A 144,179-nucleotide genomic window follows, 5' to 3' on the forward strand; every position below is an offset into this window, starting at 1 on the left:
AAGGGCTATCTGCGCTAGCCGTCACTTATTTTACAGTGTAAGACTAGAGGAAAGACAGCTAGTCATCACCACCCACCGCCAACTCTTGGGCTACTCTTTTGCTGACGAATAGTGGGATTGACTTTTACATTATAACGCACACACAGTTGGAAGGGCGAACTTGTTTGGTGTGACAGGGATTTGATATAAACCGAAGGAACAGAAATATAAACGACAATAAAACAAGATAAAGTAATTTCAGAAACAAAAGACTAAACTACATTAAGCAGATATTCAAATTTACCGATGAAAACCAATTTATACGTTTCCATGAGAACGTATACCAAAATATCGTAGAAAGAAGGTTCAGTAGTAGAATATTTGAAAAAAGGTGAAACAAGGCTTAGAAATGGAGCGTTTGAAAATATCAGAAGAAGAGGTTTAGTCGCGAAATATTTAAAAAACGGGAAGGAAAATTTCTTATGGGAACGATTATTTAGAAACTGAGACTCTTAACTGTAATTTATTTTCAAGACAGCATGAAATAAACGACTACCTGATACACAACAGTGTTTTTAAACGACAGAAGTGACATGAATGACAAAATTAAACCCTACACAAAATGTTTCGTTAAAACAAAACTGATAAGCAAATACAAAAGTAAAGAGCTTGTACTGTTGTAACACAGATATTAAATAACTTGTATTGTTGTAACACAGAAAGTAAAGAGTCTGTACTTGTTGTGATCCAGATAGTAGAGAGTCTATATTGTAACACAGATAATAAAGAACTTGTATTGTTGTAAAATATACAGTAAAGAGTCTGTATTGTTGTAACACAGGTGGTAAAATGTCTGTATTGTTATAACAGATATTAAAGAGTCTGTATTGTTGTAACACTGATAGTAGAGAGTCTATATTGTAACACAGATATTAAAAGTCTGTGTTATTGTAACACAGATAGTAAAGAGCTTGTATTGTTTCACCACAGATATTAAATAACACTTTGCTGTAACACAGATATAAAGATCATATTTTGCTGTCACACAGAATGTAGAGAGTCTGGTTTGTTGTAACACAGACAGTAATGAGCTTGTATTGTTGTAACACAGATAATATAGAGTGTATCATTGTGCTGAATGGTTCCCACAGAAAAACGACTACCAAGCAGGCCAGTAGGAAACACACAAATAACAGATATAACAACAGGTTTAATATTTTTGATAAATATCACATTAGGCTTCATGTGATTTGTTTGTTTACATACCTCATCTGTTTAGGGTTCCAAGTCAAGAGGTTCAGTACAAACAGTGATTCAGAGTTATTTTTGTCTTTAAGTGTATGTAAGGGTTTCTTGGTCAAGGCTTGTGGAAAGCTAAGGGTAGATTAAAGCAATATTTTCACAAACCTTTGATAACTGTAATACAATAAAGGACGGAATATAAAAAGTAAACTTCTAGATTTAATAAAAAGGACTTCATGATAAAACAAATATTGTGTGTATCTTTGTAACTATTATAAGATTTACAATGTCAGTGAGAGGGAACGACTCCAACTTATGGTGTTTACCACATCAAGATGATGACTAGATGCATACTGTACTCCCATGCTTCTGTTTATAGCTTTAGTACTCAAATTGAAAACATTAAAAATTAAACACATGTACAGCAGATGAAGCTGGAAATAGTTTCAAAGAAGGTTTAGCAGAAATGTTAAAAGAGTTAAAATGAAGATGAGCATATGAGAGAAGATAACTTCAAAACAGATGGTATTATTCCATGGACAACCACCATGCTGGAAAATAATTTACATGTCATGTACAAATGAACACAACTGATTGAATGAGATCATAAAAATCCCAGTAACCCAGTGATGGTAAGAGTTGATACAATAGGCACATTAGTTAGAAACTGGTTTGTGGTCCTGGAAATAGAATTTCTGATGGCAGAAATGAAATGTAGCAAGTGAAAATTATAGATTCTTCAAGGAAGCAGTCTCTCGTGTAGATGGTATGGGTAATTTCTTGTTTAAATTAATTTTTCTGAACACTCTGATACCACAACAGATATAAATTCAGTTCTTAAGCAATGTGAGACATTTCGGAGTAGGTTATAAATGGTATGAATATCTGGTCACTAAATTATTGTTAGAATTTCTTTTTGAGATTATATTTATAGAATTTTGACATATCTTCACCTGTATGACATCACAAAATTTAAATTACCCCTGATGATGTGATACCCACTTGAAATAAAAATGTATCTCAGAATGGCTGGTATTAACACTTTTATTGATAAGGAGAGAACAACGTTTTGACCTTTCTAGATTTAGATTACTCTTTATAAAATAAAATCATATAAATATATTATGTAATAAAATAATATACACTGGAATAACTACAAACACTGATTTGGTATATATTAATGTTATATGGTGACAGTTCTTTTCACATTCTCCAATCCTGATGTAACTTTAACCAATGAATGGTAAAACAGCTTGATGAAAACAGTACTGATACAGACGTTATTAAACTATATGTCCTCAAAGAAAAATTAAAACTACAACAAGTACATAAATAAACCACTACGAAAGACAGAACCAGAAAATGTCTAACATTACAATAATGAAGTTATTATCTATTCTATCAATATACAAGTATATATTAAAAACTGTAAGTTTTAGCTCTTATTTCTGTCACTCGTAACCTGTTGCTAAGTTTCTAGTAAAGAGGAATTTTCAAACTTTTCTTTGAGTAAACAATTTGAAAACAGTATTTTCTTTGTAGCACAGCAAACAAAAAAGCAGTGAAAAGTTCACAATTATTAAAAAACAGATAAATATCCTAAAAACAGAACTCTAGTGGTAAACCACTGTTAAATAGATAAATATCCTAAAAACAGAACTCTAGTGGTAAACCACATTTAAATAGATAAATATCCTAAAAACAGAACTCTAGTGGTAAACCACATTTAAATAGATAAATATCCTAAAAACAGAACTCTAGTGGTAAACCACTGTTAAATAGATAAATATCCTAAAAACAGAACTCTAGTGGTAAACCACATTTAAATAGATAAATATCCTAAAAACAGAACTCTAGTGGTAAACCACTGTTAAATAGATAAATATCCTAAAAACAGAACTCTAGTGGTAAACCACTGTTAAATAGATAAATATCCTAAAAACAGAACTCTAGTGGTAAACCACTGTAAAATAGATAAATATCCTAAAAACAGAACTCTAGTGGTAAACCACTGTTAAATAGATAAATATCCTAAAAAACAGAACTCTAGTGGTAAACCACTGTTAAATAGATAAATATCCTAAAAACAGAACTCTAGTGGTAAACCACTGTAAAATAGATAAATATCCTAAAAACAGAACTCTAGTGGTAAACCACTGTTAAATAGATAAATATCCTAAAAAACAGAACTCTAGTGGTAAACCACTGTTAAATAGATAAATATCCTAAAAACAGAACTCTAGTGGTAAACCACTGTTAAATAGATAAATATCCTAAAACAGAACTCTAGTGGTAAACCACTTTAAATAGATAAATATCCTAAAAACAGAACTCTAGTGGTAAACCACTGTTAAATAGATAAATATCCTAAAAACAGAACTCTAGTGGTAAACCACTGTTAAATAGATAAATATCCTAAAAACAGAACTCTAGTGGTAAACCACTGTAAAATAGATAAATATCCTAAAAACAGAACTCTAGTGGTAAACCACTGTTAAATAGATAAATATCCTAAAAACAGAACTCTAGTGGTAAACCACTGTTAAATAGATAAATATCCTAAAAACAGAACTCTAGTGGTAAACCACTGTTAAATAGATAAATATCCTAAAAACAGAACTCTAGTGGTAAACCACTGTAAAATAGATAAATATCCTAAAAACAGAACTCTTGTGGTAAACCACTGTTAAAAAGGATAAATATCCTAAAAACAGAACTCTTGTGGTAAACCACTGTAAAATAGATAAATATCCTAAAAACAGAACTCTAGTGGTAAACCACTGTTAAATAGATAAATATCCTAAAAACAGAACTCTAGTGGTAAACCACTGTAAAATAGATAAATATCCTAAAAACAGAACTCTAGTGGTAAACCACTGTAAAATAGATAAATATCCTAAAAACAGAACTCTTGTGGTAAACCACTGTTAAAAAGGATAAATATCCTAAAAACAGAACTCTTGTGGTAAACCACTGTAAAATAGATAAATATCCTAAAAACAGAACTCTAGTGGTAAACCACTGTTAAATAGATAAATATCCCTAAAAAACAGAACTCTTGTGGTAAACCACTGTTAAAAAAGGATAAATATCCTAAAAAACAGAACTCTTGTGGTAAACCACTGTAAAAAATAGATAAATATCCTAAAAACAGAACTCTTGTGGTAAACCACTGTAAAATAGATAAATATCCTAAAAAACAGAACTCTAGTGGTAAACCACTGTTAAATAGATAAATATCCTAAAAAACAGAACTCTTGTGGTAAACCACTGTAAAATAGATAAATATCCTAAAAACAGAACTCTAGTGGTAAACCACTGTTAAATAGATAAATATCCTAAAACAGAACTCTAGTGGTAAACCACTGTTAAATAGATAAATATCCTAAAAAACAGAACTCTTGTGGTAAACCACTGTAAAATAGATAAATATCCTAAAAACAGAACTCTAGTGGTAAACCACTGTTAAATAGATAAATATCCTAAAAACAGAACTCTAGTGGTAAACCACTGTTAAATAGGATAAATATCCTAAAAAACAGAACTCTAGTGGTAAACCACTGTTAAATAGATAAATATCCTAAAAACAGAACTCTTGTGGTAAACCACTGTAAAATAGATAAATATCCTAAAAACAGAACTCTAGTGGTAAACCACTGTTAAATAGATAAATATCCTAAAAACAGAACTCTAGTGGTAAACCACTGTAAAATAGATAAATATCCTAAAAACAGAACTCTAGTGGTAAACCACTGTAAAATAGATAAATATCCTAAAAACAGAACTCTTGTGGTAAACCACTGTTAAAAAGGATAAATATCCTAAAAACAGAACTCTTGTGGTAAACCACTGTAAAATAGATAAATATCCTAAAAACAGAACTCTAGTGGTAAACCACTGTTAAATAGATAAATATCCTAAAAACAGAACTCTAGTGGTAAACCACTGTTAAATAGATAAATATCCTAAAAACAGAACTCTAGTGGTAAACCACTGTTAAATAGATAAATATCCTAAAAACAGAACTCTTGTGGTAAACCACTGTAAAATAGATAAATATCCTAAAAACAGAACTCTAGTGGTAAACCACTGTAAAATAGATAAATATCCTAAAAACAGAACTCTAGTGGTAAACCACTGTTAAATAGATAAATATCCTAAAAACAGAACTCTTGTGGTAAACCACTGTAAAATAGATAAATATCCTAAAAACAGAACTCTAGTGGTAAACCACTGTTAAATAGATAAATATCCTAAAAACAGAACTCTAGTGGTAAACCACTGTTAAATAGATAAATATCCTAAAAACAGAACTCTAGTGGTAAACCACTGTTAAATAGATAAATATCCTAAAAACAGAACTCTAGTGGTAAACCACTGTAAAATAGATAAATATCCTAAAACAGAACTCTTGTGGTAAACCACTGTTAAAAAGGATAAATATCCTAAAAACAGAACTCTTGTGGTAAACCACTGTTAAAATAGATAAATATCCTAAAAACAGAACTCTAGTGGTAAACCACTGTTAAATAGATAAATATCCTAAAAACAGAACTCTAGTGGTAAACCACTGTAAAATAGATAAATATCCTAAAAACAGAACTCTAGTGGTAAACCACTGTAAAATAGATAAATATCCTAAAAAAACAGAACTCTTGTGGTAAACCACTGTTAAAAAAGGATAAATATCCTAAAAAACAGAACTCTTGTGGTAAACCACTGTAAAATAGATAAATATCCTAAAAACAGAACTCTAGTGGTAAACCACTGTTAAATAGATAAATATCCTAAAAACAGAACTCTTGTGGTAAACCACTGTAAAATAGATAAATATCCTAAAAACAGAACTCTAGTGGTAAACCACTGTTAAATAGATAAATATCCTAAAAACAGAACTCTAGTGGTAAACCACTGTTAAATAGATAAATATCCTAAAAACAGAACTCTAGTGGTAAACCACTGTTAAATAGATAAATATCCTAAAAACAGAACTCTAGTGGTAAACCACTGTAAAATAGATAAATATCCTAAAAACAGAACTCTTGTGGTAAACCACTGTTAAAAAGGATAAATATCCTAAAAACAGAACTCTTGTGGTAAACCACTGTAAAATAGATAAATATCCTAAAAACAGAACTCTAGTGGTAAACCACTGTTAAATAGATAAATATCCTAAAAAAAACAGAACTCTAGTGGTAAACCACTGTAAAATAGATAAATATCCTAAAAAACAGAACTCTAGTGGTAAACCACTGTAAAATAGATAAATATCCTAAAAAACAGAACTCTTGTGGTAAACCACTGTAAAAAGGATAAATATCCTAAAAACAGAACTCTTGTGGTAAACCACTGTAAAATAGATAAATATCCTAAAAACAGAACTCTAGTGGTAAACCACTGTTAAATAGATAAATATCCTAAAAACAGAACTCTTGTGGTAAACCACTGTTAAAAAGGATAAATATCCTAAAAACAGAACTCTTGTGGTAAACCACTGTAAAATAGATAAATATCCTAAAAACAGAACTCTTGTGGTAAACCACTGTAAAATAGATAAATATCCTAAAAACAGAACTCTAGTGGTAAACCACTGTTAAATAGATAAATATCCTAAAAACAGAACTCTTGTGGTAAACCACTGTAAAATAGATAAATATCCTAAAAACAGAACTCTAGTGGTAAACCACTGTTAAATAGATAAATATCCTAAAAACAGAACTCTAGTGGTAAACCACTGTTAAATAGATAAATATCCTAAAAACAGAACTCTTGTGGTAAACCACTGTAAAATAGATAAATATCCTAAAAACAGAACTCTAGTGGTAAACCACTGTTAAATAGATAAATATCCTAAAAACAGAACTCTAGTGGTAAACCACTGTTAAATAGATAAATATCCTAAAAACAGAACTCTAGTGGTAAACCACTGTTAAATAGATAAATATCCTAAAAACAGAACTCTTGTGGTAAACCACTGTAAAATAGATAAATATCCTAAAAAAACAGAACTCTAGTGGTAAACCACTGTTAAATAGATAAATATCCTAAAAACAGAACTCTAGTGGTAAACCACTGTAAAATAGATAAATATCCTAAAAACAGAACTCTAGTGGTAAACCACTGTAAAATAGATAAATATCCTAAAAACAGAACTCTTGTGGTAAACCACTGTTAAAAAGGATAAATATCCTAAAAACAGAACTCTTGTGGTAAACCACTGGTAAAATAGATAAATATCCTAAAAACAGAACTCTAGTGGTAAACCACTGTTAAATAGATAAATATCCTAAAAACAGAACTCTAGTGGTAAACCACTGTTAAATAGATAAATATCCTAAAAACAGAACTCTAGTGGTAAACCACTGTTAAATAGATAAATATCCTAAAAACAGAACTCTTGTGGTAAACCACTGTAAAATAGATAAATATCCTAAAAACAGAACTCTAGTGGTAAACCACTGTAAAATAGATAAATATCCTAAAAACAGAACTCTAGTGGTAAACCACTGTTAAAAAGGATAAATATCCTAAAAACAGAACTCTTGTGGTAAACCACTGTTAAATAGATAAATATCCTAAAAACAGAACTCTAGTGGTAAACCACTGTTAAATAGATAAATATCCTAAAAACAGAACTCTAGTGGTAAACCACTGTTAAATAGATAAATATCCTAAAAACAGAACTCTAGTGGTAAACCACTGTTAAATAGATAAATATCCTAAAAACAGAACTCTTGTGGTAAACCACTGTAAAATAGATAAATATCCTAAAAACAGAACTCTAGTGGTAAACCACTGTTAAAAAGGATAAATATCCTAAAAACAGAACTCTAGTGGTAAACCACTGTTAAATAGATAAATATCCTAAAAACAGAACTCTAGTGGTAAACCACATTTAAATAGATAAATATCCTAAAAACAGAACTCCAGTGGTAAACCACTGTTAAAAAGGATAAATATCCTAAAAACAGAACTCTTGTGGTAAACCACTGTTAAAAAGGATAAATATCCTAAAAACAGAACTCTAGTGGTAAACCACTGTTAAAAAGGATAAATATCCTAAAAACAGAACTCTAGTGGTAAACCACTGTTAAATAGATAAATATCCTAAAAACAGAACTCTAGTGGTAAACCACTGTTAAAAAGGATAAATATCCTAAAAACAGAACTCTAGTGGTAAACCACTGTTAAAAGGATAAATATCCTAAAACAGAGAATCTTGTGGTAAACCACTGTTAAAAAGGATAAATATCCTAAAAACAGAACTCTAGTGGTAAACCACTGTTAAAAAGGATAAATATCCTAAAAACAGAACTCTTGTGGTAAACCACTGTAAAATAGATAAATATCCTAAAAACAGAACTCTTGTGGTAAACCACTGTTAAAAAGGATAAATATCCTAAAAACAGAACTCTTGTGGTAAACCACTGTTAAAAGGATAAATATCCTAAAAACAGAACTCTAGTGGTAAACCACTGTTAAATAGATAAATATCCGAAAAACAGAACTCTAGTGGTAAACCACTGTTAAAAAGGATAAATATCCTAAAAACAGAACTCTAGTGGTAAACCACTGTTAAAAGGATAAATATCCTAAAACAGAACTCTAGTGGTAAACCACTGTTAAAAAGGATAAATATCCTAAAAACAGAACTCTAGTGGTAAACCACTGTTAAAAAGGATAAATATCCTAAAAACAGAACTCTAGTGGTAAACCACTGTTAAATAGATAAATATCCTAAAAACAGAACTCTAGTGGTAAACCACTGTTAAAAAGGATAAATATCCGAAAAACAGAACTCTAGTGGTAAACCACTGTTAAAAAGGATAAATATCCTAAAAACAGAACTCCAGTGGTAAACCACTGTTAAAAAGGATAAATATCCTAAAACAGAACTCTAGTGGTAAACCACTGTTAAAAAGGATAAATATCCTAAAACAGAACTCTAGTGGTAAACCACTGTTAAAAAGGATAAATATCCGAAAAACAGAACTCCAGTGGTAAACCACTGTTAAATAGATAAATATCCTAAAAACAGAACTCTAGTGGTAAACCACTGTTAAAAAGGATAAATATCCTAAAAACAGAACTCTTGTGGTAAACCACTGTTAAAAAGGATAAATATCCTAAAAACAGAACTCTAGTGGTAAACCACTGTTAAAAGGATAAATATCCTAAAAACAGAACTCTAGTGGTAAACCACTGTTAAAAGGATAAATATCCTAAAAACAGAACTCCAGTGGTAAACCACTGTTAAAAAGGATAAATATCCTAAAAACAGAACTCTTGTGGTAAACCACTGTTAAAAAGGATAAATATCCTAAAAACAGAACTCTAGTGGTAAACCACTGTTAAAAAGGATAAATATCCTAAAAACAGAACTCCAGTGGTAAACCACTGTTAAAAAGGATAAATATCCTAAAAACAGAACTCTTGTGGTAAACCACTGTTAAAAAGGATAAATATCCTAAAAACAGAACTCTAGTGGTAAACCACTGTTAAATATATAAATATCCGAAAAACAGAACTCTAGTGGTAAACCACTGTTAAAAGGATAAATATCCTAAAAACAGAACTCTAGTGGTAAACCACTGTTAAAAAGGATAAATATCCTAAAAACAGAACTCTAGTGGTAAACCACTGTTAAAAGGATAAATATCCGAAAAACAGAACTCTAGTGGTAAACCACTGTTAAAAAGGATAAATATCCTAAAACAGAACTCCAGTGGTAAACCACTGTTAAAAAGGATAAATATCCTAAAAACAGAACTCTTGTGGTAAACCACTGTTAAAAAGGATAAATATCCTAAAAACAGAACTCTAGTGGTAAACCACTGTTAAATAGATAAATATCCTAAAAACAGAACTCTAGTGGTAAACCACTGTTAAAAAGGATAAATATCCTAAAAACAGAACTCTAGTGGTAAACCACTGTTAAAAAGGATAAATATCCTAAAAACAGAACTCTAGTGGTAAACCACTGTTAAAAAGGATAAATATCCTAAAACAGAACTCTAGTGGTAAACCACTGTAAAAAAAGGATAAATATCCTAAAACAGAACTCTTGTGGTAAACCACTGTTAAAAAGGATAAATATCCTAAAAAACAGAACTCTAGTGGTAAACCACTGTAAAAAAGGATAAATATCCTAAAAACAGAACTCTAGTGGTAAACCACTGTTAAAAGGATAAATATCCTAAAAACAGAACTCTAGTGGTAAACCACTGTTAAAAAGGATAAATATCCTAAAAACAGAACTCTAGTGGTAAACCACTGTTAAAAAGGATAAATATCCTAAAAACAGAACTCCAGTGGTAAACCACTGTTAAAAAGGATAAATATCCTAAAAACAGAACTCTAGTGGTAAACCACTGTTAAAAAGGATAAATATCCTAAAAACAGAACTCTAGTGGTAAACCACTGTTAAATAGATAAATATCCGAAAAACAGAACTCTAGTGGTAAACCACTGTTAAAAAGGATAAATATCCTAAAAACAGAACTCTAGTGGTAAACCACTGTTAAAAAGGATAAATATCCTAAAAAACAGAACTCTAGTGGTAAACCACTGTTAAAAAGGATAAATATCCTAAAAACAGAACTCTTGTGGTAAACCACTGTTAAAAAGGATAAATATCCTAAAAACAGAACTCTAGTGGTAAACCACTGTTAAAAAGGATAAATATCCTAAAAACAGAACTCTAGTGGTAAACCACTGTTAAAAAGGATAAATATCCTAAAAACAGAACTCCAGTGGTAAACCACTGTTAAAAAGGATAAATATCCTAAAACAGAACTCTAGTGGTAAACCACTGTTAAAAGGATAAATATCCTAAAAACAGAACTCTAGTGGTAAACCACTGTTAAATAGATAAATATCCGAAAAACAGAACTCTAGTGGTAAACCACTGTTAAAAAGGATAAATATCCTAAAAACAGAACTCTAGTGGTAAACCACTGTTAAAAAGGATAAATATCCTAAAAACAGAACTCTAGTGGTAAACCACTGTTAAAAAGGATAAATATCCTAAAAAACAGAACTCTAGTGGTAAACCACTGTTAAAAAGGATAAATATCCTAAAAACAGAACTCTAGTGGTAAACCACTGTTAAATAGATAAATATCCTAAAAACAGAACTCTAGTGGTAAACCACTGTTAAAAAGGATAAATATCCTAAAAACAGAACTCTAGTGGTAAACCACTGTTAAAAGGATAAATATCCGAAAAACAGAACTCTAGTGGTAAACCACTGTTAAAAAGGATAAATATCCTAAAAACAGAACTCCAGTGGTAAACCACTGTTAAAAAGGATAAATATCCTAAAAACAGAACTCTTGTGGTAAACCACTGTTAAAAAGGATAAATATCCTAAAAACAGAACTCTTGTGGTAAACCACTGTTAAATAGATAAATATTCTAAAAACAGAACTCTTGTGGTAAACCACTGTTAAATAGATAAATATCCTAAAAACAGAACTCTAGTGGTAAACCACTGTTAAAAAGGATAAATATCCTAAAAACAGAACTCAGTGGTAAACCACTGTTAAATAGATAAATATCCTAAAAACAGAACTCTTGTGGTAAACCACTGTTAAATAGATAAATATCCTAAAAACAGAACTCTAGTGGTAAACCACTGTTAAAAAGGATAAATATCCTAAAAACAGAACTCCAGTGGTAAACCACTGTTAAATAGATAAATATCCTATTAACAGAACTCTTGTGGTAAACCACTGTTAAATAAATAAATATCCTAAAAACAGAACTCTAGTGGTAAACCACTGTTAAAAAACACACAGGTAACCTATTTTAATTTAAATAAAACTTGATACATATACTACCAAAGCAAGTTGTTTGTACAGACAACTTTCAACCAAATAAAACAAACAACAAACTAGTGACTGGGCTGTAAATTATTAAACACTTACAATAAAGATGAGATTATGTTGACTTCTGTAATTTATTACAAACTTACAATAAAGATGGTGCCATGTTAACTACTGATGAGAATTATTAAACACTTACAGTGAAGATGGTATTAAGTTAACTACTGATGTAAATTATTAAACACTTACAGTGAAGATGGTATCAAGTTAAATACTGATGTAAATTAATAAACACCTACAGTAAAGATGGTATCAAGTTAACTACTGATGTAATTTATTAAACACTTACAGAGAAGATGGTATTAAGTTAACTACTGATGTAAATTATTAAACACTTACAGTGAAGATGGTATCAAGTTAACTACTGATGTAAATTATTAAACACTTACAGTAAAGATGGTATCAAGTTAACTACTGATGTAATTTATTAAACACTTACAGTGAAGATGGTATTAAGTTAACTACTGATGTAAATTATTAAACACTAACAGTAAAGATGGTATCAAGTTAACTACTGATGTAAATTATTTAACACTTACAGTAAAGATGGTATTATGTTAACTACTGATGTAAATTATTAAACACTAACAGTGAAGATGGTATCAAGTTAACTACTGATGTAAATTATTAAACACTACCTGTGAATATGGTATCAAGTTAACTACTGATGTAAATTATTAAACACTTAGAGTAAAAATGGTATCAAGTTAACTACTGATGTAAATTATTAAACACTTACAATAAAGATGGTATCAAGTTAACTGATGATGTAAATTATTAAACACTCACAATAAAGATGGTATGAAGTAAACTGCTGATGTAAATTATTTAACACTAAGAATAAAGATGGTATCAAGTTAATTATTGTAACTTATTAAACAGTTACAATAAGATACTCTGACCTACAACAACTGTTTGTGTTAGTAAGTAGTAATGTTTAAATATATTCATGTCACTAACAGGTATACTACTGATTACATTAAAATGATTCAATATAACCAACTCAAACCTTTCATGAGATTGATTGATATAAACGGTAAAACTTTCATAAAATAAAAGTTCTACTCTATGTTAAAAAAGTACCAGTTTGTTAAGAACTGGTCTAAATTTAAAATTACTTTAGGATCAATGTAACCAGATTCTTGTGTATAGCCATGGTGAAGGATCTTTTATTTAAAACTGAATTATATTATAGAGTAATGGTTGTTGTATATATATATCATAACTGTTTTTCTAACTGTGAGAGTATAAATGCTTATTATTTTTCTATTCATTATATGGAGCAAATGTTTTGGTTAGATAAATAGATAACGACTTGTACTCTACATCCATCATAGTAAATAAATTAGAAATGAAGTTATGAGGAAAAACACCTGTCTTAACTAGTAGTGTAAGCTGTCCAAACAACAGCGACATGCGTTATATAAACAATTATTTACAGTGTATATACAGTTTAATAACTAATATATAAATTATTAGATGATTGATCGAAATGGTCTAATATACTTCATTTTATCCACGTGTTTATACTTTCATTAAAACATGAAACATAGCTATTAGAATAATAATAAGAGTGGGAAACATCAATGTAATAATTCCTACATCATGACCACTAGATGGCAGCACATTTTAGTCACATCATATCAATACTTATCAGTTCAACTCTGTTTTGGTAATTAACAATAGCTAAGATAAATATTGTTAACACTAAATATTATGAGAAAATGTTCTGAGGTGTTTCCCAGTTACATCAACTTTTTACTTTGCTGATTCAAGTATTTATGTCACGAAAATCACAAATAAAAACAAAACAATATCATTCTTTAAAATCGTAGAAATCTTCGACATCAGACTGGTACATGTCTTAGTTGAATTTGATCTTGGCTTTTGATTGGTGGTGATTCAATCATTATATTTCTGAATTACCTAATGGTACAGTAGTAATGGTAAAGATTGTGTTTGAATAAGAAACTAAACATTTGTTTTTATCTGTTGTTCTCGTGCTAATATTGTTTATGTCTTATTGTAATTCTGGATTACAAGACCACAACTCAAAGTAAATGTTAGTTACATTACAGTCGTATTTACCAGGTCCAAACCGTGGTATGTTTAGTGACTTTTCTTAATGTTGAATTAGAAGTGAATGATGCTAAATGTTTTATACTTAATGTATTGGAAGTCCACAATTACGGTTCCCGATGACAGATTTTCTAATTCTATTGTACAGAGTGAGAAAAGATATAAAGTTGGACGTAAAAACTTTATATAACTTAATAATTAGGGTTAGTCATAATAAACAAAAAATTCAATACATCTACATTTTAACGTGGTAAATAAGCTTAAAATTTTGTAAGTTGTATAGAAAGAAGTTAACTTTTTACTGGTACAACTACAAAGTTCAAAAGAAGTTGTTTTTTTTTTAGTTTTATTTTACAGACAACACAAAAAGATAGCCAAAATTCAAGTCATAATGAGACTTTACCATTTCATTTATTTATCGAACCGGGCCCGGCATGGCCTAGCGCGTAATGCGTGCGACTCGTAATCCGACGGTCGCGGGTTCGTGCCTGCGTCGCGCTAAACATGCTCGCCCTCCCAGCCGTGGGGGCGTATAATGTGACGGTCAATTCCACTATTCGTTGGAAGAGTAGCCCAAGAGTTGGCGGTGGGTGGTGATGACTAGTTGCCTTCCCTCTAGTCTTACACTGCTAAATTAGGGACGGCTAGCACATATAGCCCTCGAGTAGCTTTGTGCGAAATTTCCAAACAAACAAACAAACAAACAAAATTTATCGAACCATGGCTCAAAATGTCACGCTTACCGGAAGTATTCCTTTGTTGACGTCATCCCCAGAGACCTGTAAGTGTATTCTTACAAATACAAGCTATAACTCATGATGTTATATTAACACAAAGTAATGCTTGTTAGTGGCTAGTTAAAAAGGAAGACATAGAAAAGCTTACAGTTATCACATAAGCACTCTCTTTTTTTGTTTACTAGTAAAACATAAGTAAATTCAATTCTGAAAAGCCCGAACGGTACAGCTTGATATTTTCTCCCGCATATATAAGTACGATCAATGACCGTTAACAGAAATACTTTTGTGTTGACAGATTCTTAAACAAACACCTTAACACACACACAGAATCGAATAAAATAGACATCGCCATTTGAACATAGAAATAATGTTCAGAAAAATTAAAAATTCATTATCTTCGATCATCGTTTTGAGTGCTCTAGTAACACTAAAAATGGCTATATCTGGAAAAATTTAAATATTTTCCAAAACCTGATTGAACGCTCACATAACAAAAGTGCCGGCATTTTCAATTTTGTTTGAATATTTGAAAACGTCAGAAATTGATTGTTTTTATGGATATTTGTGAGAGTTCAAAATAATAACAAAATGTTTGTGTTCAGAAGCACTTTTGTTTCCCATAATTTTAATTAAACACCTTGTCCAGTAAAATTATTTAAAATAATAATTTGTTAATATTTAAGTTATATGAAATAGATTAATTTAGTGTTTATTACGTGAATTATTTCTAATTTATTTCATTTCTTTTATAAACAAAAAGTTGTTTTTTATTTACAGCTCAACGTTAGGTGTATGATTAAATTTGTTATGAAATCCTTGGATCTGAGATATTTCGGTTGTTTGTTGATCATTTACACCGGGCTATCTGTGCTTTTCTTATCTTAAGTTTCTAAACCTGATTTTTTGCATTGTAATCCTGTATACTTACCGCTGAGCCAATAGGGGTGAGCGTTAGAGATCATGGAAGTTTGAAAATCGACAGAACCCTAACTAAAACTGGATTTGGTACAAAAGTAAATTTGGAGCCATGGAGCGTTATAGAAGTAGTGAAAAAATAACACTATCTCAAGAGATGACGAGAAATATTGTTGATTACTTACTTTTCGTTTAAATTACAAGATCCAAAATTCAACAAAAGATATATATAAATTTTCTCTTACTATCTTGTCACGAATAAACAATACTGTAATTGATCACTTACCGTCATGAATAAACAATACTGTAGCTTCATCACTTAACGTCACGAATAAACAATACTGCAAATTCATCACTTGACGTCACGAAAGAACAATACTGTAACTTCATCACTTGACGTCACGAATAAACAATACTGCAAATTCATCACTTGACGTCACGAATAAACTATACTGTACCTTCATCACTTAACGTCACGAATAAACAATACTGTAACTTCATCACTTAACGTCACGAATAAACAATACTGTAACTTCATCACTTAATTTTCGTTAATTAATAATGCGAAAAGTAGATCGTTTCGGAAATATTTTGTTTTGTTCTGTTTTGAAAGTTCCCCTCTGGTATAGCAGTAAGTCTAAACATTTACGACGCGAAAGTCAGGGTTCGGTATCTGGACACATCATATAGCCCGATGTGGCTTTGTTATATGAAGAATAACAAAACACACGCTTTTGAAAACCAATTTAATGTTAACTTTGTTTCTTGCATTCCAACATTTAGAACTGACACATTTCGTGAATATACTTTTCGTGTATAATGTTATGTTTTCTGATCCCTTATACATCATAGAGCAATTCATTTATGTTGAGTTGTATCACATAATACATGCTATTAGTTGAATGTGTTAAAAATATTGTATACCTTTCAAGAAATTGTTTCTCACTAATTTCTTCATATTTTTACCTTTAGGGTTAACTGGACTCTAGAAGTTTGCAGTCAAGAAAGCTGGAACAAAGTTTTCATAAAAATAACAAAACAATGTACTTTTCCAAGGAAACCCACCAGGATTTCCCAGATATTTCGTTAGTCCAGTCCACACCTGTTTACTTCTGCTCAAGAGCTTGTACTTACTTGACTTTAGTATATTTTAGTTTCTGTTTTATGTAAAATGCATTAAAAATTAGCGAAACAGGTTTACGAATTTCTTCAAAATAAATTCCTGAATACTCTAAACTGCGCACACTCGTGGTATGTAAATTCATAACTGTTATTTCTCACTTTCTTTTGTTAGTAAGTTTAGCATTTCAAGTTATTTTAGAAACGTGATCACACGTGGAAGTTTCTAGTCGATTGTGAAGTTCTTAACGTGAAAACGTTGGTTTAGAAATAATATTGGTAATTTTCTTTCACTCTAGTTAATTATTTCATAAGTCATTTCTCTACAATATTACAGAAGCTTTCTCTTAAGAATGGCTATTGTAAAAAATAATTCCTTTATAAAGGTTGGTAGCGATATTTTCACTGACAGGTTAGTGATGTTTGTAGTGCATGTGTTTTGAAAGGATAGCATTATACATTCGCGTGTATAATACTAACTTCTCTTAGCTTGGAACACAGTTTAGGAGTTTGATATATAAATAATTTAAAGACAGGTTTCACACACATCTAGACTCATCTAAAGATAGGCCTAATAAAAGTGCTATGTTTTTCCTATCTGGTCGTCTGTTGATTAAATCAAATAAATGCAAAATGCTTTTTTACTTTCCTTGCATTATGTTTTTACTTAGTCGTTTGTTTCCTCTTTGGGCCGCCTGTTACTTATGGGTCATTACCAGAAAGGTAAGATAGTGCAACATAGAATACCACAAGTGCTCTGTAAGGCTCTCCTTCTCCTATTCTGCCGTCACTTCTACTCCGTGCTGAGCGTTAAAGGCGAGAGCTGTCATACCTAAACTCTAACATGAAGACAGGTACGTTTTTATTTTACATGTTTCATTAATTTTGAAGAACACAGGACCGTGTCGGTAAAACAACTGACCACTTTCAACACACGCTGTCGCATTTAGAAGAAATGTGTTATCCTTTTAGGAGTGTAAGAACATGCGCACTTTTATCCTGACCTAAAATAGGTCCCAATAGATTCTAGCACCTCTGGCAGCGTATATCCTCAGCTGAATTATACCGCACATGACTCACTGTTGTTGAATTATTTCAGTCTCTGACACGTGGCAGTCTATGCATGTTTAGAAGTAAAGTTACTTAACAACAAAATATATATTTCGTTCAACTGTTCCAGTCGAAATTAAGTTGGATGAATCGTGGAAAGTTACCTAGTTTGATGTGTGATGAAATCTGAATATTTGTTGTTATAAACAATACGGTTTATAATCAGTGATGACGAGAAAAATATATATGTAAAAAATGGTTCGTTTGCTGGGGGTTGTTGTATTAGTAAGGGTTCTTTAATTTGTTTGTTTCTTTATTTAAAGTTTGGGTGTTTTCTATGGTTATGTTGTGTTTATTTGATTTTCAGTGTTCGAAAACGTGTGAAGGTGAATACGAAGAAAGCAATCACATGTCATTTCTTAACCTTAAAATTACAAGAACCGATACACAATTTATAACAGAAATCCACCGGAAAATCACCCATACTGGACTATACATTCCTTGGGACTCAGCACATGAAACAAAACAAAAACTCAACATACTTAGAAATCAGATAAACACAGCCATAAAACTATGCTCGCCAGATAAAATTAACGATGAATTAGACAAAATAAAACAATACTTCATCAACATCAATAAGTTTCCTCCACAAACCGTTGAAAACATTATACGCACACACCTAGACAGAAAGCAAAATCAACCAACAGAAGTAAATATATCTCACGAATCAAAAAATCACGAAACCATATACTGCTGTATACCATATATTCCTGACATCAGCAAACAAATAACAAACATTTGGCAAAAACTAGTAACAAAATATGACATTCCAGTTAATACCAAATTTATTCAAAACCAGGCACAAAACTGAGGTCTATACTATGTAAAACTACACTGACAAACACCACACCAACATTATTTATAAAATACAATGCGATAACTGCCACGACTTCTATATTGGAGAAACAAGTAGAAAAATGGAAACCAGATTTAAAGAACATAAAAAGTCACCTTCACACGTTTTCGAACACTGCAAATCAAACAAACACAACATAACAATAGAAAACACTCAAATACTAAATAAACAAACAAACATAAACATATGCAAAATTAAAGAAGCCTTACTTATACAACAACGTAAACCCAAAATAAACCAATATAAAGGAACGCCTTTATACCTCTATTAATAAATATAATCTAACATCTAAGAACGCGCTCTATCTTCCTACACTCAATTACACAACCGCCTTCAAACATGTGGTCAGCTATCGGTCAGTTACCTCTTTCGTTCTTTGAGAACATGACGATGACCGAAGAAGGTCGAAACGTTGTTCGCTCCTCTACATAAAAATTTTCTGAACCCAAACCAGCTGTTTTATAAAACACGGTGTATACGATATTGTGTATTTCAAGTTTTTATTTATTAAAATACATATTTCTTTACTTGTCATCTCTTACTATTTGATCATTTTAATGGTTATTTTTACGTTCATAATTTGCACCACCTCTTGTTCGTACTGTGACAACTAAACAAAAACTAAGATGGTTAATTTGATATCTGACATAATTACTATTGGATTTGGCTATCTTATAACATGTAGTGTTTGAACACGTAATGTAATGTATTGTATTATTCGGTGGTTACAATTATTTCAAACTTCTCTCTCACCTCGTGTTTGTTTGAAGCTGAGTGAGGGTGCTCAACTCAGAATCTGAGAGTCGTCCGATTGAATTCGTCTTCCGTTTAACACTTTAAGAGGTTGGGTCGTTATAATGTGGGCGAAAGAGTAGCCCACGAGATGTCTGTGGGTGAGGATGACTACCGGTCTTTCAACTGTTAACTTAGGGACGGCCAGCGCAGATAGCCTCATGTAGCTTTGTTCGACATTCAAAAACAAAACAAAAACGTGACAACCTATCTTCAGGTAAAGTAGTAAAGACACAGTGATCACTTTACGTCTGTGACTTTGTTCAGTCTAACCTGCTGACTATCTGATGTTAGTAGCACAACTGTCACTTATGTTGGTTTGTTTGTACTTCACAAAGCTACACAATGGATTATTTGTTCTTATTTCATGATAGGTATCGAAATCCGGATTTTAGAGTTATAAGTCATCAGTATGTCTACTGAAACCCTGGGACAGAATGTAATAAAGGTGAAGGAACACAACTTGTCTGTGTGTTTGTCTCAAGTTACTTGAGTCGTTGTTCCAGACCACACTTAAGTGTGAAATCAATATAGCGTGTGAGAAACACCAACAAACATAATAGAAATAACAGATACTTCTAGTTCCAAACGGAGGTACAGAAATCTGAAGAAACGCTTTCGAAATAATATACAACAGTGGATCACAGTCATTTGGGACTCACAATCTCAGGGTGAGGGTTCGAACCCCCATCCCACCAAGCATGACCGTCCTTTCAACCATTAGGACGTTATAACGTTTGAGAATAACTGAAACAGAAACACCACTATAAAAACATAGTCGTTTGAGAAACACTGACAGAGAAACACCACTATAATAACACAGTCGTTTGAGAATAACTGATACAGAAACACCACTATAAAAACACAGTCGTTTGAGAAACACTGATACAGAAACACCACTATAAAAACACAGTCGTTTGAGAATAACTGATACAGAAACACCACTATAAAAACACAGTCGTTTGAGAAACACTGATACAGAAAAACCACTATAAAAACACAGTCGTTTGAGAAACACTGACACAGAAACACCACTATAATAACACAGTCGTTTGAGAATAACTAATACAGAAACACCACTATAAAAACACAGTCGTTTGAGAATAACTGATACAGAAACACCACTATAAAAACACAGTCGTTTGAGAAACACTGATACAGAAACACCACTATAAAAACACAGTCGTTTGAGAATTACTGATACAGAAACACCACTATAAAAACACAGTCGTTTGAGAAACACTGATACAGAAACACCACTATAAAAACACAGTCGTTTGAGAATAACTGATACAGAAACACCACTATAAAAACACAGTCGTTTGAGAAACACTGATACAGAAACACCACTATAAAAACACAGTCGTTTGAGAAACACTGACACAGAAACACCACTATAATAACACAGTCGTTTGAGAATAACTAATACAGAAACACCACTATAAAAACACAGTCGTTTGAGAATAACTGATACAGAAACACCACTATAAAAACACAGTCGTTTGAGAAACACTGATACAGAAACACCACTATAAAAACACAGTCGTTTGAGAATCACTGATACAGAAACACCACTATAAAAACACAGTCGTTTGAGAATAACTGATGCAGAAACACAACTATAAAAGCACAATCGTTTGAGAATCACTGATACAGAAACACATTTTGTTCTAATTGTGTTACCGAACATAGTCTCTACTATTCGTCATATCAAAATTATAATGTTACGGCCATTTCGACTGAAAGTAGGGACTGTTTTGGATAACCTATGAATGAGTTTACTCGAAATTTAATAAACGTTTATAAACACAAGTCATATGGTAATCCAACGTATCCACCGAAGGGTTTGAACCTTGAATTTTAGCTTTATAAGCCTTAAAGTTTAATTCTGTGCGACCATAAAAGGTATTAAATACCCTTTAAAAAAGTTAATATTAACGTACGTTTATATTTGGCTTCTTCATATTGTATGTTTGTTTGTAACGTAAAGTGTCGTCTCATGAAATGAACAACTCTCACGACAAACATATTATAATAGACAAATATTTTTGTCTAGTTTTCTACATCTAACGATTGGGTGAAGACAGTTGTTTTTTACGTAACAATTCGACTCTGAGAGAGACAAAGAGCTCCTTTTTAACAAATTTGTACCTTATTTGGTTAGTTTGTTTGTTGTCAGATCTGTGTATTGGTTGAACTCTGCTTTGCCAAGGACAAGTATCGAAACCCGATTTTTAGCGTGTCACTGGTCATGATCATGAGGAATATTTACCTGTAACTGGAATAAAAATATTGAACCAATTAACAATGAGAAAATAAACCCTTCTAAGAAAGCTACGGGATATTACGAAACAACTAGTAAAGTGTTGGATAATACAAGTTTTTATATTCAGATCAAGGTGGAGTTAGATATGGTGAAACAGTTTCTGACAAATCTCATTTCGTATTTTTCGTGAACATTTTACAATAAAAGGCATGGACAGCTCGGTATTTCTAGTACTGTCTGAAACAATAGACAAAACTTGCAAGTGAAGTTAACTGAAAATCATCGGAAGGTAGGATATCTTTATGTTGATACATTATGTGTGAAGTATCTGTTTTATAACTTTAGAAGTAATAACTTTCTTAGCATCTTTAAAATAAAACATTTTTCTCTGAATAACAAGTGAAGTAAGATACTGTTTTTTAACGTGTTAAAATTATCATTCGTGATATTTGTAAGAAATGACAGTTTAACAAGAACACAGAATTACATGTTTGTAATTTTTCAAAACAAAATTGTTCGTTTTTCGGAATTCCGTTGTAAGTTTTGTTCCTGTTTTATTAAATTGTTTTGATTTATTTTGAATCTCTTCAGTGTCTTGTGATTCGTATACTGTGGACATGAAGACCGCATTCCTGCTTCTGTTCTCTCTTGTCGTCCTAGCGGGAGACGCTTATGGTAAGTTTGTGAAAGAATTTTGATTTACACATCAGTTTGTCTTTATTATGTATTTAATCACGTGATCTGATTCTGCAAAGGAATTGTTGGAATCTGTGGAATGAACGACTTCCTACTAAATCATCAACCTGAACGTAAGTTATATAACACGATAAAACTAAAATCTACTAAACTGTTTAACACGGTAAAACTTTCATAAAATAAACAGTTAATTTTGTTGAACCAGTCTCTCCATGTTTCTATTGTCATCTACAGCGCCATCGTCCGGAGAAACAAGAAGTAAAATAAGAAACAGATCACATACATTAACAGATGGGCGTGCACATAATATATAATTAATTCAGCTAATTCGCCAAGTTATATTTTTATACTGTTTACAATTTATTTTTAAAATAGTTGAATTGAAAAATTTTTATCACAGACATGTTATTATACATCTTATAATATTTAAATTGAGGGTTAAACGGTTATAGAAGTTGTGCTCTTTCTTAGGTTTCTTATTAATTTTAGATATAAAACACTTGTTTACACAGTAATTAAAATACTTGGTCTTCGTTCACGACAGCAGCTAAAAGTTATGTTTTCCTTAACTTAGTCTCTTGATAGTGTGAAGTAAAATAAAGGTTATGATGATATTACTTGGGAGAGTCGAAACGATCAGTGATAAACATTCTATTGTTAACACATAATGTAATATGAACGATTTATTTTATCCGTAGCTGTTGTTTACTGTGGAAATGGATGGACCTGCCCTGACGGGTATACTTGTTGCTTGCGTCCTAATGGCAGTTTCGGTTGTTGCCCATATCGCAATGCCGTCTGTTGCTGTAGTGGCAAAACATGTTGCCAGTCTCTACATTATTGTTCAGCAGATTCTACCAGATGTCATCAATGTTTATCCTTTGCTGGTGCATTAGTGGGTGATGCGCCGACAGCGACATCTCTCGTCGAAGCTGGAAAATCTTGAGTTGAGCACGGAAATTAAAAACAAACAAAAACCTTTAAAATTTTTGTTTTAAAATTAAAGTCTATATTTTTAACTGACATGCTTTCCATGTCACTAAAAAATTGACGAGAAAAATAAAAGTTATAAATAAAAGTATATGTGATAAAGACTGTTTTATTATAATGTATCGAACCTCAAATCATCAAAAACAGTTTGACAAAACAGTGATAAAACAAACATATCTCAACCATGAGTCTGACATTAATGTGGGTAAGTTTGTTTATAAAGTAAAATATATTCAACATGCATTGTTTTACATACAGTAATTGTAGACTGTTATTATTTTAAACACAATAAATATAAAATTAAAATTAGGTTTGTGAGAAACTCAGAAGAAATGTCATACCTTACAAACTTACAATACTTACAAACAGAATAATGCGTCACGTTCGTTAGAATTTATGGTGTAAGCGACCTTTTGAACATAGAATTCTGCATCTAGTTTGTTTATTTGTTATTAAACAAAGTTACACGAAGGACAATCTGCTTAACACGGGTAACGAAGCCCGGTTTTTAGGAGAACAGTCTGTAGACATACCATTATACCACTAAAGGACACTAGATCTACTGCTTAAGGATATTCAAACATTAGAAAGTGTAAAAAATTATTCCAATCGCACTACGTTCGCTGTATCTATTGTTAAACAATACGTTTCGCTGAGTCCAGAGATTTTCAGAGCTGATGGGACACAACAAACAAATCATTGTCATTATAAAGATCTACAAAGTTATTGTGATGTGTGGATAGAAATACGAATGACGTACAATATTCTTAAGTTTTACGTGTGACAGTTACTGGCAATACATGTACAAAACATGGACATGAGGTTGAACTTTTTATTACAAAACGATTACTAATTTTTTTAGAGAAAGGAATTTGTGTCTGTGTTGATAAAAACCTGTCGTCTCTAACTCCTGACGAGCCCCGGCATGGCCAGGTGGTTAGGGCACTCGACTTATAATCTGTGTTTCGCGGGTTCGAATCCACATCACACTGAACATACTTCTTCTGCCGGGATGTCGTTATAACGTGACGGTGAATCCCACTATTCTTTGTTAAATGATTACCTCAATAATAGACAGTAGGTAGTGATGATTAGCTGCCTTCCCTCTAGTGTTACACTGTTAAATTACGGACGGCTAGCGCAGATAACCTAAAGCAGTTTTTCACTAAAATTAAAAAACGAACAAACAGTTCAAATAAAATTTTAAATATGGACACAGTAAAAGATTCAGTGCCTAATAAACACTGAACAAACGTAAATGAAATGTTTTTCGTCTGGAGAATATTATGTTTGTACAAAATGGTGTTTGTACCTCAGTTTTGAAAATAAAATGTGGTAGAACATTTTATAACCAGTTTTTAACCTCGTTTTATGTGGTTAAATGAATGTTATTACAAATACTGAAGATTACGAAATGTGTAACTTACTGCACAATGTGTAAGTTCTTGTGTTTCCAGATTATGTACGTTTTATTATAAGATACGTGGACTTACTTATCAGTATCTTATATTTATACAATTTATAATTAAGATTGAGACAACATGCAGACTTACAACATGATTTAATGAATATCATGTGTCATGTTATTACTTTGATTTCCACATGATTTTTATGACACGAAGCAAAAACTCATCAAAAATATATTTTGTGTTTTAGAAATATTTATTTATTGATTTCTATTAATTAAATGTTTTGAGCTGTATGGACTGAAACATTTATGGTTTTGTCACCAGGAGTCGTGATATATTGTGTGAAAGTACGAACGAAATTTTCGAAAGGACAACAAAACCATAGAAATGTTTCATCTTCATAGCACGTTAATAAGATATGTATTAATCAGTTTGAGATAACACATAGAGTTTAGTAATTTCTTACCAGCAGGTTACATTTTCTTTACTTTAAAGTTTTTTTATCATCAAACAAAAATGTACAACTGTAAATTTACCACTTGTACTTCATTTATTAACATTTTGAAACGAGTATAATCTGTCCACGTTGTTACAAACACTTAGCTGTATTGTGGGACGTATTGTTTCTCTAAATCTCACTTGTTCCTGAGGTTGACTGGTTTCTCATTAAATGTTTCTAAACCGTTAATTATTAGTGTTGTACAGTAACGGTTTTACATGGAAGATTTGGGATAACACTTTCTTGTTATAATTCTTGGAAGCTTAGTTATAAGTTAATTCAATGGTTCAGTCAAGACTAAACCCAAGGATAACAATCTTTGCATGCTATGTTTGTTGATATTCCAAACTTGAGGCTAAAGTCATCAGATGTGAAATTTTATTTGATCTTTAGTCTCCACCTTAAAATTAAAAGTCTCGATATGAGACATATACTAAACCAATGTGGAGAATACTTGTCGGTCATTAAAGTTTCACTTTAAGATATTGTTCCCCCCTTCAAGTTAAAATTACATTTGTCTGACAAAACCTTATTTGAACATCTGTTCATTTCTGTGTTTAACTGTGGTCACTGTCACGTATAAAACCTCTATAACAAAGTTGATAGTCAAGTAAATTGCCCGGCATGGCCAGGTGGGTTAAGACACTCGACTCGTAATCTGAGGGTCGTGGGTTCGAATCTTCGTCGCACCAAACATGCTCGCCCTTTCAGCCGTAAAAGCGTTATATGTGACAATCAATCTTACTATTAGTTGGTAAAAGAATAGCCCAAGTGTTGGTGGTGTGTAGTAATGAATAGCTGCCTTCCATCTAGTATTACACTGCTGAATAATAGACGACTATCGTAGATAGCCCTCACGTAGTTTTATCAAAAAGTGATAAACTTAAGCAAATGTTTTATAACAAATACCATGTGAATTAATACTATTTGTTTCGCTAACCGAGCTGTCTAATTTACTTTATAGAAAATCGCATGTTTCGTCATTGCATAGTGTCAATTTAGTTTGACACTTGGATTTTGTCAATGTTTCAACAGTTTGGTCCGATCGGTTCCCAACCGGTGGGTCGCGATTCCCCAAGGGGTCGCGAAGCCTTGGTAGGGGAGTCACGTAGCCTTGTTAGAAGTAGCTTGGGATAACATTAATTTTATTTCATCAATTACATTTTTTTTTTTTTGTTTCGGTGCAAAGCAAAACGTGTGCAACGTTAGTTCAATGTCATTAGGTGATATTATGGGTGTATGTATGCGTGCCTATGTGAAAGTGTATGTGTCTGCAACTGTATGTATGTGTGTACTAGTGAGTAGCAAGTATGTGAGTGCACGCGCATGTACGTATGCTTGTGTGTCTGTTTAGCTGTGATTAAGTGTGTGTGTGTGCTCGCTGTCGACACGTGAGTCACATGTCCGTTGCTGATTGGTGGATGACGCGACTGGCCACGCTCCCTTCCCTCCCAATACTTACCCCATCATTACTCTACCTGCACCCCCCACAAGTAGTCAGTGTAAGATCTACAATTGCCAAAGTGTTCATTATTCAACATTTTTATTTTATTTTAACAAGGAGATAAGTAAGCAGAAGTAAGCCATGAGTTGCTACCACTGTGCTCGCCAACGACGGCATCGAGAAACTGGTGCAGAATCAATGAAACCATCAAAACTCAAGCGTCATCTCGAGACGAAACATCCAGAACACTCAAAGAAGGGTTTGGATTTCTTCAAACGGCATGAACGGTGTCTTAAAAGCCAAAGAATCGATAGAAGTGGGTCGTTTCAGCAGCAGAGTACAGCCGTAGTGGAAGCTTCATATGAGATTGCATTCAAAATTGCTAAACAAAAAAAAGCCTCACACGATTGGAGAAACACTTCTTAAACCCTGCATAGTGAAATCAGTAAATCTTATTCTTGGAGAAGCCAGTGCAAAGAAGATGCAGCAAGTATCCCTGTCAAATAATACTATACAGAGGCGCATTTCTAAAATGTCTATGGATGTGAAGGAACAGGTTTTGACTGAAATCAAGGGTTCCTCTTTGTTCTCCTTTCAGCTCGACGAGTCAACAGATGTAAATTCATGTTCTCAGTTGCTTGTCTTCGTGAGATACATCAATTCAGGTGACATCAAAGACGAATTCTTATTCTGCAGTGCACTTGAAACCACAACAAAAGCTGATGGTGTCATGGAAAAAGTTTAAACTTTTTTCAAGACGAAGATCTTCAATGGGAAAACGTGTGTGGGGTTTGTACGGATGGAGCACCGGCTATGCTGGGATCGAAATCAGGATTCCAGTCGAGAGTAAAGAAGCTAGCACCTCAAGCAAAGGGCATCCACTGCATGATTCACCGATATGCTCTCGGCAGTAAGATTCTCCCTGCCTCTCTGCAGGAAGTACTCGAATCTGTAATAAAAATTGTAAATTATGTGAAGACTCAAGCACTCAAGACTCGCCTATTCAAAGAACTATGCAAAAACATGAATGCTGACCACGAAGTCCTTCTCTTCTACACAGCAGTACGTTGGTTGTCGAAAGGAAACGTTATTAATCGTGTCTTTGAAATGAAAGATGAAATAAAGCTATTCCTGGAGACTCAAGAAAGGAAAGATCTTTTAGCTCACTTCGAAGATGAAGCATGGAATAAAAGGGTTGCGTACCTAGCCGACATTTTTGACCAGCTGAACAAGCTCAATTTGAAGCTTCAAGGAAGGGAAACACATGTTCTCCTTTTTCAAGATAGTCTTCAGGCCTTTGTTTCCAAACTGCAGAACTGGCGTCGGAAAACCAATCTTGGAAACATCACTATGTTTGAAAAACTTTGTGGAGTGACGGATGAGTCTCAGATCCAACTGGATCAGTTCCTCAAGAATGAGATTACCGAACATCTTCAGTCTCTAGAAAAGGAAGTCGAGCGTTACTTCCCCTGAGCTATCACAGAAACAGGAGGCCCTGGTAAGGAACCCATTTTGTACTGAACTTGATGTATCCAGTATCCCATATGATATCCAAGATGAATTTCTGGATCTAAGGAACGACTCTTCAGCTCGTGATCTCTTCAAGGTGAAATCCGTGACTCAGTTCTGGTGCGCTATGTATCAGTCATACTCCAAAGTCAGCATGATAGCTTTACGTGTCCTTGTTCCATTTGCTTCTACCTACTTGTGTGAGGCAGGTTTTTCCACTCTTGTCAATATAAAAACAAAGAATAGGAACAGATTGGATGTTGGAGATGACATGAGACTGGATCTAACAAACGCTCGGCCACGAATTTCAAAGCTTGCTGCTGAAATGCAACATCAGGCATCTCACTAGCTGGGTTGGATAGCTGTTCAAACCTATGTTAATATTATTTTAGGAAATATATGTTCTTTTTGTGAATTCAGGTTGGACCAGTGTGATTTAATTTGCTAATAAATAATTACAGAATTTTAAAATATTTTTTTAGATGTTTCTTTCCCTCTCCTTCACAGAAAATAAAAGAAAAATTAAGCTGCTGATAGTAAGCCCAAAGTAGGGGGGCCACATGGGTTTCAAACTTTTAGGTAAGGGGTCGCAAGTGCCAAAAGGTTGGGAACCCCTGGGTTATAGCATTAGTTTCGTAAGTTACTTTAATCTTTGGACATGTGTTAATCTCCGTCTTCTAAATAGTGCTTGGAACAAACACACACTTTCTTCTGTAATGTTCTTTTGGTTAATGAGTTTAATCTATTCAAGCTTTGTTGGCTTATCAGATGGCATAGAACGAATATAAACAAGATTAAACACATGCTGACTTCATGCAATTTTCCGTTTGTTTCACACATAAATTCATTTCATGTATTCAGTTTTCAGCAATTATGTGAACAACCATTAACTGCACAAGAATTACCTCTGTCATATTTTACAGCAACAATTATGACGAAAAAAACAACAGAATAAAAACAAAAGATCGGTGTTGTTTTGATTACGGCACGTGCTTTATCTTTCGTTCTTGCTATGGCTGATACAAGATGTGACACATTACTGTTGACGCTCATGAAAACTGGCGAGATATGATTACAATATACGTCATTAAACGTTAGTATAAGGCCTATTATATTTTTTGAAACTGTATTATATATCTAGTCCGTTAGTGATTAGCTAAGCATGTAGTCGTCAATGGATACGTGAAATATAGTGCGGTTGGAATACTACTGTTATACGCTTTTTTAATTTTTAAAAATTAAATCCCCATAAAATACAGTGTTAGAATGCTAATAGGCCTTACACTAATCAAAATAAATCATCATCAGTAACAGTAGCTCACATACGTTTGTCGACTTCAGGTTAGTTAGTTTTTTATGAATAAATGAAATTACTCATAAGTTCTAAAACTAGATGAATAGACTGAAATATATATCCTCATGTTAACAAAGTTTGTAGATATACTGAGATTAAAACTATTTTATTATGAACTAATTGAAAAATGGCGCATCGTTTCATGATGTTTCTCTACAAACTCAAATCTACGTTCCAATAACAACACAGCTTTCATTTTTTATCTTTGTTTCTAGTTAATATGGTGTAGTGTTTCAACATACATTACAGCACCTTTTCAACAAAACGTTTGGACGAAACTTGTTACAATAACTATCACGTAGAATAATCAGTGATGACGAGAAACCCACTTGTTGAGAAATTTATATGCAAAAACGGCTCGTTTGGGCTGAGAAAACACTTTACATAGAAGAGCGAACAACGTTTCGACCTTCTTCGGTCATCGTCAGGTTCACAAAGAAAGAGGTAACTGACCGGAAGCTGACCACATGTTTGAAAGGGGTTGTGTAACTGTGTGTCGAAATGTAGAGGGCATAGTCCAGTATGGGTGATTTTCCGGTGGATTTCTGTTTTAAATTGTGTATCGGTTCTTGTAATTTTAAGGTTAAGAAATGATATGTGATTGCTTTCTTCGTGTTCACCTTCACACGTTTTCGAACACTGAAAATCAAATAAACACAACATAACCATAGAAAACACCCAAACTTTAAATAAAGAAACAACCAAAACTATATACAAACAAACGGCCTAAGCATGGGCAACCCAGTATCACCAGTTCTAGCCAATATTTTTATGACACAAGTTGAAACACAAGCAATTAACACAGCATTACATCCACCACTATACTGGTATAGATATGTAGATGACACGGTTGCGGGATTCAAATCTACAGAACACATACTTAATTTTTTCAATCACATTAACTCTATACATCCCAACATCAACTTCACATGTGAACAGGAAGAAAACAATCAAATATCATTTCTTAACCTCAAAATTACAAGAACTGATACACAATTTCAAACAGAAATCCACCAAAAATCACCCATACTGGACTATACATTCCTTGGGACTCAGCACATGAAACAAAACAAAAACTCAACATACTAAGAAACCAAATAAACACAGCCATAAAACTATGCTCACCAGATAAAATTAACGATGAATTAGACAAAATAAAACAATACTTCACCAACATCAATAAGTTTCCTCCACAAACCATAGAAAACATTATACGCACACACCTAGACAGAAAGCAAAATCAACCAACTAAAGTAAATACAGCTCACGAATCAAAAAACCACGAAACCATATACTGCTGTATACCATATATTCCCGACATCAGCAAACAAATAACCAACATTTGGCAAAATTAGTAACAAAATATGACATTCCAATTAATACCAAATTTATTCAAAACCCGGCACAAAACTGAGGTCTATACTATGTAAAAAACTACACTGACAAACACCACACCAACATTATTTATAAAATACAATGTGATAACTGCCACGACTTCTATATTGGAGAAACAAGTAGAAAAATGGAAACCAGATTCAAAGAACATAAAAAGTCACCTTCACACGTTTTCGAACACTGCAAGTCAAATAAACACAACATAACCATAGAAAACACTCAAATACTAAATAAAGAAACAAACATAAACAAACGTAAAATTAAAGAAGCCTTACTTATACAACAACTTAAACCCAAAATAAACCAATATAAAGGAACGCCTTTATACCTATATTAATATAATAAATAAAATTATATATTCAAACATCTAATACCGCCCTCTACATTTCGACACACAGTTACACAACCCCTTTCAAACATGTGGTCAGCTTCCGGTCAGTTACCTCTTTCTTTGTGAACCTGACGATGACCGAAGAAGGTCGAAACGTTGTTCGCTCTTCTATGTAAAGTGTTTTCTCAGCCCAAACGAGCCGTTTTTGCATATAAATATCACGTAGAATATTTAAACTTACGTAAAATATTGATTTATATTTGTAATATTTAAAACCATCGTCTGTCTGTAACCAGTACTGATGGTTCGAAATACTTGGTAAAATATCTTTACTATAGCTCACTTGTTGTTCGTTATGTAATTTGGAAACCTCAAAATAATTAATTACTTGGTATTTTAACAGGATTTTAAAAACAAGTTAAAATCATGTAGTACTGAAAACAATTTTCAATGTGAACTGAATCAACAAATACTTATTTTTAAATTACTAGCTTGAAAGTTGAAAAACAAATACTGACCAAGGCAAAAACAAAGGACATAATTTCCAAATACAATAAGTTTATTTGATTCGGTTATTTTAAAGTGAATTTAACCTATAGTTATACTGTAGTTATAAAAGTGATTAAAATTGGAGTTTAAGATACCAAGAAATTAGCGAGTTAAGCCTACTTACATTAAAGTATGCTAAGTTTATACATATAAAGCAAATTGAATTTCGCTAAAATTTGGATTAATAAAAAATGAAATACAAAAAATAGCACTCTTCATTCATTTCAAAAAACAAATTTGTTTTTACTTTTACTGAAGTTCACAGACAATAAAAATCATACACATAAAACCTTGCTGTTTCTTTTCGAACAGAAAAAGTGAGATAAGCCTATCTAGACTTAGCCGCGACAGCCAATCAGAGTTCAGTATCAGGAAAATATAATACGTCCTTACGTCTAGAATAGTTTAAGGTTGTTGAATAACAACACCGAAGGAATTATTTTAAAAACAACATGATTTGCGAAATTCTGGCCGAAACACGTTTTCCCTAAATAACAAGTAACTCAGTTAGATTAATACCTCCAAGTTTTTATAGAATGGACATGTCAACTTTATGTCTAAACGAGGGTTAGGAAAACAACAAAAAATGATAACATTTTTCCTATAAATTAATGTGCTATCATGTAGATACCTACATAAACAAGAATCACATTCAAGAGATAGTTTCATTTTTCCTAATACTGTTATATATTTGAATAAATCACAACTTGTAAGTCGTATGTGTTCTAAAACTGCAAAGATAAATTAGAGTTAACACATGGTGTGTGTTTTTCTTATAGTAAAGCCACACTAGGCTATCTGCTGAGTTTCATGGTGGACTGGTATTATAACTGGATAAACTACCTCTACCTCGAATGTTAGCCATGAAGAAAACTGACACAGAATAAAGAGAATAATTCTCACACGAAACTTGCTTGTTTACGATTTTAGATCTAACGAAACCTTTCCAAACTTCGCATAATTATTAAGTCCATTTTTTGTTGTCAATGTCATTATTAGAGGGACCACAACCTCATAATTACCTATATAATTTTTAGTTGTCCCCCCGCAGTATCAATACAATTTAACATCAAGCTAAAAGTACGACTTATTTATTTTTTTTTAACCCTGTATAATGAAAACGCAGCTCACAAACATTGCCACTACTGTATTACAAACAACTCGTGTGATAGGCTTAACCGATACTGCTACAAGAAAACGTGATTTTCATTTTATCACAGATGAATATTTGGCAGTGTCCGGAAATACTGAGAGCCACCTTTATAATTAGTGTCTCAACGAATTAAACGTTTTATTATTACGACTGGGTAACAGTAACACACAAAGAAGCAAACATAACTTTTAAGTGTTAAAATTATATCATTGGTAGTACACAAAATAAACTTAACATTCATTAAAATTGTGCCTTTATAAACGCACATAAAAATTAATAATCTAATATTAAGAATTATGATTAGTTTAAGCTACTAAATAAAAGACAGCAAGTTTTAAATTACAAAGAGACTTGAATACAACAACTGTTTTTTATTTCAATGATGTAAAAATAAACTTTTAATAAATCCTCGTTCTGTAGACATAAATCATAATTCTAATACGTCATCATGTCTATGTGATTTTAAGAAATTAACTTCTGACTGTTATTAAATTTCATTACATATCATAGAGAGATGGTTAGACATTTATTTAACTTTCAATACACTTTAAGAGAGAGTAAATACGTTGAACTTCTCATGACAACTCAGTGTTAACGTATCACATAATCATCTATCAGTGAATTGTTTGAACATGTAAAGTTTTTATTAAGAAGTAAAACATAAGGTGTTGTTAAATAAAATGTGGAAAAAGTTGACCATTTATTTAGGGTAGGACAAAAATAACATTTTCAATTAGACTGCTAGGTTATCTTGATATTAAATATAAGAAAACAGCTATTAACTAGACTATGAGCCCACCATCAGCTGGTAAAGTCTAAATAAAATGAATTTTGATCATTTTAGTGGGATAGCATATGAAAGCGACATCTGTATTATACTTTTAACATTACTTTTATTTAAAAAAACAACAACTAAGCAAGTGTAAAAATTAAAAACCATTTAACTTCCTTTTACTGTCAGAAATATTCACCTAAGACTGCTACTCCCTTAGTAAATTAGTTTGATTTTATGTAGGTTTATTGAGGGAGGAAAGCTGTTTTATTAACCGGCATTAGTTCTTCTCAGGCTGTTTCTTTTCGCCCACACTCCAACAACGAAGGTCTCTATGTCACATTCGTTCTGACCTCTGATGATTCGAAAGTAGCCATCTTCGCCCCATCCGGATCCCCAGGAGTTAGCGCAGATCTGTAAAACCAGAACAAAACCCAAAATAATGAAATAAACTGTGAAATGTAATACTGTTTGTTTGTTTAGAACAGAGACACATTGCGCCCTCTGCTATGTCTACTGCGACGAATCGAACACAGAATTTTACCGTTGTAAGTCTATTCAATATCCACTGTTCTACTGTGAGAAGAAATACAACCTATGTAAGAAATTCACTGTTCCTACGTAAGTAGAGAGACAGAGAATCGCATAATTACAATATTATTTACCTCTAGAGATATACGTGTCACACCGTGAGTTGGTAAAAATATTGTTTTTGAATTTCGAGCTAGTCATCACCACCTACCGCTAACTCTGGGGTTACTCTTTTACCAACGACTAGTAGGATTGACCGTTACATTATAACGCACCCACGGCTGAAATGGCGAGCATGTCTAGTGTGACGGGGATTCGAACCCGCGGCCCTCAGATTATGAGTCGAGTGCCTTAACCATCTGGCCATGCTGTGCCCGGTAAAATATTAAAAACAAACAAGTGCTGTATTAAAGTTACGATCCCTACAACATCATGTGATTAGACGCTCATTTAAAGAAAATACAATAATTATAGGTTGCTTACGAATTAGGTTATACTAGACTAGGTAATGAATTCCATCTAAACCTACCAATTAGACTGTTGGACTTTGTCGTAACACACAGAAGTATCATAGATACAACTGATATAAATATTTCACAGTTTAATATACACTTTATTTACGTCCAAATCACGTTTGTACAGTTTTATTTTTAACTGTCTTTTCTGTCCTTGAAGACATAGGTTAACCACAAACCACACCTAAACTCATGGGAAACATGAATCCAGCACACTAGTGTGTGAATATATTAAATAATCTCTGATACACACACTTATGTTTATTAATTACAAACTATGTGTTATATATTAATGTTCACGTTTATTAAAAGTCGTAAAGATACATTTGTGGCAAAGTCTTGTCACTCACAAATCAAACTATAGAGCACATAACATGACTACACCAGTTACTGTAATGCTACATAACATGACTACACCATAAATCTACATAACATCACTACACCAGTTACTGTATAGCTACATAACATGACTACACCAGTTACTGTAAAGCTACATAACATGACTACACCAGTTACTGTAAAGCTATATAACATGACTAAACCAGTTACTGTAAAGCTACATAACATGACCACACCAGTTACTGTAAAGCTACACAACATGACCACACCAGTTACTGTAAAGCTACATAACATGACCACACCAGTTACTGTAAAGCTACATAACATGACCACCTGGTTACTGTAAAGCTACATAACATGACCACACCAGTTACTGTATAGCTACATAACATAACCACACAAGTTACTGTAAAGCTACATAACATGACTACACCAGTTACTGTAAAGCTACATAACATGACCACACCAGTTACTGTAAAGCTACATAACATGAACACACCAGTTACTGTAAAGCTACATAACATGACAACAACAGTTACTGTAAAGCTACATAACATGACAACAACAGTTGCTGTAAAGCTACATAACATGACTACAACAGTTACTGTAAAGCTACATAACATGACTACACCAGTTACTGTAAAGCTACATAACATGACCACACCAGTTACTGTAGAGCTACATAACATGACTACAACAGTTACTGTAAAGCTACATAACATGACCACACCAGGTACTGTAAAGCTACATAACATGACCACACCAGTTACTGTAAAGCTACATAACATGACTACAACAGTTACTGTAAAGCTACATAACATGACTACACCAGTTACTGTAAAGCTACATAACATGACTACACCAGTTACTGTAAAGCTACATAACATGACTACAACAGTTACTGTAATGCTACATAACATGACTACACTAGTTACTGTAAAGCTACATAACATGACTACAACAGTTACTGTAAAGCTACATAACATGACTACACCAGTTACTGTAATGCTACATAACATGACCACACCAGTTACTGTAAAGCTACATAACATGACTACACCAGTTACTGTAATGCTACATAACATGACTACAACAGTTACTGTAAAGCTACATAACATGACCACACCAGTTACTGTAAAGCTACATAACATGACTACACCAGTTACTGTAAAGCTACATAACATGACCACACCAGTTACTGTAAAGCTACATAACATGACTACACCAGTTACTGTAAAGCTATATAACATGACCACACCAGTTACTGTAAAGCTACATAACATGACCACACCAGTTACTGTAAAGCTACATAACATGACTACACCAGTTACTGTAAAGCTACATAACATGACTACACCAGTTACTGTAATGCTACATAACATGACTACACCAGTTACTGTAAAGCTACATAACATGACTACAACAGTTACTGTAAAGCTACATAACATGACTACACCAGTTACTGTAATGCTACATAACATGACCACACCAGTTACTGTAAAGCTACATAACATGAATACACCAGTTACTGTAATGCTACATAACATGACTACAACAGTTACTGTAAAGCTACATAACATGACCACACCAGTTACTGTAAAGCTACATAACATGACTACACCAGTTACTGTAAAGCTACATAACATGACCACACCAGTTACTGTAAAGCTACATCACATGACTACAACAGTTACTGTAAAGCTACATAACATGACTACACCAGTTACTGTAAAGCTACATAACATGACCACACCAGTTACTGAAAGCTACATAACATGACTACACCAGTTACTGTAAAGCTACATAACATGACTACACTAGTTACTGTAAAGCTACATAACATGACTACACCAGTTACTGTAAAGCTACATAACATGACCACACCAGTTACTGTAAAGCTACATAACATGACTACAACCAGTTACTGTAAAGCTACATAACATGACTACACCAGTTACTGTAAAGCTACATAACATGACACACCAGTTACTGTAAAGCTACATAACATGACTACACCAGTTACTGTAAAGCTACATAACATGACCACACCAGTTACTGTAAAGCTACATAACATGACTACACCAGTTACTGTAAAGCTACATAACATGACTACAACAGTTACTGTAATGCTACATAACATGACTACACCAGTTACTGTAAAGCTACATAACATGACTACACTAGTTACTGTAAAGCTACATAACATGACTACACCAGTTACTGTAATGCTACATAACATGACCACACCAGTTACTGTAAAGCTACATAACATGACCACACCAGTTACTGTAAAGCTACATAACATGACCACACCAGTTACTGTAAAGCTACATAACATGACCACACCAGTTACTGTAAAGCTACATAACATGACTACACCAGTTACTGTAAAGCTACATAACATGACTACACCAGTTACTGTAAAGCTACATAACATGACTACACCAGTTACTGTAAAGCTACATAACATGACTACAAAAGTTACTGTAATGCTACATAACATGACTACACCAGTTACTGTAAAGCTACATAACATGACTACAACAGTTACTGTAAAGCTACATAACATGACTACCAGTTACTGTAATGCTACATAACATGACACACCAGTTACTGTAAGGCTACATAACATGACTACACCAGTTACTGTGATGCTACATAACATGACTACAACAGTTACTGTAAAGCTACATAACATGACCACACCAGTTACAATAAAGCTACATAACATGACCACACCAGTTACTGTAAAGCTACATAACATTACCACACCAGTTACTGTAAAGCTACATAACATGACCACACCAGTTACAATAAAGCTACATAACATGACTACACCAGTTACTGTAAAGCTACATAACATGACTACACCAGTTACTGTAAAGCTACATAACATGACCACACCAGTTACAATAAAGCTACATAACATGACTACAACAGTTACTGTAAAGCTACATAACATGACCACACCAGTTGCTGTAAAGCTACATAACATGACTACACCAGTTACTGTAAAGCTACATAACATGACCACACCAGTTACTGTAAAGGCTACATAACATGACTACACCAGTTACAATAAAGCTACATAACATGACCACACCAGTTACTGTGAAGCTACATAACATGACCACACCAGTTACTGTAAAGCTACATAACATGACTACACCAGTTACTGTAAAGCTACATAACATGACTACACCAGTTACTGTAAAGCTACATAACATGACTACACCAGTTACTGTAAAGCTACATAACATGTATTACACCAGTTACTGTAAAGCTACATAACATGACTACACTAGTTACTGTAAAGCTACATAACATGACTACACCAGTTACTGTAAAGCTACATAACATGACCACACCAGTTACTGTAAAGCTACATAACATGACTACAACAGTTACTGTAAAGCTACATAACATGACTACACCAGTTACTGTAAAGCTACATAACATGACTACACCATAAATCTACATAACATCACTACACCAGTTACTGTAAAGCTACATAACATGACTACACCAGTTACTGTAAAGCTACATAACATGACTACACCAGTTACTGTAAAGCTATATAACATGATTCAAACCAGTTACTGTAAAGCTACATAACATGACCACACCAGTTACTGTAAAGCTACACAACATGACCACACCAGTTACTGTAAAGCTACATAACATGACCACACCAGTTACTATAAAGCTACATAACATGACCACACAAGTTACTGTAAAGCTACATAACATGACCACACCAGTTACTGTATAGCTACATAACATAACCACACAAGTTACTGTAAAGCTACATAACATGACTACACCAGTTACTGTAAAGCTACATAACATGACTACACCAGTTACTGTAAAGCTACATAACATGAACACACCAGTTACTGTAAAGCTACATAACATGACAACAACAGTTACTGTAAAGCTACATAACATGACAACAACAGTTAACAATAAAGCTACATAACATGACTACAACAGTTACTGTAAAGCTACATAACATGACTACACCAGTTACTGTAAAGCTACATAACATGACCACACCAGTTACTGTGGAGCTACATAACATGATTCTAACAGTTACTGTAAAGCTACATAACATGACCACACCAGATTGCTAATAAAGCTACATAACATGACCACACCAGTTACTGTAAAGCTACATAACATGACTACAACAGTTAACAATAAAGCTACATAACATGACTACACCAGTTACTGTAAAGCTACATAACATGATACACCAGTTACTAATGAAGCTACATAACATGACTACAACCAGTTACTGTAATGCTACATAACATGACTACACCAGTTACTGTAAAGCTACATAACATGACTACAACCAGTTACTGTAAAGCTACATAACATGACTACACCAGTTACTGTGATGCTACATAACATGACCACACCAGTTACTGTAAAGCTACATAACATGACTACACCAGTTACTGTAATGCTACATAACATGACTACAACAGTTACTGTAAAGCTACATAACATGACCACACCAGTTACTGTAAAGCTACATAACATGACTACACCAGTTACTGTAAAGCTACATAACATGACTACACCAGTTACAATAAAGCTACATAACATGACTACACCAGTTAACTAATAAAGCTATATAACATGACTAAACCAGTTACTGTAAAGCTACATAACATGACCACACCAGTTGCTGTAAAGCTACACAACATGACCACACCAGTTACTGTAAAGCTACATAACATGACCACACCAGTTACTGTAAAGCTACATAACATGACCACCTGGTTACTGTAAAGCTACATAACATGACACACCAGTTACTGTATGGCTACATAACATAACCACCTGGGTTACTGTAAAGCTACATAACATGATTACACCAGTTACTGTAAGCTACATAACATGACTACACCAGTTACTGTAAAGCTACATAACATGAACACACCAGTTACTGTAAAGCTACATAACATGACAACAACAGTTACTGTAAAGCTACATAACATGACAACAACCAGTTACTGTAAAGCTACATAACATGACAACAACAGTTAACAATAAAGCTACATAACATGACTACAACAGTTACTGTAAAGCTACATAACATGACTCACACCAGTTACTGTAAAGCTACATAACATGACCACACCAGTTACTGTAGAGCTACATAACATGACTACAACAGTTACTGTAAAGCTACATAACATGACCACACCAGTTACTGTAAAGCTACATAACATGACCACACCAGTTACTGTAAAGCTACATAACATGACTATTACACCAGTTACTGTAAAGCTACATAACATGACTACACCAGTTACTGTAAAGCTACATAACATGATTCTAACAGTTACTGTAATGCTACATAACATGACTACACCAGTTACTGTAAAGCTACATAACATGACTACAACAGTTACTGTAAAGCTACATAACATGACTACACCAGTTACTGTAATGCTACATAACATGACCACACCAGTTACTGTAAAGCTACATAACATGACTACACCAGTTACTGTAATGCTACATAACATGACTACAACAGTTACTGTAAAGCTACATAACATGACCACACCAGTTACTGTAAAGGCTACATAACATGATTCACACCAGTTACTGTAAAAGCTACATAACATGACCACACCAGTTACTGTAAAGCTAAATAACATGACTACACCAGTTACTGTAAAGCTACATAACATGACCACACCAGTTACTGTAAAGCTACATAACATGACCACACCAGTTACTGTAAAGCTACATAACATGACTACACCAGTTACTGTAAAGCTACATAACATGACTACACCAGTTACTGTAAAGCTACATAACATGACTACAACAGTTACTGTAATGCTACATAACATGACTACACCAGTTACTGTAAAGCTACATAACATGACTACAACAGTTACTGTAAAGCTACATAACATGACTACACCAGTTACTGTAATGCTACATAACATGACCACACCAGTTACTGTAAAGCTACATAACATGAATACACCAGTTACTGTAATGCTACATAACATGACTACAACAGTTACTGTAAAGCTACATAACATGACCACACTAGTTACTGTAAAGCTACATAACATGACTACACCAGTTACTGTAAAGCTACATAACATGACCACACCAGTTACTGTAAAGCTACATAACATGACTGCACCAGTTACTGTAAAGCTACATAACATGACTACAAAAGTTACTGTAATGCTACATAACATGACTACACCAGTTACTGTAAAGCTACATAACATGACTACAACAGTTACTGTAAAGCTACATAACATGACTACACCAGTTACTGTAATGCTACATAACATGATACACCAGTTACTGTAAAGCTACATAACATGACTACACCAGTTACTGTAATGCTACATAACATGACTACAACAGTTACTGTAAAGCTACATAACATGACCACACCAGTTACTGTAAAGCTACATAACATGACTACACCAGTTACTGTAAAGCTACATAACATATTACAACAGTTACTGTAAAGCTACATAACATGACTACACCAGTTACTGTAAAGCTACATAACATGACCACACCAGTTACTGTAAAGCTACATAACATGACTACACCAGTTACTGTAAAGCTACATAACATGACTACACCAGTTACTGTAAAGCTACATAACATGACTACACCAGTTACTGTAAAGCTACATAACATGACCACACCAGTTACTGTAAAGCTACATAACATGACTTACAACAGTTACTGTAAAGCTACATAACATGACTACACCAGTTACTGTAAAGGCTACATAACATGACTACACCAGTTACTGTAAAGCTACATAACATGATCACACCAGTTACTGTAAAGCTACATAACATGACTACACCAGTTACTGTAAAGGCTACATAACATGACCACCTGGGTTACAATGAAGCTACATAACATGACTACACCAGTTACTGTGATGCTACATAACATGACCACACCAGTTACTGTGAAGCTACATAACATGACTACACCAGTTACTGTAATGCTACATAACATGACTACAACCAGTTACTGTAAAGCTACATAACATGACCACACCAGTTACTGTAAAGGCTACATAACATGACTACACCAGTTACTGTGAAGCTACATAACATGACACACCGGTTACTGTAAAGCTACATAACATGACTACACCAGTTACTGTAAAGCTATATAACATGACCACACCAGTTACTGTAAAGCTACATAACATGACCACACCAGTTACTGTGAAGCTACATAACATGACTACACCAGTTACTGTAAAGCTACATAACATGACTACACCAGTTACTGTAAAGCTACATAACATGACTACAACAGTTACTGTAATGCTACATAACATGACTACACCAGTTACTGTAAAGCTACATAACATGACTACAACCAGTTACAATAAAGCTACATAACATGACTACACCAGTTACTGTAAAGCTACATAACATGACCACACCAGTTACTGTAAAGCTACATAACATGACTACAACAGTTACTGTAAAGCTACATAACATGACTACACCAGTTACTGTAAAGCTACATAACATGACTACACCAGTTACTGAAAAGCTACATAACATGACTACACCAGTTACTGTAAAAGCTACATAACATGACTACACTAGTTACTGTGAAGCTACATAACATGACTACACCAGTTACTGTAAAGCTACATAACATGACCACACCAGTTACTGTAAAGGCTACATAACATGACTACAACAGTTACTGTGAAGCTACATAACATGACTACACCAGTTACTGTAAAGCTACATAACATGACCACACCAGTTACTGTAAAGCTACATAACATGACTACACCAGTTAACAATAAAGCTACATAACATGACCACACCAGTTACTGTAAAGCTACATAACATGACTACACCAGTTACTGTAATGCTACATAACATGACTACACCAGTTACTGTAAAGCTACATAACAAGGACTACACTAGTTACTGTAAAGCTACATAACATGACTACACCAGTTACTGTAATGCTACATAACATGACCACACCAGTTACTGTAAAGCTACATAACATGACTACACCAGTTAACAATAGGCTACATAACATGACCACACCAGTTAACAATGAAGCTACATAACATGACCACACCAGTTACTGTAAAGCTACATAACATGACTACTGCAGTTACTGTAAAGCTACATAACATGACTACACCAGTTACTGTAAAGCTACATAACATGACTACAAAAGTTACTGTAATGCTACATAACATGATTCACACCAGTTACAATAAAGCTACATAACATGACTACAACAGTTGCTGTAAAGCTACATAACATGACTACACCAGTTACTGTAATGCTACATAACATGACCACACCAGTTACTGTAAAGCTACATAACATGACTACACCAGTTACTGTAATGCTACATAACATGACTACAACAGTTACTGTAAAGCTACATAACATGACCACACCAGTTACTGTAAAGCTACATAACATGACTACACCAGTTACTGTAAAGCTACATAACATGACTACAACAGTTACTGTAAAGCTACATAACATGATTCACACCAGTTACTGTAAAGCTACATAACATGACCACACCAGTTACTGTAAAGCTACATAACATGACTACACCAGTTACTGTAAAGCTACATAACATGACTACACCAGTTACTGTAAAGCTACATAACATGACCACACCAGTTACTGTAAAGCTACATAACATGACTACAACAGTTACTGTAAAGCTACATAACATGACTACACCAGTTACTGTAAAGCTACATAACATGACCACACCAGTTACTGAAAAGCTACATAACATGACTACACCAGTTACTGTAAAGCTACATAACATGACTACACTAGTTACTGTAAAGCTACATAACATGACTACACCAGTTACTGTAAAGCTACATAACATGACCACACCAGTTACTGTAAAGCTACATAACATGACCACACCAGTTACTGTAAAGCTACATAACATGACTACACCAGTTACTGTAAAGCTACATAACATGACCACACCAGTTACTGTAAAGCTAAATAACATGACTACACCAGTTACTGTAAAGCTACATAACATGACCACACCAGTTACTGTAAAGCTACATAACATGACCACACAGTTACTGTAAAGCTACATAACATGACTACACCAGTTACTGTAAAGCTACATAACATGACTACACCAGTTACTGTAAAGCTACATAACATGACTACAACAGTTACTGTAATGCTACATAACATGACTACACCAGTTACTGTAAAGCTACATAACATGACTACAACAGTTACTGTAAAGCTACATAACATGACTACACCAGTTACTGTAAAGCTACATAACATGACCACACCAGTTACTGTAAAGCTACATAACATGAATACACCAGTTACTGTAATGCTACATAACATGACTACAACAGTTACTGTAAAGCTACATAACATGACCACACTAGTTACTGTAAAGCTACATAACATGACTACACCAGTTACTGTAAAGCTACATAACATGACCACACCAGTTACTGTAAAGCTACATAACATGACTACAACAGTTACTGTAAAGCTACATAACATGACTACACCAGTTACTGTAAAGCTACATAACATGACCACACCAGTTACTGAAAAGCTACATAACATGACTACACCAGTTACTGTAAAGCTACATAACATGACTACACTAGTTACTGTAAAGCTACATAACATGACTACACCAGTTACTGTAAAGCTACATAACATGACCACACCAGTTACTGTAAAGCTACATAACATGACTACAACAGTTACTGTAAAGCTACATAACATGACTACACCAGTTACTGTAAAGCTACATAACATGACCACACCAGTTACTGTAAAGCTACATAACATGACTACACCAGTTACTGTAAAGCTACATAACATGACCACACCAGTTACTGTAAAGCTACATAACATGACTACACCAGTTACTGTAATGCTACATAACATGACTACACCAGTTGCTGTAAAGCTACATAACAGGACTACACCAGTTACTGTAAAGCTACATAACATGACTACACCAGTTACTGTAATGCTACATAACATGACCACACCGGTTACTGTAAAGCTACATAACATGATTACACCAGTTACTGTAAAGCTACATAACATGACCACACCAGTTGCTGTAAAGCTACATAACATGACCACACCAGTTACTGTAAAGCTACATAACATGACTACACCAGTTACTGTAAAGCTACATAACATGACTACACCAGTTACTGTAAAGCTACATAACATGACTACAAAAGTTACTGTAATGCTACATAACATGACTACACCAGTTACTGTAAAGCTACATAACATGACTACAACAGTTACTGTAAAGCTACATAACATGACTACACCAGTTACTGTAATGCTACATAACATGACCACACCAGTTACTGTAAAGCTACATAACATGATACACCAGTTACTGTAATGCTACATAACATGACTACAACGGTTACTGTAAAGCTACATAACATGACCACACCAGTTACTGTAAAGCTACATAACATGACTACACCAGTTACTGTAAAGCTACATAACATGACTACAACAGTTACTGTAAAGCTACATAACATGACTACACCAGTTACTGTAAAGCTACATAACATGACCACACCAGTTACTGTAAAGCTACATAACATGACTACACCAGTTACTGTAAAGCTACATAACATGACTACACCAGTTACTGTAAAGCTACATAACATGACTACACCAGTTACTGTAAAGCTACATAACATGACCACACCAGTTACTGTAAAGCTACATAACATGACTACAACAGTTACTGTAAAGCTACATAACATGACTACACCAGTTACTGTAAAGCTACATAACATGACTACACCAGTTACTGTAAAGCTACATAACATGACCACACCAGTTACTGTAAAGCTACATAACATGACTACACCAGTTACTGTAAAGCTACATAACATGACCACACAAGTTACTGTAAAGCTACATAACATGACTACACCAGTTACTGTAATGCTACATAACATGACCACACCAGTTACTGTAAAGCTACATAACATGACTACACCAGTTACTGTAATGCTACATAACATGACTACAACAGTTACTGTAAAGCTACATAACATGACCACACCAGTTACTGTAAAGCTACATAACATGACTACACCAGTTACTGTAAAGCTACATAACATGACCACACCAGTTACTGTAAAGCTACATAACATGACTACACCAGTTACTGTAAAGCTATATAACATGACCACACCAGTTACTGTAAAGCTACATAACATGACCACACCAGTTACTGTAAAGCTACATAACATGACTACACCAGTTACTGTAAGGCTACATAACATGACTACACCAGTTACTGTAAAGCTACATAACATGACTACAACAGTTACTGTAATGCTACATAACATGACTACACCAGTTACTGTAAAGCTACATAACATGACTACAACAGTTACTGTAAAGCTACATAACATGACTACACCAGTTACTGTAAAGCTACATAACATGACCACACCAGTTACTGTAAAGCTACATAACATGACTACACCAGTTACTGTAAAGCTACATAACATGACTACACCAGTTACTGTAAAGCTACATAACATGACCACACCAGTTACTGAAAAGCTACATAACATGACTACACCAGTTACTGTAAAGCTACATAACATGACTACACTAGTTACTGTAAAGCTACATAACATGACTACACCAGTTACTGTAAAGCTACATAACATGACCACACCAGTTACTGTAAAGCTACATAACATGACTACAACAGTTACTGTAAAGCTACATAACATGACTACACCAGTTACTGTAAAGCTACATAACATGACCACACCAGTTACTGTAAAGCTACATAACATGACTACACCAGTTACTGTAAAGCTACATAACATGAACACACCAGTTACTGTAAAGCAACATAACATGACTACACCAGTTACTGTAATGCTACATAACATGACTACACCAGTTACTGTAAAGCTACATAACAAGACTACACTAGTTACTGTAAAGCTACATAACATGACTACACCAGTTACTGTAATGCTACATAACATGACCACACCAGTTACTGTAAAGCTACATAACATGACTACACCAGTTACTGTAAAGCTACATAACATGACCACACCAGTTACTGTAAAGCTACATAACATGACCACACCAGTTACTGTAAAGCTACATAACATGACTACTGCAGTTACTGTAAAGCTACATAACATGACTACACCAGTTACTGTAAAGCTACATAACATGACTACAAAAGTTACTGTAATGCTACATAACATGACTACACCAGTTACTGTAAAGCTACATAACATGACTACAACAGTTACTGTAAAGCTACATAACATGACTACACCAGTTACTGTAATGCTACATAACATGACCACACCAGTTACTGTAAAGCTACATAACATGACTACACCAGTTACTGTAATGCTACATAACATGACTACAACAGTTACTGTAAAGCTACATAACATGACCACACCAGTTACTGTAAAGCTACATAACATGACTACACCAGTTACTGTAAAGCTACATAACATGACTACAACAGTTACTGTCAATAAAGCTACATAACATGACTACACCAGTTACTGTAAAGCTACATAACATGACCACACCAGTTACTGTAAAGCTACATAACATGACTACACCAGTTACTGTAAAGCTACATAACATGACTACACCAGTTACTGTAAAGCTACATAACATGACCACACCAGTTACTGTAAAGCTACATAACATGACTACAACAGTTACTGTAAAGCTACATAACATGACTACACCAGTTACTGTAAAGCTACATAACATGACTACACCAGTTACTGTAAAGCTACATAACATGACCACACCAGTTACAATAAAGCTACATAACATGACTACACCAGTTACTGTAAAGCTACATAACATGACCACACAAGTTACTGTAAAGCTACATAACATGACTACACCAGTTACTGTGATGCTACATAACATGACCACCGGTTACTGTAAAGCTACATAACATGACTACACCAGTTACTGTAAATGCTACATAACATGACTACACCAGTTACTGTAAAGCTACATAACATGACCACACCAGTTACTGTAAAGCTACATAACATGACTACACCAGTTACTGTAAAGCTACATAACATGACCACACCAGTTACTGTAAAGCTACATAACATGACTACACCAGTTACTGTAAAGCTATATAACATGACCACACCAGTTACTGTAAAGCTACATAACATGACCACACCAGTTACTGTAAAGCTACATAACATGACTACACCAGTTACTGTAAAGCTACATAACATGACTACAACAGTTACTGTAAATGCTACATAACATGACTACACCAGTTACTGTAAAGCTACATAACATGACTACAACAGTTACTGTAAAGCTACATAACATGACTACACCAGTTACTGTAATGCTACATAACATGACCACACCAGTTACTGTAAAGCTACATAACATGAATACACCAGTTACTGTAATGCTACATAACATGACTACAACAGTTACTGTAAAGCTACATAACATGACCACACCAGTTACTGTAAAGCTACATAACATGACTACACCAGTTACTGTAAAGCTACATAACATGACCACACCAGTTACTGTAAAGCTACATAACATGACTACAACAGTTACTGTAAAGCTACATAACATGACTACACCAGTTACTGTAAAGCTACATAACATGACCACACCAGTTACTGAAAAGCTACATAACATGACTACACCAGTTACTGTAAAGCTACATAACATGACTACACTAGTTACTGTAAAGCTACATAACATGACTACACCAGTTACTGTAAAGCTACATAACATGACCACACCAGTTACTGTAAAGCTACATAACATGACTACAACAGTTACTGTAAAGCTACATAACATGACTACACCAGTTACTGTAAAGCTACATAACATGACCACACCAGTTACTGTAAAGCTACATAACATGACTACACCAGTTACTGTAAAGCTACATAACATGACCACACCAGTTACTGTAAAGCTACATAACATGACTCACACCAGTTACTGTAAAGCTACATAACATGACTACAACCAGTTACTGTAATGCTACATAACATGACTACACCAGTTACTGTAAAGCTACATAACATGACTACACTAGTTATAATGAAGCTACATAACATGACTACACCAGTTACTGTAATGCTACATAACATGACCACACCAGTTACTGTAAAGCTACATAACATGACTACACCAGTTACTGTAAAGCTACATAACATGACCACACCAGTTACTGTAAAGCTACATAACATGACCACACCAGTTACTGTAAAGCTACATAACATGACTACACACCAGTTACTGTAAAGCTACATAACATGACCCACACCAGTTACTGTAAAGCTACATAACATGACCACACCAGTTACTGTAAAGCTACATAACATGACCACACTGGGTTACTGTAAAGCTACATAACATGACCACACCAGTTACTGTATGGCTACATAACATGACCACCTGGGATTACTGTAAAGCTACATAACATGACTACACCAGTTACTGTAAAGCTACATAACATGACTACACCAGTTACTGTAAAGCTACATAACATGAACACACCAGTTACTGTAAAGCTACATAACATGACAACAACAGTTACTGTAAAGCTACATAACATGACAACAACAGTTAACAATAAAGCTACATAACATGACTACTAACAGGTTACTGTAAAGCTACATAACATGATTCACACCAGTTACTGTAAAGCTACATAACATGACCACACCAGTTACTGTAAAGCTACATAACATGACTACAACAGTTACTGTAAAGCTACATAACATGACCACACCAGGTACTGTAAAGCTACATAACATGACCACACCAGTTACTGTAAAGCTACATAACATGACTACAACAGTTACTGTAAAGCTACATAACATGACTACACCAGTTACTGTAAAGCTACATAACATGACTACACCAGTTACTGTAAAGCTACATAACATGACTACAACAGTTACTGTAATGCTACATAACATGACTACACCAGTTACTGTAAAGCTACATAACATGACTACACCAGTTACTGTAAAGCTACATAACATGACTACACCAGTTACTGTAATGCTACATAACATGACTACACCAGTTACTGTAATGCTACATAACATGACCACACCAGTTACTGTAAAGCTACATAACATGACTACACCAGTTACTGTAATGCTACATAACATGACTACAACAGTTACTGTAAAGCTACATAACATGACCACACCAGTTACTGTAAAGCTACATAACATGACTACACCAGTTACTGTAAAGCTACATAACATGACCACACCAGTTACTGTAAAGCTACATAACATGACTACACCAGTTACTGTAAAGCTACATAACATGACCACACCAGTTACTGTAAAGCTACATAACATGACCACACCAGTTACTGTAAAGCTACATAACATGACTACACCAGTTACTGTAAAGCTACATAACATGGCTACACCAGTTACTGTAAAGCTACATAACATGACTACAACAGTTACTGTAATGCTACATAACATGACTACACCAGTTACTGTAAAGCTACATAACATGACTACAACAGTTACTGTAAAGCTACATAACATGACTCCACCAGTTACTGTAATGCTACATAACATGACCACACCAGTTACTGTAAAGCTACATAACATGGATACACCAGTTACTGTGATGCTACATAACATGACTACAACAGTTACTGTAAAGCTACATAACATGACCACACTAGTTACTGTAAAGCTACATAACATGACTACACCAGTTACTGTAAAGCTACATAACATGACCACACCAGTTACTGTAAAGCTACATAACATGACTACAACAGTTACTGTAAAGCTACATAACATGACTACACCAGTTACTGTAAAGCTACATAACATGACCACACCAGTTACTGAAAAGCTACATAACATGACTACACCAGTTACTGTAAAGCTACATAACATGACTACACTAGTTACTGTAAAGCTACATAACATGACTACACCAGTTACTGTAAAGCTACATAACATGACCACACCAGTTACTGTAAAGCTACATAACATGACTACACCAGTTACTGTAAAGCTACATAACATGACTACACCAGTTACTGTAAAGCTACATAACATGACCACACCAGTTACTGTAAAGCTACATAACATGACTACACCAGTTACTGTAAAGCTACATAACATGACTACACCAGTTACTGTAATGCTACATAACATGACTACACCAGTTACTGTAAAGCTACATAACATGACTACACTAGTTACTGTAAAGCTACATAACATGACTACACCAGTTACTGTAATGCTACATAACATGACCACACCAGTTACTGTAAAGCTACATAACATGACTACACCAGTTACTGTAAAGCTACATAACATGACCACACCAGTTACTGTAAAGCTACATAACATGACCACACCGGTTAACAATAAAGCTACATAACATGACTACACAGTTACTGTAAAGCTACATAACATGACTACACCAGTTACTGTAAAGGCTACATAACATGACTACAAAGTTACTGTAAATGCTACATAACATGACTACACCAGTTACTGTAAAGCTACATAACATGACTACAACAGTTACTGTAAAGCTACATAACATGATTACACCAGTTACTGTAATGCTACATAACATGACCACACCAGTTACAATAAAGGCTACATAACATGACTACACCAGTTACTGTAAATGCTACATAACATGACTACAACAGTTACTGCAATAAAGCTACATAACATGACCACACCAGTTGCTGTAAAGCTACATAACATGACTACACCAGTTACTGTAAAGCTACATAACATGACCACACCAGTTACTTTAAAGCTACATAACATGACTACAACCAGTTACTGTAAAGCTACATAACATGACTACACCAGTTACTGTAAAGCTACATAACATGACCACACCAGTTACTGTAAAGCTACATAACATGATACACCAGTTACTGTAAAGCTACATAACATGACTACACCAGTTACTGTAAAGCTACATAACATGACTACACCAGTTACTGTAAAGCTACATAACATGACCACACCAGTTACTGTAAAGCTACATAACATGACTACAACAGTTACTGTAAAGCTACATAACATGACTACACCAGTTACTGTAAAGCTACATAACATGACTACACCAGTTACTGTAAAGCTACATAACATGACCACACCAGTTGCTGTAAAAGCTACATAACATGACTACACCAGTTACTGTAAAGCTACATAACATGACCACACCAGTTACTGTAAAGCTACATAACATGACTACACCAGTTACTGTAAAGCTACATAACATGACTACACCGGTTACTGTAAAGCTACATAACATGACTACACCAGTTACTGTAAAGCTACATAACATGACACACCAGTTACTGTAAAGCTACATAACATGACTACACCAGTTACTGTAAAGCTACATAACATGACTACACCAGTTACTGTAAAGCTACATAACATGACCACACCAGTTACTGTAAAGCTACATAACATGACTACTACAGTTACTGTAAAGCTATATAACATGATACACCAGTTACTGTAAAGCTACATAACATATGACTACACCAGTTACTGTAAAGCTACATAACATGACTACACCAGTTACTGTAAAGCTACATAACATGACTACACACCAGTTACTGTAAAGCTACATAACATGACCACACCAGTTACTGTAAAGCTACATAACATGACTACACCAGTTACTGTAAAGCTACATAACATGACTACACCAGTTACTGTAAAGCTTCATAACATGACTACACTAGTTACTGTAAAGCTACATAACATGACTACACCAGTTACTGTAAAGCTACATAACATGACCACACCAGTTACTGTAAAGCTACATAACATGACTACACCAGTTACTGTAAAGCTACATAACATGACTACAACAGTTACTGTAAAGCTACATAACATGACTACACCAGTTACTGTAAAGCTACATAACATGACCACACCAGTTACTGAAAAGCTACATAACATGACTACACCAGTTACTGTAAAGCTACATAACATGACTACACCAGTTACTGTAAAGCTACATAACATGACCACACCAGTTACTGTAAAGCTACATAACATGACCACACCAGTTACTGTAAAGCTACATAACATGACCACACCAGTTACTGTAAAGCTACATAACATGACTACACCAGTTACTGTAAAGCTACATAACATGACCACACCAGTTACTGTAAAGCTACATAACATGACTACACCAGTTACTGTAAAGCTACATAACATGACCACACCAGTTACTGTAAAGCTACATAACATGACTACACCAGTTACTGTAAAGCTACATAACATGATACACCAGTTACTGTAAAGCTACATAACATGACTACACCAGTTACTGTAAAGCTATATAACATGACTACAACAGTTACTGTAAAGCTACAAGACTACACCAGTTACTGTAAAGCTACATAACATGACTACACCAGTTACTGTAATGCTACATAACATGACTACACCAGTTACTGTAAAGCTACATAACATGACAACACCAGTTACTGTAAAGCTACAAGACATGACTACAACAGTTACTGTAAAGCTACAAGACTATAACAGTTACTGTAAAGCTACATAACATGACTACAACAGTTACTGTAAAGCTACAAGACTATAACAGTTACTGTAAAGCTACATAACATGACTACACCAGTTGCTGTAAAGCTACATAACATGACTACACCAGTTACTGTAAAGCTACATAACATGACTACACCAGTTACTGTAAAGCTACATAACATGACTACACCAGTTACTGTAAAGCTACAAGACATGACTACAACAGTTACTGTAAAGCTACATAACATGACTACAACAGTTACTGTAAAGCTACAAGACTATAACAGTTACTGTAAAGCTACATAACATGACTACACCAGTTACTGTAAAGCTACAAGACTATAACAGTTACTGTAAAGCTACATAACATGACTACACCAGTTACTGTAAAGCTACATAACATGACTACAACAGTTACTGTAAAGCTACAAGACATGACTACAACAGTTACTGTAAAGCTACATAACATGACTACAACAGTTACTGTAAAGCTACAAGACTATAATAGTTACTGTAAAGCTACATAACATGACTACAACAGTTACTGTAAAGCTACAAGACTATAACAGTTACTGTAAAGCTACATAACATGAACACACCAGTTACTGTAAAGCTACATAACATGAACACACCAGTTACTGTAAAGCTACAAGACTATAACAGTTACTGTAAAGCTACATAACATGACTACAACAGTTACTGTAAAGCTACATAACATGACTACACCAGTTACTGTAAAGCTACATAACATGACTACACCAGTTACTGTAAAGCTACATAACATGACTACAACAGTTACTGTAAAGCTACATAACATGACTACACCAGTTACTGTAAAGCTACATAACATGACCACACCAGTTACTGTAAAGCTACATAACATGACTACAAGAGTTACTGTAAAGCTACAAGACTACAACAGTTACTGTAAAGCTACATAACATGACTACACCAGTTACTGTAAAGCTACATAACATGACTACACCAGTTACTGTAAAGCTACAAGACGTGACTACAACAGTTACTGTAAAGCTACAAGACATGACTACAACAGTTACTGTAAAGCTACATAACATGACTACAACAGTTACTGTAATGCTACATAACATGACTACAACAGTTACTGTAAAGCTACATAACATGACTACAACAGTTACTGTAAAGCTACAAGACTACAACAGTTACTGTAAAGCTACATAACATGACTACACCAGTTACTGTAAAGCTACATAACATGACTACAACAGTTACTGTAAAGCTACAAGACGTGACTACAACAGTTACTGTAAAGCTACAAGACATGACTACAACAGTTACTATAAAGCTACAAGACATGACTACAACAGTTACTGTAAAGCTACATAACATGACTACACCAGTTACTGTAAAGCTACATAACATGACTACAACAGTTACTGTAAAGCTACATAACATGACTACAACAGTTACTGTAAAGCTACAAGACTACAACAGTTACTGTAAAGCTACATAACATGACTACACCAGTTACTGTAAAGCTACATAACATGACTACAACAGTTACTGTAAAGCTACAAGACGTGACTACAACAGTTACTGTAAAGCTACAAGACATGACTACAACAGTTACTATAAAGCTACAAGACATGACTACAACAGTTACTGTAAAGCTACATAACATGACTACACCAGTTACTGTAAAGCTACATAACATGACTACAACAGTTACTGTAAAGCTACATAACATGACTACAACAGTTACTGTAAAGCTACAAAGACTACAACAGTTACTGTAAAGCTACATAACATGACTACACCAGTTACTGTAAAGCTACATAACATGACTACAACAGTTACTGTAAAGCTACATAACATGACTACAACAGTTACTGTAAAGCTACAAGACTACAACAGTTACTGTAAAGCTACATAACATGACTACACCAGTTACTGTAAAGCTACATAACATGACTACAACAGTTACTGTAAAGCTACAAGACTACAACAGTTACTGTAAAGCTACATAACATGACTACACCAGTTACTGTAAAGCTACATAACATGACTACAACAGTTACTGTAAAGCTACAAGACTATACACCTTTCTTAACTTATTTAAACAGATAGATTACGTACCCAGTACTTCTTGTGTTTATCCCCTCTTTTCTCCACGCCCCACCTGTAAAAAGGAGCTATATTGAACATGGCACTTTAAGATTATATATAATAATAATGGTCATGTTATATGTTAAAAACTAAACGTCATACGTTTGTACCGTTAACAAAAAATATAAAATTAATACTGTAGCTTTCTGCCCAAGAAATGATCCTTTAATATGTGAAATTGTTTATTTGTTACATTCAATAATATTTATTTAAAGATAATGCGGGTAATGATAATTTGTGTTATAAGAATATTATAAAATTGTTAATAGTAATTTCTTTCTCAATATATCATGTATAATTTCATTGTTAGAACTGTTTCTTTGTTGTTAGATTAAAATAAAACAAAACGTTTTTGTACCCTATGATTCGAACGGAGTGCCATCCTTGATTGGAAGGATTTGTATTAGTTAGTGGTAACTTTCGGTAGATGCCGCTAGCATAGCTGAAGAAATCTTGCATCACACGGAAGGTTGCTGACAAATAAAAATAACACAATGGATTCAGGATAATCAAATAATATTAACTACAGATCAAGGAAAACTGTTTATATAGATCAAACTGGTAACGAGTACGTGTAATTAAACATATAGTTTTTTATTATAAATACCAGAATGTATTATTTCATCAGTTGAGTTGCTTTGATTTTAAGGATGGTTTCGGTCATAATCCCAATAAAACATCACAAGATTCGACGATCATAGACTAGTTCTAAATCTATATAGTATGTTAATATTATAATAATGAAGAAATAAACAATAATGAACATAATCATATTAACACACATTTAACGAATACTATTAATAGAAATAGTGTGGAGGAAAAAGAGAAGATACAATAGTTTTACCTAAACTTTATTATTCATTTTTACAAAAACTGTTAGGCCTACTACTTTTTATAATTATTCATGAAAATCACACTGTCATCTAATGAAAATATTAACTATAACATGATAACAGGTAAGTTGGAATATATACAAGCTAGCACGTATATTTAATTTCATGTATTAGAAATCTGATAAGATAGTCTTACCTTGGACTGGTCCGTTCTTATAAATTTCATGCATGATGTCACTCTCCTATCGTAAAAAAAATGTATTAATTTTTATTCTTTAAAGATACTTTAATAAAATTAGTTGATTGTTTCTTTTCCCTCGATATTAAGAAATTTTACCCTAGCATATTTCTGAAACATTTCTACAATTTTAACGTAGAAAAATCTGCCTTATACTTAAAATTTTGGTTAGATTCGAAGTTCAATCGATCGATAAAATATTAGGTCTCTCAAAAGTGGTTCCAAATATTTGGCTTTTAAATTTGTGGAACACCAAAATACTGATTTGTGTTTCCCAAATGTGTTCACCATCCACCCTACAAAGTACGTTTAGGAAAACGAAATCACTGATGCTGACGAAAGAAACCTGAAAAATTATGGTTTGAAATATAACATGATCCTTAGCTATGGGTTCACGTTTATTAAACTAACTGCGTGACGTCACTCTTACGTAATTAGTTAGAACATCAACCACAAGATAGGAATGGGTCGGACGTATGTTCAGTTTAATGAGCCTTTGAACATTTCAAGATACAAATCGTAAGAATGGAATATTAGTTAGTAACTGATGTTGGTAAGGCTACAGTTCTTCATTTTTTAAGCCATGCTACAAAAGCTTGGTCACTGGTCAAGATTTTGGTTCAGTGAGTTCAGTGCGTTGGACTTATACTGCTAAAATTTGAATTTCGATACCCGAAGTGGCCAGATCACAAAGTTACAGTGAAATTGTCTTTCAAACAGCATAAACCGAATAAGGCTAGGTGGTTTAGGGAACTCGACTCGTAATCTGAAGGTCACGGGTTCGAATCCCCGTCACACCAAACATGCTTGCCCTTTCAGCTGTGGGGCGTTATAATGTCAATCTTACTATTCGTCGGTAAAGAGTAGCCTAACAGTTGGCGGTGGGTGGTGATGACCAGCTGTCTTCCCTCTAGCCTTACAAAGATACATAAGGGACGGCTAGCGCAGATACCCCTCGTAACTTTGCGCGAAATTCAAAACAAATCAATCTGTATTTAAAACACAGAAAATCTCTTTAACTGTTAACTGCTAAACATCTGTATATTATTACTAGTGATATAATTTAACAGTTTCTCACCGACGGACCAACCCGATAAGGAGGAGTTGACCTATTCTTTACACCCCGTATACCAGATGGACATCGGAAACGTTTGTGTCGTCCACGAGGAATTCTGCAAAGTCCTTTTTTACCTGAGTGTCCACTTGTGTAAGGATAGCACTGTTCTGACGTGAGCCTAAAATGTTAGAAACATTTTAGAATAAAATGTGTTAAACAATGAGAAAGCCAGCGATCAAGACGAAACACTGTTTGGATAAAAATGAGTCCTCTTTGAAACTACCCCACTGTCCACCCCCAAAAAGTATAATTTCTTAAGAATACCAACGTTATCCATCAATCAATACGTTACGTATTCTCATCTGATAGATAGTAATTTATATACAGTCATGTGAAAAAGTTAGGACACCCTATGAAAACCTGTGTATTTGTGTAACATTTTTGGATATATAGATATTTAATCTCAATTTTTACAATACTGAGAGATTATAGGAATATAAGTAAACAATTAAAACTGAAGAAAAGACTTTTCATGATCTTCTGTAAATGTAATTCTACACAAATGAATATTTTAACTGAGAAAAAAGTTAGGACACCCCCACATTTATTCCCACTTAAAATGGCTCAACTCACACACAGGTGTATCACACCAGGTGTACATGATTAGAAGATCGTTACTCAGCATTTTGAATGAGGCTTGTCCTATTTAAACCTCAGACATTTAGTTTGGTGTGCTTCTGACTGTTGAAGTGAGAGTGAGCACCATGGTGAGAGCAAAAGAGCTGTCTGAGGCCTTCCGAAAGAAAATTGTAGCAGCTTATGAGTCTGGTAAGGGATTTTAAAAAATCCCAAAAGATTTTGAAATCAGCCATTCCACTGTCTGGAAAATAGTCAAGAAGTGGAGGACTTTCAAAACAACTGTCAACAGGTCTGGTCGTCCAAGCAAGTTCACCCCGAGAGCAGACCGCAAGATGCTAAAAGAGGTCTCCAAAAACCCTAACATATCATCACGGGACCTACAGCAGGCTCTGGCTACTGTTGATGTGAAAGTACATGTTTCTACAATCAGAAAGAGACTGCACAAGTTTAACTTGCGTGGGAAGTGTGCAAGGAGGAAACCTTTGCTCTCTAAGAGAAACATCAAGACCAGATTGAAGTGTGCCAGAGAGAATGTAGACAAAGACCAGGTCTTCTGAAATAATGTTCTTTGGACAGATGAGTCCAAAATTGAATTATTTGGACACCAGAACAGAAGACATGTTTAGCGTAAACCAAATACAGTATTCCAGAAAAGAACCTCATACCAACTGTGAAGCATGTAGGTGGAAGTTTGGGGCTGCTTTTCTGTAGCAGGACCTGGACAGCTCACAATCATAGAATCCACCATGAATTCTACTGTGTATCAGAGGGTGCTTGAGGATCATGTGAAACCATCTGAAAGAAAAGTAAAGCTCAAGCGGAACTGGACCATGCAACACGACAATGACCCAAAACATACCAGTAAATCCACCAAGGACTGGCTGAAAACTAAGAAATGGAGAGTCCTGGAACGGCTAAATCTAAGCCCAGATCTTAATCCCATTGAGATGCTGTGGGGTGACTTAAAATGGGCTGTACATGCAAGAAACCCCTCAAACATCTCACAGAATTCTGCATTGAGGAGTGGGGCAAACTTTCTTCAGACCGATGTCAGAGACTGGTAGATGGCTACAAGAAGTGTCTCGCTGCAGTTATTTCAGCCAAAGGGGGTAACACTAGCTATTAGGGGGTAGGATGTCCTAACTTTTACCTCAGTTAGAATATGCATTTGTGTAGAATTACATTTACAGAAGATCTTGTATAGTCTTTTCTTCAGTTTTAATTATTTAGTTATATTCCTATAATCTCTCAGTATTGTTAAGATTGAGATTAAATATCTATATATCCAAACATGTTACAAAAATACACAGGCTTCCATAGAGTGTCCTAACTTTTTCACATGACTGTAACTGTAATGTTTCTCTTACCCAAACAAGAGGATTTTTATAAGAATGTATTTAGTGGAAGATATACATATTACTTTTAAATTTTAAACTCTTAATGTTACCAATAATCATTAATAAACGTATTAGTTACCCCTGGTTTCGTAAAAACCACCAAGCTCTGTCTATATGGCCTCCTTCACAACCCTGCTGCCCTCTGGTGTTGCAAGAAACAAGATGCTGAGGAGACAATGTTAATCTTTCTCGGCCTCTCGACTGGATGGCTCTCCGATCAGAAGCTAATGCTGTAGAAACCAGATGTTAGAGATAAAACAACGTTATGGTGTGAGGATCTTTCCCTATCTGGCCAAGAATCACCCTAATTAGTTTACTTCCTATTATACACCAGTATTAGATCTGGTATACTTTTAAAAGTGTATTTTATATCCAGTATCTCGGGGATTTTAAGAATGAGATGAATGTATAATAATAGTATATCAAACACACACACTTTCTTTAGGTACCATATCCAAACAGAACATTGGTGACCAAGGTCTTCCACAGATCTCTTCCTCTCTACGTACCGTATCCAAACATGACATTGGTGACCAAGGTCTTCAACAGATCTCGTCCTCTCTACATACCATATCCAAACAGAACATTGGTGACCAAGGTCTTCCACAGATCTCGTCCTCTCTACGTACCATATCCAAATAGGACATTCGTGGCCAAGGGCTTCCACAGATCTCTCCCTCTCTACGTACCGTATCCAAACATAATATTGGTGACCAAGGTCTTCCACAGATCTCTTCCTCTCTACGTACCGTATCCAAACATGACATTGGTGACCAAGGTCTTCAACAGATCTCTTCCTCTCTACGTACCATATCCAAACAGGACATTGGTGACCAAGGGCTTCCACAGATCTCTCCCTCTCTACGTACCGTATCCAAACATAATATTGGTGACCAAGGTCTTCCACAGATCTCTTCCTCTCTACGTACCGTATCCAAACATGACATTGGTGACCAAGGGCTTCCACAGATCTCTCCCTCTCTACTTACCATATCCAAACAGAACATTGGTGACCAAGGTCTTCCACAGATCTCTTCCTCTCTACGTACCGTATCCAAACATGACATTGGTGACCAAGGTCTTCAACAGATCTATCCCTCTCTACGTACCATATCCAAACAGAACATTGGTGACCAAGGTCTTCCACAGATCTCGTCCTCTCTACGTACCATATCCAAATAGGACATTCGTGGCCAAGGGCTTCCACAGATCTCTCCCTCTCTACGTACCGTATCCAAACATAATATTGGTGACCAAGGTCTTCCACAGATCTCTCCCTCTCTACGTACCGTATCCAAATATAATATTGGTGACCAAGGTCTTCCACAGATCTCGTCCTCTCTACGTACCATATCCAAACAGGACATTGGTGGCCAAGGTCTTCCACAGATCTCGTCCTCTCTATGTACCATATACAAGCAGGACATTGGTGGCCAAGGTCTTCCACAGATCTCGTCCTCTCTATGAACCATATCCAAACTGGATATTGGTGGTCAAGGAATTTCACATATCTATCCTTCTATATTATCTGTTAATGTCTTTTCCACTTTCAGAAATGCATATTTTGCTATTCATATTCTACATTTACCATCTGGTGTTATGTAGTTTTAAAGTAGTTAAATTCATTGACCTATCTTGTTCCTTATCTACTTTGACAGACAGAAATAGTCTTATTTGCAATTAACACACATTCTGTTTTCCCACAGTTAACACTTAAACTAATCTTCCCACTTTCGATAAAATAATTTGTAACTTATCTTCTGAACCAGCCATTAAAACTGTGTCATCAGTAAAGTACAAGTTGTTCAAATTCTTTCCACCAATGATCAGTTTTGGCAACTCCTCAATGTCCCTCAGGAATTTCTCATTTTACAAATCAAACAAGTCATATTAAAACAAACAGTTTTGCTCAATGCTTTACTTACTTGTTTTCTATTTTTCACCACTGCAGTTTAGTCCAACAAAGGTTTCTTAAAATTCCCAATTCTTTACCACAAGTGTCCACCTTCTCCATAATGTTTATTACCTCCACATGTATCAAGAGCTTTAGAATAATCACTAGAGCACAATAAAAGGTCCTTCATGTCTATTATCCACTACAAAAACATTTTTACCAAGATGATGGCATTTCTTCTTCCACGATCATCAATAAAAAACATATTGAACTTTTGCAATCTCTGGTTTCATTCTACTTCATTATTAACACATTTAACGGGATCTCTATCACATAGCTCATAAAACTGATGGTTCGATAATGTTCACAATAAATTGGTCTTTTAGGGATTACAATGAACATTGAGTTATCACAGATCATTTTACTACTTTTATAAACTTCATTGATAACAGTTCTTAACTTATTCATACCAAGTTATTCCAAACATCTGATCTACAATAATTTCATGTTGTCTTGCAGTTTTCTTGGTTTCCACTCTGTTGACAAGTGTTCGTTTTTACGATTGTTCTTCATAATTATCGTCGAATACACTCTGTCCATCTTTTCAACAGTTGTTCCTTTTCCATAATTACATCATCATTCTCAGCTTTTATACAGTCACCAGCAGTACACCCTTCTTTATCCTTAATGTTTCCCATTTTCCTACACATTGATTTAACATCTTTAAGTTTTTCTGTACATCTTGCATTAAGCCAGTTTTCATTTCTTCATTACACATTGAACAAATTCTTTTCTCCAGTTTCTTATAGGCTTCCACACTACGGGTTTTTATATTCCTTCCACGAGTCCAAGGTTTTCTGCTTCTTTTACCATAATTTTAGAATAATAACCCCATTCAACTGGTGCTTCTTTAGAATAATAACCACATTCAACTACTGCTTCTTTAGAATAAAACCACATTCAACTAGCGCTTCTTTAGAATAATAACCCCATTCAACTGGTGCTTCTTTAGAATAATAACCCCATTCAACTGGTGCTTCTTTAGAATAATAACCCCATTCAACTGGTGCTTCTTTAGAATAATAACCACATTCAACTAGTGCTTCTTTAGAATAATAACCCCATTCAACTAGTGTTTCTTTAGAATAAAACCCCATTGAACAAGTGCTTCTTTAGAATAATAACCACATTCAACTAGTGCTTCTTTAGAATAAAACCACATTCAACTAGTGTTTCTTTAGAATAATAACCCCATTCAACTGGTGTTTCTTTAGAATAATAACCCCATTCAACTAGTGCTTCTTTAGAATAATAACCACATTCAACTAGTGCTTCTTTAGAATAAAACCACATTCAACTAGTGCTTCTTTAGAATAAAACCACATTCAACTAGTGTTTCTTTAGAATAATAACCCCATTCAACTGGTGTTTCTTTAGAATAATAACCCCATTCAACTAGTGTTTCTTTAGAATAATAACCCCATTCAACTAGTGTTTCTTTAGAATAATAACCCCATTCCACTAGTGCTTCTTTAGAATAATAACCCCATTCAACTGGTGTTTCTTTAGAATAATAACCCCATTCAACTAGTGTTTCTTTAGAATAATAACCCCATTCAACTAGTGTTTCTTTAGAATAATAACCCCATTCAACTGGTGCTTCTTTAGAATAATAACCACATTCAACTAGTGCTTCTTTAGAATAATAACCCCATTCAACTGGTGTTTCTTTAGAATAATAACCCCATTTGGACATATTTCCTTTATTTTTAATTCGTTGAAAATAATTTTAACCACAACTATATGCATTTATGTAATCGGGCCGTTTACCATTAGAATTATATAATCGAGGTTTTATGTCGCTTCTGGCTTCTAAGTTTGCTCAACCTTATCTTGATGGTTCACCCTCCAGAGACATGGTCGCCCCTGGGAAATTTTTGGATTATCATATTACATTGCTTAACCTTCTATTGGTAGTAACATAATCAAATTGGGTTCCAACAATATCTTCAAGACGTTTCTTCTCGGGTGGTGCTCGAACCACGTGTCCCTAATCACTCACAATCAAACTACTTCCCTACTGGTCAGTTCCACGCAGTCCAATAGCAACTTGACCACTTCCTGAGGTTTGCATTGTTTCTTGTTTATCAAGCATCACTCTATCCGATATTGTACAAAATTATGTAAACACTCTGAAGTGTCCAAAATCAACCAACTACACTAATTTCGCTCTATTCGGCCCGGCATGGCCAGGTGGTTACATCTCTTAATGGCATTCACACATAAGACTGTAGGTAACATAGATATACAACAAGCTATCCCTGGTGGGAAGCATTAAAACAAATCTATACCTGAAGTTGAAAATGCCCACGATGACCCACACTCTCCCTGATCCCTAATGTCTTGGATCATTCTCGGCCACCGTCGACGGGAATCGAAGCTTTCTGGCAAGGGTCGACGATCCAACGTTCGAATCTCGTTCATGTGCATCGTCTGTAGTGTGAACCAAACATTAATTAAGATATATGTTTATCTTACTTGCATAAACTATAAGGTGGTACAATTTTTTTCTGTTTTATAACTACAAATAAGACTGTTACCCATACAGTTTGAATAAACCAAAGATAATCCTTAGTCAAAGATGTCATTGATTTCAACAAGATTTCAACAGCATTAAACAAAAATATGCAATTTATTTTGTAGAAATTATTAAACGAGATGGGAACGGATAATGTGTTTTGAATCCGTTATGTGAGGTGTGCTTGATAAAGAACGGTGTTTTTGAACAGAATATACGATTATTTGTTTCTTATTATGTCGCCGTAGGACGTCTTTAATTTCAATAATTTAGTGTGACCGTTGTGTAATATTACATAATATTACACAATATTACGAGCAAACAAATAAAAATATATATTTATCAGTTCTTGTGCACGTACACATTATGTGAGTTTCCGGATGAAACAATATATCGATGGTAAAAGGGTTAACACTTATCCAACCGTGTAAGTAATCCCGGTGATACTAAACAATAAAGAACCCTAACCTGCATCACGACATGGTTTAGGTGATTCTAAACAACAAAGAACCCTAACATGCATCACGACATGGTTTAGGTGATACTAAACAATAAAGAACCATAACCTGCATCACGACATGGTTTAGGTGATTATAAACAATAAAGAACCATAACCTGCATCACGACATGGTTTAGGTGATTCTAAACAACAAAGAACCCTAACCTACGTGACGACATGGTTTAGGTGATTCTACACAATAAAGAACCCTAACCTGCATCGCGACATGGTTTAGGTGATTCTAAACAATAAAGAACCCTAACATGCATCGCGACATGGTTTAGGTGATTCTAAACAATAAAGAACCCTAACATGCATCACGACATGGTTTAGGTGATTCTAAACAATAAAGAACCCCAACCTACATAACAATATGGTTTAGCTGATTCTAAGCAATAAAGAACTCTAATACACATCACGACATAGATTAACTGTTTCTAAACAATAAAGAACCCTAACCTGCATCACGACATGGTTTAGCTGATTCTAAACGATAAAGAACCCTAACCTGCATCACGACATGGTTTAGGTGATACTAAACAATAAAGAACCCCAACCTACATAACAATATGGTTTAGCTGATTCTAAACAATAAAGAACCCTGATCTGCATCACGACATAGATTAGCTGTTTCTAAACAATAAAGGACCCTAACCTACATCTCAATATGATTTAGTTGATTCTAAACAATAAAAAACCCTAACTTACATCACAATATCAGTTAGCTGATACTAAACAATAAAGAACTCTAACCAACATCACAATATGATTTAGTTGATTCTAAACAATAAAGAACCCTAACCTACATCACGACATTGATTTATTCTTACTTCACGGGAGAACATCCCAACTTTCCTCATAATAACAGAACTCAACTTACCTCACGGTATGGTTTAAATGTTCCTAAACGATAACGGATCCCATATTCGAGTGTCCGGCCCCAGAAGAAGGAATAGTTAGAGGCCCGCCATCTGTGGGCGAAAAAGTTTACTTTAAATTATCTTCTGTTTTTTTCCAAAACATTTCTTCACTTCATCCCTTAAAACTTATCCTTAAAGTAGGCTGTTCTACTTGATGTTTTAAACTATTTCAAAAGAATTTCGCCATATACTAAATTATTACGTTTAGTCTTAGCATACATATCACCCGCCAGACAGTTGAACCCATTCAATGAAAGACATAAAAACGTTTTTCCACGTGCAATCAAATTTCGGCAGCATTGCTTTGCTGTCATAATACTTTATATGCGCAAGAATAATTTTCTCTTTGTAGAAATTGCTGGATATTGTGTAAAAAGTCAATTCTAACAACGTTAATGAAATACTAGTGAAATATGCGTAGCTGGGAAAAAATTTGATTGTTTACGAAAGAAATCCCCCCCCAACAGTGGCACAGTCCTGAATTTATAATGCTAAAACCGACTTTCGATACCCGCAATTTGCACAACAAAGGTAGACCAATGTTTAATTACAAGTCAACATTATAATAAAAGTCCGAAAAAATTATTTTACGTGTTTTATTGGACGGTTTTAGCCGTCTGCCATGTTCTATATATCTTAATAAACTAAAACTATTCCTACTCATGAACAAATAGACAAGTTTGCCACTAAATAAATTTAAACTTTACAATAGTATTGTAATTATATACAAAAACTCTTAAGCGCAATTCATGTGACTTTGAAATAATAGGAGAGTTTGGTCAAAGTGAAATATTCTGTTCAGGGCGACGTAAATAATTAGAAATTTTAACATCATGGTAAACACGACTTTAAATTAGAATTTATTTAGTGTATCAGAAAAGTGGTGATTTATCGCTTTCTGTCTTTTTAACTTTAAATATAAGGAAAGTACATCTACAAAGACCTAAGATAAGAAAACATAAAACTTACCCATAATTCCCTCGATTAATTACATCATTGAGTTTCGGCTGAACGAGACACGGTTTATTTTCACACACGAATTCAAACTTGTTGGGGGCCGTCTTACGACATTCACTATAAAGATATTTCTAGATGATTTTTCTAAACTAGAATGTCTAATTCTGCACAACTACATCAATCTTAACTTGAGGTTCAGGAAACTGCTCGCTGACTATCTCCCACACACAATTGTTATTAATAAAAAGAGACATAAATTATTTTTTCTTATATATATATATCAAATAAACTTTATTATGGAGTCAGCGTAGCTGAACATAGAAAGATAGTGAGAACTATGATCCAGTTCGTGGTTCTTTGTTTTAACCAATATTAGAAGGTATTATTCAATGAAGAGCGACAGATCCGATCAGAGGGGGATCAGCCATCGGGAAGTTACTCCTGTGTACACTTCCTTATTAAACATTATGTTACGGATACTCGTTACCCTAAATCTCAGCTGGGTTGTAACTACAGGGTAGAACAGGGTGATTCACGGATTACGTGGGTTTACTGTAATTATCAACCTAAAGATTTAAACACTGTCTATTTGCTTGAAAGATGTGTTAGCTAGAAGCACATTTTGTTTCTGTGTTTCACCTTATGAGAATCACGTTTCTAGTGTTAACGACAGATAGTTTAATAAAACACTAGAATAAAGTCGTCACGTTACAAAATGTCCATGTGCCTGTATATCTTCCAGGCGGATACGTATTACATAGATATGATGCATGGGTTAAACGGGCGGATTGAAATAACCCTCTAGAATTTAGGTACAGTTATCCCTAACTTAAAAGTGCTGAGTCAACCAGTCAGAGTATCTGTCGCCTGTTGATCACTTTTGCTAACGGACAAAAAACTGATTGTCATGGCGACAACGTGTTCGCTGGCATACCGCGGCGGCTCAAACCTTGAGCTTTAATATCCGCGGATCGACACATAAAATTATAGTTAAGTCCAAATGAGAGCACAACACTTAAAAACTATTTGTTTGTAACAACATAAAGTCACCTTGGGCTATTCGCTGTATCCACGGCGGGTATCCAACTCAGGATTTTAGCATTGTGAGTCCGTAGACTTACAAGGGGGGTTACACAGAAACTGAAACTCAAATAATCCATCATTAATGTTTCTACATATTATCTATCCGTCAATGAGTTCCAGACCCTGTCGAGTGTTTTATAAACTATTTATGTGTTAAATTCCTTATTAATTTAACTTTATTAATTGTGTGTTTTATTAAAGAAGATGAAACATAGCAACATAACATTACTCAATATGTGAACACTAGGGTTAGCGAACAGTACCAAAACAAGTTGGTAATTTGAGAGTTGATCTCGCCATTTAGTCTTTCAAATGACATTTATTTATTCTTAAGCACAAAACAGCACAATGAACTATTTGTGACTTGCCTAATACAGAGATAGAATCCAGAATCTTAGTACAAAAAACTCCAAAGTATCCCGCTAAACTTCCGAGAAGCAAACACTTAAGAGAGATCTGTAATTATATTTAACGAAACATAAGATAGAAGGTCTAATTATAAAAAACAACATATGATAAACATTTACTTTAACTAACCCTAACTCCAATTATCGACCAACTGGAGATCCAGAGCTCGTTTCTGTGAGGGGAAGTGAACAAATAAATGGTGAATACCTTTATTATCATGGCACGTTCAGTGAGGGAAGTGAACAAATACATGATGAATACCTTTATTATCATGGCACGTTCTGTGAGGGAAGTGAACAAACAAATGAATAATGAAAGGATTATAAATAACTTGTTCCCAATGAAATGTTCATGATTATATAAATGAAATGTTTCCCATGTCAATATAAAACTAACTTTGATTTTAGACAAGTAGCTTCAAACTTACAATGGGAGAGCAGAATAACTCCAAACTCAGACAAAACATGATAAGCGTCTACAAGAAGTGAGACGCTTCTCTCAAACACATCAATTTATAAAAATATTTTATATTTCCTGAATAAAATTTACATCTTGTGGATTGTGATTTGCTTGCTTTAAAGTTATAAAATATTTTAATTTTAAAGAATAAAGGAATCGAGACCTATCAAACGACAATAACTAGCGTAATCTTGCTAAACTGGGTTTCTTGTTTATCTTTACTAACAACTTGTGACCAAACAAACTACCTTTATAAAACAAAACGAACAAATAATCCAGTAATTAACGTAGCTAATTTGAGTACCGTCGTTGTTAGCTATGTTTTCGGCCATAATCCTAACAACGTTTTACAAGGTTTGTCTAGCGTAGGAGAATTGTGGTTAGTCCTAAATCCATGTGCTATGCTAAAACTACAAAATAATCCTCATAAGTGTAAAAGAATAAAGTGATAAAACGTAATAAATAAATAATATAAAAATAAGCAAAAAATGAATATATAAATTTAATATATTAACCAATAATATTAAAGAAACTAACTTTAAATATAGAATGGAAATATGACGTTACTAATAAGGCACGTAAAAACTATTAGTTTGCTTCGTATATTTTTCCTAATTCCACGTCCATATAAATCAGTAAGACAAGAAATACGCTATGTAATATTTCTTAGAAATTAGAATAATTGTAAACTTTAACTGTCAATAAAACGATGTGTTATCCTGTTCACTTTACTCTTTCATTAAAAACTTTAAAATCATGAAATTTACGTATAGTTGGTGTTAATAAAGAAAATGTATCCGTTTCAGTTCTTATCAAACATAAAATATACTCTATTTGTTTGCTTTGGTTGTAAATAATACATCAGTTTATCAGTTTCATACTCTGTATACTCGTATATGCATATCTTTCATATTCGTTCAAGGTGTAAAAATATTTACTTTGTTTTGACTTTTTTGTTCAAGAAGTCTCGAAATTTAAAGTTTTGTCATTTTAGGGTTCGACTCAAGCATCGCAATCTTCATATCAAATAACATTAGACTCAGCCACTTGGTTTCTCTTTCAATGTAACAGTGCAATAAACTAATTTATTTTAATTTGTACTAGAAAGTGAAACATCTTTATTCTGCTTTAGTATATAATAATTATACTTATGCCATTTGTTTATAGTTCTAGTTAACAGATATTCACATATATCATCTAACTACATCAGGTTTTCACAGTTTGGGTGTAGAAAGATTCAGTGTAAATACAACACAAATTGAATACGACAATTCATAAGCTAAGCTTAACTCACTTTAGGCCTACTTTGCACTCGCTAATGTCTTGTCACGTTTTCACGAGAATTTGTTTTGAATTTCGCGCAAAGCTACTCGAGGGCTATCTGCACTAGCTGTCCCTAATTTAGCAGTGTAAGACTAGAGGGAAGACTGCTAGTCATCACCATCCACCGCCAACTCTTAGGCTACTCTTTTACCAACGAATAGTGGGATTGACCGTCACATTATAACGCCCCCACGGCTGAAAGGGCGAGCATGTTTGGTGCGACAGAGAAGCCCACATAGAAGTGTTTCTGTGTGATTGTATGCATTGACATATTGATGTAAATTTATTTCGAGACATATAAATTCGACAAGTTAGGTGAATATGTTATTATACATTAAAACAAGGAGTGGACAAAGCGTAATGACCAACATAATATGTCATTTACTAATTTTCTGCTTTTAACTTTCTAGGAATTAATAAATGAGTTAATCGCATCTCAAAATTTGAAACACAGAAATAACTGATAATACTTACATTATAACTAAGACTTATGACATAGCTGGTTTGTACTGAGCTAACTTTAACAATACATGTATAACACAGTTGAAATGTTATTATTCACATTTTATAATGTAGACCCGTAATGGGCCAGTATAGAATAATGTGATTTGAATTGTGTGTAGTCTTCTAGTGATGTACGCGCATTAGAACAAAACGTAAAGGTCCGTCCATTAATGGGTTGTAAACTTAGACAAGTTGCACACAAAGTTCGTCTTATATTTTGATTTCCTCTACTTGGTAGGAGTTAAATGAACTGAAAGCTCAATCAATCACTGGTTGACCAAAGTTCTTAAAATTCTTGTTCGGATCTTGCATTATGTTTAATACTACGGAAAGCTAGACACGCGTGCAAACTACAGATCTTGGGTAAGCTATACATAAATACTTGGTTTCTATGATATATTGTAGTTCTATGAAAATAAGAATATGTCTCCGCGAGTCTTTGTTTCACACTACAATGAACAAGCAAAAAACAGACAAAATAAGATTTGTTTGTTTCTCAATGTTTAAGCAAAATCACGTAAACAGCTGTCTGCGCGTAACTGTTCCTAATTTCCAACTGATGGAGTCAAGAACACCCACCCTCAACTCATGGTTTCCTCTCATCTGACCAATTAGTAAGATTTGACGGTAACTCTTATAACACACATGACTCCAAAATACAGCTTACTCAGCAAGGTATCGTACAAATTCACATTAATGTTTTCTCGGATCTAGCGGAACATACTGACAATCAGTTTTTGATCTAGTGAAACATACTGACAATCAGTTTTGGATCCAGTGGAACATACTGACAATCAGTTTTGTATCCAGTGGAACATACTGACAATCAGTTTTGGATCTAGTGGAACATACAGAAATACTGTATAAATAAACATATAATTTTTAATCCAGTAGTAAACAGTACTAGTTACAACAAACGTAAAATAAAGTTGATTTATTTAATGTGTATTAGGATTGTGGAAAAATACATGAAATCCACCAGCTTACTAAAATCGTCCCTAACTTGAAACAGACAGTCAAGATGGGAGAATGTCGGTAAACAACACCCTTACCGTGCACCCACACAAAGTACAAAGAGTGGTGTGTTTTGACAACGAGTCGCAAACCATGAACCATCGGATTCATAGTCCAGGCATGCTAACCATTAGGCTACCTTTGGCCACATACAAATAAGGAAAAAAATCCAAAAATATTCACAGCAAGCTGTCAAAAAATTGTGAAAGAATGTAACAGATTAAAACAAAAGTTAAAGGTATCTGATTTTGAAAAAAAAATGTAACAACAGTTCTCTACTAAAATTTGTCCAAAACCGTCGAACATATTGCAGTTAAATGTCATATATAAGAAATTATTTTCACAAATATAGACGTATATCACAGGTACTAAATACCAGCTGAAGTACCGCCCCTTGGAGTGAAGTTACGTAACTCCATCATTAACGAAAGGTTATTTTAGGATATTAAAATTTGCTTTCGTTTTTTGTAATTAAAAAAAAAACAACAAAAAATGCACGCAAGAAAACCCATACAAACTGTGAGACACAAAATTTGAAACCTCAAAATTGCATATATCTCCTCATGAACCCTCCAAACCTTCATGACAGATTTGATGAAGATCCATCAATAGGACCGCAGATAGCCCATAGTCTTATGATTAACTTCAAAGAAACAATCGACATACTACTAATGTTTGTAATAAACAGAACATTATAAGTAAAATACAAAATAGGGTTTTTTATGTTCTTTACGTTGACAAATGAGATGCGTAAGTTTCACTGGATACGTAAAGTAACGAGCCTGGTGTGGCTTGGTGGTTAGGGCACTCGACTCGCAATCTTAGGGTCACGGGTTCGAATACCCTTTCCACCAAACATGTCTGTCCTTTTAGCTGTGGAGCCGTTATAACATCATAGCCAGTCCCACTACTCGTTGGTAAAGAGTAGCCCAAAAGTTGGCGGTTAGTGGTGTTGTCTAGCTGCCTTCCAATTGGTTTACTGTTTAACCAAACATTTCGTTCCATTCCGGAAACTTATGACAAGCCTACTATAGATATAGGTGTCCTTCCAACAGACAATTATATTATCAAAAACTATCTTCTCTTACTGCGACAAATCGAGAGATCTTATTAATTGAAGTAAGTTGGGAGAAAACAAAGAGAATATGTTTTTTAATCCACATTTTGACGTCGACAGAATAATGCCAGACATCGGCCTCAGTTTTTTATTGCAATTACTTGAAAGCGGCGAAAGTCGTGTTTCTCCACTTGTTCTTAATACGAAAGCTTGAAGACAGACTATTACAGCACCCTTGGGTGTTATGAGGTGCCTCTAAGTGGGATGTAATACACTTTTCGTCATATATCACAGGCTTCTTTAAATGTATTACTCATTTTCCACTTCTACTGCATGTGGACGACACGTTTTTTTATTGTTACCAGGTCATAAGGGTGTGGTTTTATCTGACCTTTTCGAACATTTAGGTCGTTATTTTTGATAAACCGAGCCATGTTCGATCAAAAACCTTGAATAACGTTAAAGAAAAGCCTCTCTAGGCCTTGAGGTTTTGGTTTTTATAAAGTCTGTCGGAAATAACTTTGTGTGTCGTACAGTTTCAACTGTTATGTCCTCAATATATACTTTCAACAAACAGATAATTAGGTTTCAACTGTTGGAAAGTACTGGCAACCAGCTTTGGATCTAGTGGAACATACTGACAATCAGTTTTTGATCTAGTGAAACATACTGACAATCAGTTTTTGATCTAGTAAAACATACTGATAATCAGTTTTTGATCTAGTGGATCATACTGATAATCAGCTTTTGATCTAGTGAAACATACTGATAATCAGCTTTTGATCTATTGAAATATACTGACAATCAGTTTTTGATCTAGTGAAACATACTGACAATCAGTTTTTGATCTAGTGGAACATACTGACAATCAGTTTTTGATCTAGTGGAACATACTGATAATCAGTTTTTGATCTAGTGAAACATACTGATAATCAGCTTTTGATCTATTGAAATATACTGACAATCAGTTTGGGATCTAGTGGATTATACTGATAATCAGCTTTTGATCTAGTGAAACATACTGACAATCAGTTTTTTATCTAGTGAAACATACTGACAATCAGTTTTGGATCTAGTGGATCATACTGACAATCAGTTTTGGATCTATTGGAACATACTGACAATCAGTTTTGGATCTAGTGGATCATACTGATAATCAGTTTTTGATCTGGTGAAACATACTGACAATCAGTTTTTGATTTAGTGAAACATACTGATAAACAGTTTTGGTTCTAGTGAATCATACTGATAATCAGCTTTCGATCTAGTGGAACATAATGACAATCAGTTTTTGATCTATTGGAACATACTGACGTTCAGTTTTTGATCCAGTGAGACATACTGATAATCAGGTTTTGGTCTAGTGAAACAAACTGACAATCAGTTTTTGATCTATTGGAACATACTGACGTTCAGTTTTGGATCTAGTAAAACATACTGACAATCAGTTTTTGATTTAGTGAAACATACTGATAAACAGTTTTGGTTCTAGTGAATCATACTGATAATCAGCTTTCGATCTAGTGAAACATACTGACAATCAGTTTTGGATCTATTAGAACATACTCACAATCACTTTTGGATTATGTGGATAATACTGATAATCAGCTTTTGATCTAGTGAAACATACTGACAATCAATTTTTGATCTAGTGAAACACACTGATAATCAGCTTTTGATCTGGTAAAACATATTGACAATCAGTTTTTGATCCAGTGAAACATACTGACATTCAGCTTTTGATCTAGTGAAACATACTGACAATCGGTTTTTGATCTAGTGAAACATACTGACAATCAGTTTTGGATCTATTAGAACATACTCACAATCAGTTTTGGATCTAGTGGGTGATACTGATAATCAGCTTTTGATCTAGTGAAACATACTGACAATCAGTTTTGGATCTATTAGAACATACTCACAATCAATTTTGGATCTAGTGGATGATACTGATAATCAGCTTTTGATCTAGTGAAACATACTGACAATCAGTTTTTGATCTAGTGAAACATATCGACAATCAGCTTTGGATCTAGTGGATCATACTGACAATCAGTTTTGGATCTAGTGAAACATACTGATAATCAGCTTTTGATCTAGTTAAAAATACTGACAATCAGTTTTTGATATAGTGAAACATACTGACAATCAGTTTTTGATCTAGTGAAACATACTGACAATCAGTTTTTGATCTAGTAAAACATACTGATAATCAGTTTTTGATGTAGTGGATCATACTGATAATCAGCTTTTGATCTAGTGGATCATACTGACAATCAGTTTTGGATCTAGTGGAACACACTGACAATCAGTTTTTGATCTAGTGAAACATACTGACAATCAGTTTTTGATCTAGTGGAACGTACTGACAATCAGTTTTGGATCTAGTGGATCAAACTGATAATCAGCTTTTGATTTAGTAAAACATACTGACAATCAGTTTTTGATCTAGTGAAACATACTGACAATCAGTTTTGGATCTAGTGGATCATACTGATAATCAGCTTTTGATCTAGTGAAACATACTGACAATCAGTTTTGGATCTATTAGAACATACTCACAATCAGTTTTGGATCTAGTGGATCATACTGATAATCAGCTTTTGATTTAGTAAAACATACTGACAATCAGTTTTTGATCTAGTGAAACATACTGACAATCAGTTTTGGATCTAGTGGATCATACTGATAATCAGCTTTTGATCTAGTGAAACATACTGACAATCAGTTTTGGATCTATTAGAACATACTCACAATCAGTTTTGGATCTAGTGGGTGATACTGATAATCAGCTTTTGATCTAGTGAAACATACTGACAATCAGTTTTGGATCTATTAGAACATACTCACAATCAGTTTTGGATCTAGTGGGTGATACTGATAATCAGCTTTTGATCTAGTGAAACATACTGACAATCAGTTTTGGATCTATTAGAACATACTCACAATCAATTTTGGATCTAGTGGATGATACTGATAATCAGCTTTTGATCTAGTGAAACATATCGACAATCAGCTTTGGATCTAGTGGATCATACTGACAATCAGTTTTGGATCTAGTGAAACATACTGATAATCAGCTTTTGATCTAGTTAAAAATACTGACAATCAGTTTTTGATATAGTGAAACATACTGACGATCAATTTTTTATCTAGTGGAACATACTGACAATCAGTTTTTGATCTAGTGGAACGTACTGACAATCAGTTTTGGATCTAGTGGATCATACTGATAATCAGCTTTTGATTTAGTAAAACATACTGACAATCAGTTTTTGATCTAGTGAAACATACTGACAATCAGTTTTGGATCTAGTGAAACATACTGACAATCAGTTTTGGATCTAGTGGATCATACTGATAATCAGCTTTTGATCTAGTGAAACATACTGACAATCAGTTTTGGATCTATTAGAACATACTCACAATCAGTTTTGGATCTAGTGGATGATACTGATAATCAGCTTTTGATCTAGTGAAACATACTGACAATCAGTTTTGGATCTATTAGAACATACTCACAATCGGTTTTGGATCTAGTGGATGATACTGATAATCAGCTTTTGATCTAGTGAAACATACTGACAATCAGTTTTTGATCTAGTGAAACATATCGACAATCAGCTTTGGATCTAGTGGATCATACTGACAATCAGTTTTGGATCTAGTGAAACATACTGATAATCAGCTTTTGATCTAGTTAAAATACTGACAATCAGTTTTGATATAGTGAAACATACTGACGATCAGTTTTTTATCTAGTGGAACATACTGACAATCAGTTTTTGATCTAGTGGAACGTACTGACAATCAGTTTTGGATCTAGTGGATCATACTGATAATCAGCTTTTGATTTAGTAAAACATACTGACAATCAGTTTTTGATCTAGTGAAACATACTGACAATCAGTTTTGGATCTAGTGGATCATATTGATAATCAGCTTTTGATCTAGTGAAACATACTGACAATCAGTTTTGGATCTATTAGAACATACTCACAATCAGTTTTGGATCTAGTGGATCATACTGATAATCAGCTTTTGATTTAGTAAAACATACTGACAATCAGTTTTTGATCTAGTGAAACATACTGATAATCAGTTTTGGATCTAGTGGATCATACTGATAATCAGCTTTTGATCTAGTGAAACATATTGACAATCAGTTTTGGATCTATTAGAACATACTCACAATCAGTTTTGGATCTAGTGGATCATACTGATAATCAGCTTTTGATCTAGTGAAACATACTGACAATCAGTTTTTGATCTAGTGAAACATATCGACAATCAGCTTTGGATCTAGTGGATCATACTGACAATCAGTTTTGGATCTAGTGGATCATACTGACAATCAGTTTTGGATCTAGTGAAACATACTGATAATCAGCTTTTGATCTAGTTAAAAATACTGACAATCAGTTTTTGATATAGTAAAACATACTGACAATCAGTTTTTGATCTAGTGAAACATACTGACAATCAGCTTTGGATCTAGTGGATCATACTGACAATCAATTTTGGATCTAGTGGAACACACTGACAATCAGTTTTTGATCTAGTGAAACATAGTGACAACCAGTTTTTGATCTAGTGAAACATAGTGACAACCAGTTTTGGATCTAGTGAAACATACTGACAATCAGTTTTGGATCCAGTGGAACGTACTGACAATCAGTTTTGGATCTATTAGAACATACAATCAGTTTTGGATATAGTGGATCATAATAATAATCAGCTTTTGATCTAGTGAAACATACTGACAATCAGTTTTTGATCTAGTGAAACATACTGACAATCAGTTTTGGATCTAGTGGATCATACTGACTATCAGTTTTAGGTATATCTTTCACTCGTACATCCACCTTTACTTGTGTATAGTTTTCAGTCATACACCCAACTTCACCTAGGTGTAGGTTTTAATCACACACCCAACTTTACCTAGTTGTAGGTTTTAATCACACACCCAACTTTACCTAGTTGTAGGTTTTAATCACACACCCAACTTTACCTCGGTGTAGGTTTTAATCACACACCCAACTTTACCTAGTTGTAGGTTTTAATCACACACCCAACTTTACCTAGTTGTAGGTTTTAATCACACACCCAACTCTATTTAGGTGTCAGTTTTAAGCACATCATATTCACACGTTGTGGAATGAAATAGCCACTAAATATGTTTAAATTACTAAACTATCTACACATTATCCGTAAGTGAACAGTTTATTAGGTGGACACACGGTAAGTACAGAACTAAACCACTTTCAGTTTTGTCGTAAGTCCGACTACTTACCACGTGTTACAGTTTCTTTTTACTTTGTGTCCCACGGTGTAGCCTGCGTTCCCTTCATAACAGTCTGAAACGAAACCAAAACCATGTGTGTTATCAAATAATTTACAACAATACTTTCAACCAAAACAACGTATATTCATCTTTAAAACTGATTATAAAAATGTTTGTTTCGTTAAGCATAAGGCTAATAAATCGACCTACTGAGATATCCTCACCAAAGGTATCGAAACCCGAATTTTAGCATCATAAACTCTCGGACATGCCGGCGAGGCATGGTTTATTGGTTAGGGTGTCAACTAGTAATCCACGCATCCTTTCTGTTGCGGGGGCGTTATAACGTGACAGTCAATGCTACTATTCGTTGGTAAAAGAGCAGCTTAAGAGTTGGCGATGGGTGGTAATGACTACCGTATCACTTCTAAATTAGGGATGCAGACAGCCTTCGAGTATTTTTGAGCGAAATTCAGAACCACTGCTTAACAGTCAAATGTTAGAGAAAAATATAATGCTATCTGATTATTTAAGGAACTAATCAATCCACACAAAAGTATTTAGTAAAACAAATTATGTATACATATTTTAATGTCGTTAGAAACTGTTAGATAGCTTCAAACCTTTAACTGTTTGCTCCACACGTGAGAAACAAAACTAAATAAACTCAAAACTCAGTTTAATGAGTCATCTCAAAAACTAATTACAACAGAATAATAACAGCATAAACATGTCAGTTAAACGTTTTACACGTTTCCAGTAGTTAACTGTAGAATTTTGAATGTTTTTTGTACGATTCTAGAAAAGTAAACTGTTTATACACATTTCATCTAGATAATATAATTTTGGCCAAATATTATCAACAAACGCCTCAGTATTTGACTATAAATGGCCAAAGAACAATTAAATACTGTACAATAAATTACCACCAGATATATAAATAACAAATAGAATACAAAATACTGTAGATTAAATAACAAATAGAATACTAAATATTGTAGATTAATAATCAATAAATACTAAATATTGTAGGTTAATAATCAATAAATACTAAATATTGTAGGTTAAATAACAAATAGAATACTAAATATTGTAGGTTTAATAATCAATAAATACTAAATATTGTTGGTTTAATAACAAATAGAATACTAAATATTGTTGGTTAAATAACAAATAGAATACTAAATATTGTTGGTTAAATAACAAATAGAATACTAAATATTGTTGGTTAAATAACAAATAGAATACTAAATATTGTAGATTTAATAATCATTAAATACTAAATGTTATAGGCTAAATAACAAATAAAATAAAAAATATTGTTGGTTAAATAACAAATAGAATACTAAATATTGTAAGTTTAGTAATCAATAAATACTAAATATTGTAGATTTAATAACAAATAGAATACTAAATATTGTAGGTTAAATAATCAATAAATACTAAATATTGTAGGTCAAATAACAAATAGAATACAAAATACTGTAGGTTAAATAACAAATAGAATACTAAATATTGTAGGTTTAATAATCAATAAATACTAAATATTGTAGGTTTAATAACAAATAAAATACAAAATATTGTTGGTTAAATAACAAATAGAATACTAAATATTGTAAATTAAATAACAAATAGAATACTAAACATTGTAGGTTAAATAACAAATAGAATACAAAATATTGTAGCATAAATAACAAATAGAATACTAAATATTGTGGGTTAAATATTCAATAAATACTAAATACTGTAGGTTAAATAACAAACAGAATACTCAATATTGTGGATTAAATTACCAATAAATACTAAATATTGTAGGTTAAATAACAAATAGAATACTAAATATTGTATGTTAAATATTCAATAAATACTAAATATTGTGGGTTAAATAATCAATAAATACTAAATATTGTAGGTTAAATAACAAATAGAATACTAAATATGGTATGTTAAATAATCAATAAATACTAAATATTGCACGTTAAATAACAAATATAAAACTAAATAATTTATTACACTCATTAAACATAACCATTTATTATCCTGAAGAAGAATAGTTTTGGATTTCGTTTAAAAGCCATCACAAGTGTTGTATGTTATCCTGTGTTCTAACATCTTAATCGGGATAAACACAATACTAAATATGATAGGGAAAAAAACGTTATGGGAATGCTAAATATCGTGGGGTAAAAATTACAAAGGATGACTGAATTCTATATTAAAAATGGAATAGATAACCAACACGAAAAATGATAACAACAGCATATGTAGATTAAGGAGAGCACAGCCTAACAACCATAACACAGCAGTTGCTAGACAACGTAAAAAATGTAGTCGTTACCACGGAGATCATTAAACAATTTCTTTGAGATAAATCGACAACGAGGTATCTTATCCTTCATGACTTATATCCTACTAAGTACACCATTTACATTTATTATTTTTCTGTCTTGCTCTGTGTGGTCGCTCTTCGCCCACGTACCAATTGTAATGTTATCTTTTCGTTGAATCGCTATGTATTTGATTAAGCCTATTTGTACCCACCCCCGCTATAAATGGACATAACACATTTATTGTGAACTTACTGAGTTAGATGTAACTATGGTGAAAGTTAATGGAGTCTTCATACGAAAAACTAGTTCAAACAAAATTGTCTCCGAATTGTAACAGATATTTTTTAATTACTAAAATTCTAAACAGAAATAAAGTGCTGTTTATTGTACGAAATGTATCAAATGAAAAAAAACAAGTAACTTACTCTGTAAACAGTGCAGGATTACACTGAATAAAGAAACAAGTAACTCATTCTGTAAACCGTGCAGCATTACACTGAATAAAGAAACAAGTAACTCATTCTGTAAACCGTGCAGCATTACACTGAATAAAGAAACAAGTAACTCATTCTGTAAACCATGCAGGATTACACGGAATAAAGAAATAAGTAACTCACTCTGTAAACCGTGCAGGATTACACTGAATTAAGAAACAAGTAACGTACTCTGTAAACCGTGCAGGATTACACTGAATAAAGAAACAAGTAACTTACTCTGTAAACAGTGCAGGATTACACTGAATAAAGAAACAAGTAACTTACTCTGTAAACCGTGCAGGATTACACTGAATAAAGAAACAGGTAACTTACTCTGTAAAAAGTGCAGGATTACACTGAATAAAGAAACAAGTAACTTACTCTGTAAAAAGTGCAGGATTACACTGAATAAAGAAACAAGTAACTTACTCTGTAAACAGTGCAGGATTACACTGAATAAAGAAACAAGTAACTTACTCTGTAAACCGTGCAGGATTACACTGAATAAAGAAACAAGTAACTTACTCTGTAAACCGTGCAGGATTACACTGAATAAAGAAACAAGTAACTTACTCTGTAAACTATGCAGGATGACATCCACACTTCGGTAATGATATAAATACGATTCCTTTCAAATGTATTACAATATTGCATTAAGCCTCTTGACACCAAAAGGAAACATGTAGTTAAAAAGGGGTAAAAATCGAAATAAGTATTGTGGTATAAACAGGAAAGGAAGACTGTTTTTTTTTTCACTCTGATTTATACACGTACTACAAGATCAAGCCAGTAAGACCTTGCATGATGTATGGTAACACTTTAATTATTAGTGTAAAATAGCTTGACACCGTCAATTTGATGGTAGATGTTCGAGGCACCACTCCATTTACACGATCAATGTAACTGACTTCCGTAATGTTATGTAACTGTATCCGATAGTCATACTTAAGAGTTGATTCAGAACTAGTTTCAACACTAACATACATTACTGAGTATATTCGTATTCCTGAGTACATATAAGTAGAATATTTCCTCGTTGTGGATCTGGATGGAGATTTAACAGATGGAGATGCACTGCTGTTAAGTGGACATCTTGGTGTTATTTTAGGATACATTAATTAAGATTCCTGGAGTCTGTAACACTACCTTTCTGGGTGTGTAACACTACCTTCATGGAGAGTGTAATACCACATTCCTTAGTTGTAATACCACATTCCTTAGTGTGTAATACCACATTCCTGAAGTGTGTAACACTCCCTTTCTGGAGTATGTAATATCACATTCCTTAGTTGTAATACCACATTCCTTAGTGTGTAATACCACATTCCTGAAGTGTGTAACACTCCCTTTCTGGAGTGTGTAATACTACACACTAATGTTTAGCAGCCACTTATTTTCCAGGTACACTTCAATCAAGATTTGTTGTGTTTTTTTAAGCATAAAGTTACACAATAAGCCATCTCCGCTGTGCCCAACACAGGTATCGAAACCATAATTTTAGCAGTATGATTCCTCAGGATTAATAGTGATGCACTAGGGGGCCATAAATTCAAGTAATCATCTTTCTTGTTAAAATATTCCAAACGAATAAAAACTTTCCTTAATGATGTTTTATACTGGGAATTTCTTTTCATTATTATTTTCGATTCAGTTTTTTTTCTTCTAATATGGATATATTTATGTCTATATTCCATGAACTCTCAGACCAACGGACAGGAAAAACTCTTATGATTGAACGACCATTTATTGTCTCCAAGGTGTCTCGTTTAAGTTTTTCTTCAGAATGACAGTAACGCAAGAGCCGCACACAACCCTCATAGGTGAATAATCGCTGGACTTTAATCCAGAGTACATAATTATGATTTTGCAAGACTTATTTTATATCGGTTACATAAATCCATATTGTGAGTTTGGTTGTCCAGTGTATACCTGTTTATACTGACACATACAAAACGTGCATATTGTGACCCTGTTAATACGGTAAGGACCTGCCTACACTCACACGGACCTATAAAGAAATGTATATTGTGGTCTTATCAATACAGCGTAAATATTATTTTAAGTGAAAAGAAAACTCCGGTTATGAAGCATAATCATAAGACCTTTAGCTAACATTATTAACGCTTTATCCATCCAAATTATCCAGTGGTACAAATTGTTCCTGTTGTCTTTTTATTATAAGTTGTTGTGGTCAGACAATTTGTGGGTTGGTTTACCATCACCAAATCAAATCACAAAGTCCAACTAAACTATCTATATCGTATTATTGATATATGAAGTTTATATTATGAATCGAAAGAAATTCCAAGACTCGAGCTTTAGTCCAAGACATTTAGCTAGCAGTTTTTTGTTTCATTTACAAAACAAAAGTTTGTTAGAAAGTTGAATTTCACTGATTCGTATTATGAGGTCGTATAATAATAACACAATCGTTCAGGACAATAACTGTGTACTTGGCTATGGTGGTCACGACGGTAATTACATCTTGATTCATGGTAACTAGGGCATTAATTAAATCATGGCTTATGGTAGATGTGTTATTAATTACGTCCTGGTTTACTGTAGATAAGGCATTAATTTCACACTGGCTTATAGTTGCCAATGCTTTAATAACATTCTAATCTATAGTGACTAAGGCAGTAAATACGTACTATTCTGTCACTAGTTTATGATCATTAATCGCTACATTATGTAATTTATCTTAAATATGATAATGTAAATTATCATATATTCACTGGGATACCCATACCTTGAGCGGAAGTTATGTAAATTAATAATTAATGAAAGGTTATTTTAGGACATCAAAAGTCGTTTCCTTTATATATAATTTTAAGAGACCACAAAGCACCCATAAAAAGAGCAAAACACAAAATGTGAAACCGTAAGTTTGAATATATCTTCTCATGGACCCAACAAACCTTCATGCCAAATTTGGTGAAGATCTATTAAGAGGGGCGAAGTAATGGTTAAAAAAATCCACAAAACACTCGTAAAACGACAAATTAAAATTTTGTTTATATTTCCCCATGGACCTAATGAACTTCCATACCAATTTTGGTGAAGATCCATCCACATCCTGCAGAAGTATTTACACAGACATACAACAGACAATACTATTATATTTGTATAGATGGCGCCAGTGCATTAAATCTGCGTGTGATGGATTCATGAAGCCATATTTGCACCCTGAGAAAGGAGAAAAATAAAGTTCTCCGTGACAGGAAACGTAGGCGAAACGAGAAAATCGTGACCACTATTGCAAATCTACATGCACACAGGATACAAATTTCGTGAAATTTGAGGTTGTACATCACGTAATTAAAAAGGTTTTTCACTATTATTCAAGCAAGAGTTTCATTATAATATGATATAACTGTTTCTGCAGATGTAATAAATTTTCAGTTTCAAATTACCGCTTCGTGTGTGGATGTAGTTCTGATATAAGCAATATTTAGTTACTGTAGCTTGTAACATCCATATCTTACAAAATCTATTACAATACTCACTTATTTCAAATTTGAAGAGTGTCTCATTTACATTTTAATTATTTTCAGTTTGACGTGACATTATACTGTATTTCTTTCGCCTTTGTTGTGTTTTTTTGGTGCAGTAGGCTTATCTGTACCCTAGAATTCGCTATATCAGTTTTGTTTTAATAGGCTTAACTGGATTTCACATTTTGACATCGTGAAACTCTGTTTTAATAGTCTTAGAACCTTAATTTCGATACTGCAGAGTTTTCTTTCAGAAAGCTTAGCTGTACTTTACGTTTTGAGGCAACAGAGATCTGATTGAAATTCTTGGGTCCTGTACTCAAGACTAAAACAAAAAGTTGAAATTAGGCTAGTTGTAGTCCGAAGAGATAAAGACACCTGAAGTACAAATACTGTTATTAATTAGCCTAATTTCTAACTCTATGTGGAGATTGAAATTTTCAAATGTATTGATGATAAATAGCTTGATATATTAATGAAAGTAGTTTCAACCGTTGCAGTTTTATAGGGTTAGACTTAAAATGGATTAGTGATGTCAGAATCTCATCTTTTAAAAATTGATCTAAAATGTTTTCACTAATTTTCTTGTGAGATTAGGTGTATATATACACATATCTTTCTTTTGCGATATTTACGCAGACAAACAGACACAGAAAAGTCGAATAAAATGTGGACAGTTTCATGTTTCAATCTTTGAACATATGTATTTTTTTCTTTGATAATTCTAACGTACCCGGGATAACTTTTGTGAAGGACTGGGTTCAATAAAACACAATTTCATCGACCAAGTCACTCTCGTGTCCGCTCCTGATGCTCTAACAATAAACTTCAGAAGGATTGAAATTCTGATAAAGCAATTCTAAACCTCACAACTAATATAAAACTTGATGTGAAATGTTTTTCTGAATTTCGCGCAAAGCTACTCGAGGGCTATCTGTGCTAGCCGTCCCTCATATAGCAGTGTAAGACTAGAGGGAAGGCAGCTAGTTATCACCACCCACCGCCAACTCTTGGGCTACTCTTTTACCAACGAATAGTGGGATTGAATGTCACATTATAATGCCTCCACGGCATGTTTGGTGCGACCGGAATGCGAACCCGTGACCCTCGGATTACAAGTCGAACGCCCTAACACGCTTGGCCATACCGGACAAAAGTATTTTCTTGGAAACATTCTCACCCAGGCAATCCACCTGTCGGTCGGTTTCTCTCGGTCCTTACATCAATGGACCTATGTTGAGACACATCGTTTTAGGGAAACGGTTTAGCTAATTTTTAACGTAAAAAGTGATATTTAGTTTTCTTAAAATATTTTTATTTATTATAGCAGTTACGTAGATTAAAGTACAGTCAAACCATGTAACAGTTAACACCCGGACCAGAAATGAACTTTGTTAAAACAAAAGAAAAATCTCGCTACGATAGATGTTAGCTTCAGTTTGAAGAAAAAGATTTCTCATAGAAAATTTGTTCACGTAAAATCAAAGTTTTATTAACCTAAGCAATGTTTTTAAACATATGGTTCTGACCTATATACCAAACTACTTGTGAGTTCGTTAGATTTGATAGTCAGTTTGGTTTCTTTTGAATTTCGTGCAAAGCTACTCGAGGACTATCTGTGCTAGCCGTCCCTAATTTTGCAGTGTAAGACCAGAGGGAAGGCAGCTAGTCATCAACAACCACCGCCAAATTTATTATAAATAGGGAAACTTCATGTGCCATTTGGTATTGTGTCTCGTTACAAAAGTATACAATTGTACCTTAAGAAAAAACAAAACAAACAAACAACAACACAATAACAACGACAGTATGATGGAAACTTTAGTGCTAGTTAGTAATAGGTAATTCGAACACTGCCAACTTTTAACAAGGACTTTATCATTTAGATAACATGAATATATTGAACAATGTCTGAAACTCGATCAGTTATGTCTATCATAAGACATTATTTGTACTTCGAACACTGCCAACTTCTAACAAGGACTTTATCATTTAGATAACATGAATATATTGAACAATGTCTGAAACTCGATCAGTTATGTCTATCATAAGACATTATTTGTACTTCGAACACTGCCAACTTCTAACAAGGACTTTATCATTTAGATAACATGAATATATTGAACAATGTCTGAAACTCGATCAGTTATGTCTATCATAAGACATTATTTGTACTTCGAACACTGCCAACTTTTAACTAGGACTTTATCATTTAGATAACATGAATATATTGAACAATGTCTGAAACTCGATCAGTTATGTCTATCATAAGACATTATTTGTACTTCGAATACTGCCAACTTTTAACTAGGACTTTATCATTTAGATAACATGAATATATTGAACAATGTCTGAAACTCGATCAGTTATGTCTATCATAAGACATTATTTGTACTTCGAACACTGCCAACTTTTAACAAGAACTTTATCATTTAGATAACATGAATATATCGAACAATGTCTGAAACTCGATCAGTTATGTCTATCATAAGACATTATTTCTATTAGGCCTATGACATTTCTCACTCCAAATTCCTTATTCAGTCCTTTAGAGTTTTCCAGTCGGAACAATCGTATATAATAGTATTTCAACCACACTATGTCCATCATGTTCAATGCTGAAAACACGTTTCGTTGAATAAAGAGGTTTTTTGTCATAACAAACACAGTAGTGGTTGGAACACTATTTTTATAAGATAAGCCATTGAGAAAAAATGGTCACGTACTAATAATTTCTGTGAAATTTGCCTCATAAGTACAAATACCCATATTGGTACAAGTACTATTATTTTATTATATCTTTTACTCAACCAATATACACGCGTATGTGTCGGAAAGACTGACCTTTTACATAACAAAAATAGTAGAAAATAACAAAAATGAGATATAAATATTAAACATATTGTTTTAGCTTCATACACGCATCAATGTCACAAAACTCCCTTTCGTTCTCAATGTCAATCAGAACAAATCACGTAGAAGACAAATGAACCAGAACAGGAAAATCATATTTTTTTTCTTTATGAAAATAGTTTTGTTTCCTTGTTTGCAATTAAGCACAAAGGTACACAATAGGCTATCTGTGCTGTACTCACCACGGAAATTGAAACCTAGTTCCTAGCACTCTGAATCCGCAGCAGACATTCCGCTGTGCCACTGGGATGGAGTGGGGGTGGAGTCAAAATAGTAAATAGTCCACTTGAATATTTGGACTAAATGGTTACTTAGTTAGCACGTGTGTTACTGGAGTTTCAGTTATTTCTTTTGTACAAAGCTGCACAAGCAAATTTTCCTACCAATTGTAAACAAAAAGGTAACCTAGTACGAATATTCATTGGAAACTGGAAGATTCGTGTTGCATCAACTCCACTGTTTAAAGGAACTGGTTTTTTACTGGAGAACTAAAACTAGCAAGTTTCATCTGTATAATAATTATTTCTAGTTTGTATTTGTGAGCTTGCATATGTACCTTATTTCCAGAGTAGCTTAATTGTTAAACACTTTCAGAGTTGTTGCTCATACTTACATGCTCTCACGTACACAAGGTGGCGCTCGTTCGGGTCATGGTCACGTTATGGGCATTACGTATAACGTAGGAGTGTGTGCGAGGCTTTGAACCAAAGGTGTTTGCTCAGTTTCCTCTGATTACATCATTTCCAAATACTTCAATGCCTCAGTCTCTTCGTCAGGGATTCAAAACGAAAGTTACGTTACAAGAAAAAAATTTCTCTCCACTGGGGCTTATTTCTTTACATAATAGTTTATCTGTACCAAAGGTACTGATCCATGAAGAAACAGCGATGAAATATTATAATTCTTATAAAACGTCTATGAATCTTTGAAACTGTAAAAATCCTGAAACTCTGATAAAAAATTCTTTCAGAAAACATTATTTAAGTATCAGGATTGGTCTTGTAAATGTTTCGTAATCTATATTTTATCTAAATCTCTGAAATTAGAAGAAAACATTAGTTGTACTAATCATACTATTGTTTACGATTGAGATATATACCAAGTAGGCCTAAACCTTAGCCATCCATAGGTCTTTGATTTCTGGCTTTATCATACCTTACATTTATTTACTAAATCGCAAAACTTGTTTGTTTTTTTAATTTTGCGCAAAGCTACACGAGGGCTATCCCTAATTTAGCAGTGTAAGACAAGAGGGAAGGCAGCTAGTCATCATCACCTACCGCCAACTCTTGGCTACTCTTTTACCACCGAATAGTGGGAATGATCGTAACATTATAACGCCTCCACGGCTGCAAGAGCGAGCATATTTGGTATGACGGGGATTCGAACCCATGACCCTCATATTACGAGTCGACTGCCTTAACGTTACCTCCAGCCCATGCCAGGCCACTAAATCACATAATAATTACCTTACCTCTTAAAGCACAGTGAGTTTTTAGACCGGTAAAATACACTTTGACTGTACTGAAATACTGTTAATTCACATGCACGCGCTTTAGCCCTCTTTAAACTCATAAAACTGTTCTACATGTGGTGTTTCAGTTTCCTTATATTGACCTTTACTTGTATTTGTCAAGGTCATATATATATATAAGAATAACTCCTATACACAGACAGGTTTGTTGTAACCTTTTCATATTAGTGTTAATAAACGGGAATGTTCAAAAGTTCAATGTTCCGTGAAATAAAAAAACTGTGATTGGATGAACTTGGTTCACATAGTAATCGAACCTAAAAACCCTTATAATCTTAATCATCTCCTATCTCTTGTTGTCCTTCTCCTGTAACAAGCTGAGCTCTCCTGGTTGTTCTCTGTAATTTGTGTGACATTATGGAAACGCCTTTCAAATTAAAAGAGTATACAAGAAAATTTTACGCCCTCGTCCACGGGGGTTGAAGAGGAGCACGTGACAGTTTTAAAACGTTAATTCGTTTTTTTAGAGTTTAATGACGAGAGTTTTCGAGTGAGATGACAATTTTGTCGGAGGATGGTAATTTTATGAATTAATTACACCGTCCTCACACCAACGTTAGAGTTTAGCGTGGCCAGAGAGACAAATAACCTTCATAATAGGTATAGAAATAAGCTGGTTGCTGGATTTCCGCAAAATTCATGATCATTAAGTACCAACCACGTGCTGGTTGTAACATGTCTAGTGTAGACACGAGCATTCTGAGTAATGTAGTACGGATGTGACACTAGGTGGATATGTGTAGTACGGATGTGACACTAGCTGGCTATGTGTAGTACGGATGTGACACTAAGTGGATATAGGTAGTAAAGGTGTTATATTAGGTGGATATATAGTGTGATTAGTATATTAGGTGGGCAGAAGGTTTATTGTAAAGGACACATATAAAATATAAGTTTTTAGTAAAACCTGATGTGGAAAGCTCCACAATAAGGACCTCGTACTGCCCAGTTGTGTATACCACGAGTTACTGCTAACACTCACAAGTGTTGTAATTAGTTCCGTGATTCATATGTTACTGGCTCAGCGGAAAGTCTGCAAGGTTTATAATGCTAAAAACCCGATTTCGATACCCGTGGTGGGCACAGCACATTACATTTCTCCAATTCTAATTCTACAGTAAGTTAATACAGATGACAAAAGATCTAATATAATTTAACAGGTATTTAAAACTTGCTGCATGGAAAAAATAAACAGTTGTTTGTTTCGGAATTGTTGTGTAAAACTACAGAATGGTGAGTCTGTACATAACCACCCATAAATTTAGTAGACTGGAAAAAAGGCAGCTGGCGAGCCAACACCCACTCCCCTACACTTGGACTCATGTGTGGATCTGTACATAACCACCCATACATTTGGTAGACTAGAGGAAAGGCAGCTGGCTAGTCAATACCCCTCCCCCACACTTGGACTCCTGTGTGGATCTGTGCATAACCACCCATAAATTTGGCAGACTGGAGGAAAGGCTGCTGGCGAGCCAACATCCACTCCCCTACACTTTGACTCCTGTGTGGATCTGTACATAACCACCCATACATTTGGTAGACTAGAGGAAAGGCAGCTGGCTAGCCAATACCCACTTGGACTCCTGTTAACTGTCACTCTTATAACAGTTACCAAGATTAAAGTACAGTCAAACCATGTACCAGTCAACAACCGGACCAAGAATGAACTTAATTGTTAAAACAAAAGAAAAAAATTGCCACGATAAATGTAAGCCTCAGTTTTAGAAAGATGATTTCTCATAGAAAATTTGTTCACGTAAAATCAAAGTTTTATTAACTCAAGCAATGTTTTTAAACGTATGGTTCTGACCTATATACCAAACTACTTGTGAGTCCATTAGGTTTGTTGGTCGGTTTGGTTTGTTATGAGTTTAGCTCAAAGCTACATGAGTGCTATCTGCGCTATCCGTCCCTAATTTAGCAGTGTAAAACTAGAATGAAGGCAGCTAGTCATCACCACCCACCGCAAACTCTTCGGCTACTCTTTTACCAACGCTCCCAGGGCTGAAAGGGCGACCATGTTTGGTGTGACAGGGATTCGAGTCCGCAACCCTCGGATTACGAGTCGAGTGCATTAACCACCTGGATATGCCGGGCCAGGTTTGTTTGTTGGTTACAGGTTCGCTGGTAACATATAACAATTAAACATTAACACTGACAATACTTACTACTTCTTATACAGATTTTTAGTCAGTTCCTTAAACTGAGTTAAAAACAAAAGATTATTTGATGTCATGCGACATGAGGACATCGCTGGTAGTAAACCGTAATAAAAGCAAATGAGTAAAACAAGGGTTAAAACAAAAAAAATATAAAATTCTTTTACTAAAGAGTTAAACTTTACAGTAAGTTTAGGGTTAACTATTCAATGTATGAAAAAGTCTGGTGTTTAAGAAAACAACAACTATAAATCAAAATAAAATATTTGACTGATAAAATTATCTCATAAAAGTTTATAATTATTTAATCATTTTTTATTTTTATTTTCCGTAGTTAAGATCACCTGGCGTCAAGAATGAAAACTACATCGGTTTTTCGATACAGATATAACATAAAACAAGTTCAGCTGAACGGCTGTATCGCTGTAGTTAGACTTTAAAACAACAATTGTTGAGGAGCTGGTTTAGAAACTTTCGAACAATGGTACAAAATGGAAAATATATTAAAGGGAAACAAATGAAAGATAAACTTTGAATGTTTTAGACTACAAGTGGATTTTAGATTAATCACATGAATTAGACATCTGGTCTTCGCTCAGATCGTGTGAAAATGACGGTTAGTTTGTTTTGAATTTCGCCCAAAGCTACACAAGGGCTACTCTTTTACCATTGAATATGAGATTGACCGTCACATTATAACGTCCCCACGGCTGAAAGGATAGGCAAGCTTGGTGGGACACGGGTTAGAACCGCGACCCTTAGAATGCAATAAAAGCCCCCTAACCATCTAGCTATGAAGAGGAACAAACAGAATTAATTCAATATATGAAACGATTCATATCACTCACAGTACTGTGTAAAGGTGTTAGGACAAAGTTAAAAATTAGATTTCAGGCTATTAACAATGAAAACATTAACATTTTATTACTATTCATGTTTAGTATAACAGAAACTCGTGTTTCAGTTCAACAAGTAGTTAATATTTTGTGTCATTCTTTTGTTTTAATAACTGTAAACAGTCTTTCAGGCATTGTTCTAATATATTTAATCAAATTGTTCCTTGGGATTTTACTTCAAATGTCTCCAACATACCCCCCATTAAGTTTCTTTGTAAATAACTTAGGATTTGTAAAGTTTCTGGTTTATCAACTCCCAGATCTGCTCATTTGGGTGGAGATCTTGGCTCTGTGAGGGACATTGTATCATTTGAATGACTCCAGCTGCTTCTTTCTTGGCTAAGTAATTTTTTTCTGTATAGGTTGGATGAGTGTCTGGGGTCATTATCTTCTTGGTAGTAGAATCCTTTACCAATAATACACAAGCAACTAGATATACCACGATTGTACTTGTGCTTGTACATTAATCCATCTGTCTCGTAAATACCTCCTATCGTCTCAACAGAAAAAACACCCTAAACCATTACACTACACGCCTCCCCATGCTTCATGGTGGGTGTTACCCATTGATGTATATTTCACCTTTCTCCCACCGGACGTATAACCTACGTTTTGAACAAGATATTTTAAACTTGTATTAATCCGTGAGTAGCACCATTTTTCCAGTCACCAACAGTTCAGTGACACTCTTCCTTCTGTCCTGAAGGTTACATAAAGATACTTAACGTTAGTATCATTGAGTTTAGGTCTTCTGTCTCTTACTTTCCTATTTTCAAATTTACCTATCTTGGTTTCACGATCCATGGTGTACTTGACAGTGTTGTGGGAACATTTCAATTCTGCATCAATTTGTCCAACGAGCGTCACGTAAATCTTTAACGTAAACTCTGCTCTACTGACAGTTTTCTTTGTCTTTTTGGGGCCGTGGAATGACAACAAAACTTAATATATAGTATTAAACACTGTTTTTATCAAGGTTCATTTAGGGAGTGCTATTAAATTTATTTATTCTAGCATATACTAGCACCATATGCTAGCTCCATGTTAGCTTATTTGTATACAGTTACAACACTGCATGGGGTACCATGACACTTATTTCAGACCCTAAATTTGATCAGTATGTTTATTCAATCAGAACTCTTATGATATGACTTTGGTACAGTATACTGGAATTCTAAAGACTGATAAGTATTCTCACTATGGTTCATTTAGTTATCAACAGTGATCAGTGAAGCATGATCGTAGTGTTGATATTTACGTTTTGTAATGACATGGAATAATTAGCCCCATAAAATGGAAAAAATGGCAAAATATTCTCTTGTCCTAACACTTTTGCAAATTACCGTATAAATATAACAAATAAAAACTTGTTTACTTACAAGGATTTATTAGAGACTGGGGTGTTGGTCGTCTCACTCCCAGGCAATGTTCCCAGAAGTCTGGACAACAATCATCACCGTTGGTCCGGTTACAAAAAATGTCGCAGTAGCAAACAGTGTCCAGAATGGGCATAGTACAGTAGTCGTCTCTACCAGGGCAGCATGACCTTGGTCGACGTGCACGACAGTAGTCTCCTCGCAAGTCGTCATAGAAGTCAATCGCTGTGACTGCCACAAAAACTATGGAGAGAATTAATAACGAAGTGCCTTGATTGGTCATTTCCCGTCAGATGTGGTCTTCTGAAGAGGGAATTGCTTCTGGGTCTGAGCTTCTGAATACGGGTGGCCCTAAAACTATAAGGACTGTAAGAAAAATACTGAGTCGTTGTTTAAAAGATATTTTTGAACTTAATTCTGAGGATGACATTGATGCATATTAATTTAGGAATAATGGATACATGAGAAGTGAAGCTATAATATATTCTGAAGGACAGAGTTCTGTAAGAAAGTGGTGAGCTTGTGTGTAAAGGACAGAGATCTGTAAGAAAGTCGTGAACCTGTGTGTGAAGGACAGAGATCTGTAAGAAAGTGGTAAACCTGTGTGTGAAGGACAGAGATCTGTAAGAAAGTGGTAAACCTGTGTGTGAAGGACTAAGTTCTGTAAGAAAGTGGTAAACCTGTGTGTGAAGGACTAAGTTCTGTAAGAAAGTGGTAAACCTGTGTATGAAGGACTAAGTTGTGTAAGAAAGTGGTAAACCTGTGTGTGAAGGGCTAAGTTCTGTAAGAAAGTGGTAAACCTGTGTGTGAAGGACAGAGATCTGTAAGAAAGTGGTAAACCTGTGTGTGAAGGACTAAGTTCTGTAAGAAAGTGGTAAACCTGTGTGTGAAGGACTAAGTTCTGTAAGAAAGTGGTAAACCTGTGTATGAAGGACTAAGTTGTGTAAGAAAGTGGTAAACCTGTGTGTGAAGGACAGAGATGTGTAAGAAAGTGGTAAACCTGTGTGTGAAGGACAGAGATCTGTAAGAAAGTGGTAAACCTGTGTGTGAAGGACTAAGTTCTGTAAGAAAGTGGTAAACCTGTGTGTGAAGGACAGAGATCTGTAAGAAAGTGGTAAACCTGTGTGTGAAGGACTAAGTTCTGTAAGAAAGTGGTAAACCTGTGTGTGAAGGACAGAGATCTGTAAGAAAGTGGTGATAAATCAGATTCATGTTTGTGTACATATATATAAATGTTTTGTACAATGTGTCTAATGGATTTTCCAGAGATTTGTGTTACACTGAACTTGTGACTCATGAGTGTTGGAATGTGTCGTATAACGTCGCTGACGGAATTTTGAGGAAGTTATAACATAAAGCTAACGGACTACAACGGACCTATTGGTCCATCTCGACAGTCCCATTCTCTAAAGCAAAACTCTTAAAGAAATAAAGTTATTAAAATTGTTTATTTAAAAGTTGTATCGTAACAAACGTGTTTATTCGTAAAGAATAACAAAATCCATGTGTAATCCAGTGTAACTGGGTCCCACATTCTGTGACACGCTGACTGATGGGTAAGAAGGTTAGGTTTCTGGATCTAGCAGTGTCACGGGATTATGTAACAATCAAATCTTCCTGGTGGACACTTATCGATTATTAAAAAGTGTGTTAAAATAAACACTTTCTAAGGTCGGAGAACATCAAAGAAGTGGATTTGTGACTGGATCCTTGGAATTTTTCCCTTATACCAAATAGGAATACGTTCACGTCTTTCTAATTTAAATTTCTAAAATGCTAAAGCATTTCAAACCTACTAAACACAAGAAGGCTAGGGCAATGAAAAAAAAACGGAATGTGTGCAGTTTACAACTACTTGGAGCCACGTTAAAGAAGAAAACAAAACAGAAACACGCCATTCCATAGGACCAGTAACTGCTATTTGTTATAACCATAATTAACTTTAACGACACAGGGAGGACTTCCAGGGTAGAAGCATGACAGTCACGTGATAGACAATTAAATGCAAAGCATAAGTTAACGGTTTATGATTGGTGACCTAAATTTGTGAAGATTTTGTGTTCGTCCCTGTTCGTGCTAATGAGATTACAGATGATGAGAGACCGGAAAATATTATGTTAAACATGAATAATAAGATATTCAGTAGACGAGGACTCACTTTCAAGAATATGTCATCTTTGTTTATTTCACATGAATATGTTTTGTGTAAAATGTTCACTCAGTCAGGCACTTCATTTATAAAAGAAACACTTACTAATTTAAAGATGGATATGCAACAACAGTAGCTAAAAATAAGTTATAGAGTGTGAATATATTAGTGGTGGACTTGATGTGTGTCAACATATTAGTGGTGAATTAAAGTGTATGAATATATTATTGATGAACTTGATGTGTGTGAATATATTAGTGATGAACTTAATGTGTGTGAATATATTACTGACGAACGTGATATGTGTGAACATATTAGTGTAAACTCTGTGTGTGTGAATATATTAGTGATGAACTTGGTGTGTATGTACATATTAATAGTGAGCTTGGTGTGTGTGAATATATTAGTGATGGACTTGATGTGTTTGATTAGTGTTGAACTTGGTGTGTGTGAATAGATTAGTGGTGATCTTGGTGTGTGCGTGTGAATATATTAGCGGTTAATATTATATACATTGATTCAAAAGGATAAACTTCATTTGTTGAGGTTTTTTTCGATCAGTTTGAAATAAACACTGTACCATGTGAGCTATATTTACCCCTTAAAATAAACACTGTACCATGTGAGCTATATTTACCCCTTAAAATAAACACTGTACCATGTGAGCTATATTTACCCCTTAAAATAAACACTGTACCATGTGAGCTATATTTACCCCTTAAAATAAACACTCAACTACGTGAGCTATATTGACCCTATGAAAAAAACACTCAATCACATGAGCTATACTGACCCTTTTAAAAAGCACTCAATCACATGAGCTATATATTGACCACTTAGAGTGAGGCATGTATTCTCTACGTTAGTAATGTTCACAGAAACATTTAAACACTTGCTGACAGGGGTATAGATTTTTTACAACCAATGGGGGGGATGATTTTTGCAACCACTTATGTGGACTGTTCAATTTGCAAATTGGTAATCTCTGATTACGTGAACCTGAAAGCTGTAAACATGCAGTCACAGAGTGACCTTGTTGCCACGATATTTGGATGCATACTTAGGCCTACTGACTGATACTTACGAACTATCGCTTAGATCGGAAAGCTTAGAAGCACGCCTATATTAAAGATGTACATTTCGGCTATTGAAAAAGCCTATATCTAGGCCTGATTATGTAATTCGATTGGTAAGAGCACGAGAATCACAAGAACAAACACAATTTGTAGGCCTGTGATGCAATAAAACAATTCCACAGACCAAACTGTAGGGTGGATGATTGTATGCACCATACCCCCCACCTAAAATGAAGGGGGGATGTATCTCACCCATTCCCAGGATCTACGTCCCTGCTTGCTGGTCAGTACGTATGCCATCCACTGACCACATTACCACTAAAGACTATCCGGTCTGACCTGAAACTCGAATTTCTGACTCAATCTTTACCATATAAACAAAACTGGTAAATTAAAATTATATTCGCTACGACCTACACAGAGAAAAACTCTATCAAAATAATAAGATTTTAAAAACGTCAATAACGTGGAATTATTATACAAATTTTCTCTTTAAATATTCGGACGGCCATTTGTTTTCATTACCTCTTACTAAACCAAATAACAGTAATGTTACCATTACATATGCGTATCATACTACGAAGTAAGTGTTGTTATTGTAATTAAACATCACATATACAATAATATTCAGTGCCTAATGCAATACTCTCTGCCAACTAAGACTTTCCACGACCGTAAGACTAAATTAAATTATTTGTAGTACTGAACTATTTGAAGCTATTACATATGTCATGAAAACTGTCAGGCAACAACTATGAGTTTTTACTCGCCTTATTACTTATTTCTATCCAGTGAATAAAATTTACCTACTAACCTTTTAATAAAACTGTTCCCGATCTTCCGACACAGATCTTGTCTCAACACAGGCTCACGTTGCATTTGAAGACATAATATCCAATCCGTTTATCTGGTTCCTACCATCCCATGATGCGAAGGCCGTAACTAGGCTAATCCGAATCGTCTGCTGCTAAATGAATCGAACGACAGAAGCGCCACCAAGAAATCAGGAAGTCAAAACACTGCGAACAACTGTTGTATTATAATTTGCTTTATTTCTTTGAGGTTTTATGCATAACAATCAAAATTCGCCCTGTTTCCTATTTCAATTTTTAATCAACCACAATGGACCAAATAAAACTAAAAAGTTCTAAACAACGATATTTATGGAGGGCAACGTTAATGGAATACGGTGTCTCCAAAAAAACAAAACAGCAACAATTGAAGAACACCAAAGACATATACAATGAATAAAATCAAATAAACTTTTAATTAGTAAATGCTTACAGTTTTCGTGATAACTGTGGTAACAAATAAGGTAAAACGATTTAAAATGAAATAAAAAGTTATAATTAAATATGTATTTTAAGTATTCTATTATATCACATTTTGAGTTCTTTTATGCCTTCGTATTTAAAGTGATAAGTAATAATTTATAAAGATTTTAATTTTATATTAATTATTATACGAGAGGCTATGAAAATGTTATTATTGCTAAAAAACAACCTGTTTTAATGTTTACAAAAATCGTTATATTATTTAGTTTCTCTAGTTTACATTAATGTATAAAAATACTGAACACTACAAATAAATTACTTTGAAATAAATGTTATTTTTTCTTTCATTGGACTCTAAACGTTCTTCTTTACATCTTCTTCAGGAGTGTTCAACCAAAACATAAATCGTAACTAACAGTACAAAACCTTAAAAGGTTTGAATACTAAATTCTGACCAAATCTAAAGCGTGTATTTCTACGACATATTGAGTAGTAAAGTTTATTGTTGAAAGAATTAACTGTTACCTGTAATAAATAAACATTCTCTGCCAGTTACAGGTTGAAATAACACATATTAAGACGAAAATATAAAATAATTAAAATTATAGGCGCCATCATTTGCCCCTGTTTATATGTGGTCGTAGTTGTTTTATGATAAGAGCTTTTTTGAACTTTCTGTCAGTGTACTTGGTTAGTTTGGTGAGGATTTCTGTAGAGAATGGTGGTTTCAAGTTATGTGTTACTTGTCCTTGATTATTACAGACTGGACTATTTTGTGTTGTTTATAAATAGCGTCAGTACGTTCTTTTATCTTTGTGTGTAAGGTTTCTTTTGGTTACCCCAAAGTAGGTAAGATGGCAGCTCTTACACGTTAGCTAATAAACAACATTAGGAAAAAAAATCTTTAGAATGTAAACACGTTTTCGAAAGACAGTTGGCTCTATTACATTACATGGCAGAGTAGTGAGATTTTGAAAGTTTTTTTGTTTTTTTTTTGGGGGGGTAGGTGAGTCTGGATGGTCTACAACTTTAATTGTCAGTTCAGATTTCTTAATTATAGTTTTTATTTTCTTTGAAATAATTTTGTCTACTAGAAGTACGAACAGTATTAAAATCACTATTTTACGCGTGTACAGAAATGATTCGGTGTATTTTACAAGTTTATGTTATTTTATCAAAGGGAGTCTGAGCGCCATCTGTAGTAAAAAACAACAACAAATAAGATTGGATTAATTGATTTTCCAGCCATTACCTCTAACCAGTTCGTAGTAATTTGGAAACTATGATTATTATATATATATATAACTCTCAATGTTTGTTCTCCGTCTCCCTCTTTTAGCCCTCTATTTCTATTAAACTGTTAGTGAACAAAAATAAATAAATAAAAATTAAATATTTGTGAATGCAATCTAATAAAAATATTTTCATTTTGAAATTATGTCGTTATTTCGTCATGAAATAGATGATAATCAATAGACGTTTCCTGTGAGTGCTGTCGACGTGGGTGGGAAAGTCAGCAAAGGTTTAAGTGTTATTTTCACTTCTCTTCAACAGCTATAGATACGTTTCACTTCTTTGTTGAGAGACAATTATTTCTTAATAGATTCATTTGATTAAACCAAAAGGCTGTAACTATGTGGCGCTATATTGAATAGTGCATAACAACTTTATCATATTCAGTCTATGTGAGCGGTAACACATCTTTTCAAGAATTAACAAGATCTAGAATTCTTTAAAATACCAGTAGCCCGCTGGTAGAACAGTAAGTCTACGGATTTACAACCCTAAAACCAAGGGTTTGTATCCCCTCGGTGTACTGGCATGGCCTAGCGCGTTAAGGCGTGCGCTTTGTAATCAATGCATACAATCACACAGAAACACTTCTATGTGGGCTTCTCTGTCGCGCCAAACATGCTTGCCCTCCCAGCCGTGGGGGCGTTATAATGTGACGGTCAATCCCACTTTTCGTTAGTAAAAGAGTAGCCCAAGAGTTGGCGGTGGGTGGTAATGACTAGCTGCCTTCCTTCTAGTCTTACACTGCTAAATTAGGGACGGCTAGCACAGATAGCCCTCGAGAAGCTTTGTGCGAAATTCCAAAGAAACAAACAAGTATAGAGCTCAATGTGTTTTGCTATATGAAAACACATCTTGAAATATTAGACATTTCTTATACCTCAAGTATTGGTTTCAATTAAATTCTATACAGTTTTTTAACAAACTATAATAAAAGGTGAACAGAAGCTGACATAAGATTTTAATTTAGGCTTATATTATTAAATATTGCTGTATATTATAGCCACAAAACTATATACTAGTCTTGTAATCTTGTACATGTGCATGTTAACAGTAATCAGTATAATAAGGATATAATTAGGAAGATTTTAATATGTGACAATGTGTTTTTACTATGCAGGACACCGCAAATCACATCTCCATCACAACCAAGCCTTGTGTAAATAAACTGTTTTTTTTTAATAAAATTTCTTGGGTAATGATTAACGATACTATTGTTAGCTCTTAGTCTTAGGCCTTATTAGGTCTCTCATTGTTAAGCCTTTTTTGTGGTTTATCTACTTGAACCTAAGCGAGTTAAATTTCAAGAAAACAAAATTAAATTAAAAAGCACCAATGTAAGATTTTTATTTGAAATAACTATTTTTGATGAGAGGAGCTACTCTTCACTGGATCAGAAACTTTCTACACTGAAGTTAAAGTCGCCGAGGTCAGTTACGTTTGAAAAATTGTATACGCCTAACATAAGGCCTAATGTTCGTTTTAAACTTTAAGTGAGGTAAACTTTGAAATGATGTTTAAAGTAAAGAGCCACTAATTAAATTGTAAAGAAAATACTAAAAACGAATTGAGGAATTAGAAGTTAATTATTTTACTCGAAAAGGTTTTACTTATTTAAGATCATTGGATCCTACCTGTGAAGTGTTCTTCTTGTCATCTTTAAAGTTTTAATATATAAAGTTCGCATTATTTGTTGAATAACAAAAGAAAAGGCCTGGCATGGCCAAGCGCGTAAGGCGTGCGACTCGTAATCCGCGGGTTCGCGCCCGCGTCGCGCTAAACATGCTCGCCCTCCCAGCCGTTGGGGCGTATAATGTGACGCTCAATCCCACTATTCGTTAGTAAAAGAGTAGCCCAAGAGTTGGCGGTGGGTGGTGATGACTAGCTGCCTTCCCTCTAGTCTTACACTGCTAAATTAGGGACGGCTAGCACAGATAGCCCTCGAGTAGCTTTGTGCGAAATTCCACAAACAAACACAAAAGAAAAAATCTTTTTTGTTCCACTGACACTGCACAACAAAGTGTTTTCTTCTTGAACACTGTTGGGTGTTCCTTATAGATTTTTGGCTGCTGATCACGAAAATCACATCCATATTTGCCCATCACGTACCGTTTTATCGATATCTTCAGTTTTGCTACAATGGAAAAACGATATCAGGGCAACTGGAATCCGTCAATGCTTGCTGACTACTGTTGGACACTGCAACGTGATGCACCGGACATTGAATACAAACGAAAATCAGGAGCAAAACACTTTTAATTATGTTGAACTTAATAACGTATTAGAAACATCAACGCAATTAAATACATTATTACCGGTAAACAGTTAACTGTCTATTTCTCAGAGTTCCTACGTGATGAAACAAAACTATATTTGTGTATACCCACCAGGTACCTGTCACAATCAGCAAAAACTTTTCAACAAAATTGTTGTGCAGTGTAATTGATAATCTACATTAAATTATTACACATTAAAAATGTTCTTTAGTAAGCAATTTTGCAAGATGAATTACATATAAACAAATAAGAGAAGGTACTGGAAATAGTATTAACGCATTTTACAGGAGTAATTATTTTCACATTAGGTTTGCTTAATAGTGAATAATAACACAAAAAAGTTCTTAATTTATACCTAAGTAAACATATTTTAAAATCGTAATTTTATTTTAAACATTCGATTTTTCTTTTACTTTACGTACTATATCTAGAAATTGTTCTTTTAAAATTGTATTAATTTTTTAATATTTTTAATGGAACTCCAAATCTAGTAAAAATCCTAAATTTAAAATGTCCAGATTTGTTTCTTTAGAATTAAGAACAAAGCTACACAATTGGCTGTCTGTGCTTTGGCCACCCAGGGTATCGAAACCCGGTTTGTATCGGTGGGAGACCGCAGACATACCGCTGTGCCAATGAAGGAAAATGCTCAACCTAAAAATGACGAAATCTGGAATTGTAATTATGATGTATAATTTCAAAACATAATTACCTAATGTTTTCCAGCTCTCTAGTGGCTCAGTGGTAAGTTCTGAGGATTTATGATACTAAAAATTGGGTTTCGTTACCTGCTATGAGGAGAACACAGCGTAATGAGTTCCTATGTGCTTTACAACAAACAATAAATATTTCCAATTCAAGGTAAATCTTATTATAATAAGAAATAAAAAGTACCCAGTCTTTTTTGGACACTTTTATCTTAACTGTAAGCTCATCATTAAGGATGGTGAACAGTAGAAAGAAAAACGGGTGATGATAATAAATAGCACGTGAATCAGCCACAAGGAACGTAGTTCTGTAATAAAGCTGGAGATGACTTCAGCGAGTTGTGTTGCCAAATCCTGACTAGGTGTTACCTAAAGGATTCAACTGTTACAGTGGTTTTCTTGAAGATAAGCGACCCTAATGTACATGTCAAACGAAACTGTCTAGATTTTTTTTCTTTCGAAAAAAGGTTCCCACGTAATTAAAAATTACTATTTTCCCAAACGTTTCTGGTTAATTGTACACGTAAAGGTATCGGTATTTTTCAGATGCTGCACTAATAAATTTTAGAATGATATAATAAAAGATATCCATATAACAATAATCAGAATGTACAGGTACTAAATATCGGACAGTGGATGGACCACAACAAGGATGTCACATAAAGCAAAGGCCAGTTTTAGGGTGTTACGTATAAAAACCAATGCACTGTGTGATATCATTTAGGCCCATTCATCTATACACAAGCGAAATTATAAAACCGAATTTCTTATTTTTTTACATACCAGTTTTAGTCTCCTGTCTCTAAAACTTTCAACTAGTCACCGTTAAATATTCCTTTATATATGAGTTTATTTTGTAGCAAAGTCTATTGGACTATCTGTAATATCCAGCGTGGATAATCGAGTCTTGTGTTTTGGTGTTGTAAAACCACAGAACTTACTGCTATCCCACTTGAAGACCGACATATGAGCTAATTTGTGCCTTAAGTTATAAGATGTAATTTAATGATTAATACATGTGTTTTTATTTTTTTCTCTTAGTGGGGAAGTTATTTTCTGGACAAGACCACCACCATCTCGCTTTATTTTTATTTTCTAACCTGATAAATGGAGGGTATAAAAATACTTCTGTACTAACCAAGCCTGCCTTTGGTTGGTAAAACTGTTTCTCAAGAAAAGGTTCGAAGCGTGTAAGATAATTATTTATTATTTACTTCTATGTTTGGCCCAGCATGGTTAGGTGATTAAGGTGCTCGACTCGTAATCTGAGGGTAACGGGTTTGAGTCCCCCTCACATCAAACATGCTTGCCCTTTCAACCGTTGGAGCGTTATAATGTGACGGTTAATCTCACTATTCTTTGGTGAAAGGGTAGCCCAAAAGTTGGCGGTGGGTGATGATGACTAGCTGCCTTCCCCCTAGTCTTACACTGCTAAATTTGGGACGGCTAGCGCAGATAGCCCTCGTGTAGTTTTGCACAAAATTAAAAAACAAACGAACAAACTTCCATGTGTATTTAAACCTACATGGTAATTTAAATACATAGGGATAGTATTGTAAAATAATCTAGAACTATTAAACCTTTGTATCCATATAATCTAAATGTAGAGATAGTATTGTAAAATAACCTAGAACTATTAAACCTTTTTATCCATATAATCTAAATATAGGGACAGTATTGTAAAATAACCTAGAACTATTAAACCTTTTTATCCATATAATGTAAATGTAGAGACAGTATTGTAAAATAACCTAGAACTATTAAACCTTTTTATCCATATAATCTAAATATAGGGACAGTATTGTAAAATAACCTAGAACTATTAAACCTTTTTATCCATATAATCTAAATGTAGAGACAGTATTGTAAAATAACCTAGAACTATTAAACCTTTTTATCCATATAATCTAAATGTAGAGACAGTATTGTAAAATAACCTAGAACTATTAAACCTTTTTATCCATATAATCTAAATATAGGGACAGTATTGTAAAATAACCTAGAACTATTAAACCTTTTTATCCATATAATCTAAATGTAGAGACAGTATTGTAAAATAACCTAGAACTATTAAACCTTTTTATCCATATAATGTAAATGTAGGGATAGTATTGTAAAATAACCTGGAACTATTAAACCTTTTTATCCATATAATCTAAATATAGGGACAGTATTGTAAAATAACCTAGAACTATTAAACCTTTTTATCCATATAATCTAAATGTAGAGACAGTATTGTAAAATAACCTAGAACTATTAAACCTTTTTATCCATATAATGTAAATGTAGGGATAGTATTGTAAAATAACCTGGAACTATTAAACCTTTGTATCCATATAATCTAAATGTAGAGACAGTATTGTAAAATAACCTAGAACTATTAAACCTTTTTATCCATATAATGTAAATGTAGAGATAGTATTGTAAAATAACCTAGAACTATTAAACCTTTTTATCCATATAATCTAAATGTAGAGACAGTATTGTAAAATAACCTAGAACTATTAAACCTTTTTATCCATATAATGTAAATGTAGGGATAGTATTGTAAAATAACCTGGAACTATTAAACCTTTGTATCCATATAATCTAAATGTAGAGACAGTATTGTAAAATAACCTAGAACTATTAAACCTTTTTATCCATATAATGTAAATGTAGAGATAGTATTGTAAAATAATCTAGAACTATTAAACCTTTGAATCCATATAATCTAAATGTAGAGATAGTATTGTAAAATAACCTAGAACTATTAAACCTTTTTATCCATATAATCTAAATATAGGGACAGTATTGTAAAATAACCTAGAACTATTAAACCTTTTTATCCATATAATGTAAATGTAGGGATAGTATTGTAAAATAACCTGGAACTATTAAACCTTTGAATCCATGTAATCTAAATGTAGGGATAGTATTGTATAATAACCTAGAACTATTAAACCTTTGAATCCATATAATCTAAATGTATGGATTAGTTAGTTATCACCATTAGATTCCACCAAGGAACATAGGGCTGCAATCGCTTGCGGATTCTTCAACAGGTATTTAAGTGAGTAGGTTGTTAGCCCGCAGCACCGAGCTGTCCATAATTTAGTAGTGTAAGACTAGAGGGAAGGCAGCTAGTCATCACCACCCACCGCCAACTCTTGGGTTACTCTTGTACCAACGAATAGTGGGATTGACCGTCACATTATAACGCCCCCACGGCTGGGAGGGCGAGCATGTTTAGCGCGACGCGGGCGCGAACCCGCGACCCTCGGATTACGAGTCGCACGCCTTACGCGCTTGGCCATGCCAGGCCTAACTGTAGGGATAGTATTGTAAAATAGCATAGAATTATTAAACCTTAGGTAGCCTTAGAGTAGGTTTGCACGAAATTCAAAAATAAACATACCCTTAAAAAGCGATCACTTTTCAATGTAATTGCGTTACCTATAAAACGCCAAATTGTAGTTTTGATACCTTAGGTACCACTGCTACTTTACATTTGGTTATAACTCATTGCTAATATGTGTTTTTAATATAATGTATTCAACTTTACAGAAGTTAGTAAAAGCTTCCGTGGACCATAGATGGATTTATGGTCCGGAAATAAATCCTTTGGTCCTGCCAAATTCTTAATCACTTATTTACCCACTATTGAACCATAAACTAATTCTTTTATCAGAAACTTAACTGGTTGTATAATGTTCACTTCACCGACCTTCTTTGCTTAGCCATATCCTTATAAAATTCTGAAGGTCATATCTCCCCAGTGGCATGGCGGTATGTCTGTGGACTTACAACGCTATAAACTGGGTTTCGATACCCGTAGTGGGCAGATTACAGACAGTGCTCTATGCTTAAACCATAAAACAAAGAAATTCACTTTGCACACATTACAAGGATTGGCTTCGTGTCTGGTAAAATGTATAATTAGACATTTCAATATTAATATATAAATAAGGTAAAAGTAGGATGTATAATTGGAGCTATACAGCTTGTGTTGTACACATTGTAGGATGTATAATTGGAGCTATACAGCTTGTGTTGAACACACTGTAGGATGTATAATTGGAGCTATACAGCTTGTGTTGAACACACTGTATTATGTATAATTGGAGCTATACAGCTTGTGTTGAACACACTGTAGGATGTATAATTGGAGCTATACAGCTTGTGTTGAACACACTGTAGGATGTATAATTGGAGCTATACAGCTTGTGTTGAACACACTGTAGTATGTATAATTGGAGCTATACAGCTTGTGTTGAACACACTGTAGGATGTATAATTGGAGCTATACAGCTTGTGTTGAACACACTGTATTATGTATAATTGGAGCTATACAGCTTGTGTTGAACACACTGTAGGATGGATAATTGGAGCTATACAGCTTGTGTTGAACAAACTAGTATTTATAATTGGAGCTATACAGCTTGTGTTGAACACACTGTAGGATGTATAATTGGAGCTATACAGCTTGTGTTGAACACACTGTAGGATGGATAATTGGAGCTATACAGCTTATGTTGAACACACTGTAGTATTTATAATTGGAGCTATACAGATTGTGTTGAACACACTGTAGTATTTATAATTGGAGCTATACAGCTTGTGTTGAACACACTGTAGTATGTATAATTGGAGCTATACAGCTTGTGTTGAATACACTGTAGGATGTATAATTGGAGCTATACATCTTGTGTTGAACACACTGTAGTATTTATAATTGGAGCTATACAGCTTGTGTTGAACACACTGTATTATGTATAATTGGAGCTATACAGCTTGTGTTGAACACACTGTAAGATGTATAATTGGAGCTATACAGCTTGTGTTGAACACACTGTAGGATGTATAATTGGAGCTATACAGCTTGTGTTGAACACACTGTAGGATGGATAATTGGAGCTATACAGCTTGTGTTGAACACACTGTAGGATGTATAATTGGAGCTATACAGCTTGTGTTGAACACACTGTAGGATGTATAATTGGAGCTATACAGCTTGTGTTGAACACACTGTAGGATGTATAATTGGAGCTATACAGCTTGTGTTGAACACACTGTAGGATGGATAATTGGAGCTATACAGCTTGTGTTGAACACACTGTAGGATGAATAATTGGAGCTATACAGCTGAAGGTCAGGCGTAGCTAAGAGGTTAGCATATCCGCACTGGTGAACCTGAGAGTTTCAGTTCGCGTCACCTTGACACAAACTCGCTTTCTACTATTTGGAGCCGTGGGTGCGTGACAGTAGAATCATATTGCTTGATCAGACAGTGATAGATCAAAAGATTTCAATGGTTGTTGTTGAACAGTTGCCTTCCTTTTAGTCTATCGAATCAACGTTATCAGTACTAGCACAGGAAACACTAGGACACATCTGGAAAACCTCTGATTTTACTCACTGATCCTTACGTCTGAAAGTAATGAAGTTTTTTAGATAAGCTATTAATTAAATGTTTACCAAACAATTAAAAACATTTAAAGAGTAGGATTCCTGTCCAGTTGAGATTATTAAATAATGTTTGTAAATGTGGCTACTAGAGGACGAATTTTATATACAAAAAATGACCTGGAAGAAGGTCGTGAAACGTTGGGAATCCATAACAGTCACGATTTGTGAAGGTACGTTGGGAAACCATAACAGTCACGATTTGTGAAGGTACGTTGGGAATCCATAACAGTCACGATTTGTGAAGGTACGTTGTGAATCCACAACAGTCACAATTTGTGAAGGTACGTTGGTAATCCATAACAGTCACGATTTGCGAAGGTACGTTGGTAATCCATAATAGTCAATATTTGTGAAGGTACGTTGGGAATCCATAACAGTCACGATTTGTGAAGGTACGTTGGGAATCCATAACAGTCACGATTTTTGAAGGTTTTTGCGAAAGGTTCTGTTCGTGTGTATTTATAATAAAGATTCTTTGTTACTGAATTAATGTGTACTAGTCAATATTCGATCGGCTTTAGGACAACATCCACTTTGCAAAGCTATTTTGTCTTGCCCCTCCAGTGGCACAGTGGCAGGTCTTTGGACTTACAGCGGTAAAAAGTGAGTTTCAATTGTCATGGTGGACAGAGCACAAATAGTCCATCGTGTATTTTTGTGCTTAATTACACACATACAATTTTACTTAAATAAAATCCAAATCTTAAAAAATATATTAGTTAAGAGTAAAATCCCAAAAAAATATTTTCTAATATTCCGAGGTATTGAGCTTTTTAAGAATATAACTGAAGTAAGGAAGCAGGATATCCCGAAGTATTGGTATTAGTATTTCTGTTTAATGTGGTATTCATTGATTGGTTTGATAATCGTTGGCTTATTTCGTGAGAAATATAGAAATAAGAGGGAATGTGTGAACATGTTAAAAGTGAAATATTAAAAAAAACATTTTGGTGTCCGTTCTGAAAAGAATAACATTTTTCATATACAACTTGAATCACCACATGTTCATAAAAAATACTTAGGTATTCATAATAGTACCCAAAGAAACGACGTTTCGCTTTTAATTGTGTGAAACTTGAGTAAATGAGTGCCATCATATAGCACTGGTAACATAGTTCTTACCATGAGATTAAAAACTGAAACTGTAAAAAAAACGAATTTATGTTTATCTTGGACCATTCACAACAGGATGTATACAGATTTTTATCGTCCTGTTTACAATTAACGCGAAAAAGATTTATTGTGTTCTGTGTTTCTTTCCACCTAACAGCTTAGATAATCCATCACAGTGTTTATTTTTTTCTATCAAACTACCCAAAGTCTGTTCTGTTTCCTAACACGCAACGTGACCTAAAATTAGTGTGTTGTTTTTGTAAGTTAACAAAACTAACAATAGGTGGCAAACCTTGTGTATTTTAAATTATATATTTTACTTTGTTTTACTTCCCATAACACTTTTAATTCTTCTTTCCAAATTTCTGTTTTAGTAAATCGGCGAAATTCCTATGAAATGACACTTGATGATTTTTAAATGTATTTATTGAATAACCCTTAGCATGAAAGATTTCGTGTTTGGTAACAACTAATACACTGTGGGCTATTTGTGTTATGCTCATTAAGGGTATCTAACTTTTTTTAGCGCGGTAAATCAACTGGAACGACATCTTATTTAACGTCAGAACAGAGATCCCAGATGGTCTCCAACAAAGGAACGTTCTTTCCTTTGAAAGTGCTCGGGTTATATGGTTTTTATTTTTGTAATTCATTGTTTTTTGTTTTGTTTTTTTAAATCTACATCTTTACTCAAAGTCTTGAAAAGTTTGGCACACGTGTCTATTTTAGATTCCTGACAGCAGAGGGATTGCAACTAGTCAGTAATATCCACCACCAAGATGGCTGTTGTTAAATGAATCGTGGAAATGGCTCTCACATTATAACGCTTACACAGATAAAAATATCGGTGGTCGTGATCAGTGGTATTTTGTGATTAGGACCTCGGACCTTCCTATACACAGTTCAGCACACTGAACACTATACCTCGAGATTAAAACATTCATAACATTAAAACTTGAAAAGATGTGACTTCGACAATAATATTGTCATTGTTACTTTATGTTTTTAAACTAGATAGGTGATGAAGAACTTAAATCTCGTCTTAAGTTGTTTCTTTTTTTCAGACCTGTACTTTCTTCCCTGGACACAAAAATTAATATACCAGATATATCAATAAGAATCGTATAATCTTACAAAGACAACAGTAATTATGTTTGTTGTTTTCAGATTTATCAAATTTTTCAAAACTCAAAATTATATCACTTGAAAATAAGAACCTTTTGTTTAGATGGTCACAATAAAGAATATGCTTCTTTCGTCTTACTCGTAAGTTCTTAGAATAACCAGTTAACATAAATGATATCGTAGGTTTGTTTAAAGTGTTAGCAAACTGCTAGATGGCTTGTTTAGGCAAAGTATAAAACCTTAACCTACTGTGCAGAGTTCATAGAGTGGAATTTAACTCTTCATTAGATTTGTATAAATTCAAAAGAAGAATGAAAAGAAAAACACGTTAATTAATTTCGACAAATGTCATTAGCATTTCCTAGATGGCGCTACAATTAAGGCTATTATTATTATTTTATAATTTTCTGTATAAAGCTTCTTTAAAATTTAGGTTATTTACGATAATTCTTCAAAAGTTTGGTAATCATTGCTTTCTTAGTTCTCTAGCTTAGGACTTTAACTTTTTTGTTTTTCATTTACGTATATTTAATGTTTTAAAATTATTTGAAAATCTCATAATGTGATAAATAATTTTTAAGGCAACCAAATGTTTTAAAAATAATCTTTCTCTAATAAAGTAATTTAGTCTCGTAGTTATTGTATACTTTATGTTATAATTAAAATTGTATTAAATTTAATAATTTCCTATCGGTCTACGGTAATAAATGAAGAAAGACGAATTAGTGTAGTAATGGCGGGAAATATGAGGTTAGTTGTGTTCACAACTTTTTTTCTTCACCTTTTGTTATATTTACGCAATGTATAAACCTGTGCCTTTAATATGTAATGAGAATTGCGATTTTAAGAACAAACATTTGTACAACGTCCGTTGTGCACATGTTATCAAATCGATAAGTAAACACTTTTACCATACATCAAATAAATTAGGGTTACCAGTTGAGTACGAGTGTGAAGCTAATCTGTCTGTCACTATACCATTACAAGTGACGGGAGAACTAGGACTAATGGTTAGAAAGACGGTTCAACCTAATAGATATTTATAAGCTAATAACGTTAGCAATATAACTATGAAATTACGAGTATTCGTGTTATATAAGAAACATTTATGAAGTATGTTGTAAATCAAAATTCTAATTCTGACTAGGTTCAAGTTATTCTTTCAGGTTGTATAAATGTTTTTTGTTTTTTTTTTAGATCTAAGTAAATAAAGATAAATTACCGAAGGGAATCCATAGCTTACATTTAGGACTATATAATACTTATGTGTGAAGACAACCATAAAATTAAAACTCCAAGTTAACCCTATTTGTTAGGGTTATAAGGAGGGAGCAAAGAAAAAACTTTAAGAAAGAAGGTTAGGTAAGTGTAGTTCTGTAGTGTTCTTTAGAAAATTGTTTGGCAAGTGTTTGAAGAAATACATTTCCTGAAGGTTGTGTAACATTAAAAACAGTTTTACTTTTCTAGTAAACCAGTAAAACTATAAATGTAACATACAGAGAATATGTAGTTCACCCTTGCTTCATTTCATTCGGTAATGTTTATGATGATTACGGTCCTGTGACACTATTCAGACATATTCATGGAAGTTGTGTTTCCCTTTAAATGTAAAAATAGCTGAAAAAAATATTGTGTGATTCTCAGTACTGAAGTTGTTTTTCTTTTTCAGATATTTTGTATATCTTTGGTTAAACATGTCAATTGAATGATTGTGTTTACAATATACCAATAAGCTGATAAAACTGACACAATAAAAGTATTTCAATATATGTTATCATCAAGTTGGTAAGGTGGAAATTTACTCAAAGATATTTCATTTCTTTATAGATACCAAGAACATTCTTTATTTCATATGTTTTTTTTTTAAATATGCAGTTTTGGAATGAGGGTAGAGTGCAGTTGGTAAATGATGGATTAAAATATCAATATATCCTTTTGTTTTTTTAGCAGGACCAAAGAAGATGTCAGAAGTCTTCTTCAGCTTGCAAAGCTAGAGGAAGAAAAATTAAACCCACTTGTCCAGTCCTTTTACTTAGCTGAAGATTTCACAAGAGAAGATATTAAGTTAATGGAAGTAACTCCTGACATGTTGAATCAAATAGTAGAAGGTGAAAGGTAATGAACATTGTTATATTCCAATACAGTAACCAACCTCAACTCACACACAGTCTCTCTGTTTCAATGTTAGGAAGTAAACATGTTGTGACTTAATCTTGTGAGGCTAACCTTACAATAACAGAAACAGATAACTTTCTAATCTTACAATAACAGAAACAGATAACTTTCTAACCTTACAATAACAGAAACAGATAACTTTCTAATCTTACAATAACAGAAACAGATAACTTTCTAACCTTACAATAACAGAAACAGATAACTTTCTAATCTTACAATAACAGAAACAAATAACTTTCTAACCTTACAATAACAGAAACAGATAACTTTCTAACCTTACAATAACAGAAACAGATAACTTTCTAACCTTACAATAACAGAAACAGATAACTTTCTAACCTTACAATAACAGAAACAGATAACTTTCTAACCTTACAATAACAGAAACAGATAACTTTCTAATCTTACAATAACAGAAACGGATAACTTTCTAATCTTACAATAACAGAAACGGATAACTTTCTAATCTTACAATAACAGAAACGGATAACTTTCTAATCTTACAATAACAGAAACGGATAACTTTCTAATCTTACAATAACAGAAACGGATAACTTTCTAATCTTACAATAACAGAAACGGATAACTTTCTAATCTTACAATAACAGAAACGGATAACTTTCTAATCTTACAATAACAGAAACGGATAACTTTCTAATCTTACAATAACAGAAACGGATAACTTTCTAATCTTACAATAACAGAAACGGATAACTTTCTAATCTTACAATAACAGAAACGGATAACTTTCTAATCTTACAATAACAGAAACGGATAACTTTCTAATCTTACAATAACAGAAACGGATAACTTTCTAATCTTACAATAACAGAAACGGATAACTTTCTAATCTTACAATAACAGAAACGGATAACTTTCTAATCTTACAATAACAGAAACGGATAACTTTCTAATCTTACAATAACAGAAACGGATAACTTTCTAATCTTACAATAACAGAAACGGATAACTTTCTAATCTTACAATAACAGAAACGGATAACTTTCTAATCTTACAATAACAGAAACGGATAACTTTCTAATCTTACAATAACAGAAACGGATAACTTTCTAATCTTACAATAACAGAAACGGATAACTTTCTAATCTTACAATAACAGAAACGGATAACTTTCTAACCTTATAATAACAGAGATAACTTTCTAACCTTACAATAACAGAGATAACTTTCTAACCTTACAATAACAGAAACAGATAACTTTCTAATCTTAGAATAACAGAAACAGATAACTTTCTAACCTTACAATAACAGAAACAGATAACTTTCTAACCTCACAATAACAGAAACAGATAACTTTCTAACCTTACAATAACAGAAACAGATAACTTTCTAACCTTACAATAACAGAAACAGATAACTTTCTAACCTTACAATAACAGAAACAGATAACTTTCTAATCTTACAATAACAGAAACGGATAACTTTCTAATCTTACAATAACAGAAACGGATAACTTTCTAACCTTACAATAACAGAAACAGATAACTTTCTAACCTTACAATAACAGAAACGGATAACTTTCTAACCTTACAATAACAGAAACAGATAACTTTCTAACCTTACAATAACAGAAACGGATAACTTTCTAACCTTACAATAACAGAAACAGATAACTTACTAACCTTACAATAACAGAAACAGATAACTTACTAACCTTACAATAACAGAAACAGATAACTTACTAACCTTACAATAACAGAAACAGATAACTTTCTAATCTTACAATAACAGAAACAGATAACTTTCTAATCTTAGAATAACAGAAACAGATAACTTTCTAACCTTACAATAACAGAAACAGATAACTATTTATCTCCTTCCAAGCTGTATTAAGATGTTTTATAGATCCAATTCTTAATGAATTAGAATGTGCTCTTTATTTGTTTCGACTCTCATAACAATTCCAACTGATTTGTCCTGTGTCTTCACCCTTATTACATTTCTGGTGCAGTTTGTTTAGCAGCTTCCATTATCTTACATTTGGAGATAGTTTTCACTTTGTTTCTACTTCTGGCCATTTAGGAAAGTATTTGAAAAGACTTACTGTACATGAGCACTTATAGATATGATTTAGAATTGAATCGGTGAATTCAAAAGGGGCCCAAGTCCAAGAAATATCTTTTTCGCAGGAAATCAACTTAATTGCATATCTTAAAGGGAGGGTATGCCAAATGATTCATACTTGACTCAGATATAGCACCAGTTCACAGCTTACAAATGCTATAATATGAAGCATTTCACTCTTAATATCAGAGGGTTGGCAAACTAAAGTCTCTGGACTTGGGCCCTTCTTGAATTAAACAATAGTAAAATCTGAAGATAAAGGACATACCACATATTTCTCATCTGAGGATATCTTTATTTCTTATTCTGTCATATTTTTAACACTTCTTAAGATCAGTTTATATCCAAACTGTTGTTTTGATACATGATAACTGCCAGTAAAATGAATTTTTCATTCTCATAGAGGACAAGTTATCAATAAGGTACATCATTCTAATGGTATCTAATCTTCAAAGTCAGGCTCATCTTCATCCCAGGTACATCATTCTAATGGTATCTAATCTTCAAAGTCAGACTCATCTTCATCCCAGGTACATCATTCTAATGGTATCTAATCTTCAAAGTCAGACTCATCTTCACCCCAGGTACATCATTCTAATGGTATCTAATCTTCAAAGTCAGGCTCATCTTCATCCCAGGTACATCATTCTAATGGTATCTAATCTTCAAAGTCAGACTCATCTTCATCCCAGGTACATCATTCTAATGGTATCTAATCTTCAAAGTCAGACTCATCTTCATCCCAGGTACATCATTCTAATGGTATCTAATCTTCAAAGTCAGACTCATCTTCATCCCAGGTACATCATTCTAATGGTATCTAATCTTCAAAGTCAGACTCATCTTCACCCCAGGTACATCATTCTAATGGTATCTAATCTTCAAAATCAGGCTCATCTTCATCCCAGGTACATCATTCTAATGGTATCTAATCTTCAAAATCAGGCTCATCTTCATCCCAGGTACATCATTCTAATGGTATCTAATCTTCAAAGTCAGGCTCATCTTCACCCCAGGTACATCATTCTAATGGTATCTAATCTTCAAAGTCAGACTCATCTTCACCCCAGGTACATCATTCTAATGGTATCTAATCTTCAAAATCAGGCTCATCTTCATCCCAGGTACATCATTCTAATGGTATCTAATCTTCAAAATCAGGCTCATCTTCATCCCAGGTACATCATTCTAATGGTATCTAATCTTCAAAGTCAGGCTCATCTTCACCCCAGGTACATCATTCTAATGGTATCTAATCTTCAAAATCAGGCTCATCTTCACCCCAGGTACATCATTCTAATGGTATCTAATCTTCAAAGTCAGACTCATCTTCACCCCAGGTACATCATTCTAATGGTATCTAATCTTCAAAGTCAGACTCATCTTCATCCCAGGTACATCATTCTAATGGTATCTAATCTTCAAAGTCAGGCTCATCTTCATCCCAGGTACATCATTCTAATGGTATCTAATCTTCAAAGTCAGACTCATCTTCATCCCAGGTACATCATTCTAATGGTATCTAATCTTCAAAGTCAGGCTCATCTTCACCCCAGGTACATCATTCTAATGGTATCTAATCTTCAAAATCAGGCTCATCTTCATCCCAGGTACATCATTCTAATGGTATCTAATCTTCAAAGTCAGGCTCATCTTCATCCCAGGTACATCATTCTAATGGTATCTAATCTTCAAAATCAGGCTCATCTTCATCCCAGGTACATCATTCTAATGGTATCTAATCTTCAAAGTCAGACTCATCTTCATCCCAGGTACATCATTCTAATGGTATCTAATCTTCAAAGTCAGACTCATCTTCACCCCAGGTACATCATTCTAATGGTATCTAATCTTCAAAGTCAGACTCATCTTCACCCCAGGTACATCATTCTAATGGTATCTAATCTTCAGTCAGACTCATCTTCATCCCAGGTACATCATTCTAATGGTATCTAATCTTCAGTCAGACTCATCTTCACCCCAGGTACATCATTCTAATGGTATCTAATCTTCAAAGTCAGACTCATCTTCATCCCAGGTACATCATTCTAATGGTATCTAATCTTCAAAGTCAGACTCATTTTCATCCCAGGTACATCATTCTAATGGTATCTAATCTTCAAAGTCAGGCTCATCTTCACCCCAGGTACATCATTCTAATGGTATCTAATCTTCAAAATCAGGCTCATCTTCATCCCAGGTACATCATTCTAATGGTATCTAATCTTCAAAGTCAGGCTCATCTTCATCCCAGGTACATCATTCTAATGGTATCTAATCTTCAAAATCAGGCTCATCTTCATCCCAGGTACATCATTCTAATGGTATCTAATCTTCAAAGTCAGACTCATCTTCATCCCAGGTACATCATTCTAATGGTATCTAATCTTCAAAGTCAGACTCATCTTCACCCCAGGTACATCATTCTAATGGTATCTAATCTTCAAAGTCAGACTCATCTTCACCCCAGGTACATCATTCTAATGGTATCTAATCTTCAAAATCAGGCTCATCTTCATCCCAGGTACATCATTCTAATGGTATCTAATCTTCAAAATCAGGCTCATCTTCATCCCAGGTACATCATTCTAATGGTATCTAATCTTCAAAGTCAGACTCATCTTCACCCCAGGTACATCATTCTAATGGTATCTAATCTTCAAAATCAGGCTCATCTTCATCCCAGGTACATCATTTTAATGGTATCTGATCTTCAAAATCAGGCTCATCTTCATCCCAGGTACATCATTCTAATGGTATCTAATCTTCAAAGTCAGACTCATCTTCATCCCAGGTACATCATTTTAATGGTATCTGATCTTCAAAATCAGGCTCATCTTCATCCCAGGTACATCATTCTAATGGTATCTAATCTTCAAAATCAGGCTCATCTTCATCCCAGGTACATCATTCTAATGGTATCTAATCTTCAAAATCAGGCTCATCTTCATCCCAGGTACATCATTCTAATGGTATCTAATCTTCAAAGTCAGACTCATCTTCATCCCAGGTACATCATTTTAATGGTATCTAATCTTCAAAGTCAGACTCATCTTCATCCCAGGTACATCATTTTAATGGTATCTAATCTTCAAAATCAGGCTCATCTTCATCCCAGGTACATCATTTTAATGGTATCTAATCTTCAAAGTCAGACTCATCTTCATCCCAGGTACATCATTTTAATGGTATCTAATCTTCAAAGTCAGACTCATCTTCATCCCAGGTACATCATTCTAATGGTATCTAATCTTCAAAGTCAGACTCATTTTCATCCCAGGTACATCATTCTAATGGTATCTAATCTTCAAAGTCAGGCTCATCTTCATCCCAGGTACATCATTCTAATGGTATCTAATCTTCAAAATCAGACTCATTTTCATCCCAGGTACATCATTCTAATGGTATCTAATCTTCAAAGTCAGACTCATCTTCATCCCAGGTACATCATTCTAATGGTATCTAATCTTCAAAGTCAGACTCATCTTCATCCCAGGTACATCATTCTAATGGTATCTAATCTTCAAAGTCAGGCTCATCTTCATCCCTAGTATCACAAACTGTTAACTTATTGAGGAACTGATGAGCCTCTGGTGAAAGATATTTTGCCAATTTTTGAACATCCTTTACTTTTGCTGACTGTACACCAAGTTGCCCACTGTAGAGTGGTTCCTCTGGGTATGTAACAACCCTGACTGAGGGCTCTAGAAGGCAGAATATTGTTGTGACCTGAGCAGACATATTTTCGGAAACCTTTATGTCATTTCTGAAATCTCCACTGAATCTGAACACCTTGTATTTGCTGACTGTGAACTTCTCTCCATCCTTCTGACTGACTTTTTATAAAACTGACCAACGTGGGATTTGAAATCAAGCATATCATTCTTTGCCTTCAGCACGTAATCTTTCTTGCTTGTTTCTGGCCCATTCTTGTTCATTACGCTTTCTTTTTGGTCTAATCTCTTCATAACCTGAATCAAACTCATGCTGCATGGGCGCTGCCATCCTGGATGATTAGTGCTGCCACCTATGGCATTAAGCTAAATCCGTGCAATAGAGGCCCAAGTCCTGGAGTTGGGTCCCTCTTGCACTCAATGCATTTTAAATGCTGTGAATAGTCAGTACATTATTGTGAACTTGGGACCTTTATGTACACAATCAGATAGCTTGTCTCTTAAAGATCATTAAACATATAATATCTCAATTTTGAAAAATTGTGAACTTTTGAATTCACCGATTCAGTTAGCTGAAATGGTTTTAAAAACCTCTAGTATATGCAGAACGTGGAGTCAACATGAAAACGTAATTATTTCACCTCTCTATTTGAAATCATAAGTACACTCAGTATTAATGGTCCATATTATCATATTTATTGTCATTCAAAAGTTAGGGTAATTTTTTATTTAATATTTATTTTTGATTTCTGTTTCAAATTTTGTCTTACCATTTCCAGTCAGTTTATTGAATAATTGTCACATATTTGTGATATTTAAATATTTGATTAACAAACTTTATATGTATCTTAAACATGCATAAAATCTTCTATTTCTTGGGTATTTATACTTCTAAAAACAAGCCAGTAAAGCAAATGTGGGTGTTGTGTCCACCTGTTTATTACTTGATGTACTCGAAAGTAGTTTTAAGTTAAACATATAAGGTGACATTTATTCCAGAGTTATAATCAGAGGAGACAAATCAGATCCTGCTGTTTTATGTACAGACACTCAGACTTATGAAATTAAAGAAGCAGGCACATCAGATTCTCTCCTGCTGTTTCCATCCCTTGTGTGGCCCAACAAAGCAGAGGCTAGCGACACTGGTGACAGAATAACAGTTGCTTCACAAGAGGTGAGAGCAGTAGTCATTGTATGTGATTTGCTGGAATTATGTTTCAGTCTTTCAGTTTTAAAGTGACTGTTTACATTCCAAGAAGTGAATTAATACTAATATATCTAATACCAGTTACATAACATTATAAAAATTGATTAGAGAAACCCATAGTCAAAATGTGATTTAAAAGCTGGTGTGTCAAATTTTAAAGTAATTAATTTAAATGTTTCTCATGCATTAATGTTTTTTCTATATGAATGGCATAAATAATTAAAGATGTTAATGTTGCAGTGTTATTTTAAAACTTTAAACTCAGTATTATAATATTGTTATTTAAATTTATTTGGAATCTCAGTGTTCATTAGATACTGATTTTGGTAATAATTAACAGCTCACTTAACTCTAACCATTACTGTTTTTTACCTTGGTATTAATTAACAGCTACTCAACTCTAACCATTACTGTTTTTTACATTGGTATTAATTAACAGCTCACTCAACTCTTACCATTACTGTTTTTTACCTTGGTATTAATTAACAGCTCACTCAACTCTTACCATTACTGTTTTTTACCTTGGTATTAATTAACAGCTCACTCAACTCTCACCATTACTGTTTTTTACCTTGGTATTAATTAACAGCTCACTCAACTCTTACCATTACTGTTTTTTACATTGGTATTAATTAACAGCTCACTCAACTCTTACCATTACTGTTACAATGATTATATCAAAGTATATGGCATGTTTTTGCAGTAACTTCTCATTGCATTTTATTTTTGTTATGGTTTTTGTTATTTTGTTTTTATCACATATCTTGAGATAATTTTTACTTTCATAGCTATATCAAACATCTTAGAAAGTTTTGTAAGTTTAAATGTTTAGTAAGATATTAATATCATGAAGGTAGCAGGAATCTTCCACAACTATTTTGAGCTTCGTCTGTGTAAACCTAGACTCCAGAAACTGAGGTATCTACTGGAAGAAAATCTGTACACTGGGAAAGAATATGAAGCAGACAATGTTGGTGTAAAGGTAATAATTAACAATGTCTTACAAACAAGAAGTAGACGATGTTGGTGTAAAGGTAATAATTAACAATGTCTAATAAACATGAAGCAGACAATGTTGGTGTAAAGGTAATAAGTAACTGTCTTACAAACAAGAAGCAGACAATGTTGGTGTAAAGGTAATAATTAACAATGTCTTACAAACAAGAAGTAGACGATGTTGGTGTAAAGGTAATAATTAACAATGTCTTACAAACAAGAAGTAGACGATGTTGGTGTAAAGGTAATAATTAACAATGTCTAATAAACAAGAAGTAGACAATGTTGGTGTATAGGTAATAATTAACAATGTCTTACAAACAAGAAGTAGACAATGTTGGTGTATAGGTAATAATTAACAATGTCTTACAAACAAGAAGTAGACAATGTTGGTGTATAGGTAATAATTAACAATGTCTTACAAACAAGAAGTAGACGATGTTGGTGTAAAGGTAATAAGTAACAATGTCTAATAAACAAGGAGACAATGTTGGTGTAAAGGTAATAATTAACAATGTCTTACAAACAAGAAGTAGACAATGATGGTGTATAGGTAATAATTAACAATGTCTTACAAACAAGAAGTAGACAATGTTGGTGTAAAGGTAATAAGTAACAATGTCTAATAAACAAGAAGCAGACAATGTTGGTGTAAAGGTAATAATTAACAATGTCTTACAAACAAGAAGTAGACAATGATGGTGTATAGGTAATAATTAACAATGTCTTACAAACAAGAAGTAGACAATGTTGGTGTAAAGGTAATAATTAACAATGTCTAATAAACAAGAAGTAGACAATGATGGTGTATAGGTAATAATTAACAATGTCTTACAAACAAGAAGCAGACAATGTTGGTGTAAAGGTAATAATTAACAATGTCTGATAAACAAGAAGCAGACAATGTTGGTGTAAAGGTAATAATTAACAATGTCTTACAAACAAGAAGTAGACAATGTTGGTGTATAGGTAATAATTAACAATGTCTTACAAACAAGAAGTAGACAATGTTGGTGTAAAGGTAATAATTAACAATGTCTAATAAACAAGAAGCAGACAATGTTGGTGTATAGGTAATAATTAACAATGTCTTACAAACAAGAAGTAGACAATGTTGGTGTAAAGGTAATAAGTAAAAATGTCTTGCAAACAAGAAGCAGACGGTGTTGGTGTATAGGTAATAATTAACAATGTCTTACAAACAAGAAGCAGACGGTGTTGGTGTATAGGTAATAATTAACAATGTCTTACAAACAAGAATCAGACAATGTTGGTGTAAAGGTAATAAGTAACAATGTCTTACAAACAAGAAGCAGACAATGTTGGTGTATAGGTAATAATTAACAATGTCTTACAAACAAGAAGTAGACAATGTTGGTGTAAAGGTAATAAGTAAAAATGTCTTACAAACAAGAAGTAGACAATGTTGGTGTAAAGGTAATAAGTAACAATGTCTAATAAACAAGAAGTAGACAATGTTGGTGTATAGGTAATAATTAACAATGTCTTACAAACAAGAAGTAGACAATGTTGGTGTAAAGGTAATAAGTAAAAATGTCTTACAAACAAGAAGCAGACGGTGTTGGTGTAAAGGTAATAAGTAACAATGTCTAATAAACAAGAAGTAGACAATGTTGGTGTAAAGGTAATAATTAACAATGTCTAATAAACAAGAAGTAGACAATGTTGGTGTAAAGGTAATAATTAACAATGTCTAATAAACAAGAAGCAGACAATGTTGGTGTAAAGGTAATAATTAACAATGTCTAATAAACAAGAAGCAGACAATGTTGGTGTATAGGTAATAATTAACAATGTCTTACAAACAAGAAGTAGACAATGTTGGTGTAAAGGTAATAAGTAACAATGTCTGATAAACAAGAAGTAGACAATGTTGGTGTAAAGGTAATAATTAACAATGTCTAATAAACAAGAAGTGGACAATGTTGGTGTATAGGTAATAATTAACAATGTCTTACAAACAAGAAGTAGACAATGTTGGTGTAAAGGTAATAATTAACAATGTCTAATAAACAAGAAGTGGACAATGTTGGTGTATAGGTAATAATTAACAATGTCTAATAAACAAGAAGTGGACAATGTTGGTGTATAGGTAATAATTAACAATGTCTTACAAACAAGAAGTAGACAATGTTGGTGTAAAGGTAATAATTATCAATGTCTTACAAACAAGAAGTAGACAATGTTGGTGTAAAGGTAATAATTAACAATGTCTTACAAACAAGAAGTAGACAATGTTGGTGTGTAGGTAATAATTAACAATGTCTTACAAACAAGAAGTAGACAATGTTGGTGTATAGGTAATAATTAACAATGTCTAATAAACAAGAAGCAGACAATGTTGGTGTATAGGTAATAATTAACAATGTCTTACAAACAAGAAGTAGACAATGTTGGTGTAAAGGTAATAAGTAAAAATGTCTTACAAACAAGAAGCAGACGGTGTTGGTGTAAAGGTAATAAGTAACAATGTCTTACAAACAAGAAGCAGACAATGTTGGTGTAAAGGTAATAATTAACAATGTCTTACAAACAAGAAGCAGACAATGTTGGTGTATAGGTAATAAGTAACAATGTCTGATAAACAAGACGCAGACAATGTTGGTGTAAAGGTAATAATTAACAATGTCTGATAAACAAGAAGTAGACAATGTTGGTGTAAAGGTAATAATTAACAATGTCTTACAGACAAGAAGTAGACAATGTTGGTGTATAGGTAATAAGTAACAATGTCTTACAAACAAGAAGTAGACAGTGTTGGTGTAAAGGTAATAATTAACAATGTCTTACAAACAAGAAGTAGACAATGTTGGTATAAAGGTAATAATTAACAATGTCTTACAAACAAGAAGCAGACAATGTTGGTGTATAGGTAATAATTAACAATGTCTTACAAACAAGAAGTAGACAATGTTGGTGTATAGGTAATAATTAACAATGTCTTACAAACAAGAAGTAGACAATGTTGGTGTAAAGGTAATAATTAACAATGTCTTACAAACAAGAAGTAGACAATGTTGGTGTAAAGGTAATAATTAACAATGTCTTACAAACAAGTAGACAATGTTGGTGTAAAGGTAATAATTAACAATGTCTAATAAACAAGAAGTGGACAATGTTGGTGTATAGGTAATAATTAACAATGTCTAATAAACAAGAAGTGGACAATGTTGGTGTATAGGTAATAATTAACAATGTCTTACAAACAAGAAGTAGACAATGTTGGTGTAAAGGTAATAATTAACAATGTCTAATAAACAAGAAGTGGACAATGTTGGTGTATAGGTAATAATTAACAATGTCTAATAAACAAGAAGTGGACAATGTTGGTGTATAGGTAATAATTAACAATGTCTTACAAACAAGAAGTAGACAATGTTGGTGTAAAGGTAATAATTATCAATGTCTTACAAACAAGAAGTAGACAATGTTGGTATAAAGGTAATAATTAACAATGTCTTACAAACAAGAAGTAGACAATGTTGGTGTATAGGTAATAATTAACAATGTCTTACAAACAAGAAGTAGACAATGTTGGTGTATAGGTAATAATTAACAATGTCTTACAAACAAGAAGTAGACAATGTTGGTGTATAGGTAATAATTAACAATGTCTAATAAACAAGAAGTAGACAATGTTGGTGTATAGGTAATAATTAACAATGTCTTACAAACAAGAAGTAGACAATGTTGGTGTATAGGTAATAATTAACAATGTCTTACAAACAAGAAGCAGACGGTGTTGGTGTAAAGGTAATAATTAATAATATGTGATATCAAAACATGATATTTTAAATGTAATTATTATACACTGCCCTCTGGTGACTTAGCAGGAATTTTGAATGTTTATGACAGTGAAATCTGTGTGTCGATACCCGTGATGGACACAGCACAGATAGTCCGTTGTATGTTTAGCTGCGTGCTTAACAACATAATGAAATATGAAATATTGTTCTATACACCTGAATTATGTAATAATTTATGGGTAAAACATGACGACAGTAATTGACAGTATACAAGTGACATTCTGAACAACCATTATCTAATCTAGAATAATTTTTATCACTATATTCAATTGCACAGGATTACTTATAGTAATGACTTGCACTAATCAAAATTGTAATAACTGTACATTAGATTTGTTGCTTTGGTAAAATACTGTGCTGTGCCAACCAAAATGTAATTGTGATTTGGAACTGTAGTCTAAGTTTTCCTTGTTTTTTTTTTGTCTTTTGATTGTGTGTTTGACCTAAATAACAACCACTTAAGATAATTGTAGTTTTTAGTGGATTTTAATGCATAATTTCTGAATAGAATCAGATTTACATGTTGCACCAACAACTTGTTTGGTTTTATTATGAACTTCATGAAAAATGTTTGGGTTTTATAATAAATTTAGATTTCATTTTTGTATGAAAACATTAATATTTGTATTGGTGTCGTACTGGAGAAATGGTTTTATGTGTAAAAGTTACTATTTAATTACCAATAACGTGATATATAGAGACGCTGATTTGTAATTTAAAATTATTAATGAAAATTCAGTTTATGTTATTCATTCTTATTTGATTATCTGTAATGATAATTTTTAATGTTCACAATGAATTAATAAACAGTAATTTTTGACTGAAGTATTGTCATTCTGTATGAAACTGGAAAATTAAAAGTCAAATATTATTCCCTTCCATAATTTTCCTTTGATAAAATGAGAATTTTTTATGTGTTAATAAATTTTTATCCTATATTTCTCACAATAGTACACATTTCAAGACCTATTGAACACGATCCAGGCTAGTCCAAAAGAACTTGAAACAGCTCTACAAGAAATGCAGGCATGCTGTATAGATGGTGAGTGTCAAGGCCACATTAAGGTTCTGAACCGGATAGTAACCTCTGGATTGACATGATTCATGGAGAGTGTTAGCTTTACGTTAACCACGTTTAAGGTACCATAATAGAAGGAGTTACCAGTGTCCTTCATAAATCTGTTTGTCTGTCAAACTGTTGACGTATATTTACACTGTCATTACTGCTCTGTTATAACAATTGTTAAAAAGCAGCCCAACAGTGTTGAGAGAAATTATTCATTTTCTACATGTAAAACCTGGAGTACTCGGGTGTTTAAGTGAGATGAATTGTAGCATTGGTTACATGTAACTTGTGTGTGATTAGAGATCAAATGATCTTATAACAGAGTTCTAGAGGAGCCTGGATTGGCTGATTTCCATTGTATGGCATCCAGTCTTACATATATTTTTTTTTTTTTTTAGGTATTGGAGGATGCTAGGTTTTGATTACCAGTTCTCAGTGTTCAATCATATAGTAAACTTAGTTGATTCGAATTCCTGGCCCTCTGGTGGTATTCCATTACAACCTGTGCTCAACACCCTGGAAGATCTGTTCCCAAGGTAAAGTAATTTTTATCTAGGATAACCACCAACTCTTTTAAAAAAAATTTTCCAAACAACTCGTTCAGAATATACAACTGATTGTGATATTGAAGTAAAAGTTTTTCTTTACTCCTTACAAATGTTCATTATTTGGTTGTCGACTCCTTACCTTCATTTGTATCTAGAGTGTATAGTGTTTCATTTGTTTCTGGTATGTGACGTTAATGTTATTTTAATACATACAAAACAAGAGAAGCCATAGGTAAACACTTAAATCACCAACACTTAACACAAGTCAATATTTCAATATGAAATCATATACAGTTACTGTATTTGTTTTAAACCATCTTTACAGAATATTTTGTTATCGAGTCAAGTTGTATTTTGCACGTTTTATGGTGATCATGTTTTTTTCTTATGTTCCAAAATTTATCCTGTGGCCAAAGGTTATGTATAACTTGTTTTCTGTTAACTCAGAAACAAGTATATGTTTTTAATCACTGTAGCTAGGACAAACATTTACCAATTCTCACACTGTGATTGGTACAAATGTCTTCCATTGTCATTAAAAATTACTGTATGTGATGTATGAAAGTAGTGATTATATGTGTTTCCACTCAACCATTCAGTAACCAACAAGATGAAAAAGTGGAATGTGTGCAGACTGTTCCCACATCACTAGATTATCTAGTTGTAACCCTAATTACTATGTGAATATGTTTTGTATACTTGGCTCAGATAGCATAGGAGTAGTGCAAGTCTGTCAAATTATAGTTCTACATCTAATGATGACGATGAACTAATGAGACGAGAGGATGATAGTTCTACATCTAGTGATGATGATGAACTAATGAGACGAGAGGATGATAGTTCTACATCTAGTGATGATGATGATGATGAAGTGATGAGACAAGAGGATGATAGTTCTACATCTAGTGATGACGATGAACTAATGAGACGAGAGGATAGATCTACATCTAGTGATGATGATGAACTAATGAGACGAGAGGATGATAGTTCTACATGTAGTGATGATGATGAAGTAATGAGAGAAGAGGATGATAGTTCTAGATTTAATGATGACGATGATGAAGTAATGAGACGAGAGGATGATAGTTCTACATCTAGTGATGATGATGAACTAATGAGACGAGAGGATGATAGTTCTACATCTAGTGATGATGATGATGATGATGAAGTAATGACACAAGAGGATGATAGTTCTACATCTAGTGATGATGACAATGAAGTAATGACACTAGAGGATGATAGTTCTACATCTAGTGATGATGACAATGAAGTAATGACACTAGAGGATGATAGTTCTACATCTAGTGATGATGATGAAGTAATGACACAAGAGGATGATAGTTCTACATCTAGTGATGATGAAGTAATGACACTAGAGGATGATAGTTCTACATCTAGTGATGATGGTGATGAAGTAATGAGACAAGAGGATGATAGTTCTACATCTAGTGATGATGAAGTAATGACACTAGAGGATGATAGTTCTACATCTAGTGATGATGGTGATGAAGTAATGAGACAAGAGGATGATAGTTCTACATCTAGTGATGATGGTGATGAAGTAATGAGACAAGAGGATGATAGTTTTACATCTAGTGATGATGATGAAGTGATGAGACAAGAGAATGATAGTTTTACATCTAGTGATGATGATGATGAAGTAATGAGACGAGAGGACGGTGGTTCTGCATTTTGGGACAGTAATAAAGATGAAGAACCTGGACCCAGTAAAGGAAGACAAACAGTGTAAACATTCATGTAATGTTAGTGAGGGGGGGTGCACTAGAAAGTGTGTCACAGCTGTGGTGGACAAGATAAAAATTGTGGAATTTATTTTTATTTAAGGGAAAATGAAGTACCTCATGTAATCAACTTATTACTGTTATAAACAGCAAATATCACAATATTGCTGTAAATATAGAGCACCACTTGCATATGCTGACAAAACAAAGAAACATCTCTGTTAAACTTGAATGTATTATATTTGTAATGGTTCTTTAATGTTACTACAGATAATTCCAATTCAACTAAACTGTGTAAGGAATTTGTATAGATATTGGGTGTATCTACAAAAACATTTTGTCTGTCATGGTAGAATCTCTTTCATCAAATACAACAGTCACCTACTGTTTCTAATGGAATACTGTAAAGTGACTGTGTTGTACTGTTTATGATAAAATATTGTAGAAGTGACTGTCTTATACTGTTTATGATAGTAAACTGTAGAAGTCATTGTCATGTACTGTTTTTGATAGGGTACTGTAGAAGTCACTGTCATGTACTGTTTTTGATAGGGTACTGTAGAAGTCACTGTCATGTACTGTTTTTGATAGGGTACTGGAGAAGTCACTGTCATGTACTGTTTTTGATAGGGTACTGGAGAAGTCACTGTCATGTACTGTTTTTGATAGGGTACTGGAGAAGTCACTGTCATGTACTGTTTTTGATAGGGTACTGTAGAAGTCATTGTCATGTACTGTTTTTGATAGGGTACTGGAGAAGTCACTGTCATGTACTGTTTTTGATAGGGTACTGGAGAAGTTACTGTCATATACTGTTTATGATATAAGTTACTGGCTCTTTATTCTGAAAATTTTGAATCTTTAGGAAGATTGTAGAAGAGTGCTTTCACTGGTATACCCATCCTGTTGGACAGACAACACCTGAAGGTAAGACAGTTTTTATGTTGGTACAAACCCTTACACAGAACTAAACTATCAGTAGACACTAATGCTGGGGAATACCTTTAATCCATCCTTGTGACGTTAGCAGAGAGGAACCGACGAAAGATATTTTTGTCAGTAATTCACATCACTCGACACTTAATACAGAGTTAAAACATTGAAGTGTTTAGTGAGACTTTATGTAATAGTATAAAAATTTTGACAACTGATTTGTAACAAAAAGAGTCACTTTTCATGACTATGTCTCAATTAATTGTGAAAGTATAGAGCTATGCTTCATTATTATGCACCTAATAGACAGTTTTTGAGTACATACAACAGTAAATTTGATGAAGTAAGCTCAGAATAGAAAAGAATAATCATTCTAATTTCAGTCCCTCAAATTTTACTCTTTGGCTTACGACTTGTGTAAGTCTGTCTACCACACCATGCACAAAGATTCGCAATTTTTTGTGGCATGCCATTCAAAATGCTGTACGTAAATTTTCAGTGTCATATGATGACAATCACAGTTGAAGGGTCCAGTGATTTACTAGAATGAATAATAATATTTATCAGTATTTATTTTGATTGCTTTTTAAGTTTTTAGATAATGAATAGTTATATCTTTCTGTATTACTTATGATTTAGATGTGAAAAGATGCATTTGTTTTTACCATATCCAGTAATGTCAAACTGACCTACGGAAAGTTACCTGTGTCGTTGTGGAGTAGAATTTTCTAAAATGTAGCCATTTATAATACATTATATACACGTATGTATTATTACTATCTATAAACAAATTAAATTTGTCTTAAAACAGTGAATAAAGTTATGATGTTTGTACTCGCTTCTGATTGATGTAGTTTGCTAAGTCTTAAGAAATTTCAAACAGGATAAAAACAGAACCTACTAGCATGAAGATTTGTCTCAAAATAGAGACACCACTGATATATTTAAAAGTAATTGAGAAATAAGTTGGAGAAAGGATATTCTGAGCTTTCAGTTGGTTGTTCACATGTCATATATAGAAGTTAGTGTAAGTAAGGGACCATTTCCACAAATAGAAGGCGGGCCACTGTGTTTGATTTGGTGCATGAGTAATATCTCACCAAATAGAAAAGACAGGAGGTTCATATTTTATATTCTAGCTTTTCAGTATTAGTAATTTATGTTCCTAATTTGTACAAAACTATAGATTTTATATTTTGACACTAAACATCCAATTTCAACCATTAATTCGTTCAGCATACCATGTTACACACGAAAATCAATGATTATGTGTTTGTTTTTTAATTTACTTTTAAATAATGTATAATATTAAAATTTGAATTATAATCTACAGTTTGATAACAAACATAAAAAGAATTGACAACACAGTAGTTCAATAAAAGTTTTAATGCGAGTTAACAAACCGATGACATGACCCATGTGGAAAGGGTTAAGCAGTATTATTATAGAGTCTAGCTTCTGTCATTACCTAGTCACTGAAATTATTTTGTGTTTCAGATGCTCCTCATCTCTTTCGTTACATAGTAAAACAATTGTTTCTTAAATTTTGATGTGATGGTAAGTAATTGTAAAATCTGTAACATATTAAAGGATATAAAAAAACTGGCTTTGGCAATGATATTTAAGATATTCTTTTCATTTTTTCAGGATACGATCTATATCGTTGGAATGAAGACAAAATTTGTGCATTTCTTGGAGAGGTTATTTTAAGGCCTACGGGAAAAGCAAGTAGACTTACGACTTTTCTTGTTCTTGCAACTAACTTCAGTCTTGTTGCTTGGTTTTTGATGTGTTGTCTGTATATGTTGACATATAGAGCAGGTTTGGTAATTTCTGTTTGTTGTTTTTAAAGAAATGTTTTTTACATCAGCATTCATGACTTTTATCAGAATAAGAATCGATAAGACTGAGTCCCGATTTCTGTGTTTATCAGAATAAGAATCGATAAGACCGAGTCCCGTTGTCCATGTTTATCAGAATAAGAATCGATAAGACCGAGTCCCATTGTCTGTGTTTATCAGAATAAGAATAGATAAGACCGAGTCCCGTTGTCCGTGTTTATCAGAATAAGAATTGATAAGGTTGAATCCAGTTCTTAATAAAGACTTAATTACTTGATGAAACAAATGAATAAGAAAATCAGAGTTTGAAAGTGTATTAAAATAATAAAGTCATTACCAGGGATAGTGATGTAGAAAGTTCATGATTTCATAATTATTTATACTTTAAATTTATTACTAATTTAAACAGACTGTACTTATCCTGGCATTTTATTAAAATAAACTTCTGTCCTGGCTTAAGAAATAAAACAAAGATGTTAGAAAACATTTCAAATACACAATTTCATATCTTTGTTCAGGATTTAGTTTAAGCTCAAAGCTGGAATTGCACTTCTAGAATAAACTGTAAAAGTATTAAAATAACTGACATGGGAACTTGTCCTTATGAGTTAAGTTTAGGAAATGGTTGTTGTGCTTTTCGTTTTTATTATTCTGTTTTTCAATATCTAGATCTGTCCACTTATGTGACATTTCAAATGTTAAAGTCTTCCAGAACATCTGTGAAGCAGTATTTAAAACTTGTGATGGTTTAAGTGTTGCTGGATTGTATGTTTTAAAGTATATTGTGGAAAGACACTCTTTCTCTTAAGAGGTATAAAGTATGAGTTAATTTATATGGAAAAGGTCATATCTGTTTCACTGATGTAAAAATGATGAAGAAAGAATTATGAAATGAGGTAGTGCTGTTAGGTAAGAAAGGAACTGTGAGGGGGACGTAACGTGAGAAGGGAACTGTGAGGGGGACGTAACGTGAGTAGGGAACTGTGAGGGGGACGTAACGTGAGAAGGGAACTGTGAGGGGGACGTAACGTGAGTAGGGAACTGTGAGGGGGACGTAACGTGAGTAGGGAACTGTGAGGGGGACGTAACGTGAGTAGGAACTGTGAGGGGGACGTAACGTGAGTAGGGAACTGTGAGGGGGACGTAACGAGTAGGGAACTGTGTGGGGGACGTAACGTGAGTAGGGAACTGTGTGGGGGACGTAGATAATTCCACTTTGTTATTACAAAAGTTGTCTCAAACAATTGAGCTGGCCTTCATTAAGAAACTAATTCAAAATTAGCAAAATAATTTTAATAAACTATGTAAAGTCTTCTAACTGTTGTATGGAAATTTTGGGTATTAATAGTAAAGTATATTCACTTTTGTTGTTGTGTATGTGGCATGTTTTTCAATGATTAAAATTTTGATTTTGTCTGTAGTTTAACTTGGAAGAATTCCTTTATGTCTGGCAAAGTACAGTTCCAGAAGGAATGAAAACTAACTTGAAACAGTTAGAGGTAAGTAATGTTAATTATTATGTGTGGCTTAATCTCTGGCAATAAGTACAGATTAGTGTGAAATTATATTTAGACTGTGTGTGTGAAGATGTGTCAGTTTATCTGAATTCAGGTTTTACAGGTTTCTTAAGTTTGACCAAATTTTATTAGGTGCTCATAAATCAGTTATAGTTGTGACAGTGAGTGATGTTTGAGAAGGAAGAAAATCTGTGCATTATTCATATTTTATCACAACTGTTATAGATAACTAGTTTCTGTATATTGTGTTAAGTTGTGTGATATGTACCAAAGCTGAAGGAAACTCTTCTGCTGTTAATTGTTGTTGTGTTGTAAATAATTATTGCTACGTCTCATTGATTAGGCCTAACAAGTACATTTTAATATTGCTATCAAAAAGGTGCTCAGTGTCTTTTTTATTACCCAATTTCCTTTTTTGTCTTCTAGGGTATAGCCCTCACGGATCGATCTTCCAAACCTCAAACAATCTGTTTCTTCCCAGTGTGGAAACTTCCCGAGGATGTTTCTTCACGGTAAAGTTATTGTTTACTTAATTGTACACCAGATGGCTCATTTGCTCACTGTGTGTTAGGTGACAAAAAATGTAATTTGTTGTTTTACTCAGCACAGAACTGCTTTGCACATCATCATAACACCTCTCTGATACATATATGTTGTGTTTTTATGTTTGAGAATAATAGAATTTTGATACTAATCAAAACTTGTGTGGTAGAATCTCTGTTGTCAAACACAAAGTAATGGATTTTGTTCATGTAAATTTTATAAATGGGTTTATAACTTCACATTTATTAGTATTCAAATGTAACTTATATAAACTTGAACTAGTTTTCAAAAACAAAAGTCCCTTTAAAAAAAACCTCTGTTTCTGGCTCCTTGAGGCCTAACAACACTGTGTAGCCCACTTGCTGGCTGTCATAAGACTTACAAATACAACATTATTTTTGCAGTGGTCCACTGGTAGGCTTGTAGTAGAAGTAACCTCAGAAATCATGTGTCCACTAATAGAATAATTATAGTTACAAACAGCTGCCTGCTATTATCGTGATGGAGTAATACTTGTTTACAAAAATCAGTTTTACAGTAAAAGAAACTGTCATAGTTTTTATTAGGGTTACATAATATAGATAAATATTTTTTTCTGTCAAAGTTCCATGTCCCAACTAAATTTTAATCAAAGTTTCGTAAGTAGTTTTTATCATATTTGCTTGCTATAGCTGGATGTAATTAGATCATGTCAAACTAGTGTTGATGTAGGTTTGTAAGCCATAACTTGTTCATATGAGAACTTTATGTTTTAATTATAAACTGATTGGGTTATTTTTATCTGTGCTATTGTTCAGGTTACTGTACCTTCTTAAAGTCCAACATGTTCTAAACCTTCTTCAAAAGACAAATTATTAAATATTTCAGGTTTAACGCTCTCTTCAGAACTCGTGAAAAATGGACATTGGAGGATATCACTCCTTATGTTAAGTAAGTAGATGATAAAGGTTCAGATTGATGAAATGGGTCAGTTGGTATAAACAAGTAATAACGTCAGTGTTAACACAAGAGAAATTTCACATTTATGTTTGGGGTGTTAACCTTTTCTTTCACAAAATTAGCACACGTTATGAAGTTATTTTTAGAAATATTTCTCTTAATTTGCCTGGAACATCTGTTTTTTAGTTCTTTGGTTGTCCTCTAAGCACCGTGTGGTGTCTGTTTTATGGTTGTCCTCAAAGCACCGTGTGGTGTCTGTTTTATGGTTGCCCTCGTACCACCGTGTGGTGTCTGTTTTATGGTTGCCCTCGTACCACCGTGTAGTGTCTGTTTTATGGTTGCTCTCGTACCACCGTGTGGTGTCTGTTTTATGGTTGCTCTCGTACCGCCGTGTGGTGTCTGTTTTATGGTTGTCCTGTAGTGTCTGTTTATGGTTGTGTGGTGTCTGTTTTATGGTTGCTCTCGTACCGCCGTGTGGTGTCTGTTTTATGGTTGTCCTCATACCACCGTGTGGTGTCTGTTTTGTAGTTGTCCTCGTACCGCCGTGTGGTGTCTGTTTTGTCGTTGCTCTCATTATCACGTGTGGTGTCTGTGGTGTCTGTTTTGTCGTTGCTGTTTTGTGGTTCGTACCACCGTGTGGTGTCTGTTTTGTCGTTGCTCTCGCGTGTGGCCGTGTGCTCTCATTACGCGTGTGGTGTCTGTTTTTGTCGTTTTTGCTCTCTCACCCCACCGTGTGGTGTCTGTTTTATGGTTGTCCCTCGCACCACCGTGTGGTGTCTGTTTTGTGGTTGTTGCTCTGTTTTATGGTTGTACCACACGAAAGTGGTGTCTGTTTTGTGGTTGTCCCTCGTACCACCGTGTGGTGTCTGTTTTGTGGTTGCTCTCGTACCACCAGTGGTGTCTGTTTTGTAGTTGTCCCTGCACCACCGCGGTGGTGTCTGTTTTGTGGTTGCTCTCGTACCACCGAGTGGTGTCTGTTTTGTGGTTGTCCTCGTACCGCCGTGTGGTGTCTGTTTTGTGGTTGTTGTCTCGCACCGCCGTGTGGTGTCTGTTTTGTGGTTGCTACCACCGTGTGGTGTCTGTTTTGTGGTTACTCACCGAAAGTGGTGTCTGTTTTGTAGTTGTCCCTCGTACCACGCAGTGGTGTCTGTTTTGTAGTTGTCCTCGTACCACCGAGTGGTGTCTGTTTTGTAGTTGTCCTCGTACCGCCGTGTGGTGTCTGTTTTGTGGTTGTCCTCGTACCACCGTGTGGTGTCTGTTTTGTGGTTGCTCTCGTACCACCGTGTGGTGTCTGTTTTGTAGTTGTCCTCGTACCACCGAGTGGTGTCTGTTTTGTGGTTGTTCTCGTACCACCGAGTGGTGTCTGTTTTGTGGTTGTTCTCGTACCACCGAGTGGTGTCTGTTTTGTGGTTGTTCTCGTACCACCGAGTGGTGTCTGTTTTGTGGTTGTTCTCGTACCACCGAGTGGTGTCTATTTTGTGGTTGTCCTCGTACCACCGTGTGGTGTCTGTTTTATGGTTGTCCTCGTACCGCCGTGTGGTGTCTGTTTCCTTGCTTAACAGTTAAAAGTAACCTACATTTATAAAATGTTAATTGTGATATTAGAAGGTCTGATTCTGTTGTGTTACATATTTAGGTTTGAACTTTTGTCAAACCATTAATGTTCTTTGTATAATTTTTGTAAGACACATGAAATGTTAATGAACTATAGTGACACTGTACGTTGTGTGTTTAGAACATTCCAGATAGAAATGTTTAGTAAATTAGATGTATATCATATGTTGAGTGATGTTTGATGAATTAATGACGCATTGTGTTTAGTGTTTCAAGAGAATGAAGACCCATTCTTGTAGTTAACACAAATATAATTTTTATATTTTTTCAGAGATCTTTCTACAGCGAATCTAAACCTCAATGCTTTACTAACCAAAAACGCACGTTCGTCCTCCCAAAATGGTGTGAAGTTTTACAGTGCCAAGTGGCCAGTCTCGTGACTTGTGACCTGAGAAAGACGCATGTGCATAGATTAAAACAATAAAACTTTCTACGTTTTACCTCGAACCGTCAAGTGTTTGTACAGAAATAATCAGTGAAGACACTGGAGCCCTCTGTTACATTTACTTACGAAACTCCAAAACCAGCTATAACATAATGTAACACAAATTGACCCTGAACAAAACTGATCAAATTTTGGTGTTTGTTAGTTGAATACGCTAAGTTTCATTAAATACATGCATTAAGTGTTTTTCTGAACTAAGAAACAACAAAAGTAAGAAAACAGTTCTTAATTATACTAATTGATACATGTCTTTACTCATGTTAGTGTTATAGCAACAGACAGATTTGATATTTCTAATTGTTTTTAAAATCTCGGCAAAATATTTTTTTTTCGTGGATACTTTTTATGATTATTATGCCGTAAGATGGCGCCACTTCTTGATGGAAATACTTGATTCTTCTAAAGATATATTTCGTACTTAATTAACTATTTGTCTAAGTGAAATGAATTTTGTACATGAAAATAAGACCCGGTCGAGATAGTTTTATAAATACCTTAATAGACCACGACTAAAAAATAAAGTAATTCAACAAAAAAAAGAACATGGCGGTTGAGATATAATTTTTTTATAAAACGTTAACTGAAGATAATTTTCCTGTGGTGGGTAGCCGCAAATAACCATTTCTGTAGCATTGCGCGAAAGTATAGAAACCAAGAAGTGGATTGTGTAAGGATACAGAATACTGTGGATGTTAGCTTGCTTAACTAACAGAAATAGCACTTCTGAAGGAAAACTACGTAAGATAAATTTCGGTACAAACTGTTGTCAGCTTATCACTAGAAGCAATCGACGATGAATGTGTGTTGTACAGATAGTTTTAAGTTGTATATACGTTCTATTTAAAAGAAACCAAATGTGCTTTGTTTAACGACCAAATAATTAAAGGCACTCGACTCGTAATCCCAGGGTGGCGGGTTCGAATTCCAGTCACACAATACATGCTTGTTCTCTCAGCCGTGGGGAAATTATAAAGTACGGTCAATCCCACCATTCGTTGCTAAAACAGTAGCTCAAGAGTTGGCAGTTGGTGATCATGACTAGCTGCCTTCCCTTTAGTCTTATATTGCTAACTTAGGGACGGCTAGCGCGTATAGCCCTCGTGTAGCTTTGCGCGAAATTCAAAACAAACAAGCCTCGTTTAATTCCAATGGTTTGGGCCCGGCATGGCCTAGCGCGTAAGGCGTGCGACTCGTAATCCGAGGGTCGCGAGTTCGCGCCCGCGTCGCGCCAAACATGCTCGCCCTCCCAGCCGTGGGGGTGTATAATGTAGCTTTACGCGAATTCAGCATGCCAAGCAAATGCGCGTTGTGTGGGCTGTGGGGAGAATCACCACATTACACAGTGTACAAAACAGAACCCCAAACCCAAATGCTGCAATTGTGGGGAAGAACACACGGCAAATTATAAAGGTTGCCAGAAATATAAATCCATAAAGACACACTTATACGAAATTAAAAATCCCAACATGAACAAGCCGCCACCACCACGAACAATTAAGGAACCCACACCTACCACTCCAGCACCACAAAGTACAACTACACAGACAAACACATACGCTGCAGTGGTTAAAAATTCATCATCCCGACATGAAAAAACCATTACCAAGTGAAGAGGAAATACCAAAACCACCTCAAAATACACAACCAACAACAATTGAAACAACATTGACATCTGCCATAACTTCCACCTTCTCGGAAATAATGGCAGAATATACAAATCCCACAAACACCAACAGTCTCACAGACATAATTGTTAAAATCATATTGAAAAACATACACAAGTTCTTGCCGCAAATTTTAACCTCCATCATAAACTCTACTAGACATGGATAACTTCACAGTTCTACACATCAATATCCAGGGTGCTCTTGCTTCCAAGAAACATGAGATTGAAGATACAACAAGCTCCATAAAACCTGATGTAATCATAATTAGTGAAACTCTTCTATATAACTACCATAGATTTAAATTAAACGGCTACTCTACTATTAGACATGACAGGAAGGATAATAGAGATCCAAACAGAGGTCTTTTATTATTGTATAAGACTGAACTTATAGTTCAGGAACTTACTATCCCTTCCAGTAATGAATCTATAGTTATTAATGTAAAAACGCAAAATCAGACAGACGTTACTGTGGCGGGCATCTACTGCTCGCCTAGTACAGTTATAGATGTAAATCTATTGAATATATTGTATAATAGCAACTGTAATCTTATTATTATCGGCGACCTAAACAGTAAACATATAGCATTCAACTGTCGTTGCTCAAACGCAAATGGCAAATTACTTTATCAATTTCTGGACGAATCAAACATGACTTTATTAAACGATGCAACACCGACACATATCTCGTACGCACATGGCACCAGTGAAATACTGGACCTATGCCTGTGTTCGTCAAATATGAGTCGCAAATTCGTAAATTTTCATGTTGGTCACGATATAGATAGTGATCACCTTCCAGTTTGGTGTATCTTCAATCTCACCCCCCACTTAAATAAAATCATAGTGAGAGACCAACTGAACTACAAAAAAGCTAATTGGCCAGTTTTCCAAACTATATTAAATGAAACCTTACCTCCAGAAGTACTACATATTGCCGCGGACGCATCAGATATAGATGCATACTGTCATATCATCTCTGAGTGTCTAAAACATGCAGCCAACAGTTCGATACCGAAACAAAAACACTTCACAACAACTCATTCATGGCAACCACATAAAGATATAATACACTTAATTAAAAACAGACGTATACTCCGCAGACAGTACATTCAAAATCGAAACCCCACACTTAAAACTCAGATAAACACAATAAGAAATAAAATACGAAACTTAATCAGACAACAGAAACAAGAAAACTGGGACACCTTCTGTTCCGATCTAAATCATAAAACTGATCCTAAACAATTCTGGACACATTTGAAAAGATTTACAAACACAGGAACAACAAACACAGTATATCCACCACTGGAACTGGATGGAGAAACAGCATACACTAACACAGAAAAAGCCGAGATATTTAAAAACACCTAGAAAACACGTTCAAAACACATCATGAACCAGACATGAACAGATACTTTTATAATACAGTCACAAACTTTATTGACCAAAACAGAAGCATTTTACACCTAAATTTCCAGTCAACAATATTACACACCAAGAAAAACAAAAGACTGGAGCACTCATCAACTGGTAAAACATATCACTGTTACAGAAGTAGTAACTGCTATTAAAAAACACAAAAAACAAAGCTCCTGAGAAGATGGTATTCAAGCTATCCTCCTAAAACAAGGCACTCAGAGATTATATGAACACCTAACAGCGTTATTTAATCTCTCACTATCAGCTGGATATATCCCGTTTCTTGGAAGGAAGCAATAATATTAATGTTCCAGAAAGAAGGAAAGTCAGAATAAACCAAACAACTACCGCCCGATTAGCTTAACCAGTTGTATTGGCAAAGTATTAGAGAGGATAATTAGTAATCGTCTGTCAGTTTACTTAGAAGAAAATTCAAAATTACCAGAAATTCAAAACGGATTTCGAAAACCGCCAAACTACAGACCACCTGATTCGACTTACAGAATCAATTACCGACAGCTTCAACAAAAAAGAATGCACTGTAGCTTGCTTTCTCGACATTGAGAAAGCATTTGACACAGTGTGGCATAACGGCTTAAGACATAGATTGCTTGAAATGGCATTACCCCAGGAAACTATTCGCTGGCTGTCCAACTTCCTGGATAACAGAATGTGTAAAGTAAATGTAAATGGGGCCCACTCAGGGTCCTTTTCACCCGAAGCAGGAGTCCCGCAGGAGGGGTTGTTAGCCCTATATTATTTATCATGTACGTGAGTAATATGCCTCTGTCGGACCTAAATTTAGGTTATGCATCACAGTTCGCTGACGATGTAGCAGTCTGGAAAAGTGCCCCCACTCCGTCAATAGCAGCAACGAACCTACAACCAGTCCTAAATAACATCGAAGAATACTGCCAGAAATACAGAATCAAAATTAATATTCCAAAAACCCAAGTCATAGTATTCAGCAGACTGAATAAGCTGAAAAAAGATCCACCAAAACTCTATATGAATGGATCACTTTTACTGACTGCTACTTCTGCTAAATTTCTAGGTCTAACCTATGACTCAAAATTAACGTGGCTACCACATATTAAAATGTACTGATACGAATCTGGAAAAGAGCAAACTATGCAAGAAGTCTTTCAGGTAAAATCCAAGGAACATCACCAGACAACATACTTAAAATCTACAAAACGTACATTAGACCAACAATAGAATATGCATCACCTGCCTGGATTAACATAGCACCCACACATGTACAGAAACTTCAACGTATACAAAATTCTGTACTAACTTCAGCATACAAAGTACCACGTAGCACCTCAACCACATTCATGCACAAGTATGCAAACATAGATACAATAGCTGAAAGACTCTTGCATAATTCTCTAAAATATTTCAATAAGAATTGGCACAAAATGACTTAATGTGTGATCTCGACAGATATCACGTACATGATGTAAATGGTACTAAATACCTCTCCCTTTAACATATATTTAAGAAATGTAACACAAGCTGGCCACTATGCACTAGACACTTAGTCCTTGTTTCTTTTATTTTATAATTATTATTTTCTTTTTTAATCATTATTATTATTTTTATTTTCTTCTCTTTTGAATTATTATTCAAGTATTGAATAATAATAATTATTACTTTCTTTTCTGTGTGAGTGTTTGTGTTACTACAAGTAGTAGTAGCATTCTCTCAATCGAGAAAAGGAGAAAAAATATAAAAAAAAAATATATATATATGAAAATACAAAAAAAAAAAAATTAAATGGAAAAAAAAAAAAAAAACTCCTTGTTCGTCCATGCATGGACTGAGCCCTGAAATGGACCTGAGTATGATGTTATACTTTTACTCTGGCCCAAAGCTTTAAAAAAAAAACAAAAAAAAACCCCCTAAAGACAGACGCTATAATCGTTCGGGAGGGAGGAAGAGGTCAAATGTACCTGACCCTCCTGGGTATTTAACAACATCAATACCCAAATACCCACACAGTCAAACCTCCAATGGTTCATTACTTGTATGTGTGAGAGAGAAAACAAAATACAGTAAAACCTGTCTAAGCCGGAAATATAAAAACTTTTGCAGCATTATCTTAAGATTTCTCTTATTAAACGCCCTCTATATGGCGGAACCTGCGTAATGCGAAAGTAACCTATTTTTCATCTGTCAACAAGTACGATTAGAACTTGAGTAAGGGGGAAAAATGTTTTTGATCAAGTATTAATTTCTTGTTTAAATATTAAAGTATTGGTTGAATATATTCTGTTCTTTTTTTCTGTACCCCACGCTAGTACAGCGGTAAGTCTACGGATTTGCAACGCTAAAGTCAGGGGTTCGATTCCCTTCGGTTGGCCAGCAGATGACCTGATGTGGCTTTGCTATAAGAAAACACAACAACCCAACTTAACAGGAAAGAAGGTTGCCATTTTGGCAGCACTTAACACCACAAAGGACTTTTAGGGTATCTGGGCCATATAATGTGATTGACTGACACTTATATCACGTGCTCACAAAAGAGATTTCGGTACCAACCTCGGATCATTGATCGGCAGAATGCCACGTTAAACACCAGTACTATCTAAATATGAACGATGAATATTTCTACAAATTGAATTTTATTGTACTCAATGCTTAAGTCAACAAAAACTCTTACTAAAATAACTCCGATAACGACTTCATATCTAACGACAATGTTAAACATACAATTTCACATATCACTCCTGGGTTTTTAAATTATGCAGAACGAGGCACGCGGCCCTCGTCTTTTTACTAGATAGTGTACGAACACTGTTATTTTCTTATCTTCTTTTTGATACACAATGTGCCCTAGGTTTTGGAGGTGACTAAAGAAGTAGGACCCACGTTGCGGTGGGGATACACCGTCTATAAATCTTTACCTTCATTCACCAGTCTCGCATAAACAAATAAAAAGAAGGAGTAGCAATAAATACAGAAATTAGGGGAGCGAGATGTGGGGGGCCGAAGCCCATTACGTCCCACATCTATATCATCCTTTACTGCCTGGAGACAGTTGTGGGAAGGTGACTGCTTTCCAAGGTAAAAAAGAAGGAAGAAGACTTATCTGCAGGACGTATCTAGTGATTAACTGTTCTTATGTTGATATTTTGTGAGACTGACGGTCATATTAAACTGTTAATGGAGATAGCAAAATTGGATATAGTTTGTACTTTCGTTTAATAGTGGATGTGCGTCTGTGTACGAGGTATATAAAAGAAACCAAACTATGGCATTTTCAACTCTTAATTAAAATGCAAATGTTTTTTTGTTTTTTTTTTACAAACGAGAGAAGTCTAGTCTATCCAAAACTAAACAGAAAATAGATTTAAAAATTTATACGAATATCTGGACTAATGAATTTCAATGAAAACACGGTTGGAAAATGTAGCCTTTTGTCATACGTTTCAGCTTCGATTTAGGAAATATATAAACAAGCTTTAAGATTCTACGTTTTGCTTGTAGCGAGAGAACTAAACGTGGGAAAAAAATCGCCAAGAAAACATTTCTTAACCTTTGTTCGTAGCGAACTACTATTACTAGTGATACATGAAAGTAAACATTTGCTGTGTATTTATGTTTATTTAAATAAACCAAAAACACCACGTTAATAGAAGGGTCAAAAAGAAGATAAGAAAATAACTGTTCGTACACTATCTAGTAAAACGACGAGGGCCACGTGCCTCGTTCTGCATAATTTAAAAACCCAGGAGTGATATGTAAATTGTATGTTTAACATTGTCGTTAGATATGAAGTCGTTATCGGAGTTATTTTAGTAAGAGTTTTTGTTGACTTAAGCATTGAGTACAATAAAATTCAATTTGTAGAAATATTCATCGTTCATATTTAGATAGTACTGGTGTTTAACGTGGCATTCTGCCGATCAATGATCCGAGGTTGGTACCGAAATCTCTTTTGTGAGCACGTGATATAAGTGTCAGTCAATCACATTATATGGCCCAGATACCCTAAAAGTCCTTTGTGGTGTTAAGTGCTGCCAAAATGGCAACCTTCTTCCTGTTAAGTTGGGTTGTTGTGTTTTCTTATAGCAAAGCCACATCAGGTCATCTGCTGGCCAACCGAAGGGAATAGAACCCCTGATTTTAGCGTTGCAAATCCGTAGACTTACCGCTGTACTAGCGAGGGACTTTCTGTTAAGTAGTTTAAAGTTATGATAGAGTGTGCCCTTATCCCAGGGTTCCCTAGCATGGTATGATGATTTATTTATTGTATGACCTAGAACTCTCAATTTAAATAAAATACGGAGTATGCTAATCTTTCTCTATATGAATACAAAAGTACGTTTTAAGGCCAACAATTATTGGACGTGAAGAAAAATAATCGAATTTCTGCAGCTACGAGTTTTGAAAAGAGTCCTCGAGGTCTTTATTTCTATATTTTATTCAAATAAATATTGTTTACTTATAGATGGTTTAATGTTGTCATGAGACGAGATAATAAATCGTATAAGAAAGTTCATTCGTAACCTGTTTTGCGGTACTGGTTTCTATGTTATTAGTTTTGCAAGTATGCATAGAAATTGGCAAAATACACTAATTTGGTTCTTTTATTTAGCTTCATGTAAGAAATAGATTCTAAAACCACTTGGGTTCTCTTCCAGTTTCCGTCAAAACAGCTACCTGACCTGGGACCAATTACGTTTGTGCCAAAGTGACTTTGAACGCCTTTTATAAGCTGGCGAAACGTCATTAGAGTTGACTATACTAAATGCTTTGTCATTTAATATAGGAGTTAGGCCTATTGTGATTTTTAACGTTGAATACTTTATCCAATTTCGTAGGTATAACACAATCTGGCTTATTGTATATTCGGTCCCCCACGTGACTTTTTATTGTTGCTCACGAAGCTAACCAACGATCTGTGATGTGCCTGCCAACAACGGATATAGAAACTAGCTTTCAGTCTGATAAGTTCTCGGACGTGCCAGACTTACTCATGAGAGATGCTAGGAAATTTATTTTTCCAACCCTGTCTTCATTTATTCATGAAGTCGTTGGAAGAGGAGGACATTGTGTGGTTCAAATAATTTTCTTTTTAAAAAGACTTCAAGAGAATGACTGTGGAAGGTAGTGCTAAAATATACTAGGCCTAATACTCTCGTCTTATGACAAATATAACTAATTAAACAAGTATGATTCTGTTTTTAAACTAATTAGTAAAACAAACTATACCACTGTTGACAGTTAGAACAATAAAACATTTTGGTATAACTGCTTGTGTAGATTTTACAATGAAATCAATATTCTGACATCAACCCCACTATTGGTTGGTAAAAGAGTACTCCCAAGAGTTTGTGATGACTAACTGCCTTCCCTCAAGTCTTACATCACTAAATTAAGGATGGCTAAAACAGACAGCCCTTGTGTAGCTTTGCGTGAAATTCAAAACATACAAATATCTCGTTCAGAGACCCAAACGAATTTCTCCATCGGATAGCTGTAAATAATTTAAACATTGTTCGATATAGGTTTGATAAAATTAGCTTGGAACAAGTGTTTGACCACTGATTTATTTTTAATAGTTTGATTTTCTGTATACACTTTGAAGATAAGGTATACATAAAGATAACCCAAATTACGTTGTTTTGTTTTTATATTCCTTAACTAACTACTACATAGGAACAAGTGTTTGACCACTGATTTATTTTTAATAGTTTGATTTTCTGTATACACTTTGAAGATAAGGTATATGTTACATAAAGATAACCCAAATTACGTCGTTTTGTTTTAATATTCCTTAACTAACTACTACATAGGAACAAGTGTTTGACCACTGATTTATTTTTAATAGTTTGATTTTCTGTATACACT

At 34.1% G+C, this 144,179-nt stretch overlaps 3 protein-coding genes across 4 annotated transcripts; 2 read left to right on the forward strand and 1 right to left on the reverse strand.

The window, feature by feature from the left end:
• The first annotated feature begins 22,157 nt into the window (after positions 1 to 22,157).
• On the forward strand, positions 22,158 to 23,761 carry LOC143241956 (granulin-2-like). The gene is made up of 3 exons (XM_076485285.1): positions 22,158 to 22,273; positions 22,576 to 22,659; positions 23,379 to 23,761. Exons 2-3 carry the CDS (start codon positions 22,602 to 22,604, stop codon positions 23,624 to 23,626), a joined length of 306 nt encoding a protein of 101 aa, XP_076341400.1. The 5' UTR covers positions 22,158 to 22,273; positions 22,576 to 22,601; the 3' UTR covers positions 23,627 to 23,761.
• Positions 23,762 to 32,152: 8,391 nt separating this feature from the next.
• LOC143242045 (putative peptidase C1-like protein F26E4.3) lies at positions 32,153 to 97,815 on the reverse strand. Its single transcript, XM_076485387.1, has 12 exons — positions 97,659 to 97,815; positions 93,623 to 93,985; positions 78,448 to 78,511; positions 67,319 to 67,423; positions 66,310 to 66,400; positions 64,704 to 64,845; positions 60,538 to 60,688; positions 58,444 to 58,600; positions 57,324 to 57,369; positions 56,653 to 56,767; positions 56,265 to 56,307; positions 32,153 to 34,499 (listed from the first exon to the last, which is right to left on the reverse strand). Exons 2-12 carry the CDS (start codon positions 93,900 to 93,902, stop codon positions 34,356 to 34,358), a joined length of 1,338 nt encoding a protein of 445 aa, XP_076341502.1. The 5' UTR covers positions 93,903 to 93,985; positions 97,659 to 97,815; the 3' UTR covers positions 32,153 to 34,355.
• A 12,644-nt stretch (positions 97,816 to 110,459) lies between these two features.
• On the forward strand, positions 110,460 to 135,771 carry LOC143241875 (sister chromatid cohesion protein DCC1-like). 2 transcript variants are annotated; one of them, XM_076485158.1, is made up of 12 exons: positions 110,460 to 110,830; positions 112,028 to 112,195; positions 119,014 to 119,188; positions 120,075 to 120,203; positions 124,996 to 125,086; positions 125,508 to 125,646; positions 128,266 to 128,327; positions 129,981 to 130,057; positions 131,596 to 131,673; positions 132,118 to 132,203; positions 133,102 to 133,164; positions 135,059 to 135,771. In XM_076485158.1, exons 1-12 carry the CDS (start codon positions 110,814 to 110,816, stop codon positions 135,165 to 135,167), a joined length of 1,194 nt encoding a protein of 397 aa, XP_076341273.1. In that variant the 5' UTR covers positions 110,460 to 110,813; the 3' UTR covers positions 135,168 to 135,771. The 2 variants fall into 2 exon arrangements, with proteins under 2 accessions (XP_076341273.1, XP_076341274.1); XM_076485159.1 differs by lacking the exon at positions 110,460 to 110,830 and adding an exon at positions 111,306 to 111,442.
• Positions 135,772 to 144,179: the final 8,408 nt, after the last annotated feature.

This window comes from Tachypleus tridentatus, unplaced genomic scaffold (genome assembly GCF_004210375.1).
Source record: "Tachypleus tridentatus isolate NWPU-2018 unplaced genomic scaffold, ASM421037v1 Hic_cluster_1, whole genome shotgun sequence".
NCBI lineage: Eukaryota > Metazoa > Arthropoda > Merostomata > Xiphosura > Limulidae > Tachypleus > Tachypleus tridentatus.

Bases quoted from the DNA above. Each gene is read 5' to 3' on its own strand.
- LOC143241956 (XM_076485285.1), top strand. From the start codon at position 22,602: ATGAAGACCGCATTCCTGCTTCTGTTCTCTCTTGTCGTCCTAGCGGGA. The intron at 22,660-23,378 runs GTAAGTTTGTGA...TTTTATCCGTAG, and splicing joins CCTAGCGGGAGACGCTTATG to CTGTTGTTTACTGTGGAAAT.
- LOC143242045 (XM_076485387.1), bottom strand. From the start codon at position 93,902: ATGACCAATCAAGGCACTTCGTTATTAATTCTCTCCATAGTTTTTGTG. The intron at 57,370-58,443 runs GTGAGAAACTGT...TTTTTACGATAG, and splicing joins CTTATCGGGTTGGTCCGTCG to GAGAGTGACATCATGCATGA. The intron at 56,768-57,323 runs GTAAGACTATCT...TTTATTTGTCAG, and splicing joins TAAGAACGGACCAGTCCAAG to CAACCTTCCGTGTGATGCAA.
- LOC143241875 (XM_076485158.1), top strand. The intron at 130,058-131,595 runs GCAAGTAGACTT...TTTTGTCTGTAG, and splicing joins TTTTAAGGCCTACGGGAAAA to TTTAACTTGGAAGAATTCCT. The intron at 132,204-133,101 runs GTAAAGTTATTG...TAAATATTTCAG, and splicing joins CCCGAGGATGTTTCTTCACG to GTTTAACGCTCTCTTCAGAA.